General features: G+C 49.2%; 1 long non-coding RNA gene across 1 annotated transcript; it reads right to left on the bottom strand.

Annotated features, from left to right (window-relative positions):
• Window positions 1-95,795: 95,795 nt before the first annotated feature.
• LOC144479172 (uncharacterized) lies at window positions 95,796-128,996 on the bottom strand. Its single transcript, XR_013495479.1, has 3 exons — window positions 128,965-128,996; window positions 123,022-123,093; window positions 95,796-95,848 (listed from the first exon to the last, which is right to left on the bottom strand). It is a non-coding gene; the product is annotated as an uncharacterized LOC144479172 (long non-coding RNA).
• Window positions 128,997-144,179: the final 15,183 nt, after the last annotated feature.

Raw genomic sequence — 144,179 nt, 5'->3', positions numbered from 1 at the left:
ACCTGAAGAAGGGGCTTAGAGCTCCGAAAGCTTGTGTGGTTTTTGCTACCAAATAAACCTGTTGGACTTTAACCTGGTGTTGTTAAACTTCTTACAATGATATTACCAACAGAAAAATATTACAGTTTCTTTGTTTTCTGGACAGGTGTAATCTACGTGAGAAGTGTTGTGGGCCTATGAAGAATGGAACTGGGAATATTGAGGAGGATGTGTCTATATTAGAGAAGTTGCAAAAAAAGTTTTACAAGAATAATGAGGAACTAAACTGTTGTAACTGTCAGGAAAGATTGAACAAGCTGGCACTCCTCTCTTGAGAAAAGGGAAGTCTGCGGAGTGGATTAATACAAGTCTAAAATATTTCAGGGGTTTAATTGGGTGAATGTGGAGAGGATGGGCTGAATTTAAAAGCCTGAGATTGGGACTGCTGCCATCCTGTGTATGGTTAAAATCCGACATACATCACAAAGCCAACATCGACAAGCTGGTCCAGCATAATACAGTCATTGGGCTGGCTCTGAAATCGGAATCCCACCACCATTAACAAGAGTTTAAGCTTGTTTGCAAGTTAAATGACTGCAATAAACATTGCGAATGATTTAATGCAGTGGAAAGTCTAACAACACCAGGTTAAAGTCCAACAGGTTTATTTGGTAGCACAAGCCACGAGCTTTCGGAACAGGCTGTCCCTTCGTCGGGTGGGTGGGAGTTCTGATTACAAACAGGGCACAAAGACACAAACTCAATTTACATGAATAATGATTGGAATGCGAGCCTTTACAACTAATCAAGTCTTAAAGGTACAGACAATGTGAGTGGCGGGGGAGCATTAAGCACAGGTTAAAGAGATGTGTATTGTCTCCAGACAGGACAGTTAATGAGATTTTGCACATCCAGGCAGGTTGTGGGGGTTACAGATAGTGTGACATGAACCCAAGATCCCGGTTGAGGGGGACACCCAGTCAGCGGAGACACATCTCCTCATGAACTGTTGAAAAGGCAGATATAAAGACTGCAAGTCGAATTATGAATAGGGCAGCACGGTGACACAGTGGCACAGTGATAGCACTGCTGCCTCATAGCGCCAGGGATCCGGGTTCGATTCCTGGTCTTGAGTCGCCGTCTGTGTGGAGTCTGGACGTTCTCCCTGTGTCTGCGTGGGTTTCCTCTCGCAGTCCAAAAGACGTGCTGGTTAGGTGCATTGGCCATGCTAAATTCTCCCTCAGTGTACCCGAACAGGCACCGGAGTGTGGTGACTATTTTTTGATTTGATTTATTATTGCCACATGTAGTAGTATACGTGAAAAGTATTGTTTCATGCACACTATACAGACAAAGCATACCGTTCATAGAGAAGGAAAGGAGAGAGTGCAGAACGTAGTGTTACAGTCATAGCTAGGGTGTAGAGAAAGATCCCAAGGCAGCGGGAAGTGTAGACAGAGTCAACGGATGGGAGGCTGGTTTGTGTGATGGATTGGGCTTTGCTCACGACCCTTTGTAGTTTCTTGCAGTCTTGGTCAGAGCAGGAGCCATACCAAGCTGTGATACAACCAGATAGAATGTGAGAGTTGTAGCGGACGTGCCAAATTTCCTTAGCCTTCTGAGAAAGTGGAGGCATTGGTGGGCTTTCTTAACTATAGCATTGGCATGGAGGGACCGGGACTAGTTGTTGGTGATCTGGACACCTAGAAACCTGAAACTCTCGACCATTTCCACTTCGTCCCCGTTGATGTAGGCAAGGGCATACCCTCCACTATGCTTCCTGAAGTCGATGATTATCTCCTTGTTTCATTGACATTGAGGGAGAGATTATTGTCATCACACCAGTTCACCAGATTCTCCATCTCTTTCCTGTACTCCGTCTCGTCATTGTTTGAGATCCGACCCACTACGGTGGTGTCGTCAGCAAACTTGAAAATCGAGTTGGAGGGGAATTTGGCCACAGTCATATGTGTATAATGAGTATAGTAAGGGGCTAAGGACACAGCCTTGTGGGGCATCGGTGTTGAGGATGATCGTGGAGGAGGTGTTGTTGCCTATCCTTACTGGTTGTGGTCTGTGGGTTAGGAAGTTCAGGATCCAGTCGCAGAGGGAGGAGCCGAGGCCCAGGCCACAGAGTTTGGAGATGAGTTTCGTATGAATAATGGTGTTAACGCTGAGCTGCAGTCGATAAATAGGTGTCTGCCTCAGGTGAATCTTTGTTATCCAGGTATTCCAGGGTTAAGTGCAGGGCCAGGGAGATGGCGTCTGCTGTGGACCTGTTGCGTGAGAGGTGAACTGTCGTGGATTCAGGCAGCCTGGGAGGCTGGAATTGATTCGTGCCATGACTAACCTTTCGAAGCACTTCATAATGATGGATGCCAGAGCCACCGGACAATAGCCATTAAGGCACGCTGCTTGGCCTTTCTTTGGTACCGGGATGATGGTCATCTTCCTGAAGCAGATAGGGGCCTCAGATTGGTGTAAAGAGAGGCTGAAGATGTCTGTGAATACCCCTGCCAGCTGATCCGCGCAGGATCTGAGTGCACGTCCGGGTACCCCATCTGGGCCAGTCACTTTCTGTGGGTTGACCTTCGAGAAAGCTGCTCTGATGCCTGCGATGGTGACCCCAGATACTGGTTCATTCGAGGCTTCTGGGGTGGAGGGCATGCTCTCGCTGACCTCTTGCTCAAAATGAGCACCGAATGCACTGAGCTCATCAGGGAGGGATGCGTTGGAGCCGGCGATTTTACATGCCTTCATCTTTTAGCCTGTTATGTCTTGCAGACCTTGCTGTGGTCGGCGGGGATCTGTGTGTCTAGCCTGGGACTCTAGCTTGGTCCGGTGCTGTCTCTCGGCATCTTTGATGGATCTCTGTAGATCGTATCTGGATTTCTTGTATAGGTCAGGACGAGGGGATTTTCACAGTAACTGCATTGCAGTGTTAATGTAAGCCGACTTGTGACACTAGTATTAAGTTTAAAACTTAAACTTAATGACTGATTTCAGCTGCTGAAGCTGGGAGATTTAGCTCGCATTGGTTATTGCGTTTCTCAGAATATTTTAGTCTCCATCAGGTCGTCGCTCCAGGGAGGGAGATAAAAAGGAAATGCTCCAATCAAAGTGAGGGCAGCACGGTGGCACAGTGGTTAGCACTGCTGCCTCACAGCGCCAGGGACCCGGGTTCGATTCTGGCCTTGGGTCACTGTCTGTGTGGAGTTTGCACATTCTCCCCATGTCTGCATGGGTTTCCTCCGGATGCTCCGGTTTCCTCCCACAGTCCAAAGACCATGCTGGTTGGGTGGATTGGCCATTATAAATTGCCACTTGGTGTTCCAGGATGTGTAGGTTAGGTGGATTGGCCACGGGAAATGCACAGCGTTATGGGGAAGGAGTGTGCGGCTGGGTCTGGGTAAGATGCTCCATCGGACAGTCGGTGCTAACTCGATGGGCCGAATGGCCTCCTTCTGCACTGTAGGGATTTTATAGTTCTATGGGTCAGTATTTGTGCTGTAAATCACTGTCCCCTATGGGAATTGTACATTCTGTTGGAGGGACCAACTCCGGTGAGGAGGAGGAGAGATGGAGGAGAAGGAGGTGGGCAACTGTCCAGGTACAGCTGCACAGTGAGGTACAGCAAGGTGGCCAACCTACTGCGGAGTGAGGGGTCACAGAAGGGAGAGAGCAACATTGGGCAGGCAGAGGTAGGTGATGGCACCACCCTGCCAACTGAGTCTCCAGGGTCATAGATCATAGAAACCCTACAGTACAGAAAGAGGCCATTCGGCCTATCGAGTCCGTACCGACCACAATCCCACCCAGGCCCTACCCCCATATCCCAACATATTTACCCACTAATCCCTCTAATCTACGCATCTCAGGACACTAAGGGCAATTTTTAGCATGGCCAATCAACCTAACCCGCACATCTTTGGACTGTGGGAAGAAACCGGAGCACCCGGAGGAAACCCACGCAGACACGAGGAGAATGTGCAAACTCCACACAGACAGTGACCCGAGCCGGGAATCGAACCCAGGTCCCTGGAGCTGTGAAGCAGCAGTGCTAACCACTGTGCCACCGTGCCGCCCCATGACGACTTGCCCGCAGGTATCGGAACAGCAATGCCTCCACAGACTCCAGGGAGACAGCTAAATTCCTTTTTGACATATTTCCGGACACAGAGGCTGGAATTTTCCCACCCCACGGGAATCGTAGCGGGCGGGACACAGACCATGCAAAGGTCCATTGACCTCGGGTGGGATTTTCCGATCTTGGGGTGAGCGTGGCTGGAAAATCCTGTCCATAGCTTCCAATTTTGTGGGTGGTCACTCGATTCCTGTGGCCTTGGAAAGCACTATGGCTTTAAGCTTCTGGGCCTCCAGCTCATTCCAGGCAGCGTGTGAACATATTAGTCGGATCATCCAGCCTGCAGTCCATTGTGTACGATGATAATCAAGGAAAAATGTGCATGTTATCCGGATAACATTACCCTGTTTGTAATATATATAAATCATTTGGAGGAAAATGTAACTGGTTTGATTAGTAAGTTTGCAGATGACACAAAGGTTGGTGGACTTGCAAATAGTGATGAGGACCATCAGAGGATACAGCAGGATATAGATCAGTTGGAGACTTGTGCGGAGAGATGGCAGATGGAGTTTAACCCGGACAACTGTGAGGTGATGCATTTTTGAAGGTCTAATACAGATAGGAAATATACAGTAAATGGCAGAACGCTTAAGAGTATTGATAGGCAGAAATATCTGGGTGCACAGGTACACAGTGTGGTGGACCTCAGTTGTGCCTTTGTCCTATATGGACCACCGTTGTGTGTGTTTGTCATACCTGGACACATCCCCTTCCAGTTTGGTTCCTCCCCTCAGCACCTAGTATAAAGGTGGCTGTCTCCTCCCCCTTGTTCAGTCCAGGTCGGTTAATTGTTGGGATCTGCTCCTGATTCTGTTGTGAATAAAAGCCTACACTTATATTGGCATATCGGTAGTCTTTCGCCTTATTGATAGCGCATCACACAGGTCATTGACATAGGCAATGCAGGTGGAGAAGTTAGTCAAGAAGGCATACGGCATGCTTGCCTTCGTCAGCCGGGGTATTGAGTTAAAAAATTGGCAAGTCATGTTGCAGCTTTATAGAACTTTAGTTAGGCTGCACTTGGAATACAGTGTTCAATTCTGGTCGCCACACTACCAGAAGGATGTGGAGGCTTTGGAGAAGCTACAGAAAAGATTTACCAGGATGTTGCCTGGTATGGAGGGCATTAGCTATGAGGGTAGGTTGGAGAAATTTGGTTTGTTCTCACTGGAGCGACGGAGGTTGAGGGGCGACCTGATAGAAGTCTGCAAGATTATGAGAGGCATGGACAGGGTGGATAGTCAGAAGCCTTTTCCCAGGGTGGAAGAGTCAATTACTAGGGGGCGTAGGTTTAATGTGTGAGGGGCAAGGTTTAAAGGAGATGTACGAGGCAAGTTTTTTATCCAGAGGGTGGTGGGTGCCTGGAACTCGCTGCCGGGGGAGGTAGTGGAAGCAGATACGATAATGAGTTTTAAGGGGTGTCTGGACAAATACATGAATAGGATGGGAATGGAGGTATAAGATCCCCAGAAGGGTAGGGGGCTTTAGTTCAGTCGGGCAGCATGGTTGGTGCAGGCTTGGAAGGCCGAAGGGCCTGTTCCTGTGCTGTAATTTTCTTTGTTCTTTGTCCTTTGGGTAATCGTCATGACAGACATCCTTCGACACTCTGTTGCGAGGGTGATCACAGTACGCATGACCTGGATGCACTTCTCCAATATCCGTGCCAGTGCACACAGCCCCTCTGGAATCTCTTCCATAACTCCTTGAACCTCATCGCTCACTCAGCATTTGCTGCCTCGGGCTCAGCATTGAGGTAGCCTCCAGTATTCCTGCGAGTGCCAGGGGCCAGCTCTGTTGTAATATGCCTTTAAGAGCCATTAGCATGACATTGCCAGAAACGAAGTGTGTCATGTGATCCAGCCTTGGTATCACTTTTGACTTGAGCAGAGCACACACGCACAGCTCTGATGTCTTCAAGCTTTATGCATCTGTAGAATTGTTCTCATGTGCCTCGACTTAATAAATGAACACACAACATGTTTATTGAGTGATTGTTGCATTGAATCATATACAGGAAATGAACCCAAGGTACTTGCAGTAAAGTGGCCCCTTTAAAGGGACGATCCTTTGAGGGCCATGTGATTGGGCCCGATCCAATGTAGAGGCCATGCGGGAAGCTGAGCCAATCGGGAGCAAGGGCGCACATCAGTTGGAGCCAGGAAGGAGAAGAGAGTGGACTGTGTATTAGCTCTGGCAGACGCTTATCTTGTATTTGTGTTATATTAATAATGAATCATTCATTGTTGAAGCCACAATGAGTCACCTTCGACTTTACTACAATATTTTATTGTTATAATAACACGACGGGTTCGATCACAGTCTCTGACTGCCATTCCTGCAACTAATGTGCCATCACTGGGGTCATAGCCCTTACAATTGAGTCGCCTGCACCCACTGAGGTGCGTGTATCTGTGCTGGTGCTCGGTGCCAGAACAAGGATGTGATGCTGCACCCTGTGAGACATCCTCCTTCTCCTCCTCCACCTCCTCCTCCCCCTCCTCCTCCTCCTCTTCCTCCACCCCTCCTCCTCCACCCCCTCCTCCTCCACCCCCTCCTCCTCCACCTCCTCCTCCCTCCTCCATCTCTCCCTCCTCCATCTCCCCCTCCTCAACCTCCTCCTCCCCTCCTCCTCCTCCTCCACCCCCTCCTCCTCCACCCCCTCCTCCTCCACCTCCTCCTCCCCTCTTCTCTTCCTTCTCCTTCCCTCTCTTCCACCTACTCCTCCTTTCTCCTCCACCTCCCCTTCTTCCTCCCCTCCTCCTTCCCTCTCCTCGACCTCCTCCTCCTCCTTCCCTCTCCTCTTCCTCCTCCACCTCCACCTCCTCCTCCTCTCTCCTCTCTCTCATCCCCTCCTCCATCTCCTCCTCCTTCCCTTTCCTCCACCTCCTCCTCCACCTCCTCCTCCCTTCCTTCACCTTCTCCTCCCCTCCTCTGTTACAGTCGCTTTCTCGGTACACGTGGTTACACTTGTCTCTGTGCACTCTCCAGACGGTGTCTCCGGAAAGTGGTCTATGGCCTTCACAAATGTAAATTAATCGCTCTCGGCCAGTGTTCTTCGCTGAGCACAATGTGTTCTTTTCAAAAAGTTCAATAATATATACACAATCAGCACTTAACATTGTAGATAAATATTCCACACAGCACATCTTCTTAACAGGTCTAAAATCCTTCAACACAGTGGAATTCTACAAGCCTCTAAAATCAATGCTATCTTTCCACAGTTCCTGACACCCTCTCCGCCCCGGCCTCTTCAGCACTGTTTTGCAGGGATTGTAGATAAGCATCGCTGGAATCTCACTGCCCTGGGGCCTTCCACCAACCTCCCCACGGCTAAAGGCCAATTGTTGGCAGCAAACTCCAGGGCCTCCTTCTCAAAGGGTGTCCATCCTCCAGGTGGCTAGGTGTGGTATACCACCTCCGGCACTGGCCCTCTCTCAGACGTTGTGCTCCCTGTCCTCCTGCCAATAGAGGGGGAGTTGTAATAAGAACATAAGAACATAAGAACTAGGAGCAGGAGTAGGCCATCTAGCTCCTTGAGCCTGCCCCGCCATTCAATAAGATCATGGCTGATCTGAAGTGAATCAGTTCCACTTACCCGCCTGATCCCTATAACCCCTAATTCCCTTACCGATCAGGAATCCATCTATCCGTGACTTAAACATATTCAACGAGGTAGCCTCCACCACTTCAGTGGGCAGAGAATTCCAGAGATTCACCACCCTCTGAGAGAAGAAGTTCCTCCTCAACTCTGTCCTAAACTGACCCCCCTTTATTTTGAGGCTGTGCCCTCTAGTTCTGGTAATGATGATGTGATGCTCCAATTATACCTTCGAATATGTGGCCAATTTGTACTTTGTCAGAGCCCAGCGTTTCTCAATACTCTTTACCAACTAACAAGTGTAAGTCACCCCTCACAACCCCCCATCCCCTGTTGCTCTGCCATCTGACGCACTCGGCAGAACACAAGACATTCCCACAAATAACCCTCATCGCACCCATCCACATATGTCCATCTCCAGAATGGTAACATTTACCCTTCTGGATCTCAGGAGGTTATATTGCTTTCATCCGAACTAGAGCCAGCTTCTTTGGATGACCCAAAGGCTGCTTACCCCCCCTGCACCCTCTAACCAGGCTACTTTGGTCTGGCTGGGGGCATGAAGACTTCCCGTCAATCACCCACAACCTGGACCAGTAAGTAGTCTCACAACACCAGGTTAAAGTCCAACAGGTTTTTTTGGTATCACGAGCTTTCGGAGCGCTGCTCCTTCATCAGGTGAGTGAAGAGTTGGGTTCACAAACACAGCATATGGAGACACAGACTCAATTGCAAGACAATGCAAGTCTTTACAGGCAATCAAGTCTTTACAGGTACAGACAATGCGAGTGGAGAGAGGGTTAAGCACAGGTTAAAGAGGTGTGAATTGTCTCCAGCCAGGACAGTTAGTAGGATTTTGCAAGTTCAGACCAAATGGTGGGGATTACAGATAGTGTGACATGAACCCAAGATCCCGGTTGAGGCCGTCCTCATCTGTGCGGAACTTGGCTATCAGTTTCTGCTCAGCGATTCTGCGTTGTCATGTGTCGTGAAGACCACCTTGGAGATCAGAGGCTGAATGCCCTTGACTGTTGAAGTGTTCCCCAACAGGAAGGGAACACTCCTGCCTGGTGATTGTCAAGCAGTGTCCGTTCATCCGTTGTCGTAGTGTCTGCTTGGTCTCCCCAATGTACCATGCCTCGGGACATCCTTTCCTGCAGCGTATCAGGTAGACAACATTGGCTGAGTCGCAAGAGTATGTACCGTGTACCTGGTGGATGGTGTTCTCACGTGTGATGATGGCATCCATGTCAATGATCCGGCACGTCTTGCAGAGGTTGCTGTGGGAGGGTTGTGTGGTGTCGTGGTCACTGTTCTCCTGAAGGCTGGGTAGTTTGCTGCGGACAATGGTCTGTTGGAAGTTGCGCGGTTGTTTGAAGGCAAGTAGTGGGGGTGTGGGGAAGGCCTTGGCGAGATGTTCGTCTTCATCGATGATGTGTTGTAGGCTCCGAAGAAGGTGTCGTAGCTTCTCTGCTTCAGGGAAGTGCTGGATGACAACCTGGAGGGAGACTTGCAGGGGTTCATCGTCAAATCTGGGGCTGTCCTCAGTCTGGGGTCCTCCCAGCTCCTGACTCCATTCTCCTCCTCCATCTGTGCAGAGCCAGAGAGAGTTAAAGTGTTGATTTTGAGTATTCTCACAAACATTTGCTATTCGTGAGGAGAATGTGTCAGCTGCATTCTTATCTTCTTCCTTCCATGGCAAAGATCTTAAATACTTCAAAAGTAACAATTGTCATCCACGTTGAAAAGCAATCTTTTACTTCCTGCAATAGTTCCTTGGAATTTAAATTCTTCCATACAAACAATTTCTGCCTCCAAAGAATGGTTTCAGCTGCAGGTATCACAGTTCTGTGCCACGGGCACCTTAACCAGTGGCATTGACCAACTTCTGGTTTACTGCCCACTCTTCCCCGCACCCCTCCCCGCTGCCCCCGTCACCAGATGTCCCATCTTCCAACCGCTGATTGACGAACTGCCCACCATTCTGTTGTGGAGTTGGCCGGCTTCCCATTGCATGGCTAATTAAATTAATTAATTGGCCATTACATGCAATTAACTGACATCTTTCAAGCGCAGGTGGGGAGTTGGCAATCCATGCACTTCCAGGTCACACTCCCCTTAGGGCGGCTTGGTGACACAGTGGTTAGCACTGCAGCTTCACAGTGCCAGGGACGTGGGTTCGATTCCCGGCTTTGGGTCATTGCCTGTGTGGAGTCTGCCCGGAGGAAACCCACGCAGACACGGGGAGAACGTGCAAACTCCACACAGTGACGTGAGGCCGGAATCGAACCCAGCTCTCTGGCACTGTGAGGCAGCAGTGCTAACCACTGTGCCACCTCCCAAAAAAAGGTTATGGACATTTACAGCATGGAAACAGGCCCTTCGGCCCAATTTGTCCATGCCTCACAGTTTTTACCACTAAGCTAGTCCCAATTACCCACATTTGGCCCGTATCCCTCTATACCCATTTTACCCATGTAACTGTCTAAATGCTTTTTAAAAGACAAATTGTACCCACCTCTTGACAAGTACATGAATAGGATGGGAATAGAGGGAAATGATCCCCGGAAGGGTAGGGGGTTTTAGTTCAGTCGGGCAGCATGGTCGGTGCAGGCTTGGAGGGCCGAAGGGCCTGTTCCTGTGCTGTAATTTTCTTTGTTCTTTGTTCTATGACATCTGATGAGTTGGGCCATTTCCCAGATGATTGTTGTTACTATATCTGGCCAAGGATAGGCGGGTGAATCCTTTGCTTTGGCCTTGGTGCTGATGGTTAATGTCGAAACTTGGTTGAAATCAAGGTGCTTGTTGGATGTTTGCCATGATGGAAGGTCTGACCACGAAGCCATGCTTTCATTCCTTGAGGGACATGCGGTGAATAACATAAACTGAGCTGATTTCAAAGATTTTTCTTGTAGTTCCCTCAGCAGGAAATAAAGCCTCTGCTTGCCCATCTTTTCTTAATGTTCATGGCATAGAATCATGGAATCCCTATAGTGCAGAGGGAGGCCATTCAGCCCATCAAGCCTGCACTCACCACAATGCCACCCAGGCCTTATTCCCATAACCCCATATATATACCTTGTTAATCCCCCAGACAATATGGGTCAATTTAGAATGGCCAATCCACCTAACCCACACATCTTTGGACTGTGGGAGGAAACCGGAGCACCCCGAGGTGTCGAAATATATACTGTTTGAATTTTAAATGGGTTGAATTTAAAGTTAAAGTTTATTTATTAATCACGAGTAAGGCTTACATTAACACTGCAGTGAAGTTACTGTGAAATTTCCCGAGACACCACATTCCAGCGCCTGTTCGGTTCAATGCACCTAACCAGCACGCCTTTCAGAATGTGGGAGGAAACCAGAGCACCCGGAGGAAACCCATACAAACACGGAGAGAACATACAAACTCCACACAGACAGTGACCCAAGCCGGAAAACAAGCCTGGGTCCCTGACGCTGGGAGGCAGCAGCGCTAATCACTGTGCCATCGTGACGCAAATTTACAAACGAAGGATAAGTAGCAATTAAAAATTTACTAGACCTTAAGACCATAAGACATAGGAGTAGAATTAGGCCACTTGGCCCATTGAGTCTGCTCCGTCATTCAACCATGGCCGATATTTTTCTCATCTCCATTTTCCTGCCTTTTTCCCATAACCCCTGATCCCCTTATTAATCAAGAACCTATCTATCTCTTGACTTGGCCTCTACAGCCTCCTGCGGCAGCAAGTTCCACAGATTCACCACTCTCTGGCTGAAGAAATTCCTCCTCATCTCTGTTTTAAAGGATCATCCCTTCAGCCTGAGGTTGTGCCCTCTGGTTCCAGTTTTTCCTACTAGTGGAAACATCCTCTCCTTCGTCCACTCTATCCAGGCCTCGCAGTATCCTGTAAAGTTCAATAAGATCCCCCCTCATCCTTCTAAACTTTAACGAGTACAGACCCAGAGTCCTCAACCATTCCTCATATGACAAGCTTTTCATTCCAGGGATCATTCTTGTGAACCTCCTCTGGACCCTTTCCAAGGCCAACACATCCTTCCTTAGTGGCGGGGTTCAAAACTGCTCACAATACTCCAAAGCCCGACCAGAGCCTTATACAGCCTCAGAAGTACATCCCTGCTCTTGTATTCTAGCCCTCTCGACATGAATGCTGACATTACATTTGCCTTCCTAACTCCCGACTGAACCTGCACGTTAACCTTACTCATTCATGAAGAATCAAACAGTGCAGGAGGTCTGTGCAGGCTTGGGGTGGGGGGTCGGGGGAGAGTTGTCCAATTAATTCCAGCTCCCACTTCTCCTGCCAGATGTTCTGCAATTTCTTTCCTTCTTGACTAGTGATCCATTTCCTTTTGCATGTTCCTAATAAATCTGTTTCCATTATCCTTTCAGTCGGTGCCTTCCAAGTCACAGAAAATTATGTTTTAAATAAAATTCTTCTGGTTCTTTTGCCAATTTAAGCATCTTTCTGTGAGTTTAACACAAGTGAATCGGCACCTGTGTTAAAATAGTGCATTCCGTCCCAGCGAACTGAGCCGCTGTGAGAGACAACCACTGGTCAGAAGTTTTGTCCTTGTGAACTGGAAACCCTATCTTGAGCTGCAGTGCGAATGAAGGCAACAGCAACACTCACCCCTCAGAGAGTAAACTTCTTGGTCATGAGTTGTTAGACGTGGATATCCAAATTTTCCTCTCCAAATTCGACTGTTCCATTCTCAGTTCCAAAAAAGGGGACATCCCATGACCGGCCTCACCAGTGCATTGCTGAGGGCGCTGTATTTGTGTGGTCGGTATGAACTAAACTTGCTGCAACGATTTAATTAAGTGTCAACACGGCTGCACGGTGGCACACTGCTGCCTCACAGCACCAGGGACCCGGGTTCAATCCCGGCCTTGGGTGACTACCTGTGCGTTGTTTGCATGTTCTCCCTGTGTGTGGGTTTCCTCCGGGTTCTCCGGTTTCCTCCCACACTCCGAAGTCTACAGGTTAGGTGGATTGGCCATGCTAAATTGTGTCTTAGTGTCCCAAGATGTGTAAGTTAGGGGAAGAGTGAGACGGGAATTCTTGGAAAATTATAAAATTCTAACAGGGTTAGACAGGGTAGATTCAGAAAGGATGTTCCCCATGGTGGGGGCAGTTCAAAACTAGGGGTCATAGTTTGAGGATAAGGGGTAAACCTTTTCGAACTGAGGTGAGGAGAAATTTCTTCACCCAGAGGGTGGTGAATGTGTGGAATTCACTCCCACAGAATGTAGTTGAGGCCAAAATGTTGTCTGATTTCAAGAAACAATTAGATATAGCTCTTGAGGCTAAAGGGATCAAGGGATATGAGAGGAAGAGGGTGGGGTCAGGATATTGAATTTGATGATCAGCCATGATCATAATGAATGGCGGAGCAGGCTCGAAGGGCCGAATGGAGAGAGGTGGAGAGATTTGGTGAGGGAATTGCAGAGTTCAGGTCCCAGGCAGCTTAAAATATAACCCCCAAAATGGACTGCACGGTGGCACAGTGGTTAGCACTGCTGCCTCACAGCTGCCAGGGACCCGGGTTCAATTCCCAGCTTGGGTCACTGTCTGTGTCATTCTCCCCGTGTCTGCATGGGTTTCCTCCGGGTGCTCTAGTTTCCTCCCACATTCTGAAAGATGTGCCGGTTAGATGCATTGACCTAAACAGGCGTCGGAGTGTGGCGACTAGGGTAATTTCACAGTAACTTCATTGCAGTGTTAATGTAAGCCTTACTTGTGACTAATAAATAAATAAACTTTTAAACCAATGGTGGAGCGATTAAAATCATCGTGTACAGGAGGTCACTGGAGCCATGTGTAGGTCCTAAAGGTTTCTCGGGCTGGAGGAGGTTACAGAGATAGGGTGGAAAATATCATAGAACCGCAGAATCCTACAGTGCAGAAGGAGCCCATTAAGCCTGCACCAACAACAATCCCACCCAGACCCTATGCCCGTAACCCTACATATTTACCCGGCTAATCCCCTGACACTAAGGGGCAATTTAGCACGGCCAATCCACCTGACCTAAAGGGATATTGGAAAAGAACGATGAGGGTTTTTGAACTGAAGCATTAACATCCAGTGAAGGTGAGCAAGTCCAGGTGTGATGGGTAAATGAGATGTGGCACAGGTTAAGATACAAGCAGCAGAGCTTTGATGAACGCACGTTTATAGAGACAAACACGGTTAGATACCCTGCCACAGCAGAATTCATGAACCATTATTTTTAAACAGCTTTCTATCCTCTGAGATGCTGCTTTGTGTACAGACACCTGGCCAATCATTTTTATTCTATCAGTTAAACTGGGCCAACGTTCCCAGATGTCTGGAAGGTTTGTAATGAGTCAGGTGCTTACCAATGTCAGTATTATACCAATTGTTCTGTATTGTTTGCTGTTTACTTTGGCAGGAGTCTCTTGTTTAACATGAGACACTGTATCCTTGGTGACGGGAGGTTTGAAACTGCAATATTGTTGGACAGGTGGATACTGGCCTAATTGAATAGAAATACTGAGCTTGTCATCAAATCAGCTGTCCAGGAAGGGGAGAAAGTAAGGATATGGAGAATGTCCAAAAGAGGGTGATCTTAATAAATCTCACCATCCCCCAACATCTTTTTCTGCAAAGGACCATCAAGTACGGATGAAGCCATTCAGCCCATTGAACCTGCCCCATCATTCCAATGGATCATGGCTGATCTGCACCTCATCCCATTTACCTGCCTCTGCTCCATAACCATTGATACCTTTATCCAACATGGGTTCAAACGGTAACTGGTGGAATTTAAATGCAATTAATTAAGGAATTCAATGAATCAATAAATCTAGAATTGAAAACTAGTCCCAGTAATGGTGACCATGAAACCATTCTCGATTGTCGGAAAAACCCATCTGGTTCACTAATGTCCTTTAGGGAAGGAAATCTGCCGTCCTTACCCGTTCTGGCCTGCATGTGACTCCAGAGCCACAGCAATGTGGTTGACTCTTTAATGCCCTCTGAAATGGCCTGGCCACTTAATTGTGGCAATTAGGGATGGGCAACAAATGACATCCACATTCCATGAATGCATACATTCTTTGTCATCAACAACCCCACTTCACCCCATCCCCACCCCCACCTCTAGTGTCACTCCACCTTCATCAGAGGAAGTCATTTCTCTGTATCTACACTATCAGATCCTCTTAATCTTATAAACACCTCAGTATCATCTTTTTATTTATTCAACGGATGTGGGCTTTTCTGTCTGAGCCAGAATTCATTGCCCTTCCTTCATTGCCCCTTGCGAACCGCTGCAGGCCATGTGGTGTAGGTACACCCACAGTGCTGTTAGGAAGGGTGTTCCAGAATTTTGACACAGCAACAGTGAAGGAACAGTCAAGTCAGTGCGATAACTGAATTTCCTCATTCCTGGAACCATTCTCGTGAATCTTTTCTCTCCAAAGCCTTCACATCCTTCCGAGTGTGTGGCATTCGGAACTGGATCCTGAACACCCACATGCAAAATCCATTTCCCAGTCTTCTGTCTCACCTCTCGTACTCTCCGCTAGTCCACAGCACTGATTGATTGTTTTGTGAGTGACAATCCCATTGATCAAAGTAAAGTTTATTTATTAGTGTCACAAGTAGGCTTACATTAACACTGCAATGAAGTTACTGTGAAAATCCCCTAGTCGCCACACTCCGACGCCTGTTCAGGTACACTGAGGGAGAATTTAACATGGCCAATCCACCTAACCAGCATGTCTTTCAGACTGTGGGAGGAAACCGGAGCACCCGGAGGAAACCCATGCAGACATGGGGAGAACGTGCAGACTCCACACGGACAGTGACCCAAGCCAGGAATCGAACCAGGGTCCCTGGTGCTGTGAGGCAGCAGTGCTAACCACTGCGCCACCGTGCCGCCCCATGATCGTTCAATCAAAAATTAAATTATCAGTGAATTCTCACAAATTAATTCTCGTGATCTGAGCTCGGCAAAACGGGCACGCATTTCCCATCTTCAGTTAGCCCAAGAAGGTCGCCTTCTTGAACTGCAGCAAGAAGTCTCACAACACCAGGTTAAAGTCCAACAGGTTTATTTGGTATCACGAGCTTTCGGAGCGCTGCTTCTTCCTCAGGTGTCCTGAGGAAGGAGCAGCCCTCCGAAACCTTGTAATTCCAAATAAACCTGTTGGACTTTAACCCCACCCCAGTCCAACGCCGCCGTCTCCACATCATGTCTTCTTGAACTGCTGCAGTCTATGCGGCGAACATGCTCCTTTGGTGCATTTGAGAATGGAGAGGACTGAGAGGCAACTCCAGAGGACAGAGAAGAGACAATTGTGCTGTTCTGGGACTGCAGTCTGATGTAGGTCAGACTGGGTAAGAACAGCGCGTTTACCTTTGCTAGAGGCTATTAGTGAAGCAACCAGGCTTTTAGGGCAGCCTGACAGGTTCACGGTCACCTTTACTAATACCAGCACTTTCATTTCCAGTTTTCTGGACTGAATTCAGAGTCTTGACCTGCATGTTTCCTGGATTATTAATCCACTCATATAATCACTGCCTGCACCATGCCCCCTGAGTAAATCTGAAGACAAATTAAATACCATCCTACACAACAGCGAGCAAGCTCGGAAAGGTTATGCAGCATTCCAGTCGGATCATGATGTCACTTCTATTAGAAGTTAGTAAGGCTGAAAGTAAACAGTTCTCAAGAAGGACGCCCATAATCTTGTGCAAACACAGTGGAAGGTTCTGACCCTTTCATGCTTCAGTCAGTTGTGTGATGTGCTTTAATATTGAATGATGCAATACCCATCAATTCCAATGTGTAATACACAAGAGAAAGAATAGATATTTGTTCTTCCTGGAATACATCCACTGACAGCGCAATCATAGAATCCCAACAGTGCAGAAGGAGGCCATTCGGCCCATTGAGTCTGCATCAATGACAGAGCATTCTGACCAGACCCTATCTCCATAACTCCATGTATTTACCCTGCTAATCCCCATAGCTTACACATCTTGGGACACTAAGGGGCAATTTTCAGCATGGCCAATCCACCTAACCCGCACATCTTTGGACTGTGGGAGGAAACCGGAGCACCCGGAGGAAACCCACGCAGACACGGGGAGAACGTGCAGACTCCACACAGACAGTGACCCGAGGCCGGGAATTGAACCTGGGTCCCTGGTGCTGTGAGGCGGCAACGCTAACCACTGTGCCACTGTGCCGCCCATTATATTTGCCTTTCTACTGCATCTATCATAGCTTCATGATGTTGAAAGCACTTTATATCCAATCAAGTATTTTGGAATTGTTGTAATTTAGACAAATGTCAGAACCAATTTTCAAACAGCAAAATCACACAAACAGTAATGAGAGCAAACATCTTCTGTTAGTGATGTTGTTTGAGGGATAAATATTGTCCCAGGACAAAGGCCCCGCGGCTGTGGAATAATAAGGGTTGCTATAGTTATCTTCTGGCACAGAATCATTGGCCGGAATTCTACTGTCTTGCCTGCCACGGAATCGGAGCGGGCGAGGGTCCGCCAACGGAAATCTCCTTTGAGCGGGAATTTTTGGTCTCGCCTGAATGAGGCAGTAAAATCCCACCCATAGAGTCATACAGTGCAAGAAAGGCCCTTCGGCCCATCAAGTCTGCACCGTCAACAGCTACCACTAAAGGCGTGCTAATCCCATTTTCCCGCACTTGTCACGCTCACTTTATGGGTGTTCCCAGTTCAAAGCCGAGCAGAAACATTCTCAAAACTTGCTCATTTAAGTGTGAAGGACAATTTTAAAATTCAATACAGTGTGCACAGTTTCAGTCCTCATATTTAAGAAAGTACGCAATTGCGTTAGGAAAGTTGGATTTTAGAAGAATCTGTAGAACTCTTTGCCACAGAAGGCTGTGGAGGCCAGGTCATTGAGTGTCATTAAGACAGAGATAGGTTCTTAATTAATAAGGGGATCAGGGGATATGGAGAAAAGGCAGGAGAATGGGGATGAGAAAAATATCAGCCATGATTGAATGGCGGAGCAGACTCGATGGGCCGAGTGGCCTAATTCTGCTCCTATGTCTTATGGTCTTATGGTCTTAGAATGAGAGGTGACCTTACCGAAACCTATAAGATCCTGAAGGAACTTGCCAGGATGAATGCTGAAAGGATTCCGCCCCGTGGAGTCACTATTGTAATGTGGCAGCTGTTTTGAACACAATAAATTCCCACCAATAGCAATGTGACGATGATGAGATAAGCTGTTTTGAGTGATGTTGGTTGAGAAATAAAAATTGATCTACCCCTGCTCTACCTTTAAGGTTAGAATTCTCCAGCCTTTCAGGTACTGCCGCCATTGCAAGTGGGGACGAAGAATTTGGCATTCAGCCACATCTCTGTTCACTGCAGCGGGACCGGAAAATCCTGCCGTAAGATTCCACCCAAAGTCTTTGAGACTGAAAGGTGAAGGTAGAGATTCTGAATATCTGGTTATGTGAAGATTCAGACATTCAGGTATTGTTGAAAGTTAGAGACAAGCTTGTCCTCTCCAAGTTCAATCACAAAGGGCCCTCAGGCAGTTGTCTAATGTGATTCATTGGAGCTTTGTTGAGTTTTTGGGTGTTGTCTAAGCTAAATATGTCATTGTTTATAATATGCAATTTCTTTAACTGACTATCTGGCAGGCCTTGGACTCATGACACAATCGGTTTCTGAAAACTGTGTTGTAAGTCGAAATGTCGAAGTTGCAACTGATTTCCCCACAGGAACAAATGGTATAAACGGGGGGCTTGGTTCCTGAACCAAGGCTGGAAATCACTCATGGGACACCCCATGAGTGGTGTTAAATGTTCAACTATTGCCCTGTAAAGTTGCTGAGGCGTCTGCACGCCTTAGCACACGTTCCTCGGTTAGTGTGCGGGGATATAATGAAGTTGTCAATCACCTGTCAGTTACCTGTTTAACTTTGAACTTCTGTGAGCCTGGGCGCACATTAAATACAACATAAGCCTATGATGGTCGCACCACAAAAATTTAACAGAATAAAACACTCTTTTGCAACCTAATAAAGATGGCTCAACCTGTCCAGATGGGTGACACCGGGCATCAGTGCATGTATGAACAAGCTGGTGCAACACCGTAAAGGCAAAACCGATGTTGCAAAGTTGAAATGGGTGTCAATTTATCAATGTTGTAAATGCCGTCCGTCGAAAGTCAATTGTCATAAAATCGAGTACAGCCTTTCCATGCTTTTGTGAATATATTTTATTGAGGCATATTTCAGCGGGGAGTGGGGGGCAGGGAGTACATAAAAATTCTAATTTCCTGTACTCATTTTGTGCTAAGTATGGGTACGGTCACATAATCAGAGTTATTGCATGAGGTGAAGGGACAGTTTGACCCAAAGTTTATTTTTCCGTTGCATTCTTTTGAATGGACTTACCTTGCGCTAAGTTGATCTTTCTCTACGCCCTAGCTATGACTGTAACACTACATTCTGCACTCTCTCCTTTCCTTCTCTATGAATGGTATGCTTTGTCTGTATAGCGCGCAAGAAACAATACTTTTCACTGTATGTGACAATAATAATTCAAATCAAATTCTGTTCCTGTGCCTCCGAATCCAGTATCAAATCCTTGAATCTCCCTGATATTTTAATTTTGAAAAGATTAAAAATTTCAAACTGAAACAGATAGATGTTTGTTGAATAAGACTATAAGGTGATATGGAGCCAATGTGGGTAGATGGAGTTTAGACATCGATCCACCAGGATCTAATTGAATGGGGAACAGGGTTCAAGGGGTTGAATGGCCTCCTCCTGTTCCTATACTCGCTGGTGACTGCACAATGTTCAGCAGCATTCATGACTCCTCAGATACTGAGGCACTCCATGTCCAAATGCAGCAAAAACCTGGACAAATGAATTGAATTGATTTATTATTGTTACATATATTGGGATACAGTGAAAACAAAACATACCGTTCATAGAGTAGATAGGGGAGAAGGAAAGGAGAGGGTGCTGTATATAGTGTTGCAGTTACTGATATGGTTAAGAGAAAGATCAGCCTAATGTTTTGTTTAGTTTATTTATTTGTGTCATAAGTAGGCTTACATTAACATTGCAATGAAGTTACTGTGAAAATACCCTAGTCGCCACACTCCGGCGCCTGTTCGGTACACTGAGGGAGAATTTAGCATGGCCAATGCACCAAACCAGCATGTCTTTCAGACTGTGGGAGGAAACTGGAGCATCCAGAGGAAACCCACGCAGACAAGAGGAGAACGTGCGGACTCCACACAGACAGTAACCAAAGCCGCGTCCCTGGCATTGTGAGGCAGCAATGCTAACCACTGCGCCACTGTGCTGCCCATGTGTGGTAATGAGTGATAGCACCATTCAAAAGTCTGATGGCAGCAGGGAAGAAGCTATTCTTGAGTCGATTGGTGAGTGTTTTCATACTTTAGTATCTTTTTCCGGACGGAAGAAGGTGGAAGAGAGTATTCCCGGGGAGCGTGGGGTCTTTAATTATGCTGGCTGCTTTTCCGAGGCAGTAGGAAGTGTAGTCAATGGATGGGAGGCTGGTTGCGTGATGGACCGGGCTGCGTTCACAACCCTTTGGAATTTTTTGAGGACTTGGGCGGAGCAGGAGTCATACCAAGCTGTGATATATCCAGAAAGAATGCTTTCTATGGTGCATCTGCAAAAATTGGTGGGAGTCAAAGTGGACATGCTGACTTTCCTTAGTCTCCTGGAGAAAGTAAAGGCGTTGGTGGGCTTTCTTAACTATAGTGTTGGTGTGGAGGGATCATGACAGGTTTTTGGTGATCTGGACACCTAGAAACTTGAAATCTCGACCATTTCTGCTTCATCCCCATTGATGTAGATAGGGGCATGTCCTCCACTACACTTCCTGAAGTCAATGACTGTCTCCTTTGTTTTACTGACATTGAGGGAGAGATTATTGTCGTTGCACCAGTTCACCAGATTCTCTATCTCATTCCTGTACTCTGTTTCGTCATTGTTTGAGATCCGACCCACTATGGTGGTGTCATCAGCAAACTTGAAAATTGAGTTGGAGGGGAATTTGGCCACACAGTCATAAGTGTATAAGGAGTATAGTAGGGGGCTGAGAACACAGCCTTGTGGGGCACGGTGTTGAGGATAATCGTGGAGGAAGTGTTGTTATACCCATCCTTACAGTATCCAGGCTTGGGTTGACAAGTGGCAAGTAACATTCACGCAAGTTCCAGGCATTGACCATCTCCACAAGAGAGAATCTAACCATTGCCCTTATTCAATGGAATTACCATCACTGAATCCCCCAAATCAACATCCTGGGTGTTACCAATGACCAGAAACACAAGTGGATTAGCCATATAAATATGGCAGCTTACAAGAGCAGGTCAGAGGCTAGGAATTCTGTTGCAAGTAATTCACCTCTTGACTTCCCAAAGCCTGTCCACAATCTGTAAGACACAAGTCAAGAGTGTGATGGATGAATTGTCTGGACGAATGCATTCCCAACAACACTCAAGAAGATTGACACCATTCAGGACAAAGCAGCCCCGCTTACTCGAAACTCCACCCACAATCGTTCACTCCCTCCATCCCTGTGGACCATCTACAAGATGCACTGCAAGAACTCACCAAGGTTCCTGATAGGCAACACTTCCCAAACCCACAACCACAACCATCTCGAAGGACAAGGGCAGCAGATACATGGGAACACCACCACCTGGAAATTCCCCTCCAAGCCTCTCACCATTCTGATTTGGAAATAAATCGCTGTTCCTTCACTGTTGCTGGGTCAAGATCCTGGAACTCCCTCCTTAACAGCACTGTGGATGTACCTACACCTCAGGGACTGCAGAAGTTCAAGAAGGCAGCTCATTGCCACCTTCTCAAGGGCAATTGGGGATGGGCAATAAATGCTGGCATCCCCAGTGAAGCCTTGAATGAATATTAAACCTATCAAAATATGTCGAATAGCAGCCCTTCCAGTGAACCAATGACACTGAGTGAGGACTAGGTTCAGCTGTGCTAGCGTCTGGTTAGATGACAGTGCTGGCTTATCAACTGTGGAAGGCTGAACGTGTCAGATCTTTCGAAGGGATGATGATCCTTGCTTATGGAGCATGTTGCACATCATAGAATCTCTACAATGCAGAAGGAGGCCATTTGGCCCATCGAGTCTGTACTGACCACCCAACCCCTATTCCTGTAACCCATCATATTTACCCTGCTAATCCCCCTGACACTTGGGTCAATTTAGCACGGCCAATCAACCTAACCCACACATCTTTGGACGGTGGGAGGAAACCGGAGCACCCGGAGGAAATCCACACAGACACGGGGAGAACGTGCAAACTCCACACAGACAGTGACCCGAGGCTGGAATTGAACCCAGGTCCCTGGCATTGTGAGGCAGCAGTGCTAACCACTGCGCCACCGTGCCTCCTGCACAGAGACTTTGATGAGTGTCGCTTTGCAGTGTTTTTAAAGCTCTTCTTTCCAAATATCAAACTCACAAATGATTAATCTTGCCGGAAAGGAGAGAGGTCTCATCTCCTTCTGTATACCTTGGTGTTAAAGTGAAATGTCTTTCCCTATGAAGCATTATTCTATAACAAAGCACAGGTTCCACAGTTAAGAATAGCAATATTAACCCTTTTACTGGCAATGGTCTATATTTAGATGCTGATAAACTGTGTTCCAGATAACAATAACCTACATTACAGCCTCTTCCTGGCGTTCACCTCCGGCTAAAACAAAAGAGAATATCACTGCCAATCAAATACGTCCAGGAGAATGAATATTTTGTTTTCACACTGCGTATTTTCCCTCCTACATCAGGCCCCTCCTTTTGCCGGGTTGGGGTGGGGTCCCCCCAGTGTCCTTTGACCTTAGATTAATCAGACATCCTTCAAGAAAAGGTGAGGCTTTTGATTTGATTTATTATTGTCACATCTATTAACATACAGTGAAAAGTACTGTTTCTTGCACGCTATACGAACAAAGCATACCGTTCATAGAGAAGGAAATGAGAGAGTGCAGAATGTAGTGTTACAGTCATAGCTACAGAGAAAGATCAACTTAATGCAAGATAGGTCCATTCAAAAGTCTGACGGCAGCAGGGAAGAAGCTGTTCTTGAGTCGGTTGGTACATGACCTCAGACTTTTGTATCTTTTTCCCAACGGAAGAAGGTGGAAGAGAGAATGTCCGGGGTGCGTGGGGTCCTTAATTATGCTGGCTGCTTTGCCAAGGCAGTGGGAAGTGTAGACAGAGTCAATGGATGGGAGGCTGGTTTCTGTGATGGATTGGGCTACATTCACAACCTTTTGTAGTTCCTTGTGCTCTGTACAGACAAAGCATACCGCTCATAGAGAAGGAAATGAGAGAGTGCAGAATATGGTGTTACAGTCATAGCTAGGGTGTAGAGAAAGATCAACTTTATGCAAAGTAGGTCCATTCAAAAGTCTGACAGCAGCAGGGAAGAAGCTGTTCTTGAGTCGATTGGTATGTGACCTCAGACTTTTGTATTTTTTTCCCGACAGAAGAAGGTGGAAGAGAGAATTGAGGGAGGACAACCGGACATTGAGGGAGAGATTATTGTTGCTGCACCAGTTCACCAGATTCTCTATCTCATTCCTGTACTCTGACTCATCATTGTTTGAGATCCGACCCACTACGGTGGTGTCGTCAGCAAACTTGAAAATCAAGTTGGAGGGGAATTTGGCCACATAGTTATAGGTGTATAAGGAGTATAGTAGGGGGCTGAGAAACCAGCCTTGTGGGACACCGGTGTTGAGGGTTATCATGGAGGAGGTGTTGTTGTCTATCATTACTGATTGTGGTCTGTGGGAAAGGAAGTCTAGGATTCAGCCGCAGAGGGAGGAGCCGGGCCCCAGGCCACAGTGTTTGGAGATGAGTTTCATGGGAATAATGGTGTCGAAGACTGAGCTGTAGTCAATAAATAGGAGTCTGACATAGAGACTTTGGTATGTGGGGGAGGTTAAAGGTCAGGGATAAGGGAACATGAGCCAATGTAACAGCTCAGCTCAGTCTTGGTCCTAGCTGACTTCCATCAATCCAGTCTGGGTCACTGGATAGAGATGACGTACTCGCAAAACTGGAGTCAATGGGAATCAGGGGGCAAACTTTCCCCTGGTTGGAGTCATACCTGGCAGAAAGGAAGATGGTTGTGGTGGTAGGAGATCAATCATCTCAGTTCCAGGATAACACTGCAGGAGTCGTTCAGGGGAGTGTCCTGGACCCAACCATCTTCAGCTGCTTCATCAATTCCTTCCGTCATAAGGTCAGAAGTGGGGATGTTCACTGATGATTGCACAATGTTCAAAACTATTCTTTTTTTTATTCATCCAAGGGACATGCGCGTGGCTGGCTGGCCAGCATTTATTGTCCATCTCTAATGCCCAAGGAAGGCAGTTGAGAGTCAACCACATTGCTGTGGCTCTGGAGTCACATGTAGGCCAGACCAGGTAAGGATGGCAGATTCCCTTCCCTAAAGGGACATTAGTGAACCAGATGGGTTTTTTCTGAGAATTGACAATGGTTTTAATGGTCATCAGTAGATTCTTAATTCCAGATTTTTAAAACTGAATTCAAATTTCACCATCTGCCGTGGTGAGATTTGAACCTTGGTCCCCAGAACATTAGCTGAATTTCTGGATTAATAGTCTAGCAATAATACCACTAGGCCATCACAGCCCCCGAATTATTCACAACTCCTCAGATACTGAAGCAGCCCATGTCCAAATGCAGCAAGACCTGGACAATATCCAGGCTGGGACTGACAAGTGACAAGTAACATTCGTGCCACACAAGTGCCAGGTAATGACCATCTCCAACAAGACAGGATCTAACCATTGCCTCTTGACATTCAATGGCGTTACCATTGCTGAATTCCCCACTATCAACATCGTGGGATTTAACATTCACCAGAAACTCAACTGGACTAGCCTTATAAATACTGTGGCTTCAAGAGCAGGTCAGAGGCTAGGACTCCAGTGGTGAGTAACTCACCTCCTGACTCCCCCAAAGCCTGTCCACCATTTACAAGTCAGAAATATGAAGAAATACTCTCCACTTGCCTGGATGGATGCAGGTCTAACAACACTCAGGAGTCTTGACACCATCCAGGACAAAACAGTTCACTTGATTGCTACCCCATTCACAAACATTCAACCTCTCTGCCATAGGCAAACAGAGACAGCCGTATGTACAATCTTCAAGATGCACTGCAGAAACTCATCAAAGTATCTTGTGGAGCATCTTCCAAACCCACAACCACTACCATCTAGAGGACAAGAACAGAAGATACCTAAGACACCATTACCTGGAAGTTCCCCTCCAAGCCACTCACCATCCTGACTTGGAAATATATCACCGTACCTTCAGTGTCACTCGGTCAGAATCCTGGAGCTCCCTCTCTAACAGCATTGTGGGTGTACCTGTACCTCATGGACAGCAGTGTTTCAAGAATCTCACCACCACTTCCTGAAGGTCAACCAGAACTAGGAATGGGCAATAAATGCTGTCCTAGCCAGTGACGCCCACATCCCACCAATGAATGAAAGGAAAGGGTTCCTTGCTGATATTTCTTCTCCTTCGACCTGGAATCCTGTCGCTTTCCGAATGTGCCACTTCACCCATGGCTGGGATCAGCTAACTCAGCACGGACCATCACAAAAAAAGCAAGGAAAAATCAAATCCCGGAAATCCACAGTCGGTCTGTCAGCATCTGTGACACAGAAAGCGTCTATAACACCATCTGAATATTATAGAAACACAGGAACAGGAGGAGATGATTTATCCCCCGTGTCTTGTTTTGTCATTTAATGAGGCTCTGGCTGATCTGTGTGAGTTGATGAATTAATGATATTAGCTACACTGGCAGCATCTGAGTTAAGCTGATCTGCAGGTCGATGGATTTCCCAGATTGAAGCGAGGCAGGGGGGGCGACGCAGAGACGGTAAATGTCTTCTCAGCCCTCCTTGTGGGCAGGAGTGCTTCCCCATGGCTCTCCAAGCACTCCCCTCTCTGCAAAGGTCCCTAGGATGGGGGGATCGGATCTCCTTGGGACTGGACACCACTTCGGAGACCTGGATCTGGCCTGACTCGGCCGCCTGCTCCAGAAGGCTCACCCTCTGAATGGAAGTCAAGCCAGTCACCTTGGCTTACATCTGGATGGGGAACCTGTTGTTAGAATGTAACCAGTGACAACTTTGTATTGGATGTAATGTGACCATTGGGAACAAGATGTAAGGGTCAGCTGACCCAGTAAACCATGGAACCAATTACAGTGTGATGTAATAGTCAGCTGACCAGCTGATTCACTATAAATAAGGAACTATGTAGAATGGTGTGGAGCTTGGAGTGGCCCAGGGCGAGGCCCCAAGTTTGGAGTAATGATGTTTCTTTATTAAACCCTTTCTTTGATTTATAAGTTGGAGTAAGTTTTGTTGCATTTTCATTGGCTGCATTTTTGAAGGAGTTCCTTCTGAAGAAACACCTGTTGGGGCCAAAAGATAGAAAGATAGAAAGATGGTGCCAGAATGAGTCGAGTTCTTGCTGGCTGTCCCCAGCATACCTCTAATTTCACCCTTTATCGCCGCTCTCTCTCTTCACCCAAACTGCAACACTTTGGGCCGCAATCTTACCACCCATTCACGCCACGCTCCCGCTGCACCAAAGCTGGAGAATTTGGCGGCAAGCCAAATCTCCATTCACTGCAGCGGGATGGGAAAATCCCGCTGGCCGGAAAATTCTGGCCAACATTCTGCACCCTCTCCTTTTCCTCCTCCCCTATGTACTCTATGAATGGTATGCTTTGTCTGTATAGTACGCAGGAAACAATACCTTTCATTGTAAACTACTACATGTGACAATAATAAATCAAATCAGTTCATGACATGAGGGCAAAAGATTGGAGTCGATTGTACCGAGGCATTCAGGAGGAAAAAGACATTCTACTGGGAAAGGAAATGATTGAAGGATAGTGTAAAAGCGCAGTAGGTGAGATCCATCAAAATGAGATAAGCTAGTTGCGGCCTATAATCATAAGATTACAAGGATTACATAAAATTACATAGGATTAACGTCACAGAAACAGGCTATTCGGCCCATCAACCTATACCAGTGTTTATTTCATAGAATCCCAACAGTCCAGAAGGAGGCCATTCAGCCCATCACATTTGACTGACTATCTGTCGGAGTCCTCTCACCCACTCTATCCCCGTAATCCCACACATAGCTAATCTATCCAACCTACACATCTTGGTACACTGAGGAGTAATTTAGCATGGCCAATCAACCTAACGCGCACACCTTTGGAGTGTGGGAGGAAACCGGAGCACTCGGAGGAAACCCACGCAGACACAAGGAGAACGTGCAAACTCCGCATAGACAGTCACCCGAGGCCCAAATTGAACCTGGCGCAGTGAGGCAACAATGCTAACCACTGTGCCACCCAAACTATTGCTCCATTTGAGCCTCCACCTGTTTTTCTCATTCATATTTCTCAGTGTAACCTGTTGTCTTCTTATCCCACAAAACCTTGTCTAGTGTGAAGTACATAAGGAATAGGAGTAGGATTAGAACACACAGCCCACCAAGCCTGCCCCACCGTTTGATTTGATTTGATTTATTATTGTCACATGTATTAACATACAATGAAAAGTATTGTTTCTTGTGCACTATACAGACAAAGCATACCGTTCATAGAGAAGGAAAGGAGAGAGTGCAGAATGTAGTGTCACAGTCATAGCTAGGGTGTAGAGAAAGATCAACTTAATAAAATGTAGATCCAGTCAAAAGTCTGACAGCAGCAGGGAAGAAGCTGTTCTTGAGTCGGTTGGTACGTGTCCTCAGACTTTTGTATCTTTTTCCCGATGGAAGAAAGTGGAAGAGAGAATGTCCAGGATGTGTGGAGTCCTTAATTATACTGGTTGCTTTTCCAAGACAGTGGAAAGTGCAGACAGAGTCAATGGATGGGAGGCTGGTTTGTGTGATGGACTGGGCTTCGTTCATGACCCTTTGTAGTTTCTTGCGGTCTTGGACAGCGCAGGAGCCATACCAAGCTGTGATACAATCAGAAACAATGCTTTTTATGGTACATCTGTGAAAATCTATGAGAGTCGTAGTGGACATGCCAAATTTCCTTAGTCTTCTGAGAAAATAGAGGCGTTGGTGGGCTTTCTTAACCAGAGTGTTGGCATGTTGGCATTATTCAATGCCATCCTGGGCTTCAACTCCATTGTCCCAATACTATTGGCTTCAACCAGTCCCTGTGGTTGGGAATTCTCAGCTATCCTTATTCCGAAAGATCTTCCTCCACAGTTGCTTTCAGGGGGAAAATGCCCTACATAAGTTCCACTGCAATGCTCTTCTTTGCTTAACTGTAATTCTGTCCCATTATTTTTACTGAGTTCATGGCTGGGTGGTCCTGGGCTGGGTCACTGATCTGTGTCCAGCGTGGTAGGATAAAGATTCTCCCTGATAGAGACTTGGTGCTACTCCATGAAGCAGCATCTCCTGGGAATAGTCAGTGAGATCTGAAGAGGTTGGGAGCTGGGGGAGTGGGTGGTGCAGTTTATTACAGCATTGACTTTTTCACCTCTGGTCTCGGTCCAACTGAAGCAGATGGGCAAAGATCTCAAGCCTGTGATGAAGATCTGGATCGCGCCGGGAGTTGGAATAATGCCATCTCACATCTGATACTCATTCTCAACCTTCTTTGTGGTGGAGCTCACTCCAGATGACTTCAACCGTCTGAAGAAGATTATCAGCCTGTTGGCTAACCAAGAGCGATCAAAGATCGAGATTAAGACTTCAGAAGCTGGAAGTGTTGTCCTTTGAGCGGAGAAGGTTAAGGGGAGATTTGATAGAGGTGGTCAAAATCATGGCGGGTTTTGATAGTGTAGATAAGGGAGAAACTAACAATAAAGCCAGTGATTAGAGGGCAACAGTTCGAATGAAGTTGACGAATGTCACAGGAGGAGATGAAGAGAATGTTTCTTACCCGGCACGTTGCTATAATCTGGAATGTGCTACTTGAAAGGATGATGGAAGCAGATTAACTAATAACGTTCAAAGGGGGATTGAATAAATACTGGAAGGAAAAAAATTGCAGAACTGTGGGAAAAGAGGAGGGAGCGTGGGACTAATTGGAAAGGGGCATAAGGTAATCTTATGACCTCGTCCCACCCGCCATTTGGCAAGGCGAGGTGGTAAGATTGCGTGGGAGGTGAAAAACCAGGTTCACACCCGTTTTCCCACCTCACACTATCTTTCTGGTTTGCCACACCCAGAGAGATTGCAAGGCCAATTTAAATATTTATGAGATACTTTGAGTCCCAGATGCTATTGTCCAGACTCACTTGCTCAGCCCCTCACCAGTCGGGCTTCACAATGGCGAAAATCACAGCTGGCCTCCGTCAGCGGAGACCTAATATGATGACCTTACTGGGGGGGATCGGAGGCCATTTAAACCCCCCTGGTGGTTGGGGGTAGGGCCAGAGCGTGCCTAAGGGGCAGTGCCAGCCTGGCAGTGCCCACCTGGCACCCTTGCACTGCCCACCTTGTATCCGGGAACAGAAAGAGGCCCTTCAGCCCATCAGGTCTGTGCCAGCCATCAAGCACCTTATTTATTCTAATCCTATTTTCCAGCACTTGGTCCATATCCGTGTATGCTTTGGCGTTCCAAGTGCTCATCTAAATGCTTCTTAAATGTTGTGAGGGTTCCTGCCTCTAACACGCTTTCAGGCAGAGAGTTCCAGATTCCCAGCACCCTTTGCGTGAAATAGCTTTTCTTCAAATCCTCTCGAAGTCTCCTGCCTCTTACCTTAAATCTATGCCTCCTGGCTATTGACCCTCTACTGATCTACATAGAACATAGAACAGTACAGCACAGAACAGGCCCTTCGGCCCACGATGTTGTGCTGAGCTTTATCTGAAACCAAGATCAAACTATCCCACTCCCTATCATCCTGGTGTGCTCCATGTGCCTATCCAATAACCGCTTAAATGTTCCGAAAGTGTCTGACTCCACTATCACTGCAGGCAGTCCATTCCACACCCCAACCACTCTCTGTGTAAAGAACCTACCTCTGATATCCTTCCTATATCTCCCACCACGAACCCTATAGTTATGCCCCCTTGTAATAGCTCCATCCACCCGAGGAAATAGTCTTTGAACGTTCACTCTATCTATCCCCTTTATCATTTTATAAACCTCTATTAAGTCTCACCTCAGCCTCCTCAGCTCCAGAGAGAACAGCCCTAGCTCCCTCAACCTTTCCTCATAAGACCTATCCTCCAAACCAGGCAGCATCCTGGTAAATCTCCTCTGCACTCTTTCCAGCGCTTCCACATCCTTCTTATAGTGAGGTGACCAGAACTGCACACAATATTCCAAATGTGGTCTCACCAAGGTCCTGTACAGTTGCAGCATAACCCCACGGCTCTTAAACTCCAACCCCCTGTTAATAAAAGCTAACACACTATAGGCCTTCTTCACAGCTCTATCCACTTGAGTGGCAACCTTTAGAGATCTGTGGATATGGACCCCAAGATCTCTCATAATTTACATCCCTCATAATCCGTCCCCCCTCAGCCTTCGCTGCTCCAAGGAAAACAATCCCAGCAGCCTCTCTTTCCAATGGTCAGTACAGTCCTGATGGGCCAAATGGACTCATTCTGTGCTGAATGTTGTGAGGATTCAGTATTTGGTTGGTTTTGGAATCGGGTGAGGTCGTGGACGGTGATTAGGTTGTATCTCCTGAGCAATACAGAGATACGATTATGAAAGGAGGGGAATCCAGTGTTATTAATTCAATTTTGAGCTTGTTGAATGTCATAACTTCAGGGCAGTGATGTAGAGACACAGACACATGTAGCTCGTGTTATCCGAAAACAGGAAACAGATGCTCACTGAGGAAAGGGTGCAGATGTTGCAAGAATTATTTTCTGTTACAGACCACGCAGCATTGATTTTCAGAGCAGCTGCTCCATATGAAGCTTGAGAACTTTCTAGAGGTTGTCCCACCTCCTGCATCGTCCGCACTGCAGGCTCTGAGCGACCTGCAACGACAACAACAAGGACTTGCATTTATATGGCACCTTTAACATAATACATCCCAAGGTACTTCACAGGAGCATTGTCAAACAGAACTAAATGCCGAACCACATGAGGAGATACGAGGACAGATGACCCAATCCTAGATAAGAGGGAGGTTTTAAGGAGCGTCTTAAAGGAGGAGACTGGGAAAGAGCCACAAAGCTTCAGTCAGGGAATTCCAGAGCTCAGGATTTGGCAGCTGAACGCAATGTTAATTGTATATTAATTGTGATTAAATGTATGCAGTTTTGAGGCATTAACTAAGGATTCAATTGGTCTCCAATAAATAAGAACAAACTGAAACTTGGGTGGGACTCGATGAGGTTTATGTTTGTATTATTGTGAATAAGACACAGTGGCAAGCACTGCTGCCTCACAGCACCAGGGGGAAAAGTTAAAGTTTATTTATTAGGCACAAGCAAGGCTTACATTAACACTGCAATGAAGTTACTGTGAAATTCCCCTAGTCGCCACACTCCGGCGCCTGTTCAGGTCAATGTACCCTAACCAGCCCGTCTTTCAGACTGTGGGAGGAAACCGGAGCACCCGGAGGAAACCCACATGGGGAGAACGTGCAACTCCACACACAGTGACCCAAGCTGGGAATCGAACCCAGGTCCCTGGCGCTGTGTGGCAGCGGTGCTTGCCACTGTGTCTTATTCACAATAATACAAATGTAAACCTCACTGTGCCATCCATCAGGTTTGAAACTAGCTTGATTCCCGGCTTGGGTGACTGTCTGTATGGAGTTTGCACATTCTCCCCGTATCTGCGTGGGTCTCCTCCGGGTGCTCCGGTTTCATCCCACAATCCAAAAGACGTGCTGGCTACATGGATTTTGTTGCTAAATTCTCCCTCAATGTACCTGGTGCTGGAGTGTGGCGACTAGGGGATTTTCACAGTAACTTCACTGCAGTGTTAATAGGAACATAGAAACATAGAAGATAGGAGCAGGAGGCCATTCGGCCCTTCGAGCCTGCTCTGCCATTCATTATGATCATGGCTGATCATCCAACTCAATAGTCTAATACTCTGCTTTTTCCCCATAACCTTTGATCCTATTCATCCCAAGTGCTATATCCAGCCGCCTCTTGAATACATTCAATGTTTTGGCATAATGTAAACCTACTTGTGACAATAATAAATAAACTTATAAAAATGTGAAAAGATTGGTTCGTGTGTTATCCTTTCACTTTCTGAAGAGTGACAGGCGCACGCACTGGAGGTGGAGTGATTACAATCACTGATCCTCAAGAGTGAAGAATTAGTGAGGCAGCGATCACCTCGAAGGCTGGAGGAGGTTGCAGAGGTAGGGAGAGAGGAGGTCTCAGAGAAATTTGAAAACAGGTTGAGAATTTTATCGTTGCGGTTTAATTTTATAATGAAGGTCAGCGAGCACAACGGCACTCGTGTGACTGAAGACACTGCAGGAGAGGGATGACCTCAAGATTACAGAGGGTAGAATGTGGGAGAGCAGCCAGGAGTGCGCTGGATTAACCGAGTCCAGGGGGAATAAAGGTATGAATGAGGGTTTCAGCAGGGTTGAGACAGGGGTGGAATTAGCAATGTTGCAGACTTGGAAATGGGCAAACCATTGAGTTGGGACGTCTTGTTGAAGTTGTACAAGACATTGGTAAGGCCACATTTGGAATACTGTGTACAGTTCTGGTCACCCTATTATAGAAAGGATATTATTAAACTAGAAAGAGTGCAGAAAAGAGTTACTAGAATGCTACCAGAACTTGATGGATTGAGTTATAAGGAGAGGCTGGATAGACTGGGGCTTTTTTCTCTGGAGTGTAGAAGGCTGATTGGTGATCTTATAGACGTCTATAAAATAATGAGGGACATAGATAAGTCAATATCATTTCCCAAAGGTAAGGGAGTCTAAAACTAGAGGGCATAGGTTTAAGGTGAGAGGGGTGAGATACAAAAGGGTCCAGAGGGGCAATTTTTTCACACAGAGGATGGTGAGTGTCTGGGACAAGCTGCCAGAGGTAGTAGTAGAGGCGGGTACAATTTTGTCTTTTAAAAAGCATTTAGACAGTTACATGGGTAAGATCGATATAGAGGGATATGGGCCAAACGCAGGCAATTGGGACTATCCTAGGGGTTTAAAAAAAAGGGCAGCATGGACAAGTTGGGCCAAAGGGCCTGTTTCCATGTTGTAAACCTCTATGACTCTATGACTCTATGTGATGGAGCAGGCTTGTGGTCGGATACTCACCTCAAGGTCAAAAGCATCACTGAGGTTTTGAAGAAACTGGTTCAGTTTTAGATGGTTGCCAGGGAGACGGATGGAACCAGTGGTCAGCGAATGGAACCTGGAACAACTGAGAGCTCAGTGGAGTCGGGGAAGAGGAAACGGCTCAGTGTCGATCCAATCTCTACTAGGTTGTCCCGGAAGACATTGGATGTCTTACTCTTGTAAGAAAGACTGGCTAGAATTCCTCTTCTAAATGTTTTGTCTTGCTTTGTTTTTCTTCATAGTCTTCAAAGACTTTCAGGATCAAGGTTTCAGAAGTTTCCTGGCTTTTCTGTTTAGCAAAGAGTATCCAGGTTCGGAATGGAACACAGCGTCTCAGGGATTTTTCTCTCTCTGTATTTTAATGTTGCATCAAGCTGACCTTTGACATTTAGCTGGATTCCTCCTGGACCTCGGGAATTGGATTGCTGAAGGTTGCAGAGTAACTTTTTGCAATCACTGAACTCTTCTCAGATAAAACTGAAAGCCCCAGCTCCTGTATCCAATTTAAATTCTGTATGATGGCCATTGACTTCGATGTTGGCTTTTATATTCTTTTATTTCCTCAAGGTGAGTGATTTCCTGGTTGTCTGGATCCTGTCTCTCTTGCATGGAGCTTTTTTGAAGAGACTTTGCTTTTTGCTTTGCAAACACAGGCTTTTTTGATTGATATACTATTCTAAAGAGAGCGTCCCATGCTGCTGTGTGTCTTTAACGTAGACGCAGGACATTCTTTACACCTGTGGATCTTCTTCCCATCAGGGACATTAGAAAATGTACTTTTAGTCTTGCACCCAACAAACTGACTGGCTTCATTAGGCTGTTCCAGCTCTCTCACCCCTAACAAAGACCCGATTTTGTCTTCACTCTTCAGCCTGCCTAGCTTTACTTAGTGTCAAATCTTCCCGAGATTTTTTAATTATTATTCATTCACGGAATGTGGGCATTGCAGGTCATAGAATCATAGAAGCCCCACAGTGCAGAAGGAGGCCATTCGGCCCATCGAGTCTGCACTGACCAGAATCCCACCCAGGGCCTATCCCCATAACCCCACACATTTACCCTGCTAGTTCCCCTGACACTAAGGGGCAATTTAGCATGGCCAAATCAACCTAACCCGCACATCTTTGGGCTGTGGGAGGAAACCGGAGCGCCCAGAGGAAACCCACGCAGACACGGGGAGAACATGCAAACCCCACACAGACAGTGACCCAAAGCCGGAATTAAACCCGGGTCTCTGATGCTGTTAGGCAGCAGTGCTAATGACTGTGCCACCGTGCTGCCCCTGGTCCATCTTAATTGCCCCTGAACTGAGTGGCTTGCTGTGTAGTCACACGCAGTCATGATGTGGAGATGCCGGCGTTGGACAGGGGTAAACACAGTAAGAGTTTTAACAACACAAGGTTAAAGGACTTTAACCTGGTGTTGTTAAAACTCTTACTGTAGTCACACATAGGCCAGACCAGGATGGAAGATTTCCTCCACAAAAGGACATGACTTCTCATTCCACATTATTGTATTCAAATTTGGCCATTTGTCGTGGTGGGAATCAAAGCCCTGGGCAATACCCTGGGTCTCTGGATTACAAGCCCAGTGACGATACCACTACGCCACCGCCTCCTCACTGTCAGAAATCTGACAGGATCTCTCTAAAACACCGACCACTATTCCATCTGTTGTTGAGTCGTCCTCTAATACTCCATTCTCACAGCTCTCAGCCAAATGGTAAAGACCGTTTATGAATGAACCAATTCCTTCAGCTGGTCTTTGGGTTTGTTAACTAAGTGTTGCCCTCTGATTATGATGTTTCGACTAAAGTATGAGTCAAAAGCTTTTTGATTTTGATCTGATTTGACTTATTATTGTCACATGTATTAGTATACAGTGAAAAGTATTGTTTCTTGCACGCTATACAGACAAAGCATACCGTACGTAGAGAAGGAAATGAGAGAGTGCAGAATGTAGTGTTACAGTCATAGCTAGGGTGTAGAGAAAGATCAACTCAATGCAAGGTAAGCACATTCTAAAGTCTGACAGCAGCAGGGAAGAAGCTGTTCTTGAGTCGGTTGGTACGTGACCTCAGACTTTTGTATCTTTTTGCCGACGGAAGGAGGTGGAAGCGAGAATGTCCGGGGTGCGTGGGGTCCTTAATTATGCCGGCTGCTTTTCCGAGGCAGCGGGAAGTGTAGACAGAGTCAATGAGAAATAGGGAGCAGATGAGACCATGGAGGGATTTGACGATAAAGGGGGAAATCTTCAAAATGTATGGTCAGACCGGGAGAGAATGCAGGACAGTGAGCACAGGGGTTAGAGCGTGGCCTTGCACACATGGGAGGGGTTAGAGCAGGAAGAGTTCCAGGGTGTTCACTCCTTTATGCTCTTCGTCCCTTTGGCACAGTTGTTCAGCTGGATCATCACATCCTGCTCATTTCCCCTCTCACACAGTCAGCATTCTTCACTCAAATTCCCACATTTCTTGGCATTTGTATATCTCGATCCCCGGATATTTTGTTTCTGTTTCACTGTACAAGGGGAGCCAGCATTTTAAACATTTTAACCATTTGCAGAAGTGAAACTTTTTTTACTCATTCATGGCACTTGGTCATTCTCATTCACAAGACCCCGGTAAATATGGCCGCAAAATGGCATTGAGGGCACAAAATCTCACAAGAACAAGAATCTAGCCGCCGAGATCTCGCAGCGCAATTAACCCCCCCCACCCCCGCCCCCCCCCCCCCCCCCCCCCCCCCCCCCATTGATGTAACACAGTTCATCCCCAGGAAAGTCAGGAACCTCAGTTACATTTCAACACCATTCGAAGGCTCCCCCGCTGTATTGACCCCCCCCACGTTCGGATCTCCCCCCTTCCCGAAGTGACGTCACGTCGTCAGGATCTACAACAGGTCTCGCGTAACGTGAACCAGATGAAGAGGGCTCACTGGGGGCACACAAGTAAGTATGGCCCCAAGAGGAGGGAGGCAAATGCCCTGGCATTGCTCCTTGGCATTGCCCCCGGCACTTCTACCTGGCACCCTGGCAGTGCCAACCAGTACTGCAGGGTACTGCCAGAGGCATTGATGGGGTGGCACAGTGGCATAGTGGTTAGTACTGCTGCTTCACAGCGCCAGGGACCTGGGTTCCATTCCCGGCCTGGGTCACTGTCTGTGCGGAGTTTGCACGTTCTCCCCGTGTCTGCATGGGTTTCCTCCGGGTGCTCCGGTTTCCTCCTACATTCTGAAAGACCCGAATCTGACGGGCTGGAGTGTGGCGACTAGGGGAATTTCACAGTTACTTCATTGCAGTGTTAACGTAAGCCTTATTTGTGACTAATAAATAGACTTTATCTTTATCCTCTGGAGAACTCCCCGTGTTCATGGTGGGAGGCCTCCATGGCTGTGAGGGGAACTTTGATTTTAATTTTTAATCGAATCATAGAATCCTACAGTGCAGAAGGAGGCCATTCTGCCCATCGAGTCTGTACTGACCACAATCCCACCCAGGCCCTATTCCCATAACCCCACATATTTGCCTTGCTAATCCCCCTGACACTAGGGGCAATTTAGCATGACCAATCAACCCAACCAGCACATCTTTGGACTGTGGGAGGAAACCGGAGCACCCGGAGGAAACCCACGCAGACACGGGGAGAACGTGCAAACTCCACACAGACAGTGACCCGAGGCTGGAATTGAACCCAGCTCCCTGGCACTGTGAGGCAGCAGCGCTAATCGCTGTGCCATCGTTTTGTGCCCCCCCCCCCAACTTGTTTTGTTTGATCTGGATGTCCTAACGTGGGACTGGCCTGCAGAATGTTTTTGAAGTGCTGAAAAATGGGGTGAGAAATTTGACGGCCAGCCAGCGACTGAACATTGCTTTCCTTGTCTGAACCAGCGCTCTGTTAAAAATAAAATGGGAAATTCCACTTGCCTGGCGGTTTCAGAGGACAGTTAAGGATCTATTACAATACTTTGAGAGGCGGGAGTTACATGTACACTGAGTGTGTGGGGTTAGCTCAGTTGGCTGGACGGCTGGTTAGTGATGTAGAGCTGATGCCAACAGCGTGGGTTCAGTTCCCGTACTGGCTGAGATTATTCATGAAGGCCCCGCTTTCCCAATCTTGCTCCTCGCCTGAGATGTGATGATCCTCGGGTTAAATCACCACCAGTCAGCTCTCCCCCTTAAAGGGGGAAGTAGCCTGTGGTCATCTGGGATGATGGCGACTTTACATTTATCTTTACAGATAGGCCAGGCTGGGTAAGAATGGCAAATTCCTTTTCCTAAAGCATATTGATGAGTGAGATGAGTTTTGATGTCAATCTGTGCGGGTTAGGTTGATTGGCCATGATAAATTGCCCCTTAGCGTCAGGGGGATTAGGAGGGTAAATATGTGGGGTTACTGGGATAGGATCTGGGTGGGATTGTTGTCGGTGCAGGCTCGATGGGCCGAATGGCCTCCCTCTGCACTGTCGGGATTCGATGATTCTATGTTGGTCTCACTGCTGAGACCAGTTTTTTTTTTAAATTCCAGATTTATTAATGAATTGAATTGAAATTCCTCCAGCTCCTGTGGTAGGATTTGATCTCTTGTGGCCGGATCATTAATTGAGGTCTCAGGATTACGAGACGAGTAACGTAACCTCTACGCTGACCTTCTACAATAAAAATAAACAGAACAACTCCTGAAGAAGCCTCCAGGCTGGGATGGGACACACGATGCCAGCAATATTAGTACCAGAACTCCGTTCTATTTAATATTTCTCACCTTCCCCTCCACCTGCTCCCAGAGTTATTGGAATATTCCCTTTTCTCCCCGGGCTGGGGAGCCATTTGACAGGGCCAGCCATGTCCAAGCATCTCCCCCAAGTTGCTGCAGCCTGTGGTGAATGCCAGCAGACTATCCGACATTGGGAGGCATTGCACACCAGCCGATCCCATCCTTCCAGTTTGGAATTCAATCCTTGGGTGAATGTTCCACTTCTATCTCAGGGGACAGTAAAACCATTGATAACATGGAAACATTCTAACTCACTCAACTCCTTCTGTGCTTTCCCAGGCGCTGTCTCTTTTGGCTCCTCAATTTCTAGAATGATACAGTGCAGAAGGAGGCCATTCGGCCCATCGAGTCTGCACCAACAACAATCCCACCCAGGCCCTATTCCTGTAACCCCATATATTTACCCTACCCTGACACAGAGGGTCAATTTAGCATGGCCAATCAATCTAACCTGCTCATCTTTGGACTGTAGGAGGAAACCTGAGCACCCGGAGGAAACCCACACAGAGACAGGAAGAACGTGCAAACTCCATACAGACAGTGACCGGGTCCCTGGCGCTAAGAGGCAGCAGTGCTAACCACTGTGCCACCATGCCACCCACTTCATCTTCATCTGATAGACCTATCATAGAATCATAGAATACCTACAGTACAGAAGGAGGCCACTCGGCCCATTGAGCCTCCACCACAACAATCCCACCCAGGCCCTATCACCGTAACCCCACGTATTTACCCTGCTAATCCCCCTGACACTAAGGAGCAATTTAGCATGGCCAATCCACCTAACCCGCACATCCTTGGATGGTGGGAGGAAATCGGAGCATCTGGAGGAAACCCACACAGACACGGGGAGAATGTGCAAACTCCACACAGACAGTGACCCAAGGCCGGAATTGAACCCAAGTCCCTGGCGCTGAGAGGCAGCAGTGCTAACCACTGTGCCATCATGCACCTTGACCGAAACCAATCCTGGGTCCCAGACCATCTCCAATGTCCATTCTACTTTATGCTGACAGTCCAACATGAAGTGGTCCAATGAGACTTCCTCTTAAATGGGAGATCCCAGCGATGAGACCCAAACTTTACATGATGCTGACCCTTTCTCCTTAGGTGGAGATGCCGGCACTGACTAGGATGGGCACAGTAAGAAGTCTCACAATACCAGATTAAAGTCCAACAGGTTTATTTGGAATCACGAGCTTTTGGAGTGCTGCTCCTTCCTCAGGTGAGTGGAAGTAGGTTCACAAACATGGCATATATAGGCAAAGACACAATTGCAAAATAATTGGATAGACAGAAGCTTTTTCCTGGATAATCAGAAGCTTTTTCCCAGGGTGGAAGAGTCAATTACAAGGGGGCATTGGTTTAAGGTGCGAGGGGCAAGGTTTAAAGGAGATGTACGAGGCAAGTCTTTTACACAGAGGGTGGTGGGAACTCACTGCCGGGGGAAGTGGTGGAAGCAGATACAATAGTGACTTTTAAGGGGTGTCTTGACAAATACATGAATAGGATGGAAAGGTAGGAGGTTTTAGTTCAGTCGGGCAGTATGGTCGGTGCAGGCTTGGAGGGCTGAAGGGCCTGTTCCTGTGCTGTAATTTTCTTTGTTCTTTGTTCTAATTACAGATTGGAATGTGAAGAATGGTTGGAATGCGAGTCTTCACAGGTAATCAAGTCTTTACAGGTACGAACACTGTGAGTGGAGAGAGGGATGATCACAGATTAAAGAGGTGTGAATTGTCTCAAACCAGGACAGTTAGTAGGATTCTGCAAACCCAGGCAGTATGGTGAGGGTTACACATAGTGTGACATAAACCCAAGGTCCCGATTGAAGCCATCCTCATGTGTGCAGAACCAAAAGGGAAAACGCTGGAAAATCTCAGCAGGACTGGCAGCATCTGTAAGGAGAGAAAAGAGCTGATGTTTCGAGTCCAGATGACCCTTTGTCAAAGCTCTGACAAACAGTCGTCTGGATTCAAAGCGTCAGCTCTTTTCTCTCCTTACAGATGCTGTCAGCCTTGCTGAGATTTTCCAGCATTTTCCCTTTTGGTTTCAGATTCCAGTATCCACTGTCATTTGCTTTGAGCTCATGTGTGCGGAACTTGGCTATCAGTTTCTCTCGGTGATTCTGTGTTGTCGTGTGTCTTGAAGGCTGCTCTGGAGAACGCTTACCTGAAGATCAGAGGTTGAATGCCTTTGACTGCTGAAGTGTTCCCCGACTGGAAGGGAACACTCCTGCCTGGTGATTGTCGCAGTAAGAAGTTTAACAACACCAGGTTAAAGTCCAACAGGTTTATTTGGTAGCAAAAGCCACACAAGCATGTTTGTGATTGTCGAGCAGTGCTTCTCTTTAAACAAGGCTTTGCTGGTGTGGCTGCCACTTGAAAAGGGAACCAATTGGAATGGCACCCCTCAATAATCAGGGTCTTGAAGGTTCAGCTTTTAAAGGAGCCTCCGACAGTGAGAGAAAGGGCTGGAATTTGCCTTCTCTGATATTCACTGGGAAAGGAGGCATGCGGGACTTAGTGAGCTGCCAGTGTTCCATCGCCCATTTTGTGTGATCATCACAGGCTAATTTCGCCCTCACTCTCTCTTAGAAAATGAATTCCGTTTGTTAAGACTTGTTCTTGAGAAAGGCTTCAGTTGACGAAGTCCCCTCTTTCAAATTTGCCATGATATTGAGAGATCCTCATCTGTAACTAGCATCCCGGCTATGAATGTTTCTTTGTAACTGAGTGTGTTTAGCCTCTGTCATTTTCAGTTTATTTGGTTTAGGGATTGGTTCAAGAAGGCAGCTGTCTGGTTTTCTGGCTGAACCCCTTTCGTCAGGGCGTGGACAGGAAATGAAACCTCGGGAGACCGAAACAATCAAGTTGTTCTCTGCAGTGACGCTCCCCCCCCCCCCCCAACACTCTGACCTCCAGCGTACTGTAATGACCATAGCTGGACTCACTTTCCCTCCTCTCGGAGGACTATTGCAGGGTTTCTTTGCTGTGTGTTTACAATGTGTAACCAATGCTGGGCAGGTCAGAAGTTAACATCTGAAACTCGCCACCACTCTGCTGCCCACACCCTCAATCACACCAAATCCCGTTCGCCCGTTCACCCATCATCCCGGATGCTCGCTGACCTTAGTGACCTTACAGTGATTCTGGGTCCAGCAACAACTCAATTGTAAAATTCCCCACTTTGATTTGCAATCCCTCAAAGGCGTTGGCCCTCACTATCTCTGTAACCACCTCCAGCATTACAATCCTCCAGAATCCCTGTGTTCCTCCAATTCTGCCCTCTTTTACACGATCGTCTCTGACTTTCAATATTCCACAATTGGTGGCCAAATCTGCACATGTCCCAGTCCCGAGCTCGGGAATCCCCTTCTGAAACATTTCCAATCCGCTCTCTCTTTCTTTCTCTTCCTTTCAGACGCTCCTTAAAACCACCTCTTTGGCATTTGTGTTAATATCTCCCTAAATGGCTCAGTATCAAATTTTGTTTTGATAACATTCCTGCAAAGAAACAGAGGAATTTGAGGAAACCATTGTCGATTGTCGGAAAAACCCATCTGGTTCACTAATGTCCTTTAGGAAAGGAAATCTGCCGCCCTAACCTGGTCTGGCCGACACGTGACTCCAGACCCACAGCAATATGGTTGACTCAAAAAAATGTCCTCAGGGATGGGCAATAAATGCTGGTCCAACTCTAGAGCACAGTAAGAAGTTTAACAACACCAGGTTAAAGTCCAACAGGTTTATTTGGTAGCAGAAGCCACACCGATCAACTCTAGAGCCACAGCAATGTGGTTTGACCCTCAACCGACCTCGGGCAACTAGGAATGGGCAACAAATGCTGGCCAGCCAGCGACGCCCATGTCCAACAAATGAATTAAAAAGAGCCATTTAGCCTCTCGAATTGTTCCTCTATTCAATCTAACTCCTGCCCATGCTCCAGGTCCATTTGGATTAACACAAACCTATGAATCTTGGATTTAAATTTAACTATCGATCTGCCATCAATTGCCACAAAGGAGAGTTCCAAACTCCTACCACCCTTTATAGAAACATAGAAACATAGAAAACTACAGCACAAAACAGGCCCTTCGGTCCCACAAGTTGTGCTGAACATATCCCTACTTTTTAGGCCTACCTATAACCCTCCATCCTATTAAGTCCCATGTACTCATCCAGGAGTCTCTTAAAAGACTCTATTGAGTTTGCCTCCACCACCACTGACGGCAGCCGATTCCACTCACCCACCACCCTCTGTGTGAAAAACTTCCCCCTAACATTTCCCCTGTACCTACCCCCCTGCACCTTAAACACGTGTCCTCTCGTAGCAGCCATTTCCACCCTGGGAAAAAGCCTCTGAGAGTCCACCCGATCTATGCCTCTCAACATCTTATATACCTCTATTAGGTCTCCTCTCATCCTACGTCTCTCCAAGGAAAAAAGACCGAGCTCCCTCAGCCAATCCTCATAAGGCATGCCACTCAATCCAGGCAACATCCTTGTAAATCTCCTCTGCACCCTTTCAATCTTTTCCACATCCTTCCTGTAATGAGGCGACCAGAACTGAGCACAGTACTCCAAGTGGGGTCTGACGAGGGTCTTATATAACACTCCTAAACTCAATCCCTCGAATGATAAAGGCCAGCACACCATATGCCTTCTTAACCACCTCCTCCACCTGCGGGGCCGATTTTAGAGTCCTATGGATCCGGACCCCAAGGTCCTTCTGATCCTCTACAGTACTAAGAGTCTTTCCCTTTATATTGTACTCCTTCATCCCATTTGACCTGCCAAAATGGACCACTACGCATTTATCTGGGTTGAAGTCCCTCTGCCACTTCTCCGCCCAGTCTTGCATCCTATCTATGTCCCTCTGTAACTTCTGACATCCCTCCAGACTATCCACAACCCCACCAACCTTTGTGTCATCGGCAAACTTACCAACCCATCCCTCCACTTCCTCATCCAGGTCATTTATGAAAATGACAAACAGCAAGGGTCCCAGAACAGATCCCTGGGGCACACCACTGGTGACTGATCTCCATTTAGAAAAAGACCCATCTATACCCACTCTCTGCCTCCTTTGGGCAAGCCAGTTCTGGATCCACAGGGCAGCAACCCCTTGGATCCCATGCCCTCTCACTTTTTAGAGAAGCCTTTCATGGGGGACCTTATCGAACGCCTTGCTAAAATCCATATAAACCACATCTACTGCTTTCCCTTCGTCAATGTGTTTAGTCACATTTTCGAAGAACTCCACCAGGCTCATAAGGCACGATCTGCCTTTGACAAAGCCATGCTGAGTATTCTTGAGCATACTAAACCTCTCTAAATGCTCATAAATCTTGACCCTCAGGATCTTCTCCATCAGCATACCAACCACTGAGGTTAGACTCACCGGTCGGTAATTTCCTGGGCTATCCCTATTCCCCTTCTTGAAAATAGGAACCACATCCGCAATCCTCCAATCCTCCGGCACCTCTCCCGTCTCCATCGACGATGCAAAGATCATCGCCAGAGGCTCTGCAATCTCTTCCCTCGCCTCCCACAGTAACCTGGGGTACATCCCATCCGGACTCGGCGACTTATCTATCTTGATGCCATTCAAAGATTCCAGCACAACCTCTTTGTTAAAGTCCACATACTCAATCTTTTCAGTCCACCGCAAGCCCACAGTACATCCACCCATGTCCTTCTCCTCTGTGAAAACCGAGGCAAAATACTCATAAAGCACCTCTGCCATTTCTACTGGTTCCGTACAGATTTTCCCGCCTTCACCTTTTATAGGCCCTATTCCTTCACGTCTCATCCTTTTACTCTTCACATATTTATAGAACGCCTTAGGGTTTTCCTTAATCCTACTTGCCAAGGCCTTCTGGCTCTCCTAATTTCCTTCTTTAGTCCCTTCCTACAAGCCGTATACTCATCTAGATCCCTATCTTCGCCAAGCTCTCTGAACCTTTTGTACGCTTTCCTTTTCTTCTCGACTAGGTCCCGCACAGCTTTCATGCACCATGGTTCCTTTTACCTACCAACTTCTCCCTGTCTGCTCGGAACATTGTCCTGTAGAACCCTAGACAGACATTCCTTGAAAAACTGCCACCTCTCTTCAGTAAATTTCCCCGAGAATACCTCCTTCCAATTTACTCCTCTAATTTGCTGCCTTATGTCTTCATATTTCCCCTTACTCCATATAAACGCTTTCCTAGCTTGCCTGATCCTCTCTTTTTCCAATGCAAGCATAAAGGAGATAGAGTTATGATCGCTATCACCAAGATGCTCTCACACAGAAATCTGACACCTGTCCAGGTTCATTGGTCAGTATCAGATCAAGTACAGCCTCTCCTCTTGTAGGCTTGTCCACATGCTGTGTCATCCTGAACGCATCTAACGAACTCCTCCCCATCCAATCCCCTTACCCTCGGGATATTCCAATCTATGTTTGGGAAATTAAAGTCTCCCATCACAACTCTGCTATTATTGCAACTCTCCAGGATCTGTTTCCCTATCTGCTCCTCCACCTCCCTGTCACTATTGGGCGGCCTATAGAAAACTCCCAGCAAAGTGATCGACCCCTTCCCACTCTGAACTTTCACCCACAGAGACTCTGTAGACAATCCCTCCACAGCATACACCTTCTCTACAGCTGTGACACTATCCCTGATCAGCAGTGCCACTCCACCCCCTCTCTTGCCTCCCTCCCTGTCCTTCCTGAAACATCTGAATCCCGGCACCTGTAGTATCCAGTCCTGTCCCTGAGACATCCAAGTCTCTGTAATGGCCACCACATCACACTTCCAGGCATCAATCCACGCTCTGAGCTCATCCCCTTTATTCACTATACTCCTGGCATTGAAGTAAACACATCTCAATCCTTTGGTCTGAGCTCTCCCCTTCTCTATCCCCCGTCCATCCTCCCTCTTGCACTGTCTATAACCCTTCTCTGTTTGCGAGCTAACTTCCTCGCTCCCAGTCACCTCGTCTCGATCCCCTCCCCCCAACCTATCTAGTTTAAACTCTCCCCAGTAGCCTTAGCCGACCTTCCTGCCAGGATATTGGTCCCCCTGGGATTCAAGTGCCACCCGTTTTTTGTGTACAGGTCACACCTGCCCCTAAAGAGGTCCCAATGGTCCAGGAACCTGAATCCCTGCCCCCTGCACCAGTCCCTCAGCCACACATTCATCCTCCACCTCACTCCATTCCTGCCCTCACCCTCCCGTGGCACAAGCAGCAATCCTGAGATTACTACCTTTGCTTTCCTCCTTCTCAGCTGTCTCCCTAATTCCCTATACTCTCTTTTCATGACCCCTTCCCCCTTCCTTCCCACATCAGCGGTACCAATATGTACCGCTATCTCTGGCTCCTCTCCCTCCCCCCTCAGGATTTCCGGGAGTCAACCAGCGACATCCTGGATCCCGGCCCCAGGGAGGCAGACCACCATCCGAGACTCCCGCCTGCCTCCGCAAAAACGCCTGTCCGACCCCCTTACTGTCGAGCCCCCGATTAACACTGCCTTCCTCCCCTTTTCCTTAGCCCTCTGAGTTACAGGGCCGGACTCCACTCCGGAGACACGGCCACTGCTGCTTCCCCCAGGCGGGCTGTCCCCCCCATCAGTACTCAGGCAGGAGTACTTGTTGTGTAGGGGCACATCCACCGGGGTGCTCTCAATCACCCGAGCTTTACCCTTCCTGGCCGTCACCCACTTGGCCTCCTCCCGTGGCCCTGGTGTGACCACCTGATGATAGCTCTTGTCTATCACCTCCTCATTCTCCCTTAACAGCCTAAGATCCTCGAGCTGCAGTTCCAGCTCCTTAACACGGGCCCTCAGGAACCGCAGCTCGACACACCCCTCACAGATGTGGATGTCCGGGAGGCCAGGTGCCTCCAGGACCTCCCACATCCTACACTGGGAACAACACACTGGCTTCACACTCATATTTGCCCCTTTATACCAAGGAACACAGAGAAAAGTAAATAAGAATGAAAAAACTCACCCCTGCTCGCCCTGTCCCCTGAAGCCCTGTGAGCCAAAGCCCTTATAGCTCACACTCTGTTTCCCACACACTCCACTGCCCGCTCCCGACGCTGCCCGCTGTATACTGCAGCCTACCTTTTATACTTCGCGCGCTTAAAAAACCCTTCCCAGACTCCTTAGCAGCCTACTTCCGGTTTTCAGTTTAAAATTAAGAAAAATACTACTACAAAAATGAAGGCAAAAAAAACACACTAACTGACTAAATAAATAAACAAATAAATAAATAAATCTCTCACCAGCACTCCTACCACAAATCACTCCCTCTCTGCTTGCTCCAGTGGAGAGTTGTTTCCTCATTTCTCTCCTGAAAGGTCATTCCCCCGGTGTCTGCGTGGGTTTCCTCCGGGTGCTCCAGTTTCCTCCCACAGTCCAAAGATGTGCGGGTTAGGTGGATTGGCCATGCTAAATTGCCCCTAAATGTCAGGGGGACTAGCTAAGGTAAATGCATGGGGTTATGGGGATAGGGCCTGGGTTGTGGTGGGTGCAGACTCGATGGGCTGAATGGCCTCCTTCTATGAGGTGCTCTAATTTTTAGACTTTGCCCTCCAGACCAAGGGCAGCATTTTCCATTCTCCCTCCCGCACCACAGCGAGTTCCCTGGTGGCACGGCCAGCAAGCAACACAAATGGCCATTGACATCGGCGGGTCTGTAAACCAACTGCAGTTGGTTTTCCAGCGGCAGAGGTGGGTCTTACAGGAGGAGGGTGTCAGAAAATCCCGGCCCAAATCTCCTCGACCAATAGAAACGGTTTTGCTCTATCTACTCTATCTGAAGCGGCATGGTGGCACAGTGGTTAGCACTGCTGCTTCACAGCGCCAGGGACCCGGGTTTGATTCTCGGCTTGAGTCACTGTCTGTGTGGAGTCTGCACATTCTCCCCGTGTCTGCATGGGTTTCCTCCGGGTGCTCCGATTTCCTCCCACAATCTGAAAGACGTGCTGGTTAGATGGATTGTTAAATTGTTCCTTAGTGTCCCAAGACATGTAGGTTGGGGGAATTAGTGGAGTAAATATGGGGGGGTTATGGGGATAGGGCGGAGAAGACAGCATGGGTAAGATACTCTGTCAGAGAGTCGACACAGACTCGATGGGCCAAATGGCCTCTTCTGCACGGTAGGAATTCTATGATTCTATAGTTCCCTTCGTATCTTGAAAATGTTGATTAAATTGCCTCTTAGCCTAGTTTGTGTATAATCCCTCCTCATAATTGTACCCTTGGAGTCCAGGGATCATTCTGGTCAAGCGACACTACAATCCCTCCTATTCTAATAACCCTTCCTGCAATATGTTTTACTGCAATATGTAAATGCAAGTCGCTGGTGAGGCGGATAGGACAGAAGAATTTCCGGGGAAGCTCGATGAAGACACTGAGAAGAAAAGAATGGAGTGATAGTCTGCTAGGGTGAGATGAAGCGAGGTGGGGGGACGCTCAAACACCAGCCTAGCACGGCAAGGCCGAATGGCCTGCTTCTGTGCTGAGACCATTATGTAACACAAAGAGGCCAGTGTAACAAATTCCGTCAAATCTAAGAACAGAAGCAGAAAGTTCCAGAACAAAAGAGAGAAACTTTTAGGGGAATAGTGCAAAGAGGAAGGGGTTAAGACTTCCAGAAAAGCTGCGAGAGCATCAAAGCTTTTTATATCTTGTGTGTGCATCGTTCTGTAAATGTACTTGATGAGTTCTAACACTGCAATAATAGTACATTTCCCCTGGTGCAGTCCTTGAATTCTCTTTCATTTTTACTTCCAATTCCCCTTTGGATGGGCAGATATATTAAGAACTGAACATTTTATTGGGAACGAGAATGTCAAGGCATTTGGGGAAGGTCAAATTCATAGTAAACCCCTCAACCCGACTACCCCCAGAAGCACATCAGCAAACTCAATCCATCTCACGTCAGGCTAACTTGTATCAAAAACCCCTTCAGCAATCTACATTTAAAAAAAAACTCACTGCCTTCCCCTCGTGATTTTAACTTCCACACCCTTTCCCTGACATTTTGGTCTTTGGCCAGTTTACCAGAAATCAGTATTTTTTGTCAATCCGTTTCACAAGATTGATGAAGTGATCTCAAATGTTGTTGATTCGAGATTCCATTAATCGTTATCTGGGAGTGTTGGGAGTTGGATGGGGTACAGTGCATGTGTGTGAGGGTGGGGAGTTGGATGCTTCTTCTCAACTACCTGAAATCATATTGAAAGAATTAAAGACTTCCATTCATATCATGCATTTCAGACCCTCTGGTTATTCCCAAGAGCTTTACAGGCAAAGAAGTGCTGTTGAGGTCACTGTTGTAAGAAAATTAGCAGCCAATTTATGCACAGCAAGATCCTCAAACAATGAGTGATAATGACCAGACAATCTGGTTGATGGATGAATGTAGACCAGGACATCAGGGACAATTCTTTGATTAGAATCATAGAATCCCTACAGTACAGAAGGAGGCCATTCGGCCCATTGAGACTGACTGACCACAATCCCACCCAGGCCCTATTCCCATAACCCCACACATATACCCTGCTTATCCCCGTGACACTAAGGTCAATTTAGCATGGCCAATCAACCCAACCCGCACTTTTTTGGAGTGCCATGGGATATTTTATGTTCATCTGAGAGGGCAGATACAGCCTTGGTTTGATGTCTCTTCAGAGAGATGAGACCTCCAACAGCACGATACTCCCTCAATACCAGACTGGACTGGGCACTTGGACTTACAAGTCCCAAACCAGTATGTACATAAGGCCCTAGAGTGGGATTTGAACCCGTGATCTTCTGAGTCAGAGGTGAATGTGTTACCCACTGAACCACAGGCGAAGCCAATAAAATCGACCTGAGGAATCTTTCTATATATTGATACGAACCAATACTGACCAATCCCAACTGATCAGCTCAACGCCCTCTCTGTACAAAATGGCGGACCTGCTTGCCTATATAACAGTGCTCACTGCACGTCAGAAGAATGAGTTGGAAGTCTGGGGTGTTTCTATATTGGGACGGTGTGATAGAGTGAGCCTGCGAAGATAAAGGCTGTAGGGACTAGAACAAGTGGGCTGCTTACCAAACTGAACAAGCATCAAAGACTAAAGAACCTGGGCGGCACGGTAGCACAGTGCTTCGCACTGCTGCCTCACTGCGCCAGGGACCCAGGTTCAATTCCAGCCTCGGATCACTGCCTGTGTGGAATTTGCACATTCTCCCCATGTCTGCGTGGGTTTCCTCGGGTGCTTTGGTTTCCTCCCACAGTCCAAAGATGTGCCGGTTAGGTTGATTGGCCATGCTAAATTGACCCTAGTGTCAGGGGGATTAGAAGAGTAAATATGTGGGGTTATGGGGATTGGGCCTGGGTGGGATTGTGGTTGGTGCAGGTCGATGTGCCGAGTGGCCTCCTTCTGCACAGTGGGGATTCTATGAAGATGATATGAACCATTTGAGAGGTAGAGAAACAAGCCTTGAGAATGAAAAGCCTTGTTTTTGTTTTCTGTCTATGTTGCTCTGGGTTACCAGCTGCAGTCTGGGCCGCTCTAGATGATAAATACTGCTGCCTACTTAAATAGTCCTCATCATTCAGAATACCTAGCATGATGATTTTTACTGTAGTTGCCAACAGTGAACTTAACCAGCGAGAGGGCTTTCCAATGATGCTGTTATTGATAGTTACTTGGATTGCATTTTTATTTACTATCAACAGATTTACACTGTGTCTATCAGGAGAGTTCCAATAATATAGCAATATAAAAACAGGGCGAGGATTCTGCCGTCCAAGCTTGTTGCACCAGTCAATGAGACAATGACTGATCTGTAAACGTTAAAAGCTAATGATTGAGGGCTCAAAGTTCTGAACTGGCATCCTGCGTTTTGTTATTAAAGTTACATCCCTCAACACGTGACTAAATTCTGTTTCTTCATTGGCCGCCATCAATTCACCTCAGCTCCCTTCCAGTCATGGTACACCAGGTGAAAGGTCACTTTTACTGAAGCTAAAGTAGTTGAACCCTGAGAGCGAATCGTTGAAGGCCCCTGGCTGCATCTGAGGAGAAACAAACAGAATGAACATTTCCAACTGTATATATATATTCTTTCTGATTGTATCACAGATGGCTTTTGCTCTGCCCAAGACCGCAAGAAACTACAAAAAGTCATGAATGTAGCCCAATCCATCACGCAAACCAGCCTCCCATCCATTGACTCTGTCTACACTTCCCGCTGCCTCGGAAAAGCAGCCAGCATAATCAAGGACTTCACACACCCCGGACATTCTCTCTTCCACCTTCTCCCGTCGGGAAAAAGATACAAAGGTCTGAGGTCACGTACCAACCGACTCAAGAACACTTCTTCCCTGCTGCTGTCAGACTTTTGAATGGACTTACCTTGCATTAAGTTGATCTTTCTCTATACCTTAGCTATGACTGTAACACTACATTCTGCACTCTCTCGTTTCCTTCTCTATGGATGGTATGCATTGTCTGTATAATCAAATCAAATATATTGTCTGTTCCTTCATCTTGTGGGTCAATTTTTTTAATTCATTCATGGGACACAGGCGTCGCTGGCTAGTCAGCATTTATTGCCCATCCCTAGTTGCCCGAGGACAGTTGAGAGTCAACCACATTGCTGTGGCTCTGGAGTCACATGTCGGCCAGACCAGGGTAAGGACGGCAGATTTCCTTCCCTAAAGGATATTCGTGAACCAGATGGATTTTTCCGACAATCGACAAAGCTTTCATGGTCATCAGTAGATACTTAATTCCAGATATTTTTATTCAAATTCCACCATCTGCTGTGACGTGATTCGACCGACCATTCAAAATTCCATTGACTTTGGCGAGAGCGGAAGATCCCGCTGGGTCAATGGGCTGTAGAATTCCATTCGAAAATCCTCCTGCACTATTTTGTCGTGTTGTTGGATGTTCCAATTCCAATTTGTGTGAGCAAGGGACTAAAAACTGGCAGAAAGCTGAGCCTCTGCGCTTCAGCTTTGAGCAGCTGGAATATGTGAGTGCAGTGGATAATTTGCTGCAATAGTTAGCTCATTCAAATCCCACCACCAGATTTGAATTCGGTAAGTTCATTAACAGGTTTGAGATTACTGTTAATACCCAACTGGTTCAGGAAGGAAACCCAGTCTGAGCCTTGGTGTGATTCAAGGCAGTGTGCGTGACTCTTAACTGCCCCCTGAAGGGACTGGGTTGTATCAAATCATTGTCAGCAGTTTAAGGAGACTCACTATCACCTCAAGACACTGACCAAGGATGGGGATAAATGCTGGACTCGCCAATGAAGCCCCCCCCCGATCCCCCCCGCACCCCCCCCCCCCCAACGCTCCCTCCCTCCCCCACTCCTGAAAATTGTTTTTTACATAACAGATTAAAGTAGAACAGCAACTTTTTCTTTCTAAACCAGAAAGCATTTTTATAGCAAATAATATCACTGGATATGTTTGATATTCAAGCTATTCAAGAGGCGGCTGGATATAGCACTTGGGGGCGAATGGGATCAAAGGTTATGGGAAGAAAGCAGGATTAGGCTATTGAGTTGGATGATCAGCCATGATTGTGATGAATGGCAGAGCAGGCTTGAAGGGCCGAATGGCCTCCTCCTGCTCCGATCTTCTATGTTTCTATGTCTATGTTTCTATAATAGCATTAATAAAATTAAAGGCTATTCGAAACCCTTTCCTAACCTACACTTCCCGCTGCCTCGGAAAAGCAGCCAGCATAATTAAGGACCCCACGCACCCCGGACATTCTCTCTTCCACCTTCTTCCGTCAGGATGTCAGAAGTCTGAGGACGCGTACCAGCCGACTCAAGAACAGCTTCTTCCCTGCTGCTGTCAGACTTTTGAATGGACCTACCTCACATTAAATTGATCTTTCTCTACACCCTAGCTATGGCTGTAACACTACGTTCTGCACTCTCTCCTTTCCTTCTCTATGAACGGTATGCTGTGTCTGTGTAGCACGCAAGAAACAATACTTTTCATTGTATACTAATACATGTGACAATAATAAATCAAATCAAAAAAACAGCTAATGACACTAGTATGACGCCATGCAGATGTGAAGCCCTGAACTCAGTTACATTGCAGTGTTTATCGCATGGAAACACCATTCAGCCCAAATGGTCGATACTGGTGTTCATACTCCACACAAACAGCCTTCCACCATTCTTTATCTCATCCCATTCACTTACTTTTCTATTCCTCTCTCCCTCATGCACTCATCATGAATTGTCATTTCAAATGGGATAGATTGGGTGAGGTGCACTACCCTGGATAAAAAGAAACATTTGCACCCATAAAGCACTTTTCATGACCACCAGATGTTCAAAGAGTTTTACAACCAATGAAGTACTTTTGAAGTGTTTGATTTGATTTGGTTCGATTTATTATTGTCACATGTATGAGTATACAGTGAAAAGTATTGTTTCTTGCGCGCTTTGCAGACAAAGCATACCGTTCATAGAGAAGGAAAGGAGAGAGTGCAGGATGTAGTGTTACAGTCATAGCATAAAGCTCAAAGCTTTGACAAAGGGCCATCTGGACTCGAAACATCAGCTCTTTTCTCTCCTTACAGATGCTGCCAGACCTGCTGAGATTTTCCAGCATTTTCTCCTCAGGTTGTTGGTGATCCGGACGCCTAAAATCTTGAAGTGTAGCCACCGTTGTTACGTAAGAAGCACGGCAGCTGATTTACAGATAGCAAACTCCCACAAGCCGCAGTGTGACAATGGCCAGATTCATCTATTCTTTTGGCTGTTGCTGATGTGTAGATATTACCCAGACATCAACGTTAACGCCTCTGCTCTTCTGTGAATGAGTGCGGTGGGATTGCTCACATCCACCCGAGCAGGCAAATGGGGCCTTGGTTGAATGTCTGTCTGGGAGACGGAGCCTGCAGCACTCCCTCAGTACTGTGCTAGAGTGTTAGCCTCCATTTCTGTTCTCAAGCCCTGCTCTGGGAATTGACTCTGGAACCTTGCGCTTGGGTCTTTGAAGACCGTCAGGTTTTCCTGTGACTGATTCAGTGCACAAATCAATGCATTTTTTTTTCTTGAGGTCTCATCTTGGTGAGATGTTTTTGAGGCTAACGCTTGATTTCAGAGGCTTAATTTTCATTCTTACTAATTACTCCATTATTAGGTGCTGCAGTCACGTTGTAACATCGCCTTCATTGTTTGTGTTGAATATTTTAAAGATGATCCTTCTTTGGATAGATAAGGTAGCATAAATACTAAAGACTGTGGGTTGGTTCTGCCCCCAACAGCCCCCCCATCCCCCCCCCCCGCCTCCCCCACCCTCCCGCCCCCCACAAGGGATCTTCCAGTTCCACTGCTGTCAACAAAGTTTCCATTGTTCGCACCTTCTGTCACTGGGGCACCGGCGGGTGGTCACCGTCAGCTGGAGCGGAAGACCCCCACCGGTAGGAAGGCTGGAAAAATCTCACCCTGTGGGTGGCATGGTGGCACAGTGGTTAGCACTGCTGCCTCACAGCGCCAGGGACCCGGGTTCGATTTCTGGCTTGGGTCACTGTCTGTGTGGAGTTTTCACATTCTCCCCCGTGTCTGCGTGAGTTTCCTCCGGGTGCTCCGGTTTCCTCCCACATTCCAAAGATGTGCGGGTTGGATGCATTGGTCATGCTAAGCTGACTCTTAGTGTCAGGGGGATTAGCAGGGTAAATACGTGAGGTTACGGGGGATAGGGCCTGAGTGGGATTGCTGTTGGTGCAAGTTCGATGGACCAAATGGGCTCTTTTTGCACTGTAGGGATTCTATGATTCGGTGTGGCGTCAGTTCAATACTGGGGCTCACCCATGGGGTGTCCACACACTTGCAATGAATTTACAAATGCTGCAAATATTTGTCACCAGTTGGTATAACCTGGGACTACCTTGCTGTTGTTTTCCCCAGCCGTGTCACTGACTCATACCCAGCTCACACACACAACTCCAGTTCAGGAAATTCAGAGTATATTCATTCAGAAAGTGAACATGTTGAGTCAGATCCATTTCCTGGATACAGACATGCTGAGAAACGACTCCAGCATCTCGTGATCAGTTTATAATCAGCGGTTAAACCTGTGTCACTGTGAATGGAACAGATTGCCACAAACAGGCAGGACCGTCACAAGTTGCGGGTTTCTCCAGCAAAGGCAGCAACTTGCATTTATATAGCACCTTTAGCTTAGCGAAGGCAATATCCACAGGCAATTCACAGCAGTGTGAATCGCCAGTGTAGGCCCAAGGAACATGTCAATGAAGATATGGCACTTTGTTGGGTCACTATGGCACTCCTTTTACACAGGCACCCATGGGCTGTAGCCATGAGGGAGAGGGAGGAAGAAAGTCACTGAGCAATCAATGTGTGCACAGCAAGATCCCACAAACAACAATGAAATAGTGACCCAGCAAAGAGTCATGACGGTGGAGGAAAAACATAGAATTACATCTAAAATATTGGACTGTAAATCAGACCTACGGATTTTAGAAAGTGGACATACGAGCCAAAAATAGCCGAGGATGTGAATTCAGTCACTGCTCCAGTTGCTGGTGGGTGAAGTTAAGTGAGAAACAATGGAACTCCCCCCCCCCCCACCCCACCCCACCCACCCCACCCTGTTTCCGGACAAGAACACCTACCTCAAGCTAAGAAAGCAAGCCATACAGAAACTAATGGCCATCTCCTGTGGAGATAATGGCAAGTAATGGGAGCTAATTATCAGCTCAGCAAGAATGTTCCTGTGAGCCATGTCCCAGATGGATTTGTGAGTTTCGCCTTCCAGGAATAGACAGAGGCTACGATAAAAGCCAGCTGCAAAGCGTGGTCAGGTGTGGACTAGTAAACATAGAAACCCTACAGTGCAGAAAGAGGCCATTTGGCCCATCGAGTCTGCACCGACCAAAATCCCACCCAGGCCCTACCCCCTTATCCTTACATATTTACCCACTAATCCCTCTAACCTATGCATCTAAGGACACTAAGGGGCAATTTTAGCATGGCCAATCAACCTAACCTGCACATCTTTGGACTGTGGGAGGAAACCGGAGCACCCGGAGGAAACCCACACAGACACGGGGAGAATGTGCAAACTCCACACAGACAGTGACCCAAGCCAGGAATCGAACCCAGGTCCCTGGAGCTGTGAAGCAGCAGTGCTAACCACTGTGCTACCGTGCCACCCAAAGTGTTGGGGATGTCAGAGTGTGACACAGAAGCAAAAAGCCAGCCAGCAGCGGAGCACATGTTGTGTTTTGCAGGCAGTTCTGTCTGATTGCTGAAGTCAACCAGGCCCGTAAAGACCCCAACTTTTCAGCCAAGCTGCAGAACAATGGAGTTCAGACGAATGAAGGGGGATTTCAGAGAGAGTTGTAAATTTCTAACAGGACTAGACAGAGTAGATGCAGGGAAGATGTTCCTGATGGTGGGGGAGTCCAGAACCAGGGGTCACAGTCTGAGGATTAGACCATTTAGGACGGAGGTGAGGAGACATTTTTTCACCCAAAGAGTGGTGAGCCTGTGGAATTCATTACCACAGGAAGTAGTTGATGCCAAAACATTGAATGTATTCAAGAGGCGGCTGGATATAGCACTTGGGGTGAACGGGATCAAAGGTAATGGGGAAATAGCAGTATTAGGCTGTTGAGTTGGATGATCAGCGATGATTGTAATGAATGGCGGGGCAGACTCGAAGGGCCAAATGGCCTCCTCCCTCCTATGTTTCTATGTTTCCATGGACATTAGAACCTCCAAACCGACTATTCACCTGCCAAAGTCAGCACTACTTCAATCACAAATTGCAAAGACCACAACATTTCATCCTTGATTTCTCAAAGACAAGTCAAGGATTTGTTTTGTAAATTCCTGTCTTACTTTGGACTCAATTCTCATTTTGACTCTGTACAAATATATGCATCTGTTTTATCATTTTCTTCCATTTACTGGTTAATAAACTCACTCCTTCTTTAACTCAAGAGGTTCTGATTAAATTGGTTCCTTTTAAAATCATAGAATCCCTACAGTGCAGAAGCAAGCCATTCAGCCCATTGGGTCTGCACCGGCTCTCCGAGGGAGCCTATCCCAGACCCTATCCCAGTAACCCCACATATTTACCCCCCTAATCCACCTAACCTACACATCTTGGGACATTCAGGGTCAATTTAGCATGGCCAATCTAGCTGGCACTTCTTTGGACTGTGGGAGGAAACCGGAGCACCTGGAGGAAACCCACGCAGACACGGGGAGAACGTGCAAACTCCACACAGTCACCCAAGGCTGGAATGGAACCTGGGTCCTGGCATTGTGTGGCATCAGTGCTAACTACAGTGCCACTGTGCCGCCATGTATGGGGTGGGGAAAGGAATCTGCAAGGACAGGGATCCTTTTTTTAATATGAATCTTGTTGTGACCAACCAAGAGGGTTGAATAAAGAAGGGGGGCCAGGTCATCCCTCCATCCCCGGAGCAGAATAATTTGGGGATGTCCCAGCTGGAGGTTAATAAGAAGGAACAGAGGGTCCCCACAAATCATCCAGGTTAACAAGTTTGGGGAAACTGGTCTGTGAACCATTCTTTCTGGTTGTGTCACAGCTTGGTATGGGCTCCTGCTCTACCCAAGACCGCAAGGAACTACAAAATGTCGTGAATGGAGCCCAGTCCATCACGCAAACCAGCCTCCCATCCACTGACTCTGTCTACACTTCCCGCTGCCTCGGCAAAGCAGCCAGCATAATTAAGGACCCCACGCACCCCGGACATTCTCTCTTCCACCTTCTTCCTTCGGGAAAAAGACACAAAAATCTGAGGTCGCGTACCAACCGACTCAAGAACAGCTTCTTCCCTGCTGCTGTCAGACTTTTGAATGGATTTACCTTGCATTAAGTTGATCTTTCTCTACACCCTAGCTATGACTGTAACACTACATTCTGCACTCTCTCCTTTCCTTCTCTATGAACGGTATGTTTTGTCTGTATAGCGCGCAAGAAATAATGCTTTTCACTGTATGTTAATACATGTGACAATAATGAATTAAATCAAAATCAAATCATAACAACAGGGATGAATATTGGTCAGGACACCAAGGGTAAATCCCCTGCTCCTCTTCGAAACATTGCCAGAGAGTCTCCTCCATCCTCCCCGAGCGGACAAACAGGACATCAGTTTAACATCTCCTCTGAGTGACAGCACCTCCAACAGTGCGGCACTCGCTCTGTACTGCACTGGAAGCGTCCGCCCGGATCTTGAAGAAAGTAAACGCCAGAAGAAAAACACTGGGAATTTCTAGGGAATTGCGTCACGGGGTAAATGGAAGACCAGGTCAGAAAATTGTGTGCGGTCCACTTTTTTTTTTGCCTTCTCAGCTGTGGGACAGATGTCCTATCTCATCATCTTTTTGAGATAGGATTGGGTTGGTTAGTACTGATTGCATTATGAAAATGTTCGCCAAATGAAAACATGTGCGCTGATTGCCTTGTTCACTGAGGGATTGTGCGAGGGTATGTTCTCCGATAGTCCAGGTTCTTGAGGTGATGGTTTCTGGATTCAAGCAAATTCCCTCGCAAAGGTGCACATCAAGGCTGCTGGGTTCGATAGCCAGACAGTGAATAATACACTGCGATATTAAAGCCCTTTCCCCAAAACCAGATGGAGGGAGGATGGAGCACTGGGGATATCAGTTTTAAAGGACAGTCTGACTCACTGAAACATTGAGACACAGCAGTCATTTCAATTGCTCACCACCCACAGACAATAATATATAGCTGCAGTTTTTACTTTAAGCTTCTTCAACCCTCTCATTCTTCAGTGGAGATCCTGAGACATCCAGCATCACCTCATCCATTCTTTCCCTATCTGTACAAACATAAGATAATCACCAATAGATCCAATAAGGAATGCAGCGGCAACTCTTTAATGCAGAGAGTGGTTAGGATAGGGGATTTGTTACCACGTGGAGTGGTGGAAGCGAATGGGGTCGATGCATTTAAGGGGAAGCTGGATAAAATGATGAAGGAGAAAGGAAAATAATATTCTTTCATAGACTCCCTACAGTGCAGAAAGAGCTCAATCGGCCCATCTAGTCTGCACTGACTCTCTCAAAAAGCAAACCACCCAAGCCCTATCCCCGTAGCCCCACGTATTTACCCTACTAATCTTTGGACACTAAGGGGCAATTTAGCACGGCCAATCCACCTCACCTGCACACCTTTGGACTGTGGGAAGAAACTGGAGCACCCGGAGCAAACCCACGCAGACGCGGGAGAGCATGCAGACTCCACACATTCGGTCACCCCAAGGCTGGAATTGAACCCGGGTCCCTGGTGCAATGAGGCAGCAGTGCTAACCACTGCACCACCATGCCGCTGATAGAGTGAGAGAAAGTATGTGGGTAGAATTTCATGTAGATCAAGGATCACTTGTGCTGAACAACCTAATTCTATGCTGAAATTTCTTTACAACTTAATGGGTAGAATTTTAAGGATGGCAGGCGATCAGGGCCTAACTCTACCTCTCGAACTCCCACGCCTGTTTAATGTTCACTTGAGTTTTGATTGGCAGTGGGGTGGGACTTCACTCTGCCCTTAGAAGGACATCCCACCCGTAAGAGCCGTCCGCCAAACAGATTGGCCGACAGCTCTTCAGCCTGGTCAGGCACAGCGCTGCAGTGGCCAGGAGTGGTACTGCACATCTCAGCCTGGGACTGAGTCCTGGGGCGTTTAAAATCTCCCAGGGGCCCTGGAGTCTGGAGCATAGGGGGCGCCTCAGAGGATTGGGAGTGGGGTATCGCAGTGTCGTGGGGGGCAGGCCGGGGTAGGTGGAGGTTCCGGAGCTCCGATGTCCTGGGGGTTGGGGTGGCGAGGTGCCCCAATCTGGGGGAATCTTCAGAGTGAGACCACTCGCTTCCTGCCTGAGATGGGGAGAAGGTTATTGTCACTTTTCTACCCTACCCACAGCCACTCCTGCCAGCCTAAACATTGAGGATGAGCCATGTCACCTCAAATCATGTAACCTATTCCGCCCCTGTCACCACTGAGATCTCTGCGCTCCTTCAGTTCTGACCTTGGAGTTTTCCCAATTTTGATCGCTCCCCCACTGCCTTCAGCTTCCTAGACGCACTGGAATTCTTTCCCAAAGCCTCGCTGCCTCTCTCTTCCAAACTTTCAGATATTCCTTTAAACCTGTCTCTTTAGCATACCCTGCGGTGGCACAATGGTTAACATCGCTGCCTCACAGCGCCAGTGACCTGGGTTCAATTCCAGCCTTCGGGTGACAGTGTGGAGTCTGCACATTCTCCCCGTGTCTGCGTGGGTTTCCTCCGGCTGCTCTGGTTTCCTCCCACAGTCCAAAGATGTGTGGGTTAGGTGGATTGGCCATGCTAAATTGCCCCTTAGTATCCTAAGCTGTGTAGGTTAGATGGATTAGCCATGCTAAATATGTGGGGTTGTGGGGATAGGGTGGGGGGGAGGGCCTGGGTAAGATGCTCTGTCAGAAGCTCGGTGCAGAACTCAATGGGCCGAATGGTCTCCTTCTGCATTATAGGCATTCTTTGATTTGATTCTTTGATTTTTCCAAAAAGATCTCTATGGCTGCTCCACACATCATGGGATTAACACCCTCAGCATTCACACATTAATGCAGTCATTGTTGGCTGTAATTTGTCATCAGTACAGCAATTATAAGGGATCTGATGACATAGTGGTAATACTATTGGACTCGTAATCTAGATGAGGACAAGATGGGCAAAGTCAGTTCTGACAGGGCAACATTGGAAAGCTTTGTGATTTACCCTGGGGTCACAGAGGATTGTGTTCTGGCACTAACACATTGTGACATTTTCCTTTTTGTTGCCGTCATGTACCTTCAGGTCATGTTTTAAGAATATTATTTGGTGAGGCCACAGCTGGAGTACTGTGTGCATGTTCTCCACATTATAGGGAGGATGTGATTGCTCTGGAGGGGGTGCAGAGGAGATTCGCCAGGTTGCTGCCTGAGATGGAGCAGTTAAGTTATGAAGAGAGGTTGAGTGGGCTTGGGTTGTTTTCACTGGAGCAGAGAAGACAGAGGGGTGACCTGATCGAGGTGGACAAGAAATTGATCCTGGTGTTAGGGTGATTAGCAGGGTAAATATGTGGGGTTACGGGGATAGGGCCTGGGTGGGATTGTGGTCGGTGCAGACTGAATGGGCCGAATGGCCTCCTTCTGCACTGTAGGGATTCTATGACTCCATGATTCTATTATGAGGGGCATGGACAGGGTGGATAGGGAACAGCTGTTCCCTTTTGTTGAAGGGTCAGTCACAAAGGGCCACTATTTTTTGGTGAGAAGCAGGAGGCTTAGGGAGGAGGTGAGGAAGAACGAAGAACAAAGAACAAAGTAAATTACAGCACAGGAACAGGCCCTTTGGCCCTCCAAGCCTGCACTGACCATTCTGCCCGACTTAACTAAAACCCCCTACACTTCCGGGGACCATATCCCTCTATTCCCATCTCATTCATGTACTTGTCAAGACGCCCCTTAAAACTCACTACCGTATCTGCTTCCACTACCTCCCCCGGCAACGAGTTCCAGGCACCCACCACTCTCTGTATAAAAAATCTGCCTCGTACATCTTTTTTAAAGCTTGCCCCTCGCACCTTAAACATATGCCCCCTAGTAATTGACTCTTCCACCCTGGGTAAACGCTTTTGACTATCCACTCTGTCCATGCCTCTCATAATCTTGTAGACTTCTATCAGGTCACCCCCTCAACCTCCGTCGCTCCAGTGAGAACAAACCAAGTTTCTACAACCTCTCCTAATGCCCTCCATACCAGGCACCATCCTGGTAAATCTTTTCTGTACCCTCTCCAAAGCCTCCACATCCTTCTGGTGGTGTGGCGACCAGAATTGAACACTATATTCTAAGTGCGGCCTAACTAAGGTTCAACAACCTTTTTACCCAGAGGGTGGTGATGGTCTGGAATGCGCTGCCTGGGAGGGTGGTGGAGGCGGGATGCCTCACATCCTTTAAAAAGTATCTGGATGAGCACTTAGCATGACATAATTTCAAGGCTATTGGTCAGGTAGTGGTAAAAAGGATTAGATGGGAGGTCAGGTGTTCACATGTGTTGGTGCACACTCGATGGGTCAAAGGTTCTCTTCGGCACTGTGTAATTCTGCGATTCCATTTCATGGGATATGGGCGTCACTGGCAAGGTCTGCATTTGTTGCCCATCCCTAAGTGCCCTTGAAGTGGCGGTGAGCTGCCTTCTTGAACGATCGCAGTCCCTATTTATTTGTGTCACAAGTCGGCTTAACACTGCAATGAAGTTACTGTGAAAATCCCCTAGTCGCCACACTCCAGTGCCTGTTCAGGTACAATGAGGGAAAATTTAGCATGGCCAATGCACCTAACCAGCACGTCCTTTGGACTGTGGGAGGAAACCGGAGCACCCGGAGGAAACCCATGGGAAAGAACGTGCAAACTCCACACAGTGACCCAAGCTTGGGAATAGAACTCGGGTCCCTGGCGCTGTGAGGCAGCAGTGCCAACCACCTCACCACCTATTAGGAATAGAGTTCCAGGACTTTGACCCAGCAATAGTGTAGGAACCCCGATATAACTCCAGATCCACATCAATGAGATTGACTCCTCTCTGAAATGATGCAGCAAGTTCTTCAGTTGCACCAGAACACTATGGAAAATCACACTGTGAGTTTACCTATACCGCAGGGAGTGCTCTGATGCTTCACCACCACCTTCTCAATGACAATAAGGGATGGGCAATGAATGATGTCCTTGTCATTTGCCCATGTGGGCACAGCCTCAGGCTAAAGGGACGATCCTTTAAAACAGAAATGAGGAGGAACTTCTTCAGCCCGACAGTGGTGAATCTGTGGAACTCTTTGCCGCAGAAGGCTGTGGAGGCCAGGGCATTGAGTGTCTTTAAGACAGAGACAGATGGGTTCTTGATTAATAACAGGATCAGGGGTTATGGGGAAAAGGCAGGAGAATGGGGATGAGAAAAAAATCAGCCATGATTGAATGGCGAAGCAGACCCAATGGGCTGAGTGGCCTAATTCTGCTCCTATGTCTTATGTTCTTATGGTCGGCGATGCTTACATTCCTTGAATGAATACCATATGTGAAGCTCCTTCTACCCCCTACTGGTGCATTGAGCATTTGGAGTTCAGGGTGATGGCACGAAGCATTCCATTACACAAAGTGCAGCGGAAATCTGGAATTTTCTCCCACTCCAGCCCTGCAAACCTTTTGCCAAGTCTGAGGATCTATTGAACATTTCAAAGCAGAGTTTTGTTGGATAAGGGCATTAACCATCAGTGGGGGAATGTGAGTGGATGGAGTTGAAGTAGAGATTAACCATGATCTAATGAAATGACAGAGCAGGCTCAGGGTGTGGGTGGCAGGTGTGGTAACATCACTGGACTAGTAATCCAGAAGCCCAGGCCAATACTCTGCGGTCATGTGTTCAAATCCTACCACTGCAGCTGGTGGAATTTAAATTCAATTAATAAAACTGGTATTGAAAACTATTCTCAGTAAATGACAACCATGAAACTATCATCATAGAGGTTTACAGCATGGAAACAGGCTGTTTGGCCCAACTTGTCCATGCCACCCCTTTTTTTAACCACTAAGCTAGTCCCAATTGCCCGCATTTGGCCCATATCCCTCTGTACCCATCTTACCCATGTAACTGCCTAAACACTTTTTAAAAGACAAAATTGTACCCGCCTCTACTACTGCCTCTGGCAGCTTGTTCCAGACACTCACCACCCTCTGTGTGAAAAAATGCCCCTCTGGACCTTTACTATCTCTCCCCTCTCACCTTAAACCTATGCCCTCTAGTTTCAGACTTCCCTAACTTTGGGAAAAGATATTGACTATCTAGTTGATCTATGCCCCTCATTATTTTATAGACCTCTATAAGATCACCCCTAAGCCTCCTATGCTCCAGAGAAAAAAGTCCCAGTCTATCCAGCCTCTCCTTATAATTCAAACAGTCAAGTCTCGGTAGGATCCTAGTAAGTCTCTTCTGCACTCTTTCTAGTTTAATGATATCCTTTCTATAATAGGGTGACCAGAACTGTACACATATTCCAAGTGTGGCCTTACCAATGTCTTGTACAACTTCAACAAGACATCCCAACCCCTGTATTCAATGTTCTGACCAATGAAACCAAGCATGCTGAGTGCCTTCTTCACCACTCTGTCCACCTGTGACTCCACTTTCAAGGAGCTATGAACCTGTACCCCTAGATCTCTTTGTTCTATAACTCTCCCCAATTCCCATACCATTAACTGAGTAAATCGTGCCCTGGTTCGATCTACCAAAGTGCATCAGCTCGCATTTATCTAAATTAAACTCCATTTGCCATTCATCAACCCACCAGCCCAATTGATCAAGATCCTGATGCAATTCTAGATTCTTCACTGGCCACTATGCCACTAAGGCAGGAGAATGGGGATGAGAAAAATATCAACCATGATTGAATGGCGGAGCAGACGCGATGGGCCGAGTGGCATAATTCTGCCCCGATGTCTTATGGTCTTATGGTCAATCTTGATTGTGATAAAAATCCAGCTTGTTCACTGATGTCCTTTTGGGAAGGAAAGCTTCTGTCCTTACCCAGTCTCACGTACATGTGACTCCAGACCCACAGCAATGTGTGGTTGACTCACTGAAATGGTCCAGTAGCCACTCATGATACTATGTCAATAAAACGGAGATAGTCATCAACTTCAGGAGTGGAGGGCATATCTCTGTCAACATCAATGGGGACGAAGTAGAAATGGTTGAGAGCTTCATGTTTCTAGGTGTCCAGATCACCAACAACCTGTCCTGTCCCCCCCATGCCGACACTATAGCTAAGAAAGCCCACCAACATCTCTACTTTCTCAGGAGACTAAGGAAATTTGGCATGTCTGCTACAACTCTCACCAACTTCCACAGATGCACCATAGAAAGCATTCTTTCTGGTTGTATTACAGCTTGATGTGGCTCCTACTCTGTCCAAGACCGCAAGAAGCTACAAAGGGCCGTGAATGAAGCCCAGTCCATCACTCAAACCAACCTCCCATCCATTGACACTGTCTACACTTCCCACTGCCTCTGGAAAAGCAGCCAGCATAATCAAGGACCCCACGCATCCCTGACATTCTCTCTTCCATCTTCTTCCATCGGGAAAAAGATACAAAAGTCTGAGGTCACGTACCAACCGACTCAAAAACAGCTTCTTCCCTGCTGCCATCAGACTATTGAATGGACCTACCTCATATTAAGCTGATCTTTCTCTGCACTATAGCTATGACTGTAACACTACATTTTGCCCTCTCTCCCTTCCTTCTCTATGAACGGTATGCTTTGTCTCTATAGCAAACAAGAAACAATACTTTTCACTGTATTTAATACATGTGACAATAATAAATCAAATCAAATCAAATCAGTTCAAGGGCAATTAGAAATGGGCGATAGATGCTGGCCAGCCAGCGACGCACACAGCCCATGAAAGAATAGTCTCAACCTGTTCCCATGATATCAGTCAAGGTGAATTTAATTGTTTGCGTTTCAAGTCCGTTTCTTAAACACAAAATGTAATATTTACAGAGAGGTTCATGAGGAAGATTCTGGGTCAGAAACCATTTTGTTTTCAAAACCTGGTACATCAGGCCACAGAATTGGAAATAAATCTGTATCTAAGGGGCTGGTCTAATACTGGTTTCGTTAATGTAGAACAGTCCTCCTCAAAGAGAATCCTTGGGTTAAAGAAATGCGAGTAAGTTTTTTTTCATTCAGAAAGCAGTTTTCCCATCTGCGTTAGTTCTCTCAGTCTGAGAGGCCTGCTTCTAATTATTGTGGATAAACACTTGGGTCAAAGTATCTCATTTGTCTGTTTTTCCCTAAAAAGGGCACCTAATCCCCCCTCCCCCCCCCCTCTCTCTCTTTCTCTCAAGCTCTCTCTCAACCTCTCTCTCTCTTTCTCTACCTTGTGATTAATGCCACATTTGGTAATCTGACCAACTTTCCTTTCTTGTTCCTCCTTATGTTATGACTCCGCAGTCCCACACACATTTCCTGCTCTGTACATCTCCCAGCAGTTCACTGCCCACACCATGTTTCACCAGTTCCATCATACCTAGTGCCTCAGAAGAGTGGGACTACCCAACCCCCACCCACAACATACACCTCCTCCCGAACCTCTAGGGCCACCAACTGTGATTAAATGTTTTCCTGGAGCTTTTGTCACATGACTCGCTCCCACCCTCCAGCCATTAGTCAGATAAAACATCCATCCTTGTGACGCACTGCCTTCCTGCACCAATTGGAAAGAATCATAGATTCATAGAATCCCTACAGTGCAGAAGGAGGCCATTCAGCCCATTGAGTCTGCACCAACCACAATCCCACTCAGGCCCTATCCCCATAACCCCATGCATTTATCCTAAAGTAAAAGTAAAGTTTATTTATTAGTCACAAGTAAGGCTTACATTAACGCTGCAATGAAGTTACTGTGAAATTCCCCTAGTCGCCACCGTCCAGCACCTGTTTGGGTCAATGCACCTAACTAGCACGGTCGTTCAGACTGTGGGAGGAAACCGGAGCACCCGAAGGAAACCCACGCAAACACGGGGAGAATATGCGAACTCCACTCAGACAGTGACCCGAGCCAGGAATCGAACCCGGGTCCCTGGCGCTGTGAGGCAGCAGTGCTAACCACTGTGCCACCGTGCCACCCTAGCTAGTCCCCCTGACACTAAGGGGCAATTTAGCATGACCAATCCACCTAACCCGCGCATCTTTGGACTGTGGGAGGAAACTGGAGCACCCGGAGGAAACCCACGCAGACACGGGGAGAACGTGCAGACTCCACACAGGCAGTGACCCGAGCCTGGGAATTGAACCCGGGTCCCTGGCCCTGTGAGGCAGCAGCGGTAACCAATGTGCCCCCGTGCCGTCCCAAAGCAGAAAGACTCATTAACCAATTGGATGATCTTTGACTGTCAGCCAAACAGCCTTCTTCAGTATTTTTATGTTTACTAAAGAGAAGTGTTCAAAGAAAATGACAAAAAGAAACATATTTTCCTCATGTCCCAATGATTTATTTCCGAGTCGAGTACAGAGCATGTCCTGGGGACTGATAATTAATTCCTGGAAACTCCAGGCTAATCCTGCACCGTTGGCAAGCCTATGGCCCCACAATCCTTCAGTCCCCTCTTAATTCTTCACACAATCTACACAGACTTTTAAAACCCAAATTCAGCTCCTGCTGGTGGAACTTTGAACTCGAGCGGGACATAACTCGGGCAAGATCAGACCAGCTGCCTGTTACACAGAGGAAAAAGAAACATTTGCAATTATATAGCGCTATTCATGACTTCAGGGCATCCCACAATACCTTGCAGCCAATGAGGCACATTTTGACGTGTGGTCGCTGTTGCAATGTGCAAAACATGGCAGCCGAATTGTACACAGCAAGATCCCACACAGAGAAATAAGCAGTAGCAGTAGAGGGGGGAGAGCACTCCAGATTTCCACCACACTTTGAGTGAATAATTGCTTCACGACACCGCTCGGAATAGTTGAACTAAATGTCCATCACATCCAATAGTGGGTTAAAACAACTTGATATTTTTATCCACTCATGGGCATGGATTGGCATCACAGACAAGGCTACCTCCGCGATTTTGGTGATTCCACCATCTGCCTGTATCATGAGGTTCAGCTCAGGAGTCTGACGGAGGGTGATCGACTCACCACTTAGAACAAAAGAACATAAGAACTAGGAGCAGGAATAGGCCATCTGGCCCCTCGAGCCTGCTCCGCCATTCAATAAGATCATGGCTGATCTTTTCGTGGACTCAGTTCCACTTACCCGCCCACTCCCCTTAATTCCTTCACTGTTCAAAAATTTATCTATTCTTGCCTTAAAAACATTCAATTTTGGGTGGCACGGTAGCACAGTGGTTAGCACTGCTGCTTCACAGCTCCAGGGACCTGGATTCGATTCCCGGCCTGGGTCACTGCCTGTGTGAAGTTTGCACATTCTCCTCGTGTCTGCGTGGGTTTCCTCCGGGTGCTCCGGTTCCTCCCACAGTCCAAAGATGTGCGGGTTAGGTTGATTGGCCATGATAAAATTGCCCTTAGTGTCCTGAGATGCGTAGGTTAGAGGGATTAGTGGATAAATATGTAGGGATATGGGGGTAGGGCCTGGGTGGGATTGTGGTCGGTGCAGACTCGATGGGCCAAATGGCCTCTTTCTGCACTGTAGGGTTTCTATGATTCTATGAGGTCACCTCAATTGCTTCACTGGGCAGGTAATTCTACAGATTCACAACCCTTTGTGTGAAGAAGTTCCTCCTCAACTCAGTCCTAAATCTGCTCCCCCTTATTTTGAGGCTATGCCCCCTAGTTCTAGTTTCATCTGCCAGTGGAAACAACTTCCCTGCTTCTATCTTATCTATTCCCTTCATCATCTTATATGTTTCTGTAAGATCTCCATTCATTCTTCTGAATTCCAATGAGTATAGCCCCAGTCTACTCTGTATCTCCTCATAAGCCAACCCTCTCAGCACCAGAATCAACCAGAACTCCGGAATCAACCTAGTTTGAGCCAGTAAACGCGCTCCATATCCTGCCATCAGATACACACCGGTTGGGAATACATAGCTTTCCGCCCCAGATCTCTGGAGCAAAGCTTTGGACCCACAATAACAAAAATTTTAAGAATGCATTTACACAACACTCTGAATGGAGTAAGATGCCCCCCACAGAATTTCACAGGGGTATTATCGAGCAAAAATTAGCTCTGAACCATATAAGGAGATGTTATGAGAGATGACCAAAACCTACATCAAGGAGGTAGTTGCAGCCTAAAAGTAGAAAGGTAGAAAGGTTCAAGAAGCGATTTCCAGAGTTAAAGCCTAAGCAACTGAATACACGGCTGCCAATGGTGGAGACAAAACCTGAAGATTCGAGTTAGACCATTCAGGGGTGATGTCAGGAAACATTTTGTTACATAAAGAGCAGTGGAAATCCGGAACTCTCTCCCACAAAACAAACTGTCAAAGCAGCGAGCTAATTGGATATTTCAAGACTGAAATTGATCAACTTTGTTTAGGTAAGTGTTTTAAGACTTAGGGAAAAAAGGCAGGTAGATAGAAGTTAAGATACAGGGAAGGCCCATGGGGCTGAATGGCCATCTCATAGAATCCCTACAGTGCAGAAGGAGGCCACTTGGACCATTGTGTCTGCACCAGCTCTTCGAAAAGACATCTATCCCCATAACCATACATATTTACTCTAATAATCCACACATCTTGGGGCACCAAGGGACAATTTAGCATGGCCAGTCCACCTAACCTGCACATCTTTGGACTGTGGGAGGAAAAGTTAAAGTTGATTTATTATTAGTCAGAAGTAGGCTTACATTAACACTGCAATGAAGTTACTGTGAAAATTCCCTCGTTGCCACACTCCCGCAGCTGTTGGGGTACACTGAGGGAGAATTTAGCATGACCAATGCATCTAACCAGCACTGAACTGTGGGAGAAACCGAGGAAATTCACACAGACACGGGGAGAACATGCCGACCCCACACAGACAGTGACCCAAGGTCGGAATTGAACCCGGGTCCCTGGCGCTGTGAGGCTGCAGTGCTAACCACTGTGCCACCGTGCCATACCTCATATTACTCTGATCCAGTGACATCCGTATCCTGGGAATGAATGGATGAACCCACAGTACATTGTATCTTTCCCAGTCCTGAATATTTCATTTCTGGATTTCTTTGATTTGATTTTGATTTGATTTATTATTGTCACATGTATTAGTATACAGTGAAAAGTATTGTTTTCTGCGCGCTATACAGACCAAGCATACCGTTCATAGAGAAGGAAACGAGAGAGTGTAGAATGTAGTGTTACTGTCATAGCTAGGGTGTAGAGAAAGATCAACTTAATGCAAGGTAAGTCCATTCAAAAGCCTGACAGCAGCAGGGAAGAAGCTGTTCTTGAGTCGGTTGGTACGTGACCTCAGACTTTTGTATCTCTTTCCCAAAGGAAGAAAGTGGAAGCGAGAATGTCCAGTGTGCATGGAGTCCTTAATTATGCTGGCTGCTTTGCCGAGGCAGCGGGAAGTGTAGACAGAGTCAATGGACGGGAGGCTGGTTTGCGTGATGGATTGGGCTACATTCACGACCTTTTGTAGTTCCTTGCGGCCTTAGGGAGAGCAGGAGCCAAACCAAGCTGTGATATAACCAGAAAGAATGCTTTCTATGGTACTTTTGTATCTTTTTTTGGATATTTTGTGAATTGCAGAATGATGTGGAGATGTCTAACCATTAGAATGTAAACTGGAAAACACAAAACAGTGATGAAATATTGTGAAACAGCATTAAAGACTGGTCTTACTTATCCCAGTACTGCGTTGTCCATGGTTCCTTTTCCAAAATACTGCACTAAAGTGATACCAATTTCGCAAGGGTCTACTCAAAACATTCCTGGACAACTCCTACTACCGAGCAATAGGTTTCGGGACTGGGGGTGTGTGGTCAGAGTGTATTTTGTTTTCTGCATCAGAGATGGGCTTTGGAAACGCTTCCCACACCCCATGACTAAATGAAAAAATAATGAGTCAATAGCTTCTAAAAACAAAGGAGTAACTTTTTGAAAACAAAAGAAGAGATGATGTTGAGATCAATGGAATGAATCTCTCCCTTATTGTGTTGCATAATACAAGCTCTGTCTGCCCTTCCCTTTGGAAGCGCTGTGGAATACAGAGTACAATTGAAAACAGGAAACTGCACAGGAATGACGCTTGTGGGTCAGATCAGGCACATCGCCCGAGAGATGCGTTGGCCCTGGGACATGATTTCTATAAATAGGATTGCACTGTCGCCATCCAGTCCCTGGCCTCTTCCCAGCTGACAATTCAGTACAACTTAGACATGTCGAAGGATACTAATTCGTTGGAGGTTGACATCTCAAGTTGGGAACCTCCTTTTCCTGCTACTTCCATGGCCTTAGTGAAGGCTCATCCCTAAGATAAACCTCTCGACGCACTCAGTAGCGTTTGACAGATGGGTTGCCAACTGTGACTGAATGAATTCCTGGAGATTTCATCTGCCCCCCTCTCCCCAGCCATTAGTCGGCCACTGCACCCACGGACTGACTGTCTTCCTACACCAATAAGAAGGCTCCAAGACTCTTTACCCAATTGGATGGTGATTGACTGTCCCCCTAATTTTTGATATTTTCATATTAGATAAAGAGAAAAGTTTGAAGAAAATGACGTAAAAGTCAATCTTTTTCAATGTTGATTCCTCTCCAGGGTTACACAGAGCTGTGTCCTGGGGAATGATGTGGAGATGCCGGCGAATGATCAGTGCCTGGGGACTCCAGGCCGATCCGGGAGGCGTGGCAACCCAATTGGCGGCCATTGGAGTAAGTTGGTGGTGGCCATTGTCAGAGTCACTGTGCATGTTGTGAAGCAATTGTGGGGGGAATATTTCCATCCCGCCCACCATGGGAATCGTGGCGGGTTGGGGCGGTGGGTGGGGGGGGGGGGGGGGGGGGGGGGGGGTGGGGGGGGGGGGGGGGGGGGGGGGGGATGGGGGGGCGGGGGTGGGGGACGGACCACACAAATGTCCGTTGACCTCGGGTGGGATTTTGCAGTTGGGGGCGAGCGGGGCGGGAAAATCCCGCCCTGAGTGTGTTTGTATTCCTGACTCACTGCCTGGGGCTCAGTGTCAGAACTCATCCCACATCTCCTCAGCTGCAAACAACGCCTCGAGGCAGCTTCAGTTTCACATCTGTGCCAAACGTTTGCTGTCCCTTCATTAATGTGACGTTGAAACCTCGGTGCACTCTGAGATCACTTCATTGTGCTGTGACTGTGAGAAATTCCAGCCCGGGACTCGGCTGCCTGGATGAGAGAGAGGCTGGATTTCCTCTCCAGCTGATTAGATACACTTTGTCTCTCCTGCTGTTTTATCTGCTTCATGTAGCTGCAGAGGCAACACTATCAGAGCAAAACCGGAGCCTTCTGCCGTCCTCAGAGATTGTACCCAGCTCACACTGTTAAATTGTATATCAAACTCCACTGATATCAATTAAAGGGAAGGTGGTGCTTTCAGCCTGAAAGATTCATGTGCATTTACCAACCCTTTAGGATTGATGAATATGTATGGCTCTTTAAGATTCACGCATATCATGGAATCCCGACAGTGCAGAAGGAGGGAATTCGGCCCATCGAGCCTGCACTGACTACAATCCCACCCAGGCTTTATTCCCGTAATCCCATATATTTGCCCTGCTATTCCCTCTGACACTAGGGTCAATTTAACATGGTAAGAGTTTTAACAACACCAGGTTAAAGTCCAACAGGTTTATTTGGTAGCAAACACCATTAGCTTTCGGAGCGCTTTACGCTTTACCTGAAGTCGATGACAATCTCCTTCATTTTACAGACTCCAACATCTCTGAGATCCTTCAGCTTTCGCCTCCTGCTCAACCTCGGTTGCCATTGTTCCACTGGCCCTGTGCCCCGCTGCTCTGGGATTCCCTCCCTAAACCTTTCTGCCTCGCTACCTCTCCCTCCCAGGCACCCTTGTAATGTGGGAAATGTGGCAGCTAATTTTCACACCGCAAGATCCCAGAAACACCAAAGTGACCATGAGATAAAAAAGAGATTTGCATTGAAATAGAATGTTTAGCAACCATCACCCATCGGGTAGCATTTTACAGCCAATGAAGTACTTCTGAAGCGTATTCGCTGTTGTAACATGGGAGCTAATTTTTGCACAGCAAGATCCCACAAACAGCACGGTGATAAATGACCCAATGATCTGTTTATTAATGATGTTGATTGAGGGATAAATCTTGGCCTAGGTCTCTGGGGAGGACACCGCTGCTGTTTTTCAGAATAGCGCCACGGAATCTTTCACAGCCCCCCCCCAGGACCCTTCTCCTTTCCTGAAGATATTGACGGACACCCACCTCCCTGGGTGATTGGCCCATCAATTGGGCCCTTAATCAGGGAGCTCATAGTCTAACAGGCCCACCCCAATTGCCTGATTAAAGTCATGACAGGTCGGTCCCTCCGCGAACGTATCTGAGCCACTGCTAACGCAACTGAAAATAAATGATACGACTCAGTAAAGTTAATGATGGGAGGTGAGTCAAAATCATTCTTTGAAAAATAACCGAGCCAGCCAGTCTGAGCTGGGAATGGGTGCGACAGAACAGGATAGAGGCGAGGCAGCAGAGCAACGAGAGAGAAATGCTGCCATCTGTTGATGACCTCTCAAATTGCACCTCTGCCAGTCCCAACTTTTCTCCAAATGCATCATTGTCAAAACACTTTCTCAATGCAGCTGCTCCTCAGCACTGAGGAACACACAAGCAGGTCACAGTAAGGGGATAAGGGGAGGGAATCAGCAATGTTTTAAATGAGGCTGTGGTTCAGCCATCTCATAAAACTGTCTGCCTGATAAAATGCTCAAGGTGGAAGGCCCCAATCCAACAACAACACCCTGCATCTACATAGCTCCTTTAATGTGGTTAAGCATCCCAAGGCGCTGTGTATATTTAATGTCATGAGACAGAAATTTTACACTCAGCTACAGGGCAACAAATGTGGCCTTGCCAGCGACACCGACCATTGAACAATAGAATCATAGAATCCCTACAGTGCAGAAGGAGGCCATTCAGCCCATTGAGTCTGCACCGACCACAATCTCACCCCAGGTTCTATCCCCAGAACCCCACACATTTACCCCGCTATTCGCTAATCCCTCCAACCTACACATCCCGGGACACATTGGGCAATTTTTAGCATGGCCAATCAACCTAACCTGCACATCTTTGGACTGTGGGAGGAAACCGGAGCACCCGGAGGAAACCCACACAGACACAGGGAGAACGTGCAAACTCCACACAGACAGTGACCCAAGGCTGGAATCGAACTCGGGTCCCTGGTGCTGTGAAGTACCAGTGCTAACTAACCACTGTGCCACTGTGCCACATAGTGTGTACCGCTCCGTGTGTAGGCTAACTAACAGCAATTAGGAAATAACTTCCAGCCAACTCAAAGTAATCCCAAATGTACACGGCCGTTTGAAATGCAGCAAGGTTTACTGGCAGCTATTTTGGATTTGAGTTATGGTGGTTTGTAAACATTTGCAGAAAGGGAGAGTTCAGTCCTGGCATTTACTCCTGTCAACGCGCTTAGGAATATTGGTTTTCCTGGTGACTCCCATCGCTCCGCCATCTCTTCCTTCCCCATTGGTTTTTCTCCAGAAAGTAGAGTCATAGAGTCATAGAGGTTTACAACATGGAAACAGGCCCTTCGGCCCATTTTGTCCATGCCGCCCTTTTTTTTTAAAACCCCTAAGCTAATCCCAATTGCCCGCATTTGGCCCATATCCCTCTATACCCATCATACCCATGTAACTATCTAAATGCTTTTTAAAAGATAAAAGTAAACGCGATGTTCCTGGTTTTCAGTCTTTACTGGTTCCTCTCGAGTCAGTGACTTTGGCCTCCTGCAGGAGGGGGACCGGCAGCGTCCATTCGAGGTCAGCTTAGCTCAGTGAGTGGCACTCTCGCCTCGGACTCAGAGGCTGTGAGTTCAATTCCCACCCAGAGAGACATGAGCACAAAATTCAGGCTGAGATCCCAGTGCTGTACTGAAGGTGCGCTCATAGAAATCATAGAAACCCTACAGTACAGAAAGAGGCCATTCGGCCCATCGAGTCTGCACCGACCACAATCCCACCCAGGCCCTACCCCCATATCCCTACACATTTTACCTACTAATCCCTCTAACCTATGCATCTCAGGACACTAAGGGGCAATTTTTAGCATGGCCAATTAACTTAACCCGCACATCTTTGGACTGTGGGAGGAAACCGGAGCGCCCGGAGGAAACCCACGCAGACACGAGGAGAATGTGCAAACTCCACACAGACAGTGACCCAAGCCGGGAATCGAACCCAGGTCCCTGGAGCTATGAAGCAGCAGTGCTCACCACTGTGCTACCGTGCCGCCCACTGTTATGCGCTACACTGTTAGACATGCTGAGTTTCAAATGAGACACTAAACCACTGCCCTGTCTGCCTTCCGTACAAGATCCCATGGCACTAGTTAGAAGAATTAGCAGGAGATTTTTTCCAGTATATTGGCCAATGTTTATCAGTCAGTAAACTTCACAAAATCATAGATGTTCCAGTCATTTGCATCACCTATGTTTATGGGTGTTGCTATGTGTAAATTGGCTTTCACTGGCTGGATTTTACGACCCTCTAACCCCCTATTTTAGGCAGAGAAACATGTAAAAAATGATGATGGGCACAATTCCACCTCCTTCCTGCCCTGGTCCTCACAAGATGGAGGGTGGGGAGACACTGAAACTTTTAAATTAATAATTATCAGGCAATTGAGCTTGTTACCAAGTTAAATCATGCATATTATACAGGGCCTTGGTAAGGCCACACCTAGAGTATTGCAGTTTTGGTCTCCTTTTCTGAGGAAGGATGTTCTTGCTCTCGAGGGAGTGCAGCGAAGGTTTACCAGGCTGATTCTGGGGATGGCGGGACTGATGTATGAGGAGAGATTGACTAGGTTAGGATTGTTTTCGCTGGAGTTCAGATGAATGAGGGGGATCGAACAGAGACTTATAAAATTCTAACAGGACTAGACAGGGTAGATGCAGGGAGGATGTTCCCGATGGTGGGGGAGTCCAGGACCAGGGGTCACAGTCTGAGGATTCCGGGTAGACCATTTAAGGATGGAGATGAGGAGACATTTTTTCATCCAAAGAGTGGTGAGCCTGTGGAATTCATTACCACAGGAAGTAGTTGATGCCAAAACATTGAATGTATTCACGAGGCGGCTGGATATAGCACTTGGGGCGAATGGGATCAAAGGTTATGGGGAGAAAGCAGGATTAGCCTATTGAGTTGGACGATCAGCCATGATTGTGATGATTGGCGGAGCAGGCTCGAAGGGCCGAATGGCCTCCTCCTCCTCCTATCTTCTACGTTTCTATGTTTCAAGTAGCCCAGGCCATAAAACATTTGGCATAGGCAGACGGGCGAGAAAAACATAGGAATGAATGGGGGCACAGCATTCAGGGGGTGCGCTTAGCACATCAGGGGTATCCCTCCCCAAAATGTCCCCCCCCCCCACTTTGTTCTTCACTGCGTGGCCTTCAAAACCCCTCCCCTCTCTCCCTGCCACCCTTCAATTGACCACCCAATCCCTCCCCCTCCCGAAAAGCCTGGGGTAGGCAGTGGCACAGCGGTATCGTCACTGGTGTAGTTAACCAGAAATTCAGGGTGATGCTCTGGGGATCTGGGTGATTCCCACCACGGCAGATGGTGAAATTTGGAATTAAAAGTCTAATGATGATCATGAAACCATTCTCGATTGTTGGAAAAATCCATCTGGTTCACTAATGTCCTTTAGGGAAGGAAATCTGCCGTCCTTACCTGGTCTGGCCGACATGTGACTGCAGAGCTACAGCAATGTGGTTGACTCTCAACTGCCCTCTGAAATGGGTGAGCGAGACACTCAGGGCAATTAGTGATGGGCAACATATATTGGCCTTGCGAGCGATACCCACATCCCATGAACGAAAACAAAATTACCTGGTTCTGGAATCCATCCTTTCCTGATGGAATTGATTGCAGTACCAACAACGTCCACTATTCAATTCTGGCACTGCTGAGGCTGCTCGAGTGGGACTCGAGGGTGAGACCTCCTCTCACTGAGGGCTGGGAACCCACTCTCAGTCCACATTGTGGCTCCCTGTAGACTGGGCTTTTTCTTAGATCCGTCTTGCAACGTGGGGTGAAGGTGTGGGTGGGTGAGAATGATGCCCCTTCCCCCTCCTCACCCTCCACCCCTCATGAAATTCAGCCCTACATTTCTAACTCTCCAACAAGGTAGTGTCTTGCATGGATTATCATAGAATAGAATCTTTGGTTTGGCACGGTGGCACAGTGGTTAGCACTGCTGCTCGCAGCGCCAGGGACCCAGGTTCAATCCCGGCCCCGGGTCACTGTCTGTGTGGAATCTGCACGTTCTCCCCGTGTCTGCATGGGTTTCCTCTGGGTGCTCCAGTTTCCTCCTACAGTCCAAAGATGTGCAGGTTAGATTGATTGGCCATACTAAATTGACCCTAGTGTCAGGGGGATTAGCAGGGTAAATATGTAGGGTTATAGGGATAAGGTCTGGGTGGGATTGTTGTTGATGCAGACTCACTGGGCCAAATAGCCTCATTCTATACTATGGAGATTCTATGATTCTAGAATCCCTGCAGGGCAAATGGGGCCATTCGGCCCATTGAATCTGCACTGATTCTCCAATGGAGCATTCCACCCCTACCGTATCCCCATAACCTCACGTATTTACCCCGCTAATTCCCCTAAACTACACATCTTGGGACACTAAGGGGCAATTCAGCATGGTCAATCCACCTAACCTGCTCATATTTGGAGTGTGGGAGGAAACCGGAGCACTCGGAGGAAACCCACGCAGACACGGGGAGAATGTGCAAACTCCACACAGTCACCCAAGGTCGGAATCGAACTCGGTTCCTTGGTGCTGTGAGGCAGCAGTGCTAACCACTGTGCCACCTGATATTGAGTGTTCATTCTCAAGGGTATGTGCAGAGTGTGAGATCTGCTTTGTGGCACAGCAGTGTTCAGATAGGTTAAAACTGCTCCAAGGATAGACTGTGATGTTAGTGTGCCTTTAAGAGTTTTAAAAAAATTCATGCTCACAGCCTTAGGTGATGTCATTATTGGGAGGGGTCAGGTGACAGGGATTCATTTTTAGTTTCCGTTTGGAGCCGCAGGTTTGAGTTTTTGGGTATTAGAAGGGACAGCAAGCTAAAAAGAAATGTTTTCCCTCTCTCCCTGCTGCTTTGAAAATTCTGTTGTTTTCCTGAAGGGTGAAAATCTGCTGTTGTTGGGGGCTGGACCAGAGTCTCTCTGGTGTTTTGGGAAGCTGTCTTGTCTCCAAACTGTTCTGAGTCTCAAGTGAATTTGACTGCAGAATTCAACTAACAACCTCAATCCCAGTATCACGTGAGCAGTTGACTTTGCTGCGTTGAACCTGTTTGAAGGGTTGTTTATGGAGGTTGGTTTTGATTGGGACAGCTTATATACATTCATTAAGGATTATACATTATTGTGGTTGTTTTGGTTTTGTTTGTAATTTATAAAAGTTCTTGCTAATTTTCTTACTATACATGTTGACCATATTCTTAAATAGACTTTGTTTGATCAAAGCTCCCTAGTGGGTCACTTGAATCATACCTGAAGTGAAACATCTCATGCCCACCCTAGCCAACTTCAAGGTACAAAACTTATGATTCAGGTGGGCTCCATAAAACATTTTGGAGTCTCTGACCTGAACCATAACAGAGACCTCAATAAGAATAAACTGTCCTTGGAGAGGGTGCAGTACAGATTCACTAGTGTGATACTAGGGCTAAAAGCATTTAAACGATGAGGCTAAACTGGGCTTGTAATCCATTGACTGTAAAGATTAATGGACAATCTAATTGAGGTGTTTAAGGTGATTAAAGTAATTGGATTGTGTCAGTGGAGAGAAGCTATTTCCTATGAAATGGGGAATTCGGACAAATGAGCTGTAACTTTTCAGAGGACATTCAGGGGTGATGCCCTTCACACAGAGGGGAGTGGAAATCAGAAATCTCTGCTGCCCCCGCCCAGCCCCACCCCCCCTATCCCCACCCCCCCCCCTATCCCCACCCCCCCCATCCCCACCCCGAGAGAGGTGCTGAGGCTGGATGTCAGTTGAAAATATTGAAACTAAGAATGCTAGGTGTTTGCTGGGTAAGGGACTAATGGTTACAGATCCAAGACCGGTCGATGGAGTTAAGATACAGATTGACAATACAGGCTTGAGGAGTTGAAGGACCTCCTCCTGTCCCCAAAACTCCTAGCAAAGATATGCAAGGTCCTAAGGGTGATGCATCAATCAGTTAGCGACCGGCAGCTTTCTTGTGGAGTCAGAAGGAAAAGTCCAGGTCTTCCAAACGCCACAAAAATCAAATTATGGAGCAGGTTTTGTGTTCTCTTCTGAGCGACCATCAGCAGGAACACATGTTGGACAGTCGAAGACTGTTGGAATTGGTTCATCCCAGACCCTACCTAACTAACTAGGATGACATGATGGCACAGTGGTTAGCACTACTGCCACACACCACCAGGGACCCGGGTTCAATTCCGGCCTCGGGTGACTGTCTGTGCAGAGTTTGCATGTTCACCCATGTGTGAGGTGATGCATTTTGGTTGATTGAACCAGGGCAGAACTTACTCAGTTAATGGTAGGGCTTTGGGGAGAGTTATAGAACAAAGAGATCTAGGGGTACATGTTCATAGCTCCTTGAAAGTGGAATCACAGGTGGACAGAGTGGTGAAGAAGGCATTCAGCATGCTTGGTTTCATTGGTCAGAACATTGAATACAGGAGTTGGGACGTCTTATTGAAGTTGTACAAGACATTGGTAAGGACACACTTGGAATACTGTGTACAGTTCTGATCACCCTATTATAGAAAGGATATTATTAATTTAGAAAGTGTGCAGAAAAGATTTACTAGGATGCTCCCGGGACTTGATGGTTTGAGTTATAAAGAGTGGCTGGATGGACTGGGACTTTCCCTGGAACGTAGGAGGCTGAGGGACAGTGCCGGATTTAGACTAAAGGTAGACAAGTCCCCTGGTCCGGATGGAATGCATCCCAGGGTACTGAAAGAAACGGCAGAGGCAATAGCAAATGCATTAGTTGTAATCTATCAAAATTCACTGGACTCTGGGGAGGTGCCAGCTGATTGGAAAACAGCTAATGTAACGCCACTGTTTAAAAAAGGAGGGAGACAAAAGGCAGGTAATTACAGGCCGGTTAGCTTAACATCCGTAGTTGGGAAAATGCCGGAATCTATCATAAAGGAAGAAATAGCAGGACACCTGGATAAGAATGGTTCAATCAAGCAGACGCAGCATGGATTCAGGAAGGGAAAGTCCTAAGCTATATAAAGCTTGGAGGCCCCTTGTTAAGAAGTTACATCAAAAGGTCTCACAAAAGTGCGTACCAAAACAGGACCTTAGGTCGCCACAAAAAAATTGAAAACATAATTATGCCTTTTAATTACTTAATAGCAAGGTATTTAAAGTGAAAAATACAAATTATTTTCAAATGAATGCATTTACTGATTACATATTTACCTTCTGAAATTTTGTGAGGCCCCTGCAGATTGTGAGGCCCTAAGCTGTAGCTTGTTTAGCGTACGCCTAAATCCAGCACCGCTGAGGGGTGATCTTATAGAGGTCTGTAAAATAATGGGGGGAAAGATCAGCTAGATAGTCAACATCTTTTCCCAAAGGTAGGGGAGTCTAAAACTAGAGGGCATAGGTTTAAGGTGAGAGGGGAGAGATACAAAAGTGTCCAGAGGGGCAATTTATTTCACTCAGAGGGTGGTGAGTGTCTGGAACGAGCTGCCAAAGGCTTTTAGACAGTTACATGGATAAGATGGGTATAGAGGGATATGGGCCAAATGTGGGAAATTGGGACTAGCTTAGTGGTAAAAACTGGGGGGCATGGACAAGTTGGGCTGAAGGGCCTGTTTCCATGTTGTAAACATCTATGACTCTATGTCTGCATGGGTTTCCTCCGGGTACTCCAGTTTCCTCACACAGTCCAAAGATCTGTGAGTTAAATGGATTGGCCATGCTAAATTGCCCCTGAGTGTCAGGGAGATTAATTGGGTAAATACGTGGGGTTACGGAAATAGGGACTGGGTGGGATTGTTGTCAGTGTAGGCTTGATGGGCCGAATGGCCTCCTTCTGTACTGGCTAGGGGTTCTATGATTCTTTCCTATGATTTTGGGCTCTGAAATGAGGGGAAGGGCCTCATTTCAATGTTGGGAACAAGGCCCCATTGATTCAGCTGTATCCATGGGGCTGGGGGGGGATTCTGCTCTGTGAAATTAGACAACCTCAACACCCTGTCCACTTACCCGAAGCAACGTTCTTGAGTTATGGCCACAATATTTTCACAAACAAAGAAGTAAGGTTGCCAACTCTTGTGGATGGGTCTGGAGTTTCCAAGAATTCTAACAGGGTTAGACAGGGTAGATTCAGAAAGAATGTTCCCAGAACTACGGGCCATAGTCTGAGGATAAGGGGTAAACCTTTTAGAACTGAGGTGAGGAGAAATTTCTTCACCCAGAGGGTGGTGAATGTGTGGAATTCACTATCACAGAAAGTAGCTGAGGCCAAAGCATTTGTCTGCTTTCAAGAAAAAATTAGATATAGCTCTTGGGGCGAAAGAAACCAAAGGACATGGGAGGAAGGGGGGATCAGGATGTTGAATTTGATGATTAGCCACAATCAAAATGAATGGTGGAGCAGGCTCGAAGGGCCGAATGGCCTATTCTTCCTTCTATGTTTCTATGAATTAGAGATTAATCTCCAGGACATAGTAGAGAGCCAATAACGCAAGAGGAAAACCAAAGGCAGCAAGAAAAGGAAGTGGTGTTATTTCCACATTCTTTGAACACTGAGTTATAAAAATATTGACAATTGGTCAACTGTTTCACTCAGAGTCAAGAATCATCCAATCGGGTCATGCGGAGTTTGCGATTTATCCAATCAGGTTTGAGAATGCCAGGATGATGGACATGGCGATGACAAATGGCAGGAAGTGCGGGGGCGGCTGATGTGTTGAAGCCTCCAGGGAAACATCCAACCAGCGTTGGCAACCCTGAACCGAGGAAAGAGGCAAATCTTTGTTGCTCTAGCTCAGAGTCACTAATCACATTTATTTTGCTTTAAAAACGACGCTGGCATATTCGATTTCCTGTGTAGGCGGCTGGATGGGAGTAGGTGGGTTCCTAGCCTTGAATTCCACCGTGCTGTAAAAGACATCGGTAGGTTTTCCCCTGCTCGTACTCTCCGGACTGGAACATTGGGGATCCGGATCTGGAGCTTTAGCGATGTTAGCGTAGACAAAATCTCTGCCTGGGCTTTCAGCCTCCTGTAGCGGGATCAGAGAGGAAGAGTTTATCAAACTGGAAGGACAGATAATGCAAGTAGCAACATCTATATGAAGATATTGGATTTATTAGTGTCACATGTATTGAGATACAGTGAAAAGTATTGTTTCTTGTGGCTTAGACAAAGCATACCGTTCATTTTACTTTGATTTATTATTGTCACATGTATCAGTATACAATGAAAAGTATTGTTTCTTGCGCGCTCTACAGACAAAGTATACCTTTCCTAGAGAAGGGAAGGAGAAAGTGCAGAATGTAGTGGTAAACTCATAGCTAGGGTGTAGAGAAAGATCAACTTAATGCAAGGTAAGTCCATTCAAAAGTCTGACAGCAGCAGGGAAGAAGCTGTTCTTGAGTCGATTAGTATAAGACCTCAGACTTTTGTATCTTTTTCCCGACGGAAGAAGGTGGAAGAGAGAATGTCCGAGGTGCGTGGGGGTCCTTAATTATGCTGACTGCTTTGTTGAGGCAGCGGGAAGTGTAGACAGTCAATGGAGTAGTGTACATAGGGGAGAAGGAAAGGAGAGGGTGCAGAATGTAATGCTACAGTCATAGCTAGGATGTAGAGAAAGATCAACTTAATACATCAGCTCTGACAGAGGGTCATCCAGACTCGAAACGTTGGCTCTATTCTCTCTCCACAGATGCTGTCAGACCTGCTGAGATTTTCCAGCATTTTTCTGTTTTTGTTTCAGATTCCAACTTCCGCAGTATTTTGCTTTTATCAACTTGATATAAGGTAGGTCCATTCAAAAGTCTGACGGCAGCAGGGAAGAAGCTGATCGTGAGAGGGAGTCAACCTAAAACAGCCTTCAGCAGTGGGCAATTCTACACCACCATCAAGTTGGTCAAATGTTTGGCGTTGGGGGGGGGGTGGGGGGGGTGGGGGGGGGGGAACACAGGGAGATAGAAAGGGTCACAGATCTGGGGTGGGGTTTTCCACCCCTCTGCTTTCCAACTGCGGAAGTGGCTCTCCATTGTCCACTGGTGGGATTCTACAGTCCTGCAAATGTCTAAAGTGTTTAGCGTGCTCTGCCTATCCTACAGCCGGGGACCCCACCCGGGGGCAGATGGGGAAGGGGGGGATGGTGGGGGGATGCCTTCGGCAGAACAAGAAGATTTTAAAAATTGACAAGTCATGTTGCAACTTTATAGAACCTTAGTTAGGCCACACTTGGAATATAGTGTTCAATTCTGGTCGCCACACTACCAGAAGGATGTGGAGGCTTTGGAGAGGGTGCGGAAAAAATTTACCAGGATGCTGCCTGGTATGGAGGGCATTAGCTTTGAGGAAAGGTTGGAGAAACTTGGTTTGTTCTCGCTGGAATGATGGAGGTTGAGGGGCAACCTGATAGAAGATTACAAGATTATGAGGGGCATGGACAGAATGGATAGTCAGAAGCTTTTTCCCAGGGTGGAAGAGTCAATCACTCGGGGGCATAGGTTTAAGGTGCGAGGGGCAAGGTTTAAAGGAGATGTACGAGGCAAGTTTTTTACACAGAGGGTGGTGGGTGCCTGGAACTCGCTGCCGGGGGAGGTAGTGGAAGCAGATACGTTAGTGACTTTTAAGGGGCGGCTGGACAAATACATGAATAGGATGGGAATAGAGGGATATGGTCCCTGGATGGGTAGGGCGTTTTAGTTCAGATGGGCAGCATGGTCAGTACAAGCTTGGAGGTCCGAAGGGCCTCTTCCTGTGCTGTAATTTTCTTTGTTCTTTATATCACTAACGGGATGGACCTGGTCTTCAAGGAGATTCGAAAGCAAGAGATAGATTAGGGAACAAAGAGTAGGGGGATTCTTCCCAATGTCCTGGCTAATATCTATCCAACTAACATCACAAAAAACAGATGACCAGGTTATTATCACATTGTTACTTCTGGGGCTTACTGAGTCTGTGCAGATTCTGCAACTCCTACATTAGAAAAATGGAGTTGAGCCACAGTCAGATCCTCCCATCCATTGACTCTGTCTACACTTCCCGCTGCCTCGGCAAAGCAGCCAGCATAATTAAGGACCCCACGCACTCCAGACATTCTCTCTTCCACCTTCTTCCGTCGGGAAAAAGATACAAAAGTCTGAGGTCACGTTCCAACCGGCTCAAGAACAGCTTCTTCCCTGCTGCTGTCAGACTTTTGAATGGCCTTACCTTGCATTAAGTTGATCTTTCTCTACACGCTAGCTATGACTGTAACACTACATTCTGCACTCTCTCGTTTCCTTCTCTATGAACAGTATGCTTTGTCTGTATAGCGCGCAAGAAACAATACTTTTCACTGTATGTTAATGCATGTGACAATAACAAATCAAATCAAATCAAAGATCAGCCATGAGGAGGCTCGAGGGGCCGCACGGCCTTCTCTTGCTCCTATTTCTTGTGTTACGCAGTGACTACACTTCAATAGGGCTTTATTGACTGGAAGACACTTTGGATCAGCCTGTGGTCATGAACGAGGTTCTATAATTGCAAGAACTCCCTTTGAATAAGAACAGCATTTTGTTTCAATGAAAAGTGACCAACCTGCTGATTACATTCTGCCCGTTGTCCTATTTTTCCTTGGCGAGCTCTGCCTCTAACCGATTCCTCAGCAAACCGGCACATTCCCAGCAATGATACTCGCTCTCCTCGAGTGAAGAGCTGCCTCAAGAATCATCCCCCTCCCTATCCGGGTTCTGGTCCCTGGGAACGAGGGGATTAATTGAGTGGGGGATGTGTTTCCAGATATAAATGTTTCTGGTTAATAATGGGTGGCATGGTGGCACAATGGGTAGCACTGCTGCCTCACAGTGCCAGGGACCCGGGTTCAATTCCAGCCTTGAGTCATAGAGATTTACAGCATGGAAACAGGCCCTTTGGCCCAACTTGTCCACGCCACCCTTTTTTTTAATGACTAAGCTAGTCCCAATTGCCTGCATTCGGCCCATATCCCTCTATACCCATCTTACCCATGTAACTGTCTAAATGCTTTTTAAAAGACAAAATTGTCACTGTCTGTGTGGAATTTGCACATTCTCCCCGTGTCTGCGTGGGTTTCCTCTCTGTGCTCCGGTTTCCTCCCACAGTCTGAAGATATGTGGGTTAGGTGGATTGGCCGTGCTAAATTGCCCCTGTGTCAGAGGGATTAACAAGGTAAATACATTGGGGATAGGACCTGGGTGGGATTGTGGTCGGTGCAGGGTCGATGGGCCGAATGGCCTCCTTCTGCACTGTAGGGAATCTATGATTCTGAGATTCTATAATACTTACATCAGCTTAAATCATCTCTAAGTTGATTCTCAGGATGAAAGGCAGTGAATTGTAGGGAACAGTCTGAATGAGTGCAAATCTAATAACCATGAATCAATTCTCGCAAAAACTCATCTGGTTCACTAATGTCCTTTAGACCCTTACCTGGTCTGGCCTACATGTGACTCCAGATCCACAGCAATGTGGTCAACTCTGCCCTTGGGGATGGGCAATAAATGCTGGCCCAACCAGTGATGCCCATCCCCCATGAACGAATAAAAAAAGCACCAATCCTTTTGTCTCCAGTTGGGGGTGGGGTTGCTGACAAGACTGGCATTTGCTCTCCATGGTAAGGAGTCTAACAACACCAGGTTAAAGTCCAACAGGTTTATTTGGTAGCAAACGCCACTAGCTTTCGGAATGCTGCTCCTTCGTCAGGTGAGTGGGAGTTCTGACTTTAACGTGGTGATGTTAGACTCCTTACTGTGTTGACCCCAGTCCAATGCCGGCATCTCCACATCATTTACTCTCCATCCACAGCTGCCCAGAGAAGCTGATAATATTGAGCAATGAGTGGTTGGGTAGGCCTCTGCAGATGGTGGTTGAGAGTTAACTGTGTTGATGTGGGACTGGAGTCACATATAGACCCAGAGTTTTTGATTATTCATTCGTAGGACATGGGCGTCACTGGCCCATCTCTAGTTGCCCGAGGGCAGTTGAGAGTCAACCACATTGCTGTGGCTCTGGAGTCACATGTAGGCCAGACCTGGTAAGGACAGCAGATTTCCTTCCCTGAAGGACATTAGTGAACCAGACAGGTTTTTCCGACAATCGATAATGGTTTCATGGTCATCAGTAGATTCTTAATTCCAGATATTTTAAAAATTGAATTCAAATTCCACCATCTGCCGTGGACGGGATTTGAGTGGACAAGGGGAACAGGTTTCCTTCTCTAAAGGACAGTAGTGAACCAGTTGGGTTTTTACAACAATCCGACTAACTTCATGGTCAATTTTACGGAAACCAGTAATGCTTTGACTGAATTCAAATTCTCAGCCAATGATGGGGTTTGAACTCTCATTTTCCAGATTACCCATCCTGTGACATAACAGCTACACCCCGTGCCAAGCAGCCAGGAACACAGCCAGTTCCTATTTTGAAGGAGTTTATCCTTCAGTCCCACTCCTTTGTCCACTTTTAGACTTGTCCATTTGATCATCAGGTTCTCCAAACCTCACAGAACAAATTGCTCACGACCTCTGGCCACGCCAACTCATTAAAGATCCTGCATCAGTTCTTGCGTTGGAACGAGGAAGCCAAAAGAAAGTCTAGAAATGTCTCACAATCAATTCAACTCCTGACACTGTCTCCTTCAAGCAATTTGAAGAAAAACATGCAGAAGAATGTATTCTTGTTTACCTCTTCGCTCTCCTCTGTCCGTGCTCGTTTGGAAAAAACCGTGAACTCGCCTGTGAAAGAATCAGACAGAGTTTGACACTATTGCTGTGGCACCCTGGAAGGACTGTTTGCGGTTCCTGTTCTTGGTGTGCATGTAGATGGTGTAGTTCCTTTGTCTCGTCTGCTTGGCAGAGTTTCGCAGCTGGTCTGCGTCCTGAGCGCAAGTTGAGAATATGGATTCGTTCCTGTTCTTGGACGGCCTAAACCGGGATGTTGGATTTATGTCACATTATCAGTAACCCCCACAGCTTTCCCCCTGGTCTTGCAGAGTCTCACTAGCTGTTCTGTCTGGAGACAATACACATCTCTTTAACCTGTGTTGAATGCTCCCTCCACCCACATTGTCTGTATCTTTAAGACCTGGCTGGCTGTAGAGATTCGCATTCTAATTAGTATTCTGTAACTTGATTTCTGTGTCTGTGCCCTGTTTGAGAGCACATTTCCACTCCATCTGACGAAGGAGCAGTGCTCCAAAAGCTTATGGTATTTGCTACCAAATAAACCTGTTGGACTTTAACCTGGTGTTGTGAGACTTCTTACCCTGGAAGGAGCCAGTGTTACAACCCTTAACACATTGCAAAGTCTCACCGACACCTTGCACTTCACAGCCTGCACTGGTGGTCAGACCCTACATGGTCCGATCGAAAACTAAGCAGCTTCAGATTATGAGTACAGTCTTAATGTTAAAGCCTAGGATCCAGGTGGGGAGCCATAAGCTACAAGGGAACTCCATTTGGAGTTGACACTCCAAGGATTGGAATTAAATGGACACTGTTTTGACCACTTGGGAGTAAAATTATGCAGGGCATGAAGCGGGTTTCCTTTTTGAATCCATCCTAATCCCAAACATGTTAGGTTAAAATTAACCCCAATATTGTCCCTCATTGTGTCAACTGTGGCTGAGTGGGCAGCAGGCTCATCTCTGGGACAGGCCATCACAGAATCATAGAATCCTATAGTGCAGAAGGAGGCCATTCAGCCCATTGAATCTGCACCAACCACAATCGCACCCAGGCCCTATCCCCATAACCCCACGTATTTACCCTGCCAATCCCCTAACCTACACATCCCGGGGCTCTAAGGGGCAATTTAGCATAGTCAATGCACCTAACCCGCACATCTTTGGATTGTGGGAAGAAACCCATGCAGACACAGGGAGAACGTGCAGACTCCACACAGCCGGTGACCCAAGCCGGGAATCAAACCCAGGTCCCTGGCGCTGTGAGGCAGCAGTGCTAGCCACTGTGCCACCGTGCCGCCATCGCGTGGGTTCAAGAGCCCATGTCAGAAATGTCAGTACAGCATCATGGCTGATACTCCCAGTGTAATACTGAGTGAGTGCTGCACTATCAGAGATGCTCTCTTTCCAATAGATGCTAAAGTGAGTCTCTGCCTGTCCTTTAGGTGGATGTGAAAAGTGCCACGGTAATTCTTCTGAAGAAGTGCAAAAAAAAATGCATTTTCAGATGTCCTGAGATTCTGAAGGGCACTTTATAAATCCGAGTCATTACTTTTGTTAATTGTTATGCTCCCAGCTGATGTTAACACTGTACAGGTCAGACCCCAGGGTGAACCTGGCTTCGCAGATCCTAACTTTGCTTTGTATGAGAAAACCGTGGAGGTCAGTTACTGAACATTGACAAGTATTCGTCAGTGAATATCTAACAAAAAGGATAAAATGTTTATTGAACAAGAAAAATGAACGATATTACACAAGACAAAAATTTGGAAAGATTTCAATATAAATACCAGAAAATTATTTAAACTCATACCCAGTCAGTTTAACATCTGTTGCTGAGAAATTGTTGGAACCCTTTTTTAGGGAAGTATCAACTGCATATTTGGAAAGTCAAAACGCAACCCATCAGAGTCAGCATGGTTTTATGAGGGGTGAATTGTGTTTGACTAATTTGCTAAAGTTCTTTGAAGATGTAACAAGCAAAGTAGTAAATGGGAGTCCTGTCGATGTATTGGCCGGAATTTTACCGTCCCGCCCGCCACGGGAATCAGAGCGGGCGAGGGGTGGACCATGGAAAAGTCCGTTGACCTTGGGCAGGATTTTATGGTTTGGGGACGCGAGGCCGTAAAGTCCCAGCCATTGTATCTGCACTTCCAGAAGGTATTTGAGAAGGTGCAACACAAAAGGTCAATACACAAGGTAAGATCCCACTGGGTTGGGGTTATCTTGGACAAAGGATTGGCTAACCGGCAGAAAGCAGAGAGTTGAGGGTTCTTTTTCTGGGTGGCAAGATGTAACTAGTGTGCGCCACGGTGTCCAGTCCTCCAGCCCCAACTATTTACAATCCACATTAATGACTTCGAAGACAATGTACAATGAACAAATTTGCAGATGACGCTAAAATAGATGGGAAAGCAAGTTACAATGAGGAAATAGGAAATTTACAAATGGATATAAATAGGTGAGATGAATGGGCCAAAATACGGCAGATGGAATTTAATGTGGATAAGTGTAAAGGCAACTTAATGGAGTGAAGCTTCAAAATGTTTAAATGCAGAGGGATCTGGGTGCCCTAGTGCATGAATCACAAAAAGTTAGCATGCATGTGCAGTAAGTAATAAATAAGGAAGGCAAATGAAATTTTGGCATTCATTGCGAATGGGATAGAATATAAAAGTAGGGAAGTTCTGCTGCAACTGCCTGGGGCATTGGTGAGACCGCATCAGGAGAACTGTGCGCAATTTTGGTCCCCTTACTTGAGGAAAGATGGACTAAGGCAGTTCAGAGAAGGTTCATTAGATTGATTCCAGGGATGAAGGACTTATCTTACGAAGAGAGATTGAGAAGTTTAGATCCATACTCACTGGAGTTTAGAAGAATGGGACTAGATCTAATTGCCATCTATAAGATGCTAAAGGGGGTTGACAGGGTAGACGTAGAGAGGCTGTTTCCCCTTGTTGGACATTCTAGAACAAGAGGTCATAGGTTTAGACTAAGGGATGGCAAGGGGTCATGAATTAGTGGAATTCTCTACCCCAGAGTGTAGTGAATGCTGCAACACCAAACAAATTTAGGCAGGAGATAGAGAGGTTTGTAATTAGTAACGGGATGAAGGGTTATGGGGAGCAGGCAGGAAGGTGGAGATGAGGCCAGGGTGAGGTCAGCCATGATCATATTGAATGGCGGAACAGGCTTGTGGGGTTGAATTGCCTCCTCCGGCTCCTAGCCCTTATTCCTTTTATCCCAGCAATGCCCTTACAGACACACAGACCCAGTGAAGGTTTATCACTGTCTCAACACCAAGGCTTGGGCTGCCTCAGCTTTGAACAGTTTTCTTCTTACTGATGTTTACTAGATGCTCCTCCTCAATTGGTACCTCTCCCCGAGACACCCAAAAACCACACTCTAAGCTCACTGTTACTCTAACATTAGTGCAAGCTCATGAAATCTCTCAACGTTTGGGGTGGCACGGTGGCACAGTGGGTTAGCACTGCTGCCTCACAGCGCCGGGGGCCCAAGTTCAATTCCCAGCTTGGGTCACTGTCTGTCTGGAGTTTGCACGTTCTCCCCGTCTCTGCGTGGGTTTCCTCCGGGTGCTCCGGTTTCCTCCCACACTCCAAAGATGCGTGAGTTAGGTAGATTGTCCATGTTAAATTGCCCCTTAGTGTTAGGGGGACGAGCTAGGGTAAATGTGTGGGGTTACGGGAATAGGGCCTGGGTGAGATTGTTGTCGGTGCAGACTCGATGGGCCAAATGGCCTCCTTCTGCACTGTAGAGATTCAATGATTCTATGAACGCAGTTCCGTAGCAGTGTGCAGCATATCTTACGATAGAGTTTTAGACTTTCTCCTTGCAATAACTAACTGAACAGCCCTTCTCTCTTTTCCTGTGTCTCCGAGTCTCTGAACGCCTGTAGCTAGGCAACAGCTCAGTTTTTGCTACTTTATGTTTTCATTTTAACTTCACTAAACTACTTCTCCTTGGTAACCTATCTCTTGACCTCCAAGGGTTGGAAAAACTCATTAAAGCTTCATAAATATAAACAAGGCCCCAGACCTGTTGGCACCCAGCTCACAAAGAAAAACTCAAAATGAACCTAGACCCAGGGTTCACCTTTCTTAACACACAAATACAATATGTAAATTAAATTTAAAGCTACACATTGTTCCTAACAGAATGCTCTCCAAAGAATAATGTCACACTTACCCAGAATTATTTTCTTCTTCTTGATGACATACATCCCAACAACAACCAGCAACAAAGCCAGTATCACGAAGAGCACCACTCCCACCGATACATACACCTTGACTGGGGACAGAAAGAAAGAATCTCATTAAGTACCTTGTTTAAGACCATCAGGAACAGGCGAAAGCCACAGCCTTCTTGAGACTACTCCACCACTTTTGATTTGATTTGATTTATTATTGTCACATGTATGAACATACAGTGACAAGTATTGTTTCTTGCGTGCTATACAGACAAAGCATACCATTCATAGAGAAGGAAACGAGAGAGTGCAGATTGTAGTGTTACAGTCATAGCTAGGGTGTAGAGCAAGATCAACTTAATGCAAGGTAAGTCCATTCAAAAGTCTGACTGCAGCAGGGAAGAAGATGTTCTTGAGTGGGTTGGTATGTGACCTCAAAGTTTTGCATCTTTTTCCGGAAGGAAGAAGGTGGAAGAGAGAATGCCCGGGGTGTCTGGGGTCCTTGATTATGCTGGCTGCTTTGCTGAGGCAGTGGGAAGTGTAGACAGTGTCAATGGATGGGAGGCTGGTTTGCGTGATGAACTGGGCGACATTCACGACCTTTGGTAGTTCCTTGTGGTCTTGGGCAGAGCAGGAGCCATACCGAGCTGTGATACAACCAGAAAGAACGCTTTCTATGATGCATCTGTAAATGTTGGTGAGAGTCGTACTGGACATGCCAAATTTCCTTAGTCTTCTGAGAAAGTAGAGGCGTTGGTGGGCTTTCTTAACTATAGTGTCTCCATGGGGGGAACAGGACAGGTTGTTGGTGATCTGGACACCTAAAAACATGAAGTTCTCGACCCTTTCTACTTTGTCCCCATTGATGTAGACAGGGGCATGTTCTCCTTTATGCTTCCTGAAGTCGATGACAATCTCCTTCATTTTGTTGACAATGAGGGAGAGATTATTGTCGTCGCACCAGTTCACCAGATTCTCTATCTCATTCCTGTACTCTGCCTCGTCATTGTTTGAGATCCGACCCACTGCGATGGTGTCGTCAGCAAACTTGAAAATTGAATTGGAGGGGAATTGGGCCACACAGTTGTAGGTGTATAAGGAGTATAGTAGGGGGCTGAGAACACAGCCTTGTGGGGCACCAGTGTTGACCATTTGAGCAGTTGAGCATTTGGTAAGACCCCCATATCCCTTTGTTTTGGGGAGGCAGTGGGGTAGGATATTGTCGCTGGATTAGTAATCAAGAGACCCAGGGTAATGCTCTGGGGACCCGAGTTCGAATCCCACCACAGCTGATGGTGAAATTTGAATTCAATAAAAATCTGGAACTAAAAAAACCCAACTGGTTCACGAATGTCCTTTAGGGAAGGAAATCTATCTTCCTTACCGCTCTGGCCTACAAGTGACTCCAGAGCCACAGCAATGTGGTTGACTCTTAAATGCCTTCAGGGATGGGCAATAAATGCTGGCCAGCCAGCAACACTCACATCCCGTGAATGAATAAATACATTTTAAAAATCCCTTAGAGTCCAAAACTTAACTGACTTCAGTCTCAAATAGATTCAACCACTGACCATCGAGAACCCTCTGGGGCAAAATATTCCAAAGATTTACAATCATCTGGGTGGAGAAATTTCACTTCATCTCAATCCAAGATGGCAAAACCCTTATCCTTATCCTGGGACTGGACTGCTAATTCTAGATTCTCACATCAGATGAAAACAGCGTCTCCTCATCTAGAATTTTCTATGTTTCAGAGATGCCTGCTCATTCCTCCCAGGGAATAGAGGTCCACCCTTCCTCAATCGCTCTTCATGGGACAACACAGGATTGAATGTATGTCTTGTAGAAAGACCCAGTCAGCTTCCTGTCCTGTTAGGATGCAATCCACGCCGCTGTGATTCTAAAATTGACTGTGAATATTCCACTCCCGATTGCACTCAGGAATGTCAAGGGAAAATTAAACAGTAACTCTGATCTTAGGCAGTGCAGATAATCTTTCGGTTGCGTGACATTGGTAGTCACAGAGCTGGGGAATTGGATTGGGAACATGAGGGCATGCTTAGAGGTCTTCAGTGTTAATTGGTTTTCCACACTGCCAGTCACTCTATGCATCATAGGCAGACCTGTAGCTCAACATCAACAGTAAATATGGTATATCTATGTACTCTGCTACACAAACACTCTTACTTCCTGAGTTCACAGGAAGGTCATGATTGTTTTCTTAAAGTGGCAGCTATGCCACTTACAACAAAACTACTGTTGTACAGCTCAGAAAGTGTGAAAGTAGCACTTTCAAAGAATGGGTACAGCTACAGTGGGGCAGCGAGGTGATGGTGGGTGAGTGGGGGCGGGGGGGGGGGGGGGGTGGCAGTTGCTAAGCAGTTACGATCTTCCTCAAGAGTGACAGATGATCTTTTCTACTCTGAACCTAAGACATGGAATGCCCAAGCAGATCCAGTGATGGTGGGAGTAGAGAATCATCATCATCATCGTCATAGAGTACAGTGAGAAGGAGACCATTCGGCCCATCAAGCCTGCACTGACAACAATCCCACCCAGGCTCTATCCCCGTAGCCCCACGTATTTACCCTGCTAATTCCCCTGACACTAGGGAGCAATTTAGCATAGCCAATCAACCTTACCTCCACACCTTTGGACTGTGGGAGGAAACCGGAGCATCCTGGAGGAAACCCATGCAGACACGGGTAGAACGTGCAAACTCCACACAGACAGTGACCCAAGCCGGGAATCAAACCCAGGTCTCTGGTGCTGTGAGGCAGCAGTGCTAACCACTGGGTGGCCCAAATCCAGAGTACAGAACCCGAATCCAGAATAACTTTTTAAAGGGAATATTTTATGTAAGTTTTGTGACTTTTTTTTTACTCATTTGATTCCATTTATTGCCCATTGCCCCTGAACTGAGTGATTTGCAGAGGGCATTTAAGAGTCAACTACAATGCTGTGGATCTGGAGTTACATGTAGGCCAGACCAGGTAAGGATTTCTTTCTCTAATGAGTGAATCAGATGGGTTTTTATGGCAATTGACATGGTTTCATGGTCACCATTAGACATTTAACTCCAGATTTTTATTGAATTCAAATTTCATGAGAAAAATATCGGCCATGATTGAATGGCGGAGCAGACTCGATGGGCCAAGTGGCCTAATTCTGCTCCTATGCTATGTTTTATGGTCTTCATCATCTGCTGTGGTGGGATTTGAACCCTGGTGCCCAGAACAGTATTCTGGGTCTCTGGATTACGAGTCCAAAGACAAATCAATTATGTCACCACCTCCCCTGTTTCTTCTAAGATCCCTATGATGATCTGCGACCTCCCACTCCATCTCACCAGCCCTCACCCCCAATCTCTCCACAATTACTGATCTATGGAAACAGTTGTACCAGATTTACCTCATTGAAATGTGGAACACCTCTGTCAGATCTTTTCATAACCATCTCTCTTCAGTGTCTGGTCTCTCTCATCAAATGAATCCCTCATATGAACATAAGAATTAGAAGCAGGATTAGGCCATTCAGCCCATTGAGCTTGCTGCACCATTCAATAAGGTCTCATTACAGTAATGAGATAGTGATGTGTATCATGATATATGAGTGACATCAGAAACTCTGTAGAGCAGATGAGATAAGCATACCAAGTAGCTTACCATGTCGAGAGTGTACAGAGTTAACTAAAGTAGTTTTGAAGTCATCTACTCGAGTCAGAGGTGAGTCACTTATAGAATCATAGAATCTACGGCACAGCGACAGGCCCTTCAGCCCAACTGGTCCATGCCGACCAAAATGCTCATCTAAGCTATCCCCATTTGCCTGCATTTGGCCCATATCCGTCTAAACCTTTCCTATCCATGTATCTGTCCAAATGCCTTTTAAATGTTGTCAATGTCCCTGCCTCAACCACTTCCTCCGACAGCTCATTCCACATACGTGTAAAAATAATTGCTCCTCAGGTTCCTATTAATTCTTTCTCCTCTTAACTTAAACCTCATGAGCAGACGGGAAAAGTTCCTTGTACAGATTAGAGCATGAGATAACCTTTGATGTGGCACCTGTCAAATGTGAATAGATTTCCCTGGATCAGAAGCTCAGAGACATGGGGCAGGGGTCCTATGTGGGTCTCTGTTCCCATGAACCTAGATGTAGGAACAGGAATGCCAATCAACTCCTCCTGTCCTGCTAATAATCTAGTTTTGTAAATTTAAATACCAAACTCCTTTCCATTTGGATGAGGTGGGCTTCACAATAACACCCTGGGCGCGCTGACTGCCATGTCCCCGAGATTTGACCTGCCAACAGACCCAGGGACTGTAAGAGGCCGGCTTGAGCTGCCCATGAGTGACGTGTGCTGGAGGCCTGGAGTGAAAAGCCTGAAGTTGGCAAGCTGCAGTCGGAGGTCTGGCATTGGAGACCTGGGGCAGGATTCTACCAAGGCCCCGCTGACAGGCTCAATGGTGGGCGGAGATTTTTGACGGGCGTCTAACAATCGGCTCAACGCCAGCCTAAATTCGCCACGGGATCTTCCGCAGGTGCCCACGTAGTGGCGGCGGGAAGTGGTAGGTGGAGACTGACACTTCGCCATATCTTCTGGCTCCAGTCTCATAGAATCATCCAGTGCAGAAGGAGGCCATTTGGCCCATCGAGCCTGCACCGACAACAATCCCACCCAGGTGCCCACCATAATGGATTGGGAAACCCATCAGAGGCCGGCATGAAACTGGTCCTCAAACCAGCCTCCCACCCATTGACTCTGTCTACACTTCCCGCTGCCTCAGCAAAGCAGCCAGCATAATTAAGGACCCCACGCACCCCGGACATTCTCTCTTCCACCTTCTTCCGTCGGGAAAAAGATACAAAAGTCTGAGGTCATGTACCAACCGACTCGAGAACAGCTTCTTCCCTGCTGCTGTCAGGCTTTTGAATGGACCTGCCTTGCATAAAGTTGATCTTTCTCTACACCCTAGCTATGACTGTAGCACTACATTCTGCACTCTCTCGTTTCCTTCTCTATGAACGGTATGCTTTTTCTGTATAGCGCGGAAGAAACAATACTTTTCACTGTATACTAATACATGTGACAATAATAAATCAAATCAAATCAGATCACCCCGTTAATGGGATGCAGGTGAAGGCCCAGCTGGAATCTTCCGCCCACAAATGATTCTTCACAGCACCGGCGGGAAAACCCATTGATTGGAATTTTACCACCCCGCCAGCCACGGGAATTGGAGCGGGCGAGGGACGGACAATGGGAAGGTCCGTTGACCTTGGGTGGGATTTTACGGTTTCGGGACGAGCGAGGCCATAAAATCTCGCCCGTTGTTCCAGGACACCCCTGGTTTTCACAGCGCCAGGACCCGGGTTCAATTCCGGCCTTGGGTCACTGTGTGTGTGCAGTTTACACGTTCTCCCATTCTCTGCATGGGTTTCCTCCGGGTGCTCCCGTTTCCTCCCACAGTACAAAGATGTATGAGTTAGGTTGATTAGCCATGCTAAATTGCCCCTTAGTGTCAGGGGGACGAGGAGGGCCAATATGTGGCGTGGCAGGGATAGGACCCGGGTGGGATTGTTGTGGGTGCAGGCTCGATGGGCCAAATGGCCTCCTTCTGCACTGGATGATTCTATGAGCCTGGAGCCAGAAGATATGACGTAGTTTCCTGTCAGTCTCCATCTGCCACTTCCCGCCGCCACTACGTGATTTAGTCCAAGATGGGAGAATTCAGCCCTTGGCATCTGAAGCCTAGAAATGGAGACTAACCAACTGCGGTGGTCTTCTGTCAGGCAAAAGCTAACAAAGAACGGCTCTGTTTCAACGAGGGAAAATCAAATCCTACCACTTTATTGAATTTAACCATGAAGGAAAATCTACCTCTTTCAGTTGATGCTGTTGCTAGGGTTGTTGTTGTTGTTGTTGCTAGGGTTGTTGTTGTTGTTGCTAGGGTTGTTGTTGGTGGTGTTGTTGGTGGTGGAGCCTTTTTTGAGGAAGAACCTCCTGCAACAGGAAAAGAATTGGCAAGAATGTTAGCCATTGACTAATTACCACCCTCCATTGGTTTCCAGCAAAGAATAACATCATTCAGCCCATCGTGTGTATGCTAGCTCTTTGCTAAAGCAATCCAAAGCTCTCCTGCACTCCGTCATCTCTTCCCTTACTTCATATAATAGTCTAACCTTCCTGAGAGGGATATAAAAGACTTTACCTCTTGCATTCTCTGAATACAGCTATTTTTGGCTATCCTATTATAGAAAGGATATTATTAAACCAGAAAGAGTGCAGAAAAGATTTACTAGGATGCGATCGGGAGTTGGTGGTTTGAGTTAAAAGGAGAGGCTGGATAGACTGGGACCTTTTTCCCTGGAGTGTAGGAGGCTTGGGAGTGATCTTAGAGAGGTCTATCTCCATTTAACCACCTTGTACCAGATCCTTGTGTACCTGTGGTTGACAAATAACAGATTTAAAATTAACAATTGATCTAGGATCAAATACCATTTGGGGAAAACTCTTCCTGTCATGTGAGCGTACCTTTAAGAAAGTTTTTTTCAACCACAAAGTTTACAGCTTCAGCGATGTCATTCGGGGGTGGAGCTAAGCTACGGCAGTCAGGTGATTGGGCCTTCAGTTTCATTTTGGGAAGCGGTTTATCAGCAAGCTAAGAAGCAGTCTCTTTCTCTCCCTGTTTTATTTTCTCTTTGTTTGGTTCTGCCTTAAAGAAGCTGTGTTTTAAGAAACAGATTCGATTACAACCTCATCTGCGTTTCTTCACAAGGAATTTACAGCATTCAGCCCAGGAGGCTGGATTCCTGTAACAAGTGGGCATTAACCAAGCACAACCAAGCTGTATTGTGCTTATTTGGAGGGTTTTGTGTATTTAGGTGTTGGCTTTGGTTGGAACACGTTAGAGATATTTCCGTAAGAGTTATCGTGGTTGTTGTGCTTCTTGTTTGTAATTGTTAAAAGTTAGAAATCATAGAAATCCCACAGTACAGAAAGAGGCCATTCGGCCCATTGAGTCTGCACTGACCACAATCCCATCCAGGCCCTACCCCCATATCCCTACATATTTTACCCACTAATCCCTCTAACCTACGCATCTCAGGACACTAAGGGCTATTTTTAGCATGGCCAATCAACCTAACCCACACATCTTTGGACTGTGGGAGGAAACCGGAGCACCCAGAGGAAACCCACGCAGACACGAGGAGAATGTGCAAACTCCACACAGACAGTGACCCAAGCTGGGAATCGAACCCAGGTCCCTGAAGCTGTGAAGCAGCAGTGCTAACCACTGTGCTACCGTGCCGCCCCTTAGTTCTTGCTAAGTGTCTTACTATACATGTCAACAATATTCTTAATTAAACTTTGTTTTTGATGAAAGCTCCTCATGGGTCAGTTGAATCAAACCTGGAGTGAAACCTCTCACTCTCATCCTAACAAAATTCAATGTAAAATGTTACAAGTCAGGTGAGCTTCATAGAACATTTGAAGTATCCGACCTGACTTGTAACAGTTCCAAACTTCTGTCACCATTTGTGTGATGAAACTGTTTTCTAATTTCACTCCAAGGTCTGGTTGTAATTTTTAACCATGTCCCCCTGGTGCTAGACTTCCCAAAAAATGGAAGTGGTTTTTGACCTACCCTATCTATCCCTCTAATATCCTGAAAACCTTGCCTGAATCACTCCTTACCCTTCTACCTTCCAGTTTGTGTGATCTCTCCTTGTAATCTAATCCTTGGAGTACAGGTATCATTCTGGTACATCTCCCCCAAAGCCAGTTGATCCTTCCTAAGGCGTGGTGTCTGGTTAGAACAGCTCACAGTGATCCAGGTGTGGGCTGAACAAGTCTTTGTTTTGCTGAAGCTTAATTTAGGAGTCCTTCGTTTAGAAAATGGGAAGTACTTGTGTTTATTTAAAACCTTGCACCACTTCAGACCATTCCAAACCAGTTCAGAGATAATCAACAGCAACAATGATGGGCCATAAGACCATGAGATACAGGAACAGAATTAGGCCACTCGGCCCATCGAGTCTTCTCTGCCATTCAATCATAGCTGATAAGTTTCTCAACCCCATTCTCCCGCCTTTTCCTAGAATCCTAGAATCCCCATAGTGCAGAAAGAGGCGATTCTGCCCATTGAGTCTGCACCAATCACAATCCCACCCAGGCCCTATCCCCACGTATTTATCTTGCTAATCGCCCTGACACTAGGGGCAATTTAGCATGGCCAATCAACCGAACTCACACATCTTTGGAGGAAAGCGGAGCTCCAGGAGGAAACCCACGCAGACAGTGACAAGTCGGGAATTGGACCCATGACCCTGGCATTGTGAGTCAGCGATGTTAACCACTGTGCTACTGTGCCGCCCTACCACTGTGTTACCGTGCCACCAACTACTGTGTTACCGTGCCGCCCTACCACTGTGTTACCGTGCCACCAACTACTGTGTTACCGTGCCACCAACTACTGTGTTACCGTGCCGCCCTACCACTGTGTTACCGTGCCACCCTACCACTGTGTTACCGCGCCACCCTACCACTGTGTTACCGTGCCACCAACTACTGTGTTACCGTGCCGCCCTACCACTGTGTTACCGTGCCACCAACTACTGTGTTACCGTGCCGCCCTACCACTGTGTTACCGTGCCGCCAACCACTGTGTTACCGTGCCGCCAACCACTGTGTTACCGTGCCGCCAACCACTGTGTTACCGTGCCACCAACTACTGTGTTACCGTGCCGCCCTACCACTGTGTTACCGTGCCACCAACTACTGTGTTACCGTGCCGCCCTACCACTGTGCTACTGTGCCGCCCTACCACTGTGTTACCGTGCCACCAACTACTGTGTTACCGTGCCGCCAACCACTGTGTTACCGTGCCACCAACTACTGTGTTACCGTGCCACCAACTACTGTGTTACCGTGCCGCCCTACCACTGTGCTACTGTGCCGCCCTACCACTGTGTTACCGTGCCACCAACCACTGTGTTACCGTGCCACCAACTACTGTGTTACCGTGCCGCCCTACCACTGTGTTACCGTGCCACCAACCACTGTGTTACCGTGCCGCCCTACCACTGTGTTACCGTGCCACCAACCACTGTGTTACCGTGCCACCAACCACTGTGTTACTGTGCCACCCTACCACTGTGTTACCGTGCCACCAACCACTGTGTTACCGTGCCACCAACCACTGTGTTACCGTGCCGCCCTACCACTGTGCTACTGTGCCGCCCTACCACTGTGTTACCGTGCCACCAACTACTGTGTTACCGTGCCGCCAACCACTGTGTTACCGTGCCACCCTACCACTGTGTTACTGTGCCACCAACCACTGTGCTACCGTGCCACCAACCACTGTGTTACCGTGCCGCCCTACCACTGTGTTACCGTGCCACCAACCACTGTGTTACCGTGCCACCCTACCACTGTGCTACCGTGCCACCAACCACTGTGTTACCGTGCCACCCTACCACTGTGCTACCGTGCCACCAACCACTGTGTTACCGTGCCACCCTACCACTGTGTTACTGTGCCACCAACCACTGTGCTACCGTGCCACCAACCACTGTGTTACCGTGCCGCCCTACCACTGTGTTACCGTGCCACCAACCACTGTGTTACCGTGCCACCAACCACTGTGTTACCGTGCCACCCTACCACTGTGTTACCGTGCCACCAACCACTGTGTTACCGTGCCGCCCTACCACTGTGTTACCGTGCCGCCCTACCACTGTGTTACTGTGCCGCCCTACCACTGTGTTACTGTGCCACCAACCACTGTGCTACCGTGCCACCAACCACTGTGTTACCGTGCCACCAACCACTGTGTTACCGTGCCACCAACCACTGTGTTACCGTGCCACCAACCACTGTGCTACCGTGCCACCAACCACTGTGTTACCGTGCCACCAACCACTGTGTTACCGTGCCACCAACCACTGTGTTACCGTGCCACCAACCACTGTGTTACCGTGCCACCAACCACTGTGTTACCGTGCCACCAACCACTGTGCTACCGTGCCACCAACCACTGTGTTACCGTGCCACCAACCACTGTGTTACCGTGCCACCAACCACTGTGTTACCGTGCCACCAACCACTGTGCTACCGTGCCACCAACCACTGTGTTACCGTGCCACCAACCACTGTGTTACCGTGCCACCAACCACTGTGTTACCGTGCCACCAACCACTGTGTTACCGTGCCACCAACCACTGTGTTACCGTGCCACCCTACCACTGTGCTACCGTGCCACCAACCACTGTGTTACCGTGCCACCAACCACTGTGTTACCGTGCCGCCCTACCACTGTGCTACCGTGCCGCCCTACCACTGTGTTACTGTGCCGCCCTACCACTGTGTTACTGTGCCGCCCTACCACTGTGTTACTGTGCCGCCCTACCACTGTGTTACCGTGCCACCAACCACTGTGTTACTGTGCCGCCCTACCACTGTGTTACTGTGCCGCCCTACCACTGTGTTACTGTGCCGCCCTTCCACTGTGTTACTGTGCCGCCCTACCACTGTGTTACTGTGCCGCCCTACCACTGTGCTACCGTGCCGCCCTACCACTGTGTTACCGTGCCACCAACCACTGTGTTACTGTGCCGCCCTACCACTGTGTTACTGTGCCGCCCTACCACTGTGTTACTGTGCCGCCCTACCACTGTGTTACTGTGCCGCCCTACCACTGTGTTACCGTGCCACCCTACCACTGTGTTACCGTGCCGCCCTACCACTGTGTTACCGTGCCGCCCTACCACTGTGTTACTGTGCCGCCCTACCACTGTGTTACCGTGCCGCCAACCACTGTGTTACCGTGCCGCCCTACCACTGTGTTACCGTGCCACCAACCACTGTGTTACTGTGCCGCCCTACCACTGTGTTACTGTGCCACCAACCACTGTGTTACCGTGCCGCCCTACCACTGTGTTACCGTGCCATCAACCACTGTGCTACCGTGCCGCCCTACCACTGTGCTACCGTGCCGCCCTACCACTGTGTTACCGTGCCGCCCTACCACTGTGTTACCGTGCCACCAACCACTGTGTTACTGTGCCGCCCTACCACTGTGTTACCGTGCCACCAACCACTGTGTTACCGTGCCACCAACCACTGTGCTACCGTGCCGCCCTACCACTGTGCTACCGTGCCGCCCTACCACTGTGTTACCGTGCCGCCCTACCACTGTGTTACCGTGCCGCCAACCACTGTGTTACTGTGCCGCCCTACCACTGTGTTACCGTGCCGCCCTACCACTGTGTTACCGTGCCACCAACCACTGTGCTACCGTGCCGCCCTACCACTGTGCTACCGTGCCGCCCTACCACTGTGTTACCGTGCCGCCAACCACTGTGTTACTGTGCCGCCCTACCACTGTGCTACCGTGCCGCCCTACCACTGTGTTACTGTGCCGCCCTACCACTGTGCTACCGTGCCGCCCTACCACTGTGTTACCGTGCCACCAACCACTGTGTTACTGTGCCGCCCTACCACTGTGTTACCGTGCCACCAACTACTGTGTTACTGTGCCGCCCTACCACTGTGCTACCGTGCCGCCCTACCACTGTGTTACCGTGCCGCCCTACCACTGTGTTACTGTGCCGCCCTACCACTGTGTTACTGTGCCACCAACCACTGTGCTACCGTGCCACCAACCACTGTGTTACCGTGCCACCAACCACTGTGTTACCGTGCCACCAACCACTGTGTTACCGTGCCACCAACCACTGTGCTACCGTGCCACCAACCACTGTGTTACCGTGCCACCAACCACTGTGTTACCGTGCCACCAACCACTGTGTTACCGTGCCACCAACCACTGTGTTACCGTGCCACCAACCACTGTGTTACCGTGCCACCAACCACTGTGCTACCGTGCCACCAACCACTGTGTTACCGTGCCACCAACCACTGTGTTACCGTGCCACCAACCACTGTGTTACCATGCCACCAACCACTGTGCTACCGTGCCACCAACCACTGTGTTACCGTGCCACCAACCACTGTGTTACCGTGCCACCAACCACTGTGTTACCGTGCCACCAACCACTGTGTTACCGTGCCACCAACCACTGTGTTACCGTGCCACCCTACCACTGTGCTACCGTGCCACCAACCACTGTGTTACCGTGCCACCAACCACTGTGTTACTGTGCCGCCCTACCACTGTGCTACCGTGCCGCCCTACCACTGTGTTACCGTGCCACCAACCACTGTGTTACTGTGCCGCCCTACCACTGTGTTACTGTGCCGCCCTACCACTGTGTTACTGTGCCGCCCTACCACTGTGTTACTGTGCCGCCCTACCACTGTGTTACTGTGCCGCCCTACCACTGTGCTACCGTGCCGCCCTACCACTGTGTTACCGTGCCACCAACCACTGTGTTACTGTGCCGCCCTACCACTGTGTTACCGTGCCGCCCTACCACTGTGTTACTGTGCCGCCCTACCACTGTGTTACCGTGCCGCCCTACCACTGTGTTACCGTGCCACCAACCACTGTGTTACTGTGCCGCCCTACCACTGTGTTACCGTGCCACCAACCACTGTGTTACTGTGCCGCCCTACCACTGTGTTACTGTGCCGCCCTACCACTGTGTTACTGTGCCACCAACCACTGTGTTACCGTGCCGCCCTACCACTGTGTTACCGTGCCACCAACCACTGTGCTACCGTGCCGCCCTACCACTGTGCTACCGTGCCGCCCTACCACTGTGTTACCGTGCCACCAACCACTGTGTTACTGTGCCGCCCTACCACTGTGTTACCGTGCCACCAACCACTGTGTTACCGTGCCACCAACCACTGTGCTACCGTGCCGCCCTACCACTGTGCTACCGTGCCGCCCTACCACTGTGTTACCGTGCCACCAACCACTGTGTTACTGTGCCGCCCTACCACTGTGTTACCGTGCCACCAACCACTGTGTTACTGTGCCGCCCTACCACTGTGTTACCGTGCCACCAACCACTGTGTTACCGTGCCACCAACCACTGTGCTACCGTGCCGCCCTACCACTGTGTTACCGTGCCGCCCTACCACTGTGTTACCGTGCCGCCAACCACTGTGTTACTGTGCCGCCCTACCACTGTGTTACCGTGCCGCCCTACCACTGTGTTACCGTGCCACCAACCACTGTGCTACCGTGCCGCCCTACCACTGTGCTACCGTGCCGCCCTACCACTGTGTTACCGTGCCGCCAACCACTGTGTTACTGTGCCGCCCTACCACTGTGCTACCGTGCCGCCCTACCACTGTGTTACTGTGCCGCCCTACCACTGTGCTACCGTGCCGCCCTACCACTGTGTTACCGTGCCACCAACCACTGTGTTACTGTGCCGCCCTACCACTGTGCTACCGTGCCGCCCTACCACTGTGTTACCGTGCCGCCCTACCACTGTGTTACCGTGCCGCCAACCACTGTGTTACTGTGCCGCCCTACCACTGTGCTACCGTGCCGCCCTACCACTGTGTTACCGTGCCGCCCTACCACTGTGCTACCGTGCCGCCCTACCACTGTGTTACCGTGCCGCCCTACCACTGTGTTACCGTGCCACCAACCACTGTGTTACCGTGCCACCAACCACTGTGTTACTGTGCCACCCTACCACTGTGTTACCGTGCCGCCCTACCACTGTGCTACCGTGCCGCCCTACCACTGTGCTACCGTGCCGCCCTACCACTGTGTTACCGTGCCGCCCAACCACTGTGTTACCGTGCCGCCCAACCACTGTGTTACCGTGCCGCCCTACCACTGTGTTACCGTGCCGCCCAACCACTGTGTTACCGTGCCGCCCTACCACTGTGCTACCGTGCCACCCTACCACTGTGCTACCGTGCCGCCCTACCACTGTGTTACCGTGCCACCAACCACTGTGTTACTGTGCCGCCCTACCACTGTGCTACCGTGCCGCCCTACCACTGTGCTACCGTGCCGCCCTACCACTGTGTTACCGTGCCGCCCTACCACTGTGTTACCGTGCCGCCAACCACTGTGTTACTGTGCCGCCAACCACTGTGTTACCGTGCCGCCCTACCACTGTGCTACCGTGCCGCCCTACCACTGTGTTACCGTGCCGCCCTACCACTGTGCTACCGTGCCGCCCTACCACTGTGTTACCGTGCCGCCCTACCACTGTGTTACCATGCCACCAACCACTGTGTTACCGTGCCACCAACCACTGTGTTACTGTGCCACCCTACCACTGTGTTACCGTGCCGCCCTACCACTGTGTTACCGTGCCGCCAACCACTGTGTTACCGTGCCACCAACCACTGTGCTACCGTGCCGCCCTACCACTGTGTTACCGTGCCACCAACCACTGTGTTACCGTGCCGCCCTACCACTGTGTTACCGTGCCACCAACCACTGTGTTACCGTGCCGCCCTACCACTGTGTTACCGTGCCGCCCTACCACTGTGTTACCGTGCCGCCAACCACTGTGTTACTGTGCCACCAACCACTGTGTTACCGTGCCGCCCTACCACTGTGTTACCGTGCCGCCAACCACTGTGTTACCGTGCCACCAACCACTGTGTTACTGTGCCACCCTACCACTGTGTTACCGTGCCACCAACCACTGTGTTACCGTGCCGCCCTACCACTGTGTTACCGTGCCGCCAACTACTGTGTTACTGTGCCACCAACCACTGTGTTACCGTGCCGCCAACCACTGTGTTACTGTGCCACCAACCACTGTGTTACCGTGCCACCAACCACTGTGTTACCGTGCCGCCCTACCACTGTGTTACCGTGCCGCCCTACCACTGTGTTACCGTGCCGCCAACCACTGTGTTACCGTGCCGCCAACTACTGTGTTACTGTGCCACCAACCACTGTGTTACCGTGCCGCCAACCACTGTGTTACTGTGCCACCAACCACTGTGTTACCGTGCCACCAACCACTGTGTTACCGTGCCGCCCTACCACTGTGTTACCGTGCCGCCAACCACTGTGTTACTGTGCCACCAACCACTGTGTTACCGTGCCGCCCTACCACTGTGTTACCGTGCCGCCCTACCACTGTGTTACTGTGCCGCCAACCACTGTGTTACCGTGCCACCAACCACTGTGTTACCGTGCCGCCAACCACTGTGTTACCGTGCCGCCAACCACTGTATTACCGTGCCGCCCTACTACTGTGTTACCGTGCCGCCCTACCACTGTGTTACTGTGCCGCCCTACCACTGTGTTACCGTGCCACCAACTACTGTGTTACTGTGCCGCCCTACCACTGTGCTACCGTGCCGCCCTACCACTGTGTTACCGTGCCGCCCTACCACTGTGTTACTGTGCCGCCCTACCACTGTGTTACTGTGCCACCAACCACTGTGCTACCGTGCCACCAACCACTGTGTTACCGTGCCACCAACCACTGTGTTACCGTGCCACCAACCACTGTGTTACCGTGCCACCAACCACTGTGCTACCGTGCCACCAACCACTGTGTTACCGTGCCACCAACCACTGTGTTACCGTGCCACCAACCACTGTGTTACCGTGCCACCAACCACTGTGTTACCGTGCCACCAACCACTGTGTTACCGTGCCACCAACCACTGTGCTACCGTGCCACCAACCACTGTGTTACCGTGCCACCAACCACTGTGTTACCGTGCCACCAACCACTGTGTTACCGTGCCACCAACCACTGTGCTACCGTGCCACCAACCACTGTGTTACCGTGCCACCAACCACTGTGTTACCGTGCCACCAACCACTGTGTTACCGTGCCACCAACCACTGTGTTACCGTGCCACCAACCACTGTGTTACCGTGCCACCCTACCACTGTGCTACCGTGCCACCAACCACTGTGTTACCGTGCCACCAACCACTGTGTTACTGTGCCGCCCTACCACTGTGTTACCGTGCCACCAACCACTGTGTTACTGTGCCGCCCTACCACTGTGTTACTGTGCCGCCCTACCACTGTGTTACTGTGCCGCCCTACCACTGTGTTACTGTGCCGCCCTACCACTGTGTTACTGTGCCGCCCTACCACTGTGCTACCGTGCCGCCCTACCACTGTGTTACCGTGCCACCAACCACTGTGTTACTGTGCCGCCCTACCACTGTGTTACCGTGCCGCCCTACCACTGTGTTACTGTGCCGCCCTACCACTGTGTTACCGTGCCGCCCTACCACTGTGTTACCGTGCCACCAACCACTGTGTTACTGTGCCGCCCTACCACTGTGTTACCGTGCCACCAACCACTGTGTTACTGTGCCGCCCTACCACTGTGTTACTGTGCCGCCCTACCACTGTGTTACTGTGCCACCAACCACTGTGTTACCGTGCCGCCCTACCACTGTGTTACCGTGCCACCAACCACTGTGCTACCGTGCCGCCCTACCACTGTGCTACCGTGCCGCCCTACCACTGTGTTACCGTGCCACCAACCACTGTGTTACTGTGCCGCCCTACCACTGTGTTACCGTGCCACCAACCACTGTGTTACCGTGCCACCAACCACTGTGCTACCGTGCCGCCCTACCACTGTGCTACCGTGCCGCCCTACCACTGTGTTACCGTGCCACCAACCACTGTGTTACTGTGCCGCCCTACCACTGTGTTACCGTGCCACCAACCACTGTGTTACTGTGCCGCCCTACCACTGTGTTACCGTGCCACCAACCACTGTGTTACCGTGCCACCAACCACTGTGCTACCGTGCCGCCCTACCACTGTGTTACCGTGCCGCCCTACCACTGTGTTACCGTGCCGCCAACCACTGTGTTACTGTGCCGCCCTACCACTGTGTTACCGTGCCGCCCTACCACTGTGTTACCGTGCCACCAACCACTGTGCTACCGTGCCGCCCTACCACTGTGCTACCGTGCCGCCCTACCACTGTGTTACCGTGCCGCCAACCACTGTGTTACTGTGCCGCCCTACCACTGTGCTACCGTGCCGCCCTACCACTGTGTTACTGTGCCGCCCTACCACTGTGCTACCGTGCCGCCCTACCACTGTGTTACCGTGCCACCAACCACTGTGTTACTGTGCCGCCCTACCACTGTGCTACCGTGCCGCCCTACCACTGTGTTACCGTGCCGCCCTACCACTGTGTTACCGTGCCGCCAACCACTGTGTTACTGTGCCGCCCTACCACTGTGCTACCGTGCCGCCCTACCACTGTGTTACCGTGCCGCCCTACCACTGTGCTACCGTGCCGCCCTACCACTGTGTTACCGTGCCGCCCTACCACTGTGTTACCGTGCCACCAACCACTGTGTTACCGTGCCACCAACCACTGTGTTACTGTGCCACCCTACCACTGTGTTACCGTGCCGCCCTACCACTGTGCTACCGTGCCGCCCTACCACTGTGCTACCGTGCCGCCCTACCACTGTGTTACCGTGCCGCCCAACCACTGTGTTACCGTGCCGCCCAACCACTGTGTTACCGTGCCGCCCTACCACTGTGTTACCGTGCCGCCCAACCACTGTGTTACCGTGCCGCCCTACCACTGTGCTACCGTGCCACCCTACCACTGTGCTACCGTGCCGCCCTACCACTGTGTTACCGTGCCACCAACCACTGTGTTACTGTGCCGCCCTACCACTGTGCTACCGTGCCGCCCTACCACTGTGCTACCGTGCCGCCCTACCACTGTGTTACCGTGCCGCCCTACCACTGTGTTACCGTGCCGCCAACCACTGTGTTACTGTGCCGCCAACCACTGTGTTACCGTGCCGCCCTACCACTGTGCTACCGTGCCGCCCTACCACTGTGTTACCGTGCCGCCCTACCACTGTGCTACCGTGCCGCCCTACCACTGTGTTACCGTGCCGCCCTACCACTGTGTTACCGTGCCACCAACCACTGTGTTACCGTGCCACCAACCACTGTGTTACTGTGCCACCCTACCACTGTGTTACCGTGCCGCCCTACCACTGTGTTACCGTGCCGCCAACCACTGTGTTACCGTGCCACCAACCACTGTGCTACCGTGCCGCCCTACCACTGTGTTACCGTGCCGCCAACCACTGTGTTACTGTGCCGCCCTACCACTGTGCTACCGTGCCGCCCTACCACTGTGTTACTGTGCCGCCCTACCACTGTGCTACCGTGCCGCCCTACCACTGTGTTACCGTGCCACCAACCACTGTGTTACTGTGCCGCCCTACCACTGTGCTACCGTGCCGCCCTACCACTGTGTTACCGTGCCGCCCTACCACTGTGTTACCGTGCCGCCAACCACTGTGTTACTGTGCCGCCCTACCACTGTGCTACCGTGCCGCCCTACCACTGTGTTACCGTGCCGCCCTACCACTGTGCTACCGTGCCGCCCTACCACTGTGTTACCGTGCCGCCCTACCACTGTGTTACCGTGCCACCAACCACTGTGTTACCGTGCCACCAACCACTGTGTTACTGTGCCACCCTACCACTGTGTTACCGTGCCGCCCTACCACTGTGCTACCGTGCCGCCCTACCACTGTGCTACCGTGCCGCCCTACCACTGTGTTACCGTGCCGCCCAACCACTGTGTTACCGTGCCGCCCAACCACTGTGTTACCGTGCCGCCCTACCACTGTGTTACCGTGCCGCCCAACCACTGTGTTACCGTGCCGCCCTACCACTGTGCTACCGTGCCACCCTACCACTGTGCTACCGTGCCGCCCTACCACTGTGTTACCGTGCCACCAACCACTGTGTTACTGTGCCGCCCTACCACTGTGCTACCGTGCCGCCCTACCACTGTGCTACCGTGCCGCCCTACCACTGTGTTACCGTGCCGCCCTACCACTGTGTTACCGTGCCGCCAACCACTGTGTTACTGTGCCGCCAACCACTGTGTTACCGTGCCGCCCTACCACTGTGCTACCGTGCCGCCCTACCACTGTGTTACCGTGCCGCCCTACCACTGTGCTACCGTGCCGCCCTACCACTGTGTTACCGTGCCGCCCTACCACTGTGTTACCGTGCCACCAACCACTGTGTTACCGTGCCACCAACCACTGTGTTACTGTGCCACCCTACCACTGTGTTACCGTGCCGCCCTACCACTGTGTTACCGTGCCGCCAACCACTGTGTTACCGTGCCACCAACCACTGTGCTACCGTGCCGCCCTACCACTGTGTTACCGTGCCACCAACCACTGTGTTACCGTGCCGCCCTACCACTGTGTTACCGTGCCACCAACCACTGTGTTACCGTGCCGCCCTACCACTGTGTTACCGTGCCGCCAACCACTGTGCTACCGTGCCGCCCTACCACTGTGCTACCGTGCCGCCCTACCACTGTGTTACCGTGCCGCCAACCACTGTGTTACTGTGCCGCCCTACCACTGTGCTACCGTGCCGCCCTACCACTGTGTTACTGTGCCGCCCTACCACTGTGCTACCGTGCCGCCCTACCACTGTGTTACCGTGCCACCAACCACTGTGTTACTGTGCCGCCCTACCACTGTGTTACCGTGCCACCAACTACTGTGTTACTGTGCCGCCCTACCACTGTGCTACCGTGCCGCCCTACCACTGTGTTACCGTGCCGCCCTACCACTGTGTTACTGTGCCGCCCTACCACTGTGTTACTGTGCCACCAACCACTGTGCTACCGTGCCACCAACCACTGTGTTACCGTGCCACCAACCACTGTGTTACCGTGCCACCAACCACTGTGTTACCGTGCCACCAACCACTGTGCTACCGTGCCACCAACCACTGTGTTACCGTGCCACCAACCACTGTGTTACCGTGCCACCAACCACTGTGTTACCGTGCCACCAACCACTGTGTTACCGTGCCACCAACCACTGTGTTACCGTGCCACCAACCACTGTGCTACCGTGCCACCAACCACTGTGTTACCGTGCCACCAACCACTGTGTTACCGTGCCACCAACCACTGTGTTACCGTGCCACCAACCACTGTGCTACCGTGCCACCAACCACTGTGTTACCGTGCCACCAACCACTGTGTTACCGTGCCACCAACCACTGTGTTACCGTGCCACCAACCACTGTGTTACCGTGCCACCAACCACTGTGTTACCGTGCCACCCTACCACTGTGCTACCGTGCCACCAACCACTGTGTTACCGTGCCACCAACCACTGTGTTACTGTGCCGCCCTACCACTGTGCTACCGTGCCGCCCTACCACTGTGTTACCGTGCCACCAACCACTGTGTTACTGTGCCGCCCTACCACTGTGTTACTGTGCCGCCCTACCACTGTGTTACTGTGCCGCCCTACCACTGTGTTACTGTGCCGCCCTACCACTGTGTTACTGTGCCGCCCTACCACTGTGCTACCGTGCCGCCCTACCACTGTGTTACCGTGCCACCAACCACTGTGTTACTGTGCCGCCCTACCACTGTGTTACCGTGCCGCCCTACCACTGTGTTACTGTGCCGCCCTACCACTGTGTTACCGTGCCGCCCTACCACTGTGTTACCGTGCCACCAACCACTGTGTTACTGTGCCGCCCTACCACTGTGTTACCGTGCCACCAACCACTGTGTTACTGTGCCGCCCTACCACTGTGTTACTGTGCCGCCCTACCACTGTGTTACTGTGCCACCAACCACTGTGTTACCGTGCCGCCCTACCACTGTGTTACCGTGCCACCAACCACTGTGCTACCGTGCCGCCCTACCACTGTGCTACCGTGCCGCCCTACCACTGTGTTACCGTGCCACCAACCACTGTGTTACTGTGCCGCCCTACCACTGTGTTACCGTGCCACCAACCACTGTGTTACCGTGCCACCAACCACTGTGCTACCGTGCCGCCCTACCACTGTGCTACCGTGCCGCCCTACCACTGTGTTACCGTGCCACCAACCACTGTGTTACTGTGCCGCCCTACCACTGTGTTACCGTGCCACCAACCACTGTGTTACTGTGCCGCCCTACCACTGTGTTACCGTGCCACCAACCACTGTGTTACCGTGCCACCAACCACTGTGCTACCGTGCCGCCCTACCACTGTGTTACCGTGCCGCCCTACCACTGTGTTACCGTGCCGCCAACCACTGTGTTACTGTGCCGCCCTACCACTGTGTTACCGTGCCGCCCTACCACTGTGTTACCGTGCCACCAACCACTGTGCTACCGTGCCGCCCTACCACTGTGCTACCGTGCCGCCCTACCACTGTGTTACCGTGCCGCCAACCACTGTGTTACTGTGCCGCCCTACCACTGTGCTACCGTGCCGCCCTACCACTGTGTTACTGTGCCGCCCTACCACTGTGCTACCGTGCCGCCCTACCACTGTGTTACCGTGCCGCCCTACCACTGTGTTACCGTGCCGCCAACCACTGTGTTACTGTGCCGCCCTACCACTGTGCTACCGTGCCGCCCTACCACTGTGTTACCGTGCCGCCCTACCACTGTGCTACCGTGCCGCCCTACCACTGTGTTACCGTGCCGCCCTACCACTGTGTTACCGTGCCACCAACCACTGTGTTACCGTGCCACCAACCACTGTGTTACTGTGCCACCCTACCACTGTGTTACCGTGCCGCCCTACCACTGTGCTACCGTGCCGCCCTACCACTGTGCTACCGTGCCGCCCTACCACTGTGTTACCGTGCCGCCCAACCACTGTGTTACCGTGCCGCCCAACCACTGTGTTACCGTGCCGCCCTACCACTGTGTTACCGTGCCGCCCAACCACTGTGTTACCGTGCCGCCCTACCACTGTGCTACCGTGCCACCCTACCACTGTGCTACCGTGCCGCCCTACCACTGTGTTACCGTGCCACCAACCACTGTGTTACTGTGCCGCCCTACCACTGTGCTACCGTGCCGCCCTACCACTGTGCTACCGTGCCGCCCTACCACTGTGTTACCGTGCCGCCCTACCACTGTGTTACCGTGCCGCCAACCACTGTGTTACTGTGCCGCCAACCACTGTGTTACCGTGCCGCCCTACCACTGTGCTACCGTGCCGCCCTACCACTGTGTTACCGTGCCGCCCTACCACTGTGCTACCGTGCCGCCCTACCACTGTGTTACCGTGCCGCCCTACCACTGTGTTACCATGCCACCAACCACTGTGTTACCGTGCCACCAACCACTGTGTTACTGTGCCACCCTACCACTGTGTTACCGTGCCGCCCTACCACTGTGTTACCGTGCCGCCAACCACTGTGTTACCGTGCCACCAACCACTGTGCTACCGTGCCGCCCTACCACTGTGTTACCGTGCCACCAACCACTGTGTTACCGTGCCGCCCTACCACTGTGTTACCGTGCCACCAACCACTGTGTTACCGTGCCGCCCTACCACTGTGTTACCGTGCCGCCCTACCACTGTGTTACCGTGCCGCCAACCACTGTGTTACTGTGCCACCAACCACTGTGTTACCGTGCCGCCCTACCACTGTGTTACCGTGCCGCCAACCACTGTGTTACCGTGCCACCAACCACTGTGTTACTGTGCCACCCTACCACTGTGTTACCGTGCCACCAACCACTGTGTTACCGTGCCGCCCTACCACTGTGTTACCGTGCCGCCAACTACTGTGTTACTGTGCCACCAACCACTGTGTTACCGTGCCGCCCTACCACTGTGTTACCGTGCCGCCAACCACTGTGTTACTGTGCCACCAACCACTGTGTTACCGTGCCACCAACCACTGTGTTACCGTGCCGCCCTACCACTGTGTTACCGTGCCGCCAACCACTGTGTTACTGTGCCACCAACCACTGTGTTACCGTGCCGCCCTACCACTGTGTTACCGTGCCGCCCTACCACTGTGTTACTGTGCCGCCAACCACTGTGTTACCGTGCCACCAACCACTGTGTTACCGTGCCGCCAACCACTGTGTTACCGTGCCACCAACCACTGTGTTACCGTGCCACCAACTACTGTGTTACTGTGCCGCCCTACCACTGTGCTACCGTGCCGCCCTACCACTGTGTTACCGTGCCGCCCTACCACTGTGTTACTGTGCCGCCCTACCACTGTGTTACTGTGCCACCAACCACTGTGCTACCGTGCCACCAACCACTGTGTTACCGTGCCACCAACCACTGTGTTACCGTGCCACCAACCACTGTGTTACCGTGCCACCAACCACTGTGCTACCGTGCCACCAACCACTGTGTTACCGTGCCACCAACCACTGTGTTACCGTGCCACCAACCACTGTGTTACCGTGCCACCAACCACTGTGTTACCGTGCCACCAACCACTGTGTTACCGTGCCACCAACCACTGTGCTACCGTGCCACCAACCACTGTGTTACCGTGCCACCAACCACTGTGTTACCGTGCCACCAACCACTGTGTTACCGTGCCACCAACCACTGTGCTACCGTGCCACCAACCACTGTGTTACCGTGCCACCAACCACTGTGTTACCGTGCCACCAACCACTGTGTTACCGTGCCACCAACCACTGTGTTACCGTGCCACCAACCACTGTGTTACCGTGCCACCCTACCACTGTGCTACCGTGCCACCAACCACTGTGTTACCGTGCCACCAACCACTGTGTTACTGTGCCGCCCTACCACTGTGCTACCGTGCCGCCCTACCACTGTGTTACCGTGCCACCAACCACTGTGTTACTGTGCCGCCCTACCACTGTGTTACTGTGCCGCCCTACCACTGTGTTACTGTGCCGCCCTACCACTGTGTTACTGTGCCGCCCTACCACTGTGTTACTGTGCCGCCCTACCACTGTGCTACCGTGCCGCCCTACCACTGTGTTACCGTGCCACCAACCACTGTGTTACTGTGCCGCCCTACCACTGTGTTACCGTGCCGCCCTACCACTGTGTTACTGTGCCGCCCTACCACTGTGTTACCGTGCCGCCCTACCACTGTGTTACCGTGCCACCAACCACTGTGTTACTGTGCCGCCCTACCACTGTGTTACCGTGCCACCAACCACTGTGTTACTGTGCCGCCCTACCACTGTGTTACTGTGCCGCCCTACCACTGTGTTACTGTGCCACCAACCACTGTGTTACCGTGCCGCCCTACCACTGTGTTACCGTGCCACCAACCACTGTGCTACCGTGCCGCCCTACCACTGTGCTACCGTGCCGCCCTACCACTGTGTTACCGTGCCACCAACCACTGTGTTACTGTGCCGCCCTACCACTGTGTTACCGTGCCACCAACCACTGTGTTACCGTGCCACCAACCACTGTGCTACCGTGCCGCCCTACCACTGTGCTACCGTGCCGCCCTACCACTGTGTTACCGTGCCACCAACCACTGTGTTACTGTGCCGCCCTACCACTGTGTTACCGTGCCACCAACCACTGTGTTACTGTGCCGCCCTACCACTGTGTTACCGTGCCACCAACCACTGTGTTACCGTGCCACCAACCACTGTGCTACCGTGCCGCCCTACCACTGTGTTACCGTGCCGCCCTACCACTGTGTTACCGTGCCGCCAACCACTGTGTTACTGTGCCGCCCTACCACTGTGTTACCGTGCCGCCCTACCACTGTGTTACCGTGCCACCAACCACTGTGCTACCGTGCCGCCCTACCACTGTGCTACCGTGCCGCCCTACCACTGTGTTACCGTGCCGCCAACCACTGTGTTACTGTGCCGCCCTACCACTGTGCTACCGTGCCGCCCTACCACTGTGTTACTGTGCCGCCCTACCACTGTGCTACCGTGCCGCCCTACCACTGTGTTACCGTGCCACCAACCACTGTGTTACTGTGCCGCCCTACCACTGTGCTACCGTGCCGCCCTACCACTGTGTTACCGTGCCGCCCTACCACTGTGTTACCGTGCCGCCAACCACTGTGTTACTGTGCCGCCCTACCACTGTGCTACCGTGCCGCCCTACCACTGTGTTACCGTGCCGCCCTACCACTGTGCTACCGTGCCGCCCTACCACTGTGTTACCGTGCCGCCCTACCACTGTGTTACCGTGCCACCAACCACTGTGTTACCGTGCCACCAACCACTGTGTTACTGTGCCACCCTACCACTGTGTTACCGTGCCGCCCTACCACTGTGCTACCGTGCCGCCCTACCACTGTGCTACCGTGCCGCCCTACCACTGTGTTACCGTGCCGCCCAACCACTGTGTTACCGTGCCGCCCAACCACTGTGTTACCGTGCCGCCCTACCACTGTGTTACCGTGCCGCCCAACCACTGTGTTACCGTGCCGCCCTACCACTGTGCTACCGTGCCACCCTACCACTGTGCTACCGTGCCGCCCTACCACTGTGTTACCGTGCCACCAACCACTGTGTTACTGTGCCGCCCTACCACTGTGCTACCGTGCCGCCCTACCACTGTGCTACCGTGCCGCCCTACCACTGTGTTACCGTGCCGCCCTACCACTGTGTTACCGTGCCGCCAACCACTGTGTTACTGTGCCGCCAACCACTGTGTTACCGTGCCGCCCTACCACTGTGCTACCGTGCCGCCCTACCACTGTGTTACCGTGCCGCCCTACCACTGTGCTACCGTGCCGCCCTACCACTGTGTTACCGTGCCGCCCTACCACTGTGTTACCGTGCCACCAACCACTGTGTTACCGTGCCACCAACCACTGTGTTACTGTGCCACCCTACCACTGTGTTACCGTGCCGCCCTACCACTGTGTTACCGTGCCGCCAACCACTGTGTTACCGTGCCACCAACCACTGTGCTACCGTGCCGCCCTACCACTGTGTTACCGTGCCGCCAACCACTGTGTTACTGTGCCGCCCTACCACTGTGCTACCGTGCCGCCCTACCACTGTGTTACTGTGCCGCCCTACCACTGTGCTACCGTGCCGCCCTACCACTGTGTTACCGTGCCACCAACCACTGTGTTACTGTGCCGCCCTACCACTGTGCTACCGTGCCGCCCTACCACTGTGTTACCGTGCCGCCCTACCACTGTGTTACCGTGCCGCCAACCACTGTGTTACTGTGCCGCCCTACCACTGTGCTACCGTGCCGCCCTACCACTGTGTTACCGTGCCGCCCTACCACTGTGCTACCGTGCCGCCCTACCACTGTGTTACCGTGCCGCCCTACCACTGTGTTACCGTGCCACCAACCACTGTGTTACCGTGCCACCAACCACTGTGTTACTGTGCCACCCTACCACTGTGTTACCGTGCCGCCCTACCACTGTGCTACCGTGCCGCCCTACCACTGTGCTACCGTGCCGCCCTACCACTGTGTTACCGTGCCGCCCAACCACTGTGTTACCGTGCCGCCCAACCACTGTGTTACCGTGCCGCCCTACCACTGTGTTACCGTGCCGCCCAACCACTGTGTTACCGTGCCGCCCTACCACTGTGCTACCGTGCCACCCTACCACTGTGCTACCGTGCCGCCCTACCACTGTGTTACCGTGCCACCAACCACTGTGTTACTGTGCCGCCCTACCACTGTGCTACCGTGCCGCCCTACCACTGTGCTACCGTGCCGCCCTACCACTGTGTTACCGTGCCGCCCTACCACTGTGTTACCGTGCCGCCAACCACTGTGTTACTGTGCCGCCAACCACTGTGTTACCGTGCCGCCCTACCACTGTGCTACCGTGCCGCCCTACCACTGTGTTACCGTGCCGCCCTACCACTGTGCTACCGTGCCGCCCTACCACTGTGTTACCGTGCCGCCCTACCACTGTGTTACCGTGCCACCAACCACTGTGTTACCGTGCCACCAACCACTGTGTTACTGTGCCACCCTACCACTGTGTTACCGTGCCGCCCTACCACTGTGTTACCGTGCCGCCAACCACTGTGTTACCGTGCCACCAACCACTGTGCTACCGTGCCGCCCTACCACTGTGTTACCGTGCCACCAACCACTGTGTTACCGTGCCGCCCTACCACTGTGTTACCGTGCCACCAACCACTGTGTTACCGTGCCGCCCTACCACTGTGTTACCGTGCCGCCCTACCACTGTGTTACCGTGCCGCCAACCACTGTGTTACTGTGCCACCAACCACTGTGTTACCGTGCCGCCCTACCACTGTGTTACCGTGCCGCCAACCACTGTGTTACCGTGCCACCAACCACTGTGTTACTGTGCCACCCTACCACTGTGTTACCGTGCCACCAACCACTGTGTTACCGTGCCGCCCTACCACTGTGTTACCGTGCCGCCAACTACTGTGTTACTGTGCCACCAACCACTGTGTTACCGTGCCGCCCTACCACTGTGTTACCGTGCCGCCAACCACTGTGTTACTGTGCCACCAACCACTGTGTTACCGTGCCACCAACCACTGTGTTACCGTGCCGCCCTACCACTGTGTTACCGTGCCGCCAACCACTGTGTTACTGTGCCACCAACCACTGTGTTACCGTGCCGCCCTACCACTGTGTTACCGTGCCGCCCTACCACTGTGTTACTGTGCCGCCAACCACTGTGTTACCGTGCCACCAACCACTGTGTTACCGTGCCGCCAACCACTGTGTTACCGTGCCGCCAACCACTGTATTACCGTGCCGCCCTACTACTGTGTTACCGTGCCGCCCTACCACTGTGTTACTGTGCCGCCCTACCACTGTGTTACCGTGCCACCAACTACTGTGTTACTGTGCCGCCCTACCACTGTGCTACCGTGCCGCCCTACCACTGTGTTACCGTGCCGCCCTACCACTGTGTTACTGTGCCGCCCTACCACTGTGTTACTGTGCCACCAACCACTGTGCTACCGTGCCACCAACCACTGTGTTACCGTGCCACCAACCACTGTGTTACCGTGCCACCAACCACTGTGTTACCGTGCCACCAACCACTGTGCTACCGTGCCACCAACCACTGTGTTACCGTGCCACCAACCACTGTGTTACCGTGCCACCAACCACTGTGTTACCGTGCCACCAACCACTGTGTTACCGTGCCACCAACCACTGTGTTACCGTGCCACCAACCACTGTGCTACCGTGCCACCAACCACTGTGTTACCGTGCCACCAACCACTGTGTTACCGTGCCACCAACCACTGTGTTACCGTGCCACCAACCACTGTGCTACCGTGCCACCAACCACTGTGTTACCGTGCCACCAACCACTGTGTTACCGTGCCACCAACCACTGTGTTACCGTGCCACCAACCACTGTGTTACCGTGCCACCAACCACTGTGTTACCGTGCCACCCTACCACTGTGCTACCGTGCCACCAACCACTGTGTTACCGTGCCACCAACCACTGTGTTACTGTGCCGCCCTACCACTGTGCTACCGTGCCGCCCTCCCACTGTGTTACCGTGCCACCAACCACTGTGTTACTGTGCCGCCCTACCACTGTGTTACTGTGCCGCCCTACCACTGTGTTACTGTGCCGCCCTACCACTGTGTTACTGTGCCGCCCTACCACTGTGTTACTGTGCCGCCCTACCACTGTGCTACCGTGCCGCCCTACCACTGTGTTACCGTGCCACCAACCACTGTGTTACTGTGCCGCCCTACCACTGTGTTACCGTGCCGCCCTACCACTGTGTTACTGTGCCGCCCTACCACTGTGTTACCGTGCCGCCCTACCACTGTGTTACCGTGCCACCAACCACTGTGTTACTGTGCCGCCCTACCACTGTGTTACCGTGCCACCAACCACTGTGTTACTGTGCCGCCCTACCACTGTGTTACTGTGCCGCCCTACCACTGTGTTACTGTGCCACCAACCACTGTGTTACCGTGCCGCCCTACCACTGTGTTACCGTGCCACCAACCACTGTGCTACCGTGCCGCCCTACCACTGTGCTACCGTGCCGCCCTACCACTGTGTTACCGTGCCACCAACCACTGTGTTACTGTGCCGCCCTACCACTGTGTTACCGTGCCACCAACCACTGTGTTACCGTGCCACCAACCACTGTGCTACCGTGCCGCCCTACCACTGTGCTACCGTGCCGCCCTACCACTGTGTTACCGTGCCACCAACCACTGTGTTACTGTGCCGCCCTACCACTGTGTTACCGTGCCACCAACCACTGTGTTACTGTGCCGCCCTACCACTGTGTTACCGTGCCACCAACCACTGTGTTACCGTGCCACCAACCACTGTGCTACCGTGCCGCCCTACCACTGTGTTACCGTGCCGCCCTACCACTGTGTTACCGTGCCGCCAACCACTGTGTTACTGTGCCGCCCTACCACTGTGTTACCGTGCCGCCCTACCACTGTGTTACCGTGCCACCAACCACTGTGCTACCGTGCCGCCCTACCACTGTGCTACCGTGCCGCCCTACCACTGTGTTACCGTGCCGCCAACCACTGTGTTACTGTGCCGCCCTACCACTGTGCTACCGTGCCGCCCTACCACTGTGTTACTGTGCCGCCCTACCACTGTGCTACCGTGCCGCCCTACCACTGTGTTACCGTGCCACCAACCACTGTGTTACTGTGCCGCCCTACCACTGTGCTACCGTGCCGCCCTACCACTGTGTTACCGTGCCGCCCTACCACTGTGTTACCGTGCCGCCAACCACTGTGTTACTGTGCCGCCCTACCACTGTGCTACCGTGCCGCCCTACCACTGTGTTACCGTGCCGCCCTACCACTGTGCTACCGTGCCGCCCTACCACTGTGTTACCGTGCCGCCCTACCACTGTGTTACCGTGCCACCAACCACTGTGTTACCGTGCCACCAACCACTGTGTTACTGTGCCACCCTACCACTGTGTTACCGTGCCGCCCTACCACTGTGCTACCGTGCCGCCCTACCACTGTGCTACCGTGCCGCCCTACCACTGTGTTACCGTGCCGCCCAACCACTGTGTTACCGTGCCGCCCAACCACTGTGTTACCGTGCCGCCCTACCACTGTGTTACCGTGCCGCCCAACCACTGTGTTACCGTGCCGCCCTACCACTGTGCTACCGTGCCACCCTACCACTGTGCTACCGTGCCGCCCTACCACTGTGTTACCGTGCCACCAACCACTGTGTTACTGTGCCGCCCTACCACTGTGCTACCGTGCCGCCCTACCACTGTGCTACCGTGCCGCCCTACCACTGTGTTACCGTGCCGCCCTACCACTGTGTTACCGTGCCGCCAACCACTGTGTTACTGTGCCGCCAACCACTGTGTTACCGTGCCGCCCTACCACTGTGCTACCGTGCCGCCCTACCACTGTGTTACCGTGCCGCCCTACCACTGTGCTACCGTGCCGCCCTACCACTGTGTTACCGTGCCGCCCTACCACTGTGTTACCGTGCCACCAACCACTGTGTTACCGTGCCACCAACCACTGTGTTACTGTGCCACCCTACCACTGTGTTACCGTGCCGCCCTACCACTGTGTTACCGTGCCGCCAACCACTGTGTTACCGTGCCACCAACCACTGTGCTACCGTGCCGCCCTACCACTGTGTTACCGTGCCACCAACCACTGTGTTACCGTGCCGCCCTACCACTGTGTTACCGTGCCACCAACCACTGTGTTACCGTGCCGCCCTACCACTGTGTTACCGTGCCGCCCTACCACTGTGTTACCGTGCCGCCAACCACTGTGTTACTGTGCCACCAACCACTGTGTTACCGTGCCGCCCTACCACTGTGTTACCGTGCCGCCAACCACTGTGTTACCGTGCCACCAACCACTGTGTTACTGTGCCACCCTACCACTGTGTTACCGTGCCACCAACCACTGTGTTACCGTGCCGCCCTACCACTGTGTTACCGTGCCGCCAACTACTGTGTTACTGTGCCACCAACCACTGTGTTACCGTGCCGCCCTACCACTGTGTTACCGTGCCGCCAACCACTGTGTTACTGTGCCACCAACCACTGTGTTACCGTGCCACCAACCACTGTGTTACCGTGCCGCCCTACCACTGTGTTACCGTGCCGCCAACCACTGTGTTACTGTGCCACCAACCACTGTGTTACCGTGCCGCCCTACCACTGTGTTACCGTGCCGCCCTACCACTGTGTTACTGTGCCGCCAACCACTGTGTTACCGTGCCACCAACCACTGTGTTACCGTGCCGCCAACCACTGTGTTACCGTGCCGCCAACCACTGTATTACCGTGCCGCCCTACTACTGTGTTACCGTGCCGCCCTACCACTGTGTTACCGTGCCGCCAACCACTGTATTACCGTGCCGCCAACCACTGTGTTACCGTGCCGCCAACCACTGTATTACCGTGCCGCCAACCACTGTGTTACCGTGCCGCCAACCACTGTGTTACCGTGCCGCCAACCACTGTATTACCGTGCCACCAACTACTGTGCTACCATGCCGCCCTACCACTGTGTTACCGTGCTGCCAACCACTGTGCTACCGTGCCACCCGTAACCTTTGATTCCCTTACCAAGTAAGAACCTATCTCTCTCTGTCTTAAATGCACTCAATGACCTGGCCTCCACAGCCTTTTGTGGCAATGAGTTCCATAGATTCACCGCTCTCTGGCTGAAGAAATTCCTCCTCATCCCGGTTCTAAAGTGTTGTCCCTTTACTCTGAGCTCGTACCCTCGGATCCGAGTCTCTCCAACTAATAGAGACATCTTCCCCATGTCCACTCTATTCAGGCCTTTCAGTATTCTGTAAGTTTCAATAAGATCCCCCCTCATCCTTCTGAATTCCATCGAGTACAGACCCAGAGTCCTCAAACGCTCCTCATGCGTCAAGCTTCTCCTTCCCGGGATCATTCTTATGAACCTCCTCTGAGCTCTCTCCTAGGCCAGCACATCCTTCCTTTTGATTTGGTTTGATTTGATTTTGATTTGATTTGATATATTACTGTCATATGTATTAGTATACAGTGAAAAGTATTGTTTCTTGCACACTATACAGACAGAACATACCGTTCATAGAGAAGGAAAGGAGAGAGTGTAGAATGTAGTGTTACAGTCATAGCTAGGGTGTAGAGAAAGATCAACTTAATGAAAGGTAAGTCCATTCAAAAGTCTGACGGCAGCAGGGAAGAAGCTGTTCTTGAGTCGATTGGTACATGACCTCAGACTTTTGTATCATTTTCCCGATGGAAGAAGTTGGAAGAGAGAATGTCCGGGGTGCGTGGTGTCTTTAATTATGCTGGCTGCTTTACCGAGGCAGCAGGAAGTGTAGACAGAGTCAATGGATGGGAGGCTGGTTTGTTTGATGGATTGGGCTACATTAATGACCTTTTGTAGTTTTGTGCAGTCTTGGGCGGAGCAGGAGCCATACCAAGCTGTGATACGACCAGAAAGAATGCTTTCAATGGTGCATCTGTAGAAGTTGGTGAGAGTCGATGACTTAGATACAAGCCAAAGGGCTGTATGACTCTCTGACTCAATGGCATCAGGGCAAGCAAGGGATAGAACTATAATCACCGAAAGAAGAGGCCAGACAAACACGAGGCAGAGAGGAATAAAAGGCGATACTGATATGATGTGGAGATGCCGGCGTTGGACTGGGGTGAGCACAGTAAGAAGTCTCACAACACTAGGTTAAAGTCCAACAGGTTTATTTGGAATCACAAGCTTTCGGAGCGCTGCTCCTTCATCAGGTGAGTGGAGAGTTGGGTTCACAAACAGGGCCTATATAGACACAGACTCAGTTGCAAGATAATGGTCAGAATGCGAGTCTTAACAGGTAATCAAGTCTTTACAGGTACAGACAATGTGAGTGGAGAGAGGGATAAGCACAGGTTAAAGAGATACTGATGTGATGAGATGAGGAGGGAGAATTGAGGGTTACGTGCGGCATTAAGTCGCTGGTCGGTCTTTTGGCGAAGGTCAAGCGTAGGATCAAACCCGAGATGTAATTCCTGCTCCTGTCAGTTTGGATCCAGTATGTCTCTTTTGAAGGGACCATGAATTGGATTCACTTGGTTTTTGGACCAAGCAATGGATGGATTAAGGGCTTGCGCATTGGCTTTGTAACTCTGAGAAAGGAATAACATTTCTTTTTAAATATGGGGTATTAAACACCAGCCGAGGAAAGTTGTGCCAAATGGCCTGTGTCTGGGCTGTAAGTTCTATGCAGCTCACTGCAAAAGTTCTCACCCCTGTTCAGTGTCATGTGATTGAAATGGTATATGTGTGACTATTGGGCAAGGTCCGAATTGAGTGCCAATCAGTTGCTATAGCAACCTACAAAGTAGAGCAGCTTCATGTCATTGTCTTTTATACAAAACCAATGACAAAATTATCAAGTCCGATGCCAATTAGGTCACATTTCTCATCCATCGCGGGATACCCTGAGGACATATTGATGTCAAAAGCAAACCCTTCCTGCCTCGATACATCACGGAGGCTCAGAATGTAACAATTGACCACAAATACCCATTGGAATGTCTTCCTTTTTTGGAATTGTTTAGCTTGTTGTTGTCTGGCTGGTGAGAGCTGTTCCACCCCCTGGAAATATAAAACACACAGAAGGAGATTAGCTAAAAGAAATCTATGCTTCCAAAATCATCAGACAAGAATTCATCACCTCCAGGCACTGATGCTCACTTCACCCAGTCTATCAAACTGTATCCACTCTAAATTGTTCTCAGTCATTTATCATTTACAGCATCTTGATTCAATCAACCATCTAAACTCAAGGGGATGTAGGCAATCAATGACTCGACCAAGTTAAGGTGGCACGGTAGCACAGTGGTTAGCGCTGCTGCCTCACAGCACCAGGGTTCCAGGTTCAATTCCGGCCTTGGGTCACTGTCTGTGTGGAGTTTGCACATTCTCCCCGTGTCCGCGTGGGATTCCTCCGGACGCTCTGGTTTCTTTCCAAAGGTGTGCGGATTAGGTTGATTGGCCATGGTATATTGCCCCTAGTGTCAGCAAGATTAGAGGGTAAATGCATGGGATTACAGGAATAAAGCCTGGGTGGGATTATGGTCGGTACAGACTTGACGGGCCAAATGGCCTCTTTCTGTACTGTAGGGGTTCTAGAATATCTATCTGCCTTCCAGTGGACGCCCTGACATTGCCTATTTGTCTCATCTAACCGAGGGAATTTCAATCGGAGAAAGTAGAACATTGATTGAAGTGATAAGAATGTAAGTACATGCAGGTCTAGAGTCTAAATTTATTCATTAAGTGATCATTTAATTGAAATGCTATCAAGCTGGCAGGGTAGGTGATGTGTTGCGGCTGCGGAATGTGGGAGCTCGTGGGCACCTGTGTGATCCAAGTCGAACACACCTGCAGTAAATGTGTGCAACGGGCTACGAGGCCGCGATTCTCCCATCCCGCTGCCGGGAGAACCCGCAGCAGCCAATTCACACTGGTTTTCTCAGTGGCTACCAGCACGAATATCATTGAATTTCAGGGGGCCTATTCCCATTGGATAGGCTGAAACCAGCGCGCTGAGTGGGCCACTGTGTACACGTCAGTCTGTCAGTGCCAAGATCGGCACGTACACAGTGACCGTGCACTGCCAGCCCCCTGAATGCTGGCCATCCCGATCACTGGCTAGCCCCGCGGCCCCCACAGCGCCGGCTCTCCAGCACCCCGCCCTCCCCATAACCCAATCGCTGGCTCCCGACCATTCCCGGGCCCTGTCCCCACCCCCTCCTTCCAGCCCACCGCAATCTCCAGCATCCTCCTCCTCAGTAAACCCCGCCCCTGCAGTCATGACCCCACCCCCCCCCGCAGTTCCATCCCCCTGCCCCCCCGCTGACTCCCCCACCCCGCCCCCACCCCATCTCCCCAGCCCACCCCAGTTGCTGCCTCCTTCCTTCCCCCACCAATCCCTGCTGCAGAATGGCAGCGGGAGCCCCACCGGCTGCCCTCATCAGACCCCGCCCCTATTGGCCCCACCCCCTTGGCACAGCCCAATGCCTCGATGGGCAGTGCCAAGGTGCCCCCGGGCATTGGCACTTTGCCCCTTGGGCACTGCCGGGAGGTCCAGGCTGGCATTGCCAGGGTGCTAATGTCAGGGGGGGTGCAATCTCTTGCCCCCCGACCCCCTGGGGGGGTCTCCAATTGCCCCTCATTCACTACAGCAGGATCGGGCCACCAGCTGCCTAAAAATGGGGAGCTGGTGTAATCCCCGCTGGAGTGGAATGCTCTGGCGGGGTGGGAGAGGCGAGCAGGCCGGGAGAATTCTGTCCCGGGCCCGCTAACCATATTCAAATAATATTGAAATTAACATTTTAATCTTCTTGCATCTCCCGGTTTCCAGCACGGAGCAGACACGGCTGGAATTCTGGCGCTGGGAGACGCACGCAGGGCATGAATGCTCACGCAAACCCTGCAAATCGGCCGTGGCGGGATTTTCCTAAAAATTAGCATAGCTGGATGGGAGAATTGTGGCCACTAACTTTCTTAGCAATGGTCAATTGACCTCATGGTTACCGCATTAGTAATCGCAGAGAACAGAACTAATAATCAAGTTCAAATTCCACTATGGCAGTTTGTGACTTCAATTTAGCAAATTAGATAAATCTGGAATTAAAAAGTCGACATCAGTAATGGTGATCACAAAGCCATCATTATGTGAAAACCCATTTGGTTCACTAATGTCTTTTGGGTGAGGAAATCTGCCGTCTGGTCTACATGTGACTCCAGACCCACAGCGATGTGGTTGTCTCTTAACCTCCCCTCTGAAGTGGCCTCGCAAGTCACGAAGCAACTGACCATCGCCTCCTCAAAGGTAAGATCATAGAATCCAGCAATGCAGAAGGAGGCCATTCAGTCCATCGTGTCTGTGCCAACCACCATCCCACCCAGACCCTATCCCCATAACACCATGCATTTACCCTGGCTAGTCCCCTTGACACTAAGGGACAATTTAGCATGGCCGATCCACCTAACCTGCACATCTTTGGACTGTGGGAGGAAACCGGAGCACCCGGAGGAAACCCACGCAGACACGGGGAGAATGTGCAGACTCCACACTGCCACTGTGCCGCCTTGACAATATAGCCTCTGCCTTTACAATCTGCTTATCAAAACTAAATTAAAAATCCCAAGAGTTAGATGGCCGCGAGCTAGTCTTGCCAGTGTTGCCCACATCTTTTGAATGGACATTTTTACTGAAATCCCAGCTTGTGGCTATCTAACTCTTCCTTACTGATTAAGCTTGTCTGCTAACTCAGTGACGGTGCCAGACGTTACACCTGGGATTTTTCGTTTAGTTTTGATAAGCAGCTTGTAAAAGCAGGGACTATATTATCAGGCCAGCACAGTGGCACAGTGGTTAGCACCGCTGCCTCACAGCGCCAGGGATCCAGGTTCAATTCCCGGCTTGGGTCGCTGTCTGCGCGGAGTTTGCACATTCTCCCCGTGTCTGCGTGGGTTTTCCCCGGGTGCTCCGGTTTCCTCCCACAGTCCAAAGATGTGCGGGTTAGGGGGATTGGCCATGCTAAATTGACCTTAGTGTCAGAGGGGCTAGCTAGAGTAAATACATGGGGTTATGGGGATAGGGCCTGGGTGGGATTGTGGTCGGTGTAGACACGTTGGACCAAATGGCCTCTTTCTGCATTGTAGGATTCTATGATCTTAAAAAGACAGAGGGGCAAATTTTAATGTCCTGCCCACACCGGGAATCGAAGTGTGTGAGGGGCGGACCATGGAAAGGTCCGTTGATCTCAGGCAGGATTTCCCAGTTTCGGGGTCGGTGAGGCTGGAAATTCCCACCCGGAATGTCAATAATTCTTGCTTCTCAAGTGTTTGCTGTACCCAAGACAAATGAGTTCTACATTTCAGACAATTATCCCGGATCTTGTTGGAGGGAGGCACCTCATGGCATGCTACCATAGACATGATGGGCTGAATGGTCTTCTTTGGAGCAGTAATGACTCTATGGGTGGGACTTTACAGCCTCGCTTATCCCGAAACCGTAAAATCCCACCCGAGGTCAAGGGACCTTCCCATTGTCCACCCCACGCCCGCTCCGATTCCCATGGCGGGCGGGGTGGTTAAGTTCCAGGCTCTGACTCTATGTCCTGTTAGACTTGCTCCCTCATCCTTCAGTGCTGCATACAGCTGGAAATGTGAGCATTGTGTCATGACCGGGCACCTGGGACCTTAAGGAATGGTTGGACCCAACAGTCTATCGCTCTACCCAGTGAGATTTAAGTGTTAATATCTCTGACAAAATTTAATAGCAGTGTTAAGTGCCTGCACAATTTGTCATGGTGAGTTTGGGTAATTATTGAATAAAAGCAATAACTTCACCAAACTATGAAGAAATGCCTTGGTCTGGATTGGAGGCAGAGTTTTTACTTAAATACACAGTAGAAATGGCACTAAGTGACTTATGATGTGGAGATGCTGGCGTTGGACTGGGGTAAACACAGTAAGAAGTCTCACAACACCAGGTTAAAGTCCAACAGGTTTATTTGGTAGCACAAGCCACTAGCTTTCGGAGCGCTGCCCCTTCATCAGGTAAGTGGGAGTTCTGTTCACAAACAGGGCATATAAAGACACAAACTCAATTTACAAGATAATGGTTGGAATGCGAGTCTTTACAGGTACAGACAATGTGAGTGGAGAGAGGGTTAAGCACAGGTTAAAGAGGTGTGTATTGTCTCCAGCCAGGACAGTTAGTGAGATTTTGCAAGCCCAGGCAAGTCGTGGGGGTTACAGATAGTGTGACATGAACCCAAGATACCGGTTGAGGCCGTCCTCATGTGTGCAGAACTTGGCTATCAGTCTCTGCTTGAGCAGAGATTGCTCAGAGAGTGAGAGACTGCTCATAGTCTGCTCAGATGAGGAGGATCGCAACAGACACCTCCAGACGCTAAAAGATGCCTTCATAAGAACAGGATATGGCGCTCGACTCATCGATCGACAGTTCTGATGCGCTACAGCGAAAAACCGCACCAACCTCCTCAGAAGACAAATACGGGACACGGTGGACAGACTACCCTTCGTCATCCAGTACTTCCCCGGAGCGGAGAAGCTACGACATCTTCTCCGGAGCCTTCAACATGTCATTGATGAAGACGAACATCTCGCCAAGGCCATCCCCACACCCCCACTTCTTGCCTTCAAACAACCGCACAACCTCAAACAGACCATTGTCCGCAGCAAACTACCCAGCCTTCAGGGGAACAGTGACACAACACCACACAACCCTGCCACAGCAACCTCTGCAAGACATGCCGGATCATCGACACGGATGCCATCATCTCACGTGAGAACACCATCCACCAGGTACACGGTACATACTCTTGCAACTCAGCCAACATTGTCTACCTGATACGCTGCAGGAAAGGATGTCCCGAGGCATGGTACACTGGGGAGACCATGCAGACGCTACAACAACGAGTGAATGAACACCGCTCGACAAACACCAGGCAAGACTGTTCTCTTCCAGTTGGGAAACACTTCAGCAGTCATGGGCATTCGGCCTCTGATCTTCGGGTAAGCGTTCTCCAAGGCGGCCTTCATGACACACCACAGCGCAGAGTCGCTGAGCAGAAACTGATAGCCAAGTTCTGCACACATGAGGACGGCCTCAACCGGGATCTTGGGTTCATGTCACACTATCTGTAACCCCCACGACTTGCCTGGGCTTGCAAAATCTCACTAACTGTCCTGGCTTGAGACAATTCACATCTCTTTAACCTGTGCTTAACCCTCTCTCCACTCACATTGTCTGTACCTTTAAGACTTGATTACCTGTAAAGACTCACATTCCAACCATTATTTTGTAAATTGTATTTGTGTCTTTATATGCCCTGTTTGTGAACAGAACTCCCACTCACCTGATGAAGGAGCAGCGCTCCGAAAGCTAGTGGCTTGTGCTACCAAATAAACCTATTGAACTTTAACCTGATGCTGTGAGACTTCTTACTATGTGACTTGGTCAGGGATTTTAATGTTAGAATAGAATGATAGAATCCCTACAGTGCAGAAAAGACCATTCAGTCCATCGAGTGCGCACCAACCCTCCGAAAGAGCACCCAACCTCAGCCCAGTGAACCTGCCCTAACCCTGTAACCCCGTGTCGTTGATCATGGCTAATCCATCTATCCCGCACATCTTTGGAGTGTGAGAGGAAACCGGAGCACCCGGAGGAAACCCACGCAGACACGGGGAGAATGTGCAAACTCCACACAGACCGTGACCCAAGCCGGGAATCAAACCGGGGTCCCTGGCGCTGTGAGGCAGCGGTGCTAACCACTGTGCCACAATGCCACCCCGTCAGAGTAATGTCAAATTGAGAGCCCAAAAATAGAGCTTTTTGACTGGTGTTTATGCTCCACACATGCCTCCCCCCACCCTATTCATCTAAAGGCGAACTTAACTGATCATAGCTTAAATTTCCAGTACCTGAGCAGTCAGGGAAAGTGTCTGAATGTTTGTCTTCTCTCTCTCTGAGTGATCTGCTGCCTCTGATATAGAATAAGGAAGCAGATCATAAACATACTGTTCTTTCCCTACTACCTCAGCACTGTTGCATCAAATTGCTGGGGCGTTGAGAAATTTCACCACTGCCTATCTTACAAGTGAAATTCTGCTCTGAAAGTTTCTGAGTCCTGTTGTCATCTGGCTTGTCCTGTGTTCTGCAAGATGATAGTCATCACAAGACACATTTTCCATGGAGAATTAGATATAGAAATTAGATACAGAATCCCTAAGGTGCAGAAGGAGACCATTCGGCCCATCGAGTCTGCACCTACAACCCCACCCAGGCCCTATCCCCGTGACCTCACATATTTACCCCACGAATCCCACTAACCTCCGCATCCCAGGGCACTAAAGGGCAATTTAGCATAGCCAATCCACCTAACCCGCACATCTTTGGACTGTGGGAGAAAACCAGAGCATCTGGAGGAAACCTACGCAGGCGCACGGACAGTGACCCAAGCCAGGAATCGAACCCGGGTCCCTGGTGCTGTGAGGCAGCAGGTTGATTGGCCAAGCTAAATTGCCCCTTAGTGTCCCGGGATGCGTAGATTAGAGGGATTAGTGGGTAAATATGAGGGTTAGCGGGATTAGCAGGTAAAATGTGAAGGGATACGGGGATAGGGCCTGGGTGGGATTGTTGTCGGTGCAGACTCAATGGGCCGAATGGCCTCTTTCTGTACTGTAGGGTTTCTACGGTTTCTTTCTATCGTTTCTAACCACTGTGCCACCATGCCGCCCATGATTAATTAAATTAATTTTCTATTTTTTCACATTTTCTGTTCTTTCTATTGCTTCAGTTCATAGACTGGACCAGATCCTAGACTTACTTGATCCGGTAATATTACGTTTGTTATAATCCCTGCAGAGAAGGATCCCAAAGGATCACACAACAAGATTTCATGTTTTTAGACATTTACTGTAACAAAGTCAATATTGATCAAACATTACTTAGTCGGCAACTGCAGAAAAGATCTTTCCCTTTCTGAATGGGATTGAAACCTCAAGCCATGTTACACCTCATTCCCCGCAGAATTGTAGGACTTACAGGAACCAGATCAAAGCTACTCCCATCTTCCAACAGGCTCCCTCCTCCTTATTTTGCAGAGTCCATCAAACATAATTTTCTTCAGTCGTCTGAGAATCTCCCAAACTGATTTTCAGTAATAAGGCCAACCCCGGCAATCCTTTCTCCCGACCAAGTCAGGCCGAATCATCCAGTGTCATTAAATCTCCACAGTTCCGGAGGAAATAGTAATAGCATCCTGCCTGGTGGCTAACAGAAAACAAATTTTGTTCTCCTCTTCACAGCAGGTGTTGTATTTCTCTGCCTCCCCCTCTCTCTCTTGGGAGTCTTGCCCCCTCGCTGTCTAAGGCACCTGAGTCAATGTTTCTGACCGTAGTAGAGCCAGCCACCTTTTCTTTTGTCTCCAGGTGTTAACAAATGGTGCCTTGCTTTCAAATGGGGCTCGACCTGGGCCCTTGCCCCCATCACAACAACATTACATGGGTTCATTGTCAGATAGACCAGCAAGAGGTCAAATGCCCCTCCCCATTACTGCATTCTACTCTGAATTTAAGGAGACACTTTAAAACACAACCGTCTTGTGAAACCTCACAGTCGTAACCCATAGAACTACACGGATTTGCACAATTTACAGAGGATTCACAGCACAGAAACAGGCCGTTCAGCCCAACTGGACCATGCCAATATTAATGCTCCACACTGGCCTTCCCCCAGTTTACCTTTTATCATTCCTATCAGAATATTCAATTCCTTTCTCTTTCTTTAACTTCCCCTGAAGTGCACCTGTGTCATTTACCACAACCACACCATGTGGTAAGAAGTTTAACGTTCTAACCACTCTCTGGATAGAGAAGTTCCTCCTCATTTCCTAATCTAGTTTTCAACTTCCCCACTGTGGAAATATTTTCTCCATGTCTATGCCACAATCTTAAAGATGTTTTTCAGGCTGCTTCTCCATCTTTACTGGCAAAAAGAGCCAATCCTTCACAGAAATATTGAACATTTATGGTAGTGAAGGAGGCTGTTCGGCCCATCGTGTCTGTGGTGGTGAGAAAAGGAGATCCAACCTAATCCCACTTCACAACTCTTGCGCTGTAGGTATGTCGAGCGCATATCTAAGTGCTTTTTCAATGTGCAGTAGGAAGTCTCACAACACCAGATTAAAGTCCAACAGGTTTATTTGGTAGCACGAGCTTTCGGAGCGTTGCCCCTTCATCAGGTGAGTGGAGGATTGGGTTCACAAACAGGGCATATATAGACACAGGCTCAATTTACAAGATAATGGTTGGAATGTGAGTCTTACCAGGTAATCAAGCCTTTACAGGTGCAGACAACGCGAGTGGAGAGAGGGTTAAGCACAGGTTCAAGAGGTGTGAATTGTCTCAAGCCAGGACAGTTAGTGAGATTTTGCAAGCCCAGGGGTTACAGATAGTGTGACATGAACCCAAGATCCTGGTTGGGGTTGTCCTCATGTGTGCGGAACTTGGATATCAGCGACTCTGCGTTGTCATGTGTCTTGAAGGCCGCCTTGGAGAACGCTTACCCGAAGATCGGAGGCTGAATGCCCTTGACTGCTGAAGTGTTCCCCGACAGGACGTGAATGAAGAAAATGAGGGACCCAGATGTGCAAACATAGAATCCTAACATGCAAAGGGAGGCCATTTGGCCCATCTAGCCTGCACTGACAACAATCCCATCCAGGCCCCATAACGCCAAGTATTTGCTCTGCTTATCCCTCTGACATGAAGCGGCAATTTAGCATGGCCAAATCAGCCTAGCCTGCATATCTTTGGACTGTGGGAGGAAACTGGAGCACCCAGAGGAAACACACGCAGGCACAGGAAGAATACGCAAACTCCAGACAGACAGTGACCCGAGGTCGGGATTGAACCCAGGTCTCTGACACTGTGAGGCAGCAGCATTAACTATCGTGCCACCCAGGGTTTCATCAGGATTTCTGCCTTTGCCACCCTTTCTGGCAGTGAGTTCCAGATCCCCACCACCCTCAACTCTCACCTAATTCTTCTACCAATTACTTTAAATCTATGGCCCTGGTTACTGACCTTGCTGCCAAGGCTATCTGGGTCCCTCACTTTCTTCATTCACGGCCATTAAATCTCCCCCCAGTCCCCCTCAAACAAAACAACTCCGGTTCATGTTTTCCGTTCACACTAACATGGACAGGCTGGATCTGTATACTTCGGAGTTGAGAAGAATAAGAGGTGATCTTACCGAAACACATAGAATTCTGAGGAGGCTTGACAGGGCAGATGCTGGGAGAATGTTTCCTCTTGTGGGAGAGACAAGAACTAGGGGACACAGCTTCAACATAAGAGGTCTCCCATTTCAGATGGAGGTGAGTGGAAGCCAGGGCTGTAGTGGTATCGTCGCTGGACTAGTAATCCAGAGACTCAGGATATCTGAGAATCCAGGTTCAAATCCCACCACGGCAGATGGTGAAATATGAATTCAATAAAAATCTGGAATCGAAAGTCTAATGATGACCATGAACCCATCTGGTTCACTAATGTCCTTTAGGGAAGGAAATCTGCCATCCTTACCTGGCCTGGCCGACATGTGACTCCAGAGCCACAGCAATGTGGTTGGCTCTCAACTGTCCCCTCAAGGATGTGTAATAAATGCTGTTACCCACATCCCATGAGCAAATTTTAAAAATGGAGGAGAATCTCTCTTCCCCAGAAAGTGGTGGGGGCAGGATCATTGAATACGTTTAAATAGATTCTTGACTAACAAGTGAGTCAAAAAGGACGGGCAGGAAAGTGGCATTGAAGTCACAATCAGATCAATCATGTTATTATTGAATGGCAGAGCAAAGCTTGAGGAGCCAGATAGCCTACTCCTGCTTCTAATTTGCATGTTTGTAACATCCTTTCAGGAGACAGTTATAACCTCTCTATTGTCAATCTATTTTACTTGGGGTCATAGAGTTTTACAACACAAAAAGAGGCCCTTCAGCCCATCGTGTCTGCGCCAGCCATCAAGCACCTATCTATTCTAATCCCATTTTCCATATCTTTGTATGCTATGATGTTTCAAGTGCTCATCTAAATGCTTCTTCAATGTTGTGAGCGTTCCCACCTCTACCGCCCTTTCAGGCAGTGAGATTCCCACCATCCTCTGGCTGAAAGTTTTTCCACAAATCCTCTCTAAATCTCTTGCCCATTAAATCTGTGCCTCCTGATTATTGACACTCTACCAAGAGGGAAGGTTTCCCTATCTTTCCCAATCAATCACAGATTGCCTGTTGGGGTTGGTTTAGCTTAGTTGGCTGGACAACTGGTTAGTGATGCAGAGCGCGACCAACAGTGTGGGTTCAATTCCTGTGCTGGCTGAGCTTATTCATGAAGGTCCCACCTTCTCAACCTTGCCTCTTGCCTGAGGTGTGGTGATCCTCAGGTTAAATCACCACCCATCAGCTCTCCCCCTCAAAAGGGGAGAGCGGACTATGGGACTATGGCAGCTTTTCCTTGATGACTATTATAAGTTTGTTTAACTCAATCAGGTCCCCCCTCAGCCTTCCCTGCTCTGAGGGAAACAACCCCAGTCTAACCAACCTCTCTTCATAGCTGAAACGTTCCAGCCCAGGCAACATCCTGGTGAATCTCCTCTGCGCCCTCTCTAGTGTAGTCACATCCCTCCAATAGTGTGGCTTCCAGAACTGCACACAGTCCTCCATTATTTATGTTTTGTGCTGGTTGGGAGAATTTGTACATCAATGGCAGGCCTTTGTTCCCATCCCAGGGACTGAGACTATAATTCAGGCTGACAATGCCAGTGTACTATCGAAGGAGTGCTGCTCTGTCAGAAGTGCTATCTTTTGAATCCGTTCTCAGTCAGCATTGATCCTCTAATATGGGCCACCACCAGATTGCTTTGAGTCAGGAGATTTGGGGGTTCCAGTCCAATTTCAGGGCTGAGAGAAGAACAGAAAATGCTGGAAAATCTCAGTAGGCCTGACAGTATCTGTGGAGAGAAAATAGAGCCAATGTTTAGTGTCTGGATGACCCTGTGTCAGAGCTGCAGACAAAGGGTCATCCTGGCTCGAAACATTGGCTCTATTCTCTCTCCAAAGATGCTGTCAAACCTGCTGAGATTTTCCAGCGCTTTCTGCTTTTGTTTCAGATTCCAGCATCCGTAGTATTTTGCTTTTATTTCAGAACTGAGGGAGTGCTGCACTGTCAGAGTTGCTGTCTTTCAGACAACATGACACGAAATGTCCCACGGCACCATAGAAACAGCAGGGGAGCTCATCCTAGTGTCTGGGCCTACAACCAACATAGAAAGAAAAAGCTTATCTTGTCTTTATCTTACTGTGGTTTGTGGGATCTTGCTGTGTGCGAACGGGCTGCTGCATTTCCCACATCACAACAGTGACTACTCTTCAAAAAGTACCTCATTGGCTGGAAAGTAGCTTGACACTTCCTGTGGTCATGAAAGGAACTAAATAAATGCAATTTCTTTGCAATTCACCGCATTGCATAGAATCATAGAATCCCTACAGTGCAGAAGGAGGCCATTTGGCCCATCGATCCTGCACCGACAACAATCCCACCCAAGTCCTATCCTATCCCCATAACACCATATATTTGCCCTCCTAATCCCCCTGACACTAAGGGACAATTTAGCATGGCCAATCAACCTAACCCGAACATCTTTGGACTGTGGGAGGAAACAGGAACATCCGGAGGAAACCCACGCAGACACGGGGAGAATGTGCAAACTCCACACAGACAGTGACCCAAGGCTGGATTTGAACCCTGGGCCCCTGGTGCTGTGAGGCAGCAGTGCTAACCACTGTGCCGCCGTGCCGCCCCTGAGCGTTTGTGGGAGTTTGCTGTGCACAATTTGCATAATCAACGGTGATCTACTCTGCAGATAAAATTGTTCATGCACTTCAAAACAAAAGTATAAGAGAAGCTTTGGAAGAATTGTGATTTCCAATAACCCACAGCTGGATGAAGGGATTCAGAAGTGTGCAGTGTACATGCGCATGGAAGGTTCCATCATCATCATCTCTCTCTGTGTTCCAGCTGAATGAGCCTTTGTTGCAAAGAGATCACTGGCTGGGGACAGTCACATTGCAGCACTGAAACTGACCCAGAAACTGACCAGGAAAGAGAGAGATAGAGAGAGAGGCTGACTGCCTTTTCAGTATCTCCAGCCCCCGGAGCACTGCCTTGGCAGTGAGTAAGTATCTAACTGCAGAAAATTAAACGTTGCTAAATTTATATATCCCCCTTGCCCAGCAAAGAGCTCTATCTAATGGAGACTCTCACTGGGGAGGGGACAGCTACACCATCCTAGTTTTACGGTGAAGGCGAGGGGAAAGGAACAAGGGCAATGATATTGTGTGTCTGGGGTGTGGGACATCAGTGAAACTCAGCGCTCAGGGTCCCGACCAGAAAAGTCGCTCCCTTATTCAGACAACACTCCCTCCCCCAGTCAGTCAGTCAGCCATGGTCATGTTCCAGCTTGGCCTGTCATCTCCAATCGTCCTGACATTGGCCAGATTTCAGATCCTGACTTTGTAAAATGGCCCCAAGGGGCTGAGTTACTGCTTGACCTTTGAGCACCACCAAATCACAAAGTGACACTCCAGTGCAGTACCGAGGGTGTGCGGCACTGTCGGAGGGCTCAATCTTTTGTATCTAATGTTAGAATGAGGGTGTGCGTAAGGGATCCCATGGCACTATTTTATCATAGAATCCCTACAGTGCAGAAGGAGGCCATTTGTCCCAGTGAGTCTGCACCAACTCTCCGACAGCATATCTTACCCAGTCCCTCTCCCCTGCCTTATCTCCGTAACCCCACACATTTATCATGGCCAATCCATCTAACCTACGCATCTTTGGGACACTAAGGGGCAATTTAGCATGGCTGATCCGCCTATCCTGCACATCTTTGGAGTGTGGGAGGAAACCGGTGCACCCAGAGGAAACCCACGTAGACACGGGGGGAAAATGCAAACTCCACACAGACAGTGACCAAGGCTGGAATTGAGCCCGGGTCCCTGGCGCTGTGAGGCAGCGGCGCTGACCACTGTGCCAAACAGTGGGGAATTCCACCTGGTGTCCTAGCCTCAATTGACATCACAAAAAAAGATGATGACCGTTGCCACATCACTGCTTGAGGGATCTTGCTGTGTGCAAATTAACTGCCAGGTTTCTTGCATCATAACAATGACTACACCTCAAAAGAACTTCATTGGATTTAAAGAGCTTTGTGGTATTTGTTGATTGGGAAAGTTCTAGATAAATGCGCATGTTTTAATGATCCAGGCAGACACTCCCATCGCATTATTAAAGGAATGCAATGACTTCTCCCTCCCCAGGCCTAATCCTGGTGTCCGCCGAGGGATTATTCTTGGCACCATCCTATTTCTCATCCAGAAGTTGCCCTTTTAGCAGCAATATCAGAGCACAGTTTCAAGTTCCACACATTACACCAGATACAGCTGAGGAGAGGCTCCCTTCTTTTCCCACTCCTTGTCTGACCGTAGGAAGGTTTTTTTTTAAGGATATTTGCCTATTCAATGATGTTTAACAGTTTATGGGTAGTGACTGTAAAAGATAGACAGGTTTTTTTGAGCTTTTTTTTGAAGTAAAAGGCACAGTGGCTAGCAATGCAACCTTTAGATAGAACCAGCATATCAGAGTAAAGGTAACTGAGCGTCTGATTAGTTTATTAATCCTTAAATTTATTTACAAGCAAAGATAATATTTCTCTAACTGTCTCCACCATTCTTAACATCTTCCTCACTTTCCCCACTCTCCCAATGCCCAAAAAATACTTTATATCTGCAAATATGGGGCGGCAATGTGGCACAGTGGTTAGTACTACTGCCTCACAGCACCAAGGACCCGGGTTCAATTCCAGCCTCAGGTCATTGTGCGGAGTTTGTACATTCTCCCCGTATCTGCGTGGGTTTCCTCCCACAGTCCAAAGATGTGCAGGATAGGTTGATTGGCCATGCTAAATTGCCCCTTAGTGTCTCGGGATGTGTAGGTTTGGGGGAATTAGCGGGCTACGTGAGTGGGGTTGCGGGGATAGGGCAGGGGTGGACCTGGGTAAGATACTCTGTCAGAGAACCGGTCTAAGTAAAATAATTAAACCATTCTACACTGGAACGTCACACATATGCACCCGTAAATTACAGAGTGAGAGGATTGATTGGTGATATTTTAAAGTCCAATAAAGATTAAAGTTATACAGTTCTGGTAGATTGATAATTTAGGTGGATCCAGGCTGGTTTCAGTGTTGAGGAGGTTTAAAGCACAATTGTTGTTCTGCGGGGTTGATTTTCTGTTTCTCAATCTCTGCCTGGGCGGCACAGTGGCACAGCGGTTAACACTGCTGCCCCACAGCGCCAGGGACCCGGGTTTGATTCCCAGCTCGTGTCACTGCCTGTGCGGAGTTTGCACGTTCTCCCCATGTCTGCATGGGGGTGCTCCGGTTTCCTCTCACAGTGCTGATTAGGTGCATTGGCCGTGCTAAATTCTCCCTCAGTGTACCCGAACAGGCGCCAGAGTGTGACAACGAGGGGATTTTCACAGTAACGTCATTGCAGTGTTAATGTAAGCCTTCTTGTGACTAATAAATAAACCTCACTTTACTTTGATAGTCAAACAAAGCAGACAGGGTTCAAGTTTGTAAAGATAGGTGCAGGGGGAGGCCCACACAGGGATCTGTTGTGCTGTTCATTTCCAGACTGGTTTGTTTCTCCCAGGATCTTGGAGTAATAAAGATTTTGTTACCCAAAGTCAGTTTTGGTCATGCGACCACCTGCTTACTTTCCATGCAAATTGTAAGTTTGAAGCCGATGCGACAGAATGAGGAACGGATGGTGGCTATTCATACCTACTTATGATGAACTGGTCCCTCTACAATGCTCTTTTGTTTAGTGTCACTTGGAGCCATGGAGTTTGGGTCAATAAATATCTTTAAGGCAGAGGGAGAGAGATTGTTGACTATTAAGGGTTATCAGTGTTAGGCAGAATGTGAAAGTGAAGCCATTATCTTGGTGCAGGCAGAGCCACTGTTCCTCATTCAGAAGTTTGTATGCCTGTCTGCCTCATTTGCACTATCACTTCTGCACCTGGGTGTCTCTGGAGAGGGAGCTCGCAGATGCTGTGATGTCTTCCGTGACCAGTGGGCTCTGCAGGTGCTGGAGTCCACATTGCCCCCCCATCAATAATGTTTAAATTAAGTATCCACAGGAGATTGCTGGGACTGTCTTAGTACTAAACCCCCTTGTTATGCTTGGACAGACATTTCCCTACCAGAAATGTACCCCAGTGTCCTATACATCCCAGGGCTAGCACACTCCAACCTTGTGGCGCCCACTAGTGGTGGAAGCCTCAAGCGGACTGGCGAAGCATCTTGTGCTCCCTCTCCAGGTGTGGATATAACCATGGAAAAGGGGTCTCGGCTTTAAACATACTCATTGACACTGCCTCCTGGGCGCCACAGGGTTGGAGTGCGCTAGCCACGGGATGTGTAGAACACTAGGGTACACTTCTGGTAGGGAAAGGTCCGTCCAAGTATAACAAGGGGGTTAGTACTAAGACAGTCCCAGCAATCTCCTGTGGGTACTTAATTTAAATGTTATTGATGAGGGTTCAATGTGGACTCCAGCACCTGCAGAGCCCACTGGTCACGGACGACATCACAGCATCTGCGTGCTCCCTCTCTGGGGAAGAGATCCAGAGATTCACAACCTTTAGAGAACAGGTTTCTTGTCATCTCTGTCTTAAAGGAAATACCCCTTAATTTTAAACTGTGTGTCCTACTTCTAGTTCACATCAAACACTCCCAGGGCAGGTACACCACAGGGTTAGATACAGAGTAAAGATCCCTCTACACTGTCCCCATCAAACACTCCCAGGACAGGCACAGCACCGGGTTAGATACAGAGTAAATCTCCCTCTACACTGTCCCCATCAAATATTCCCAGTCCAATGCCGGCATCTCCACATCATGTCCATCAAACACTCCCAGGACAGGTACAGCACTGGGTTAGATACAGAGTAAAACTCCCTCTACACTGTCCCCATCAAACACGCCCAGCACAGATACAGCACGGGTTTAGATACAGAGTAAAGCTCCCTCTACACTATCCCCATCAAACACTCCCATGATAGGTACAACAGCACGGGGTTAGATACAGAGTAAAGCTCCCTCTACACTGTCCCATCAGACACTCCAGGACAGGTACAGCATGGGGTTAGATACAGAGTAAAACTCCCTCGACACTGTCCCCATCAAACACTCCCAGGACAGGTACAGCACGGGGTAAGATACAGAGTAAAGCTCCCTCGACACTGTCCCCATCAAACACTCCCAGGACAGGTGCAGCACGGGGTTAGATACAGAGTAAAACTCCCTCTGCACTGTCCCCATCAAACACTCCCAGGACAGATACAGCACGGGGTAAGATACAGAGTAAAGTTCCCTCGACACTGTCCCCATCAAACACTCCCAGGACCGGTCCAGCACGGGGTTAGATACAGAGTAAAACTCCCTCTGCACTGTCCCCATCAAACACTCCCAGGACAGGTGCAGCACGGGGTTAGATACAGAGTAAAACTCCCTCTGCACTGTCCCCATCAAACACTCCCAGGACCGGTCCAGCACGGGGTTAGACACAGAGTAAAGCTCCCTCTACACTGTCCCCATCAAACACTCCCAGGACAGGTACAGCACGGGGTTAGACACAGAGTAAAGCTCCCTCTACACTGTCCCCATCAAACACTCCCAGGACAGGTACAGCACGGGGTTAACTGAAGAGTCATTGTTGAGCAATGTGCCAACAATGTTACTTTTCTTTGGTGTGGAACGGTGATGGATTGTGGCTAATACTGCCCTTGTTTACACCCCCAATCCGAGTTTCTGTACCCTCTGCTTGAGACTATCTTCAGTGGTCTGAGTTTGGACTGGTGTGTGCCCATTACATTGTGTTTCCTGCGAGATATTAACTTCAGATTTCCAGCCTCTGCAGCACTTTGCTCTTGTGACTGTGGTTGTAAAAATATCTTTGTGATGTCCTGAGAGTCACGATGTAAACTTTTCATCAAGCACCGAAGAAAAAATGTTTTTAAATTCATTCATGGGACATGGGCGTCGCTGGCCGGGCCAGCATTTATTGCCCATCCCTAGTTGCCCGAGGGTAGTTGAGAGTCAACCACATTGCTGTGGGTCTGGAGTCACATGTAGGCCAGACCAGGTAAGGACGTCAGATTTCCTTCCCTAAAGGACATTAGTGAATCAGATGGGTTTTTCCAACAATTGACAATGGTTTCACGGTCATCAGTAGATTTTTAATTCCAGATATTTTTTAAAATTTGAATTCAAATTCCGCCATCTGCCATGGCGGGATTTGAACCCGGGTCCCCCAGAACATTAACTGAATTTCTGGATTAAATAGTCCAGCGATAATACCACTAGGCCACCACCTCCCCCTAAAACCAATCCATTCCTCCTGTAAATCCCAATCCCTTTGCTGCCTCTGTCCTTTTCATTCTGCCAGCGAGGGTTGTAGTGCTGACTTCCCACTCGAATCAGTGACCTGCCAGTGACAATAACTCGGGACGCTCTCCCTCCTCGTGGGCTTGTGGCTTTGGGAAGAATGGGGAACTTGCAGAAAGTCCCTGCAAATCAGCCTCATCGTATCAGCTGTGGCCTTACACAAACTGGTGCATCCGATTTTAATCCACATTCTCTCAGGGTGTGGCTATCAGAAGGCTAGTATTTATTGCAGGAAGAATGTGCAGATGCCAGCCTTTGAGAACCACTTCACACAGCAGTAGGAGACTGCGTTGTGTTCCCGTAGGATACTGGACACAGTTCTTGCCCCCAGAAAAATACTTTATTCATCAAATCTGGATAGTGTCTGACATAATTCAAATCTTACATTATGTGCAATATTGGAAAATGTCTTTCAGTTTAGTATGCGGCACTCTGAGGGTCTCACTCCACTTACACTCCAGGTTAGATTTACAATGTGCATTTACATTTCATGGCGAACATTTTCTGGTGCTAACAGCCTGAGGCTTCTTTGCACCCGTTCCCAGCCCTTGCTCTGGTGGAGAAGAGATTGTACTCATGATGTGGAGATGCCGGCGTATCAGTTTGGAGTATTGGAGTATCATTTGGTAGCAAATGATAAATAAACCTGTTGGACTTTAACCTGGTGTTGTTAAAACCCTTACGGAGAAGAGATTAGCCAGTGGCTGATGGTGAAGGAGGCCATTCGACCCATTGAGTCTGCACCAACTCTCCGAGAGAACATCTCCCCCAGGCCCTGTAACCCCATGCATTTAGCGTGGCCAATCCACCTAACCTGCACACCTTTGCAGTGTGGGAGGAAACCGGAGGAAACCCACGCAGACAAGGGGAGAACGTGCAGACTCCGCACAGACAGTGACCCAAGACCGCAATTGAACCGAGATCCCTGGCGCTGAGGCAGCAGTGCTAACCACTGTTCTAGGGTTAAATAGAAGTAGATAGAGGCTCAGATTGGGTAAGGATGGCTTGTGTCTTTCCCTAACAACCAGCTGGGTTTTTTCTCTCCACAATAGTCCAACATGGCCACTTTTACTGAAACCAGGTTCAAATTCCCAAACTTGGTGCTAGGCTGTAACCGCCCCCTCCCCCCACCCTCTGGATTATTTATCTAGTAATAAAACCATTACACAACCCAACTTTGAAAATGTGGCAAAGCAATTGTGCAAGGAGGATAAAGAATTGTGGAACTAATGGACAAACTAAATCCTGTCGGGCATGTGTAGCAGTGGAGGGGTGGGGATTCAAAGAAGATTTCAAAGAGCAAAGAAAAGTACAGCACAGGGACAGGCCCTTCGGCCCTCCAGGCCTGTGCTGATCATGATGCCCAAACTAAACTAAAGAAACCCTTCTGCCCTTACTCGGTCCCTATCCCTCTATTCCCTCCCTATTCATGAACCCATCCAGATGCCTCTTAAATGTTGCTAATGTGCCTGCTTCCACCACCTCCTCTGGCAGCGCGTTCCAGGCACCCACCACTCTCTGCATGAAAAACTTCCCCCACACATCTCCCTTAAACTTTCCCCCCTCTCATCTTGAACCTGTGCCCCCTTGTAGTTGATTCTTCCATCCTGTGAAAAAGCCTCTGACTATCCACCCTGTTTATGCCTCTCATAATTTTGTAGACCTCTATCGGGTCTCCCCTCAGCCTCCATCTTTCCAGTGAAAACAACCCTAGTTTATTCAACCTGTCCTCATAGCCAACACACTCGAGACCAGGCACCATCCTGGTGAACCTTTGCACTCTCTCCAAAGCTTCCACTTTCTTCTGGTAGTGTGGTGACCAGAACTGCACGCAATGCTCCAAATGCGGCCTAACCAATGTTATATATAGCTGCAACATGAAACCATCAATCATCCAAGCCATGCAATTTAAAGTTTGCATTCTCTTTTTTTTCCAGTGGAATCTGCTGCTGGGACAATTGTACAAAGGGTAACAAACATGGAAGCGTGGAAAAAGACTGGCGATTTACTGAGCGATTTTATCAATCGGGTATCGATTACAAAAGCAGAGAGGTCATGATGGAGTTGTATAGAACTTTGGTGAGGCCACAGCTGTATGTAGATCTGGTCTCCACATTATCGGAAGGATGTGATTGCTCTGGAGGGGGTGCAGAGGAGATTCACCAGGATGCTGCCTGGGATGGAACATTTAAGTTATGAAGAGAGGTTGGATAGGCTTGGGTTGTTTTCATTGGAGCAGGGAAGACTGAGGGGTGACCTCATCAAGGTGTTCAAGATTATGAGGGACATGGACAGGGTGGATAGGGAGCAGCTGTTCCCCTGAGTTGAAGGGTCAGTTACGAGGGGGCACAAGTTAAAAGTGAGGGGTGGGAGGTCTAGGGGGGGATTTGAGGAAAAACCTTTTTACCCAGAGGGTGGTGAGGGCCTGGAATGCGCTGCCTGGGAGGGTGGTGGAGGCGGGATGCCTCACATCCTTTAAAAAGTATCTGGATGAGCACTTGGCACATCATAACATTCAGAGCTATGGGCCAAGTGTTGGCAAGTGGAATTAGGTGGGCAGGTCAGTGCCTGTAATGCATCGGTACAGATTCGATGGGCAGAAGGGCCTCTTTTGCACTGTAGTAATCTGTGATTCTGTGACTCCAGTCCCCGGCCTGCTCCCAAGGCTGCTATCACTATTACTGCCCTGAATATGAGAAAGGTTTCAGGTCACCGTCCAGTTGGGAGAGAAACTTGTGGGTTCACACTGGGGAAAGGCCGTCTGAGTGCCCCTCTGTGTCAGAAAGGCTTTTACAGCTGCAGCAACTTGAGCAGACATCAGCGGATCCGCAGGGAGAGGGCCTTTATCTGTACAGTGTGTGAGAAGCGTTTCTGTGCCTCAGGCGAACTTGCCAGGCAAGTGCAGGATCGCACCGGTGACCCATCGTTCTGCTGCTCCAGGTCTGGGAAGGGGTTTCGGATGCCCAGGGAGATGCTGCCTCACCAGGTGTCGCACAGCTGGGAGAGGCGGTTTGAGGGCAGCGTGTGTGTTAGAAGCGGGTTTGGACTGCCGGTTACCTGGCAAAACACTGGCGCCTCCACAGCCTTGGGAAACCCTTTGAGTGCAGCATGTGCAAGAAAGCGTCCCGAGTTACCAGCTACCTGGCAAAGCACGAACCGATTCACACCGGGGAGAAGCCGTCATGTGAAACATAGAAACATAGAAGCCCTACAGTACAGAAAGAGGCCATTCGGCCCATCGAGTCTGCACCGACCACAATCCCACCCAGGCCCTAGGAGAGACTAAAATTGTTGGAGAGACCACACTTGGAGTATTGTGTGCAGTTTTGGTGTCCTTATCTGAGGAAGGATGTTCTTGCCATAGAGGGAGCACAAGCGAAGGTTTACCAGGCTGATTCCTGGGATGGCAGGTCTGTTAAATGAGGAGAGACTAAGTCGGTTAGGATTATATTCACTGGAGTTTAGAAGAGTGAGAGGGGATCTCATAGAAACTTATACATTCTAACAGGGTTAGACAGGATAGATCCAGAAAAAATGTTCCCAATGGTGGGGGGAATCCAGAAGTAGG

Source organism: Mustelus asterias, chromosome 25 (genome assembly GCF_964213995.1).
Source record: "Mustelus asterias chromosome 25, sMusAst1.hap1.1, whole genome shotgun sequence".
NCBI lineage: Eukaryota > Metazoa > Chordata > Chondrichthyes > Carcharhiniformes > Triakidae > Mustelus > Mustelus asterias.
The sequence above is the reverse complement of the archived record's forward strand: the minus strand, read 5'-3'. Positions and strand labels throughout refer to the sequence as shown.